Genomic DNA, 144,179 nt, shown 5'->3' on the forward strand with positions numbered 1-144,179 from the left:
GCAGGGATTTGTAAAGCATCTTGAAATTCTTAGAAGCTTGTTACAACATCACAAAGCTCTGCTCTATGAAAACATACTCTGCTGGAGTAAGGGATACTTGCTACCACGAAAGATATTTTACTATGTTCATGAAGAGACAGTTGCCAGGTTAGGATTTCAATGCAACACTTGCAGGAGCTAGGCCTAAACCACAGTTTTGGCATTGTTTGGACACACAAGTTTCTTAGCTCTTCTCTACCTCTCTTATATACAATGTGTCCCAGCTGATACAGCCACAATACAGAGTATCACCACACAATTTCAGAAAGCTTCAATCCATACAGAGTAACACCTTACCACCTCAGAAGGCTTCAAGCATCTGCCCAGGCACAGTAACAACCTGCAACTTCAGAAGGCTTCAAGCGTCTGCTCTTGTTCTTTAGCCCAACCTCTTATCCCCTCCTGTTGATGCCCTGCACCTGTGTGCCCTCTGCTCCTGTGTGGTTGCTCAGTGCCCCTGGGCACTCCCTGGCTCCACAGCTGCTCACAGCTGTGCCCACTGGGGATGAGGCTGGGCCAGCCCCACTCCCATCACCACAAACTGGGGACCTACAGCAATGGAGCAGCATTCCACCCTCCCAGGCTTCCTAAATCCACAGCCAGGGTATCAGGGATACAATTGATATAGGGATGTACAGCACAAAAAACATTGACATAAGAGACAGTCAGATTTGATTCTGGCAACACCCCAGTGTTACTTATACAACCATGCCAAAATAATTTTGGTTACTCATATTACATAAATTGCACATTCCCAGCATGTAAAGGCTTTATTTGCCACATTGTCAGGAATTCAAGTCACTTTCATTGATCAGGAAGAACAGATGCTGAATGGCAGCTGAAGGTGTTTAGGAAAGGTGAAAAGGCCAAGTAGAATCCAGCAAAAACCCAGGCAGGTCATGCTGACAAGACAGAGAGGGCATTGAAACACTAAATTGGCTATTTCAGGTAATCATCACTGAAGATCAATGTACTTCAGACTGTATCTGTCCACACAGCTCACAGGGAAGTGTACTGAAATACATTATTTCAACAGACTATATAAGCTTTAAAAAAATTTTACAATGGCTGTTGCAGCAGCCAATTCCAAATGTAATTTATAAATACAGAATTCCTCAGTCTTTTTATTGCCATTTTCTACTTATAATAAGTAGAAAAGTTCAGGAAATAAAAGGAAAAACCCCCACCAACAAACCACTAACACTTCATCTTGGTTTGCTCAGCCTTAATTTTTCTGCAAGACAAGGCACCCCTCTGCTGGGCAAGAGCAGATCTAGCAGCAGGGAGGGGTGAACAAAACTGATGGAACAGGAAAATAAAATCAGCCTGTACAGACTGAAAATATAGGTAAGGAAAGAGGACTGAGGCAATGTATGGCTGCCCAAATGCCTGAGAAAATAAGGGACTCAGGTGTGAACCATTAAACAAATAATTCAGAATTTAGACTTATTTCTCCAGAAAGTAACATTTTTCATAGTATCTTTAAAATTAGTCACCTTGAAGGAACTGCCATCCTGAAAAACACCAGTTCTCTAACTCCAAAAGCAACTGCGATATTTACAATAACAGGACATTGAAAGAGTTCCCTAAAGTGAAAGACTTTTGCCCAAGAAAAAGCTGAATTATGAGCCATGAAGCCTTACTGCATCAATCTGGCAATGCATCAGCATGAATACTTATGCATTCATAACACTGTTTTCCAGGAGAATGTATGATAAACCTTAAGCAATCCTTCAGAATAGTTCATCTTTTTTCCTTTAGCCATTACTTTCTTTTTAACATGACAACCACAGGACAAATACAGGACAATTTCAGACATCAGCAGTGATGCAGAGGAAAAAAAAAGACCTACCAGAACCATGTGTGGTATCACACACATTTTTGGGAAATGTCAGGTAAATCTTCCTCCGACCTCTGAAGCATGATAAATAAAGAAGTTCAGCCTTTTTCTCATCAGCACTGAGACTGGAGTGTAGCTGCCCATTTTGCTTCAGACTTCTTGTTTTGTTGTGTTCTACAAATGACTCAGCTCTGTTCTCTAGGGGTTGCACTACTACTCATTTTTAGACCAAGGAAAGATTATAAAAAAAGGCAGTTTCAAAGTAGCATTCTATGAAGACGTTTCTAGGAAACAACTCTTTTCTTTGTTAAAAATATAAACACAAACCAAAGCTAGATAATACTTTTTGCCCCTTTTATTAAAAACAGTCATTCCAGGTGACATACAATTGGCAAAGATACATATGACCAAATCTCTACTTTTAAGGAAACTATTTACAGATTATTACAAAGTGACCCCACGTGTGCAATGACCGAGTCCTGTGCTGGTTTTTCACACTGAAATCTTCTGGTTTTCTTTCAGCTGCTCAGGAGATTCTACTTTCAGTTTGTCTGTGTGATCAACAACAACACACTGGCTTCAAAAGATATTTATTTTAGATATCTGTAAGTGCCCACAGTGAAAAGCTGCACCTGCTGTGAGATATCAGACAGAAGAGTCTCTTTTATGTCTCTGCCATCCAGGTTTGTCCTTTTGTACCACTTCCCACATGGAAAGCTGTCACTCCAAGCCCCTTGCTGTGTTAACCAACATTTGCTCCACTAAAAAAATTTCCTAAACCATTTGTTTAGGGACCAGGAAAGAGGACAAATCTTACCCATAGGAAACCATCCAGAGCAGAAGTCTGTAGTGACAGAAGCAGATACAGCCTCAGTTTTCTAAACAAACCTACAGAAAAACTTCAACTGTACAGCACCCACATTAACAAGGGGAGGGGAAAGAAGTATCTTCCTGTAGTCATTACCCACACTCTCGACAGCACTGCATCAAGTAAGAAAGAATATCAGTCCATGTACCAGGATGCTTTTTCCTATTTCCTGCTCTTGTTTTAGGTCAGCTGGAAGCTTCTTTTTTCAGTTTTTCTAAAATCTCATCTGGTGTTGCTGATACCGAAATCTTCAGCACTTTGTCCCGTGATTTACCCCCCTGGTTTAGACAAACACAGAAAAAACTCATCTTTCAGAGAATCACCCTTTAGGGTAAGAAAACAGTGCAATTCATAAAATGCTGATAAACAAATGAAGCAGTTTGCCCATGATTCAGGAAAAACAAGACTCACATCTTTTTTTCTCTACCTTCTCACAACATTTCCTTGGTCATCTTATCCTTTACTATTAGTCTTCTAGTAAAAGACTTCTATAACTACTCCATTAAACCAACAGATAAAAATAAAAAGCACCATTTTTCATTGTGCTTATAAACTATAAAAGAAAATGGCTGGAAACACTGACTTCAAGTACAATGAATTAATAAAACAAATTATTTATTCAGTGAAATGAATAAAACAAAGAGTTTCTGCTCACCAGTCAAGACATGTAAATTCTAATACAGAGAAACTCTTGAGGCCTAGCTACAACCCAAGTGCTTTCATATGCTCTTGCTTATGTGTGACAGTTAAATGTCAGAATCTTTTGATTCAAATACATAAGAAGTTATTTTTAAAAAATGAAAAGTTATTAATAAAATGCACGTTCTCTGCAGAACACAAATTCTGTGAACTCATTTGACATGAAACTCATTTGACAGAAAACACGAACTACAGAGATTTGCAAAACATTATCATGATAACCCCTCTGGTTAAAAGATGTCAAGATCAGCCATAGTTCTTCCTACACTAAGTTTGTTCTCAATGAATCATTCCATTAACTCAACTAAACTTTTTAAAGTGTCTTTCAAACTGAACTTGGAACAGCTCCCTGTATTCAAAGTGTAAGTTTCAAAATCTTGAATTTCAAATGCAGTATGGCAAAGCTGAAAGGAAAAAAAGGAAGTACCTTCTCTAAAACAACATCACTCTTCTTCACTTCAAGCACCTTAGCGAGGTAGCGACACAGCTCTGCATTTGCCTCCCCTTCCGACGGAGGTGCAGCAATAGCTACACCTACTGCCTCAGCCGTCACATCTACAGCAAATAGTTGGAGGATTTTATGCTCAAAATATTCAAAACATCACGTCATGGTTTCTTAAAAATGAATGTTTATGCTGTCAAAAGTATTTTGATTTAAAACGGAGTAAATGCACAGATTAGCAGGTGATGGCATTTTCACATTTAATGAACTCCCTTGATTGTCGGCCAGTACAATCAAATATAAACTCCTGACAATTCAAGCAGTGATTATGGCCAGTCCTGTTACATGGTGCCAGTCCTGCCTGGCCCCATGTAACACGACTCAAATCAGGTTACCCCTGCCCCAGCCCCAAAAGCCGCTTGTTGAGTCAGTCTGCTCAGAGAGTCAGGCTGTCAGTAAATTCCCAGTAAATTCCCAAGGGGCCTGGACGCTGCCACAGCCCGTGGGTGCTGCACACACGGGGGATGTCAAAGCAGTCCCAATGCAGGAGCAAGGCTTTAGAGGGACAACACGTTTTATTAGACCCAACTTTTATGGCTCTAATAAGACCGCACAGACCCTTGAGACACAAAGGGCCTGCACGAAACAGATGCCAAACGGAAGGATTTAGGACCAGGATTTACCCCGTGCTCACCGCCACCCAGCGCTGTACACAGGGGAGAGCCGAACTCCTCGCTTCAGTCTCCGGGGGGGATTTTGCGCTTTCCCTCCCTCCGCCCCTGTTCCTCAGGGTGCAGCGATGCAGGGCCCGGTGCCCCGGCCCGCAGACCCACCTGTGACGGCGCTGCAGCGGGCACCGGGCTTGGCGCGCACCGCCACCCTCACGGAGCCGCCGCCCGCCGCCGCCACCGGTCCCGCGGCGGCGCCCGGCTCCGCGGGGCCCTTGGCGGCTGCTTTTCCCTGAAACAGAGGAACAGGCGCGGTCACCGCGGGCACCACCCGCCCCTGCCCCTCCTTCCCTCTCCGGGCCCTGCCCGCACCTTCCCGGGCATGGCCCCGCCGCTCCACACCGACGCCGCCCGCACCCGCAGGAACCCAGCGAGGCTCGGCATGGCCGGGGCGGCCCTTCCGGCAACCGCGCCGGGCCCGCCCCGAGGCGCCTGCGCGTTCCGCACGGCCCGGCCGGGCCGGCCCTGTGCCCACAGCGGCTGCTCCGGCACAGCCTCGCCCTGTGCCCTCAGCGGCTGCTCCCGGCCGGGCCGGCCCTGTGCCCTCAGCGACTGCTCCGGCACAGCCTCGCCCTGTGCCCTCAGCGGCTGCTCCGGCACAGCCTCGCCCTGTGCCCGCCGCGGCTGCTTCGGGACAGCCTCGCCCTGTGCCCGCCGCGGCTGCTCCCGGCCGGGCCGGGCCTGTGCCCTCAGCGGCTGCTCCGGGACAGCCTCGCCCTGTGCCCGCCGCGGCTGCTCCCGCACGGCCCGGCCGAGCCCCGTCCCTGTCCCGGCACAGCGCCCTGCCCGGGGACAGGAGAGCGCTGTCGGGATGTGCACAGAGCCGGACGTTTGACAGACATTTGTTCTACACACAGCCTTTGGACACCCCAAACCTGCGTGACCTCCCCATTTTCACCCTTAAGAAAGGAAATGTTCTTATTTTTTCTCCTGCATTCTTAAATTTTAGTATGACGTGGGAGAGGGTACAGGTCTTTGTACACCAAGCCATTCTGTTACTACATGGTACATACTGCAAAGCACTGAATACTATATACATAGAGCATTTGCATCAAATGATTGTATGCAATCTGTAAAACTCCTTGCACACCAATAATCCTTAGGTTTATACTCATTTTTTTAGTATTAGACTATCCAGTGATAAAATAACATCATTACAAGTCTCGTATTCTCATTTTCACATTATACATCTTTTTTAGGCACATATGTATATATACAGTGGCTATTTGCATAACCAGTTCTATATTCCAAAGCAGCCCTTCTGAATTAAGAGAGATTCGGGAAAGATCTGTTTCTTGCTGAATTTGACTTGATATTTATTTCTTCAGTGCTGCTGCAGATGTTCTCTGCAGTGCAAAGTCCATTAATTCTCCATGGCTCTTGGAAAAAGTCAAGATGATTGCAATATGAATGCAGCTTTGCTGACGTACTTCAAAAAAATACAGTAGCAATCCATGTCCATAGGGTCAATCCAAGGTCATTTTGGAAAGAAGTGCAAGATGGGACTACAGCAGCAGCTTTACTGTCTTTTAAGGACAGATTGGAGAAAACATATACAAGTTGTTCATAACAAGTAAGGATTTTCCAGTTCAAAAAATGAATTTTACTACATGAGAAACAAAGGGGTGAAAACACAAAGTAATTAACCACAAGGTACTACTTAAAACAAACTTTTCAATATACAGAGTACTTATTCTATTAACATTTCGTTTAGAGGAAAAACTAAATTACAATCTACCAATAACGATGCGGAAAAAAAATAGCTTTTCTGGTACCCCTCAAACAAATTAGTTTTTCTTTTTACACATTAAAGTAATTTAACAGAATTTTTTTAACTGCTGCCAATAGTGAGCTGAAGTCCACTAAGACACCAACACATTCCAGATCATCATGTGAAACTAAGTATAAAATATTATTTCTGGTATCTGTCCATCTTCTATTGATGTACCATTGTTGTTACCTGGTGAACTATAAAAGACAAAGCATGTTTTGCTAGCAGTAGGAGATTCGTGGATCACTTTCTTCAAACCTTTTGTTCCATAGTGGGAATCAGGACCCTGAAAAGCATCACAAGAGATTAGCAACAGAATGGAGGTGGGCAGGACCCAAAAATTGCTGATGGTCAAGCACAACTGACTTGGGCTATTTTAATAGTATAAAATTTCTGTACCCACATCATATAAATTATATACAAAATCACAGGCAACAGAAGCAAGGGCCTATGTCTAAATAACAAAAATATATTTCTCTGACAGCAGACTTAAATCCATTGATTTTATCCAACTAGTAATGAATACTTTCTAGTATTTCTCCTTATCACACAGGTTGCCTGTCTTCTTGCTTAGTTCCCTGACTCAGCTGCTTTTTATGTGCAGTATTTTTCCAACCCACCAAACTCTGATTTCTGTATAGGAAATTATATTTAGAAGAACATTAAAATTTTTTGAGAAATAAATTTGTCCACAACACTAAGAGGAGACTTTCTGAGAACAAGTAATTCTTGCCTATTATTTCTGCGCCAGTATATAGAAAGAGATAAAAAAAGCTGTTTTCTTGAATTTAGCTAGTGGTTAGAATATCCTTGATAAAAGAAATCAAACTTAAATCCTTGATAAAAGAAATCAAACTTAAATTCTGATAGAGAGCTGCCAGATTATGTTTTCTAGATAGTGCTTTTTTCCCACACAGAACCAGTGACCTCCATTAGAACTATTCTAACTCCTACATTAAGCAAAAAAGTGGGAAGGCACAAAGGATCCACTTATGAATTCCATGCTGTGGCCCAGAAGAGATGCAACAGTCTTACAAATTACAGCAGAGTTCTAACTGCGTCCTTCTTTAGCCCTAAAGTTAAAATAAATGCAAGATTTAGAAGACATTTTCCCATCAGAAGACTGATAAAAGAATAACTCTTGCATCAAAGTAACACTTTCTTCTGTCCTGTTAGACATTCTTACTTTCAAGGTTGCACAAGCTGTGTAGCAAACCGTGGGCAGGATCTCTATGGGCTCCTTGAACATAACTCTGAAGGTGCTGGCTGTTCCATCACAGCTAAATCCAGTGTCGTTCTGTCCCAGCGTCTGGTTCTTCTCATAATCAATTATCTGGGAAAAAGCAGGAACATTGTAGCTTTATGGAGCTTTATGGCATGAGAAAGGCTCTGACTGCATGCACGTGAGAAAGTGACAAGCAAACACTTGCCTACCCCACCCAGCATAATGCAAGGACAGTGCAATCCCAGCTGGAAGGGAGCTGTGATTTCCTGACTGGAGCTGACACAGCAGCTCGGAACGATGGATCTGGGCACTGCTCCAGCCAGGTGAAAGTCTGTGCTTGGGAGATGGAGAACAGCTCTCACACCTCCAGCTCCTGACCTGCATATACAACATCTAATCCTGGGCTTAGGTTTGCTGATCTCTGTACACCTTCACAGCCCACATGAGGGAATCTCATTTGCTGCCTGTGGCTAGTTTAGAAAACAAGTTTTTACAGATAATGTCGGCAGTCAATGACACCTTCATAAAAGAAAACAAAAACTTGTGCTGTTATGTTTTATACAATTTATTTCCAATCTTGATTCAGTATAAAAATTCTACTCAGATTTTTTATTTTGCCTTCACACACAATGTTTATTTTGCCTTCAATTTCAGTAGTGAGTAAGAATCACTAGTTCCAGTGTAGTAATAGCACAGGGTAAAACTGTGCCAGTCATGGAATCCTAATATCTTGCTAAAAAGCTTAGAATCTAAACAAAACTAATCTCTACAAGAAAAATAATTCAAATAGACTGAAATTCCACTCAAAATGGAAAAAAAAAATAGTGCTGGTTCAATACTCCTAGAAGACAATCCTGACCACAGCATGCTGAGGGGTCTAACAGGCTGCAAGAGCAGGAAATATGATTTTAGTGGTGTCTTCAATTGCCTGCTGGGACAGGGCAAGGGTCACATCAGGACAAGAAGCAGGAGGACATTTTTAGATGCTATCACTGGCCACTTCATAAGCCTGCTAACCAATTGCTCAGCAGGAAGAAACGCAACCCTTGATTTGGTACTGAGTGATGAGCAGGATCAGATTCAAAATTTCATAATGGAAACACTATGTAACAGTGTCCATAATATACTGAGAGTCAACACTCCCACATGAACAACAAAAGCAAATCCCCCACAGCTGTGCTAAACCTCAAAAAGAGAAAAATGAGGAGGCTTGTTCAAAAGAAACTAAAAGGAACAATTACGAAAATCAAATCTCTGTAAGAAGCACACAGGCTACTGAAGAACATAACATACCCAAGTGCAATATCAGTACATATTTCCTATTAGGAAAGGCTTGAGAAAAGAGGAAAAAAGCTGGATGTTGAGAAACACCCACACTGAAAATGATTGAAGGACAGGAGAATACAGGAGAAAGGGAGCAGAGTTCCACAGTGTTCTTTTGCCTAATCACCCACTTGAGCCCACTTGTGACAAAACACAGTTTAGACTCCTGGCCTGTCAATTGCTCCCTCCCAAATATAGACCAAAGCTTCTGCAAGTGCTACAAGTGTAGCTTCCTTTTGTAAGTTCCTACAAGTGTACAAGCCTGTTTAAACATAATATACTGTACCTGTATATTAACTTGATAGTCTGTGGGTCCATGAATAGATCCATATAATCCAAATCCCACTATGGAAATTCTTCTGTTAACTGTGAACCTGATAAGACACAAGAAAGGAATTCAAATAACTCTGGTGAGTGTGTTACCTTATTTCAAGTAGGAAAAAGACTCCCACTGAAGAGTAGGGAAGTAAACTGAGAATGGCATTGCATTTTTTTTAAATAGCATTTTTTGTTTACATTTCAATACTAAGAAAAATGCTTTGCCAGCTTCATAGGTTAAAGCTTTGCTAATTCCTCAAGATATTCAGTATTAATAAACAAAACATAACCAGATTATTTTCAGTATCTCCAAAATGAAAACAGATCAAGACTTGGTATTTGAAAAAGAAATATACAGATAACACCCAATCATTCTAGAATGCACCCAATCCTCCTGAATCTCATTCTTGTTTTTATCTCACGGGTGTAATAGCTAAAAAAATGGAAAAGATCAAATGTGTGCAACAGAGCCAGCATGTCTGCTACTGTATCTTATACCAAAGAGTCAGAGTTGAATGACTTGTTCCCTTTCTCCCCACCCATTTCTGTCTCCCCTTCACAGAGTTTGTGAAGCCCCACCTGATGCGGTCGCTGGTTCCGCTGTAGCCCCAGCGACTCTCCACCTGCTGGAACCTGTTTATGCTGCATTCTTTTCCTCTAAGGCAACACCTGGGTCGGTCAATATAATCGACTTTAGGCTTGGGATTGACAGTAAAGTGCAGAAAGAGATTTACTACTTCCCGATCTGACAGGATTCCAGACTGAGCAGGGCCTGTGAAAACATAAAACTTGTAAGATGGTTTGAAGGATTACTCCAGCTGTTGTATTTAAACCACACATATCACAAACTGAAGACAGCAATAACATTTTCCAATGGCCAGAGCATAATCTGCAGAAGGTTTTGCTTTCATTTGTGCATCACAAATGTTATTAGTACAATATTAATAACAGAATTGAGTGTTAAGCATCTAAACACAGTTAACAGCACTGAGACATGGTCTAACAGTAAGACAAAGAACTCCAGGACTCACCTGCTGCAAACTCTTCAATAGTCATTAGCGGAAAACGGATTAAGGAAAGAGCTCTTCCAAGGACTTTCTGTTTGTTCCCGAATGTCACAGGCAGTTGTTGTCTCTGACATTCTGCTTCTGCCCAGCGAACAACAGCTCCAAAGAGCCGACTTTCTCGAATGCTGAGCGTGTCCCTTTCTAGAACTGCACATAATGTGTCTGGAGAAAAAGTTAGCAGCTTCAGATCAGTTTTCGTCCAAGCCAGTAACAGTGCTACACTATGTAAGCTTAAAATACTAATTGCACACTAAGAACATTCATAACAAGACTATTAGCTTTGTCTTCTTATTATGTGTGTATATGTATTACACATAATTTATCTTACATAAAAAATAATCTCTCAATGACATATAGATGCCAAACTACAAGTTAATTTTCCTGCTATGAAGACAGGATATGAGCTTTCTTCTGGATTCATAAGAGTGTAACTAATCTCTATAGTGATAACAAGTATCCTGAAGGATTTCCATTGCTAGGGCAAGATCTAAACTGAAAGTGACCAAATAGTGAATGCACACTACTAAAAATCCAGGTTACTCATGATGACACTAAAAAACCAAGTTGCTCACAATGACAGTATCATATTCTCATCTGGGCAGCCACCTGCCCATCTGGATCAACCATAGCCACAAGCAGCAGTGGTTCACAAAAACCAGTTTAAAGATTCATGTAAGTCATCTTAAGCACTGACATATTTGCTATCCACAAAGCCTGAAGGCGAAACACAAGATCTGAGGCAAGGTACATGTTTAAAAAGCAACTTTTGCTGTATTTATTACTCCTCTGGCCTTCTTTCAATAACAGGTATGCACAAATTATCATTGAATACAAGTCAAAAAATAAATGGCTTTCTATATTCTGAATCTTCTGTCTTTGGGAATTTTTATCTGCCTTGAATTTAAGTAAGGCATGTTTGCAGTTACAGAAAATAGCATATTGGAAAGTCAAAACAGATTGAGATTTACCAAGACTAAAGATTGCTCAGTCTGAGTACAAATCCTACTGAACATGAGTTAACAATGGCTTTAAAATTTTTTTATGCAGTGAAACACCTTCCTTCAGTATGGATTTTTCCCACAATCTAGCTGAATTGGAGTAAAACCTTAGATACATACAGTAGCAATGAAATTGAGTAAGTAAATTTACAACTGCTAGCTTTTGATAGAAGATTAAACAGAAACTAGCAGTTCATGTATTCCTTTTTTAAAGCAGATTTCATTAATTGTACCTGATCTGTGCAACTGAATAGATAAATACCATGAGGCAACAGAACAGTGTGGTTCCTGTTGCACATGAAAAGCAGCTATGGATGCCTCAGGCATGAGGCACAACCCTCAGCAAGTGAAAGCTTTGGCTTCAATGAAGTGTGGTGTCACCACAGTGGGAGCCCTGGGACACCACCACTACTGAAACGGGGACACAGGGCAGTGGAGCCCAGCTCAGGAGTGAGGCTGAAGGAAAGCACTGCAGGGGTGGATGGCCCAGAAGGGAAGAGGTGCTTGGGGCTCTGCACACTCAGATGGGGGAAGGAACTATCCTGGGGCACTGTCATTGCATGGACACACAGGTGACTCACCTATGTCGATATCTGTGAAGCCTTCTGCACTAATGGCATCCATGGTGCTTTTGTCTATTGTGTCCAGACAAAGACTAGCAAGCTGAGGTTCATCAAACAAACGAGCCTGGAAAGATAAAGAATTACATCTTAAGCATAAAGCTGACAAACTGATAATCTTAAAAAGCAAGCATTTTACCTCTAATATAGACATAAATTGAAATAAGTTGATTTGTCTAAGTACTCTTTGTGTTTATACCTTACAGAGCACTTAAAATCTCAAAGGAGTACATAATTAAGGAGAATTAGTAATTTCCCTCCAATTGGGAATTCTTCTAGTAAATCAAAACTAAGCTTAAATTTACCTACTTGAGTAAGCAGCATAAAGGCATTATCTGCTCGGAGATGCTTTGTTAGGAAATCCACACAATGTGCTTCCAGGGCAGGTACTGCATACTTTTTAGCAGTGTATAAAGTAGTCATGACTGTTTCTGGACCAATTTGAACTTCATCTGAATAAAGAAACCTATAAATCAATACACAAATACAGATCATAAAAACATATCTTTAGAGGGGCAGCCAAACACAACAGTCTCTTTGCATTTAGAAAACAGCCCAAGGATTTGCACTGTGAACAGTGCAACAGCTGACCTCATAGCATCTTTCTAAATAAAGAAGGTAAGTTAAAAGGTTCAAGAAACACTGTTATGTTAACCTAATGGCACACGTTTGTTTTAAATATGTATTACTCCCTAGCACTGATCTGGCTGTACTAGTTATACATAGCTCCCCAACTGTAAACAACAGCTGAGCTCTGAATTACTTAACCTACGAATGCACGCTCCCAGTTCATCAGGAAAATATCAATGCACAAATCTCTGTGGCTGTACTCCTGAAATTCATTTACTGACAGTGCACACTGGCTTCCCCTCCATGAGGGAATAGTGTCAAGGACTTAGATTGTGAGAACATCTTGTGTCAAAGTTACCCCTCTGTAGCATTCAGAGAGGAAAGGGAGTACATTCTAGCACATGACCTTGACCCTTCTGCCACGCTCTGCCTTGTCTTCAGTGCCTGAGGCAAGAGGATTGGTTGAGATTTTAGCATAAGCTGTGAACCAGAATATAGGAGCCTCCACCAATACCAGGGAAAAAACCTGTTTCCTGAGCAGTTGTTTTCTTTTTAAAAATAACTTTTCTTAGAGGTGACATTTAGGATAATTTTAGCGAAATTTCATCAGCATTTCAGATAACAATCAAGAATAGTCTGTGATTTACAAAAATACATTTCTCCCCAACACACATAGGTAATTAAATATAATAAACCAGGGCATACTAGCAAATGCAAGTATTCCACAATGAAAACTGTTTGGTTTTTTTTAAGTAGAAGTTTCATACTGAAGTTTCATCAGTTCAATTAGAACTGATTTATGAAAGCTATGAACTATTATTACCTGCTGATGAAAATGATGGGCTCACTTGTTCCTCACAACTGCTGACAAATTTACTTCTAAGAAACAAATATTTCACAGGTACACTTTTACATACTAAATTGACAAGCTCTTCATTAAGCACAAGAACAGTGCATTTCCATTTTGGTTCTAATATTTAAAATAATCAGTTTAAAATACTATAACTTCTGTTGCATGACTTTATAGGAGCTTAGAGTCCAAATCATGTAAAAGTTGATTAACAGGCTGTAAAAAAAGCAGTATTGCCATGCAAACTACAGTATACATTTTACCTAACAAAAAATCCTAATCCCATATTGGTTTTGGAACATGATTTTGGTTTTATTCCTTAAGTGAATCTAATCTGAAGCCAATGAAGTGACACACCAGAGGGGCTCACCTGGCTTGTGTTTCACTTTCTGCTGTACCTTCCAAAGGAACAGGGTGCAGTCCTAGGCGTGTCCTCCCTGCACAAATCCCCTGCTCCTGTGTGCCAGGAGCTGTGTCTGTGTTACCTCTCCCCTCTGTGGCATGCCTGAACTAGCACAGCTTTCTGTTTACACCTCTGCTCCTCCTCCCCTTAACCCAGTAGCACTGACAATCACTAATTTTATTGGCATCCAGGATGAGGGAATGGGAAGCTGAGGGATGTATGTGCACAGTGGAAGAACATTTTTAGTGACCAGAACAAATTTTCCAAGTGACCAGTCAATCATTCAGTCTATAAAAGCCTCTCATACATTTTATGCTATTTTTCTTTACTCTCAGGTTAGCACTTCCTTCCCCCCTTGTGTGAGCATCCTCTCAGTAGATGAAATGTTTTTACCATTATAAAAGCATACAGGAATCCTTTTTTTAAGTTACTCTTGATTACCCCTTTATTTACTGCTTGCCAAAATTCTCTGAAAAGATTTTTGGAAGGCAAACTGTTAACATGTGGCATATCATCACTTTCCTTTATTCTGTGATCAAAGGACAAGTTGGCTTATTGTAAAATATGAATGAAATTTTAAAAAAAATCTTAGTAAAACCAGCAAAAAGAAACCATGAACTAGAAACCTACAGAGACAACCTGAATTTTCTTGATCATTGCTACTCATTTTGTAGTAAGAAACACACACAAAAGTTGTTTCATTGGGAAATATATTCAAATTTTGTGACTTTGATATTATTTCAGCTCTTAAGGATTTATCTGTCAAATTACTTTTTTTTCATTAAAAAATCTTTTCCTTTAATTTACAAGTAGCATTTGCCAGTAGATCCTTATGAAACACATAAACTACAGACATGACTTAACAAACCACAAGTAAATAAAATGGAAATGAGCTGAGGAACATTAAATAATTAGTAAATTACACCTAGAAAGTTTTGCATTATTTAAGCATTTCCTTTACTTGATGTTCATTTGCTATGTGTATTCAAAGATCCTGACTTAATTTCTAGCCAATATACTTCAAACTGCTATTTTCAAATATTAAAGAAATGGTCTGTGAAATGTAATTACTATTATCTGAGGGAATTACTAATGATAGATAGAAGAGGTCAACAGTGTAAGGTATCATTCCTGCCTCTTTCAGTCAAGGAAAAGATCCCATGTTGTTTCCATCATGGAAGAGGCCCAGCACTGGCGTGTATCACAGAAGTTCTCCCTAGATATGTTTTTAACAAGGTACTGCAATGTGTATTTATTTCAATATAAGCTCAGAGAAATATACATAGCATGGGAGAATGTCCTGAAGAGCTGGCACAGACAGCAAAGCTGAGCAGTTCCAGCAGTGTGGCGACATTCAGACAAGGCAGAGCTCCCTGACGCAGCTCCCCTGGCCATTACGCACTGGCAGCCCGGCCAACACAAGTGCTTTTGTCTGCTCCTAACAACATCTCTTCATTCACTCCTCAGTGTTCAAATGCCATCCTTCTTATCTTTACTGAGGACTCTCTTAGAAATCTCTGCTCCTGCGTTTCTATTTTCATTATTATAGCCACTTTTCACTGTCCAGCGTTTTTCCCACATACAGACAGAAACGAATACATGTGCACTGTAATTTACTTTTAAACTTCAGAACCAATTTGCTTGAAAGACACTTCCCACTACCTCCTGCTCCTCTGCACAAAAAATCCACAAAGAACACTTCATTTGCTAACAGCAACAGAAAGAGATTGCTGCTCATGGGGTTTTTGTGCACATCACTTGCTTTATCTCCTGTGCCCGTGATTACCTAAGGACCAGGCAACTCTTCTAATTGTTCCTGTCTCTTAGGCCTCAGCAAAAGAACAAAGTCTTGCCAAGACTTTGGAGTTTCTCCTATTACAAAAAACTCTGAGACACTACGTATTTATTTCCAGGAAACTATTACTTGTTTCACAAATGTTCATTACAGAGAACAGTTTTATATATTTTATGGTTTATATTTTTTGCCGAGCAGAGTGGTTTCTCTGATAGAAACCTTAGGGTTATACAGGTTATAAAGTTATACCGCACCACAGCCCAAGGCACAAATAAACTATTAGCAACTGTTTCTATGAACACAATCAATTTTATTTGTCACTACAGTGAGTAAAGAGAAATGGTAGGTAAACTCATCAGTTTTGTGAGCACGTGAACTAGCAGATCCTACTCTGCCCAGATTAGAAATCACTAGCACATTTTATACCCTTTCTGCTATCACTGCGCTCCCAGGGTCACACTCAGATGGCCTGGCAGTGAAAATCAGCTGGTTACTGCCTTCTGCTGCACGCTCCCTCTCTGCACAAGCATGACTACAATGGGCGTTATTACAGCAAAAAGATGTAACAACTTATTATCATCGCTGACAAAGAAAAGCGAACAGGAAGATGACTAAGACTTCCAAGTAAGTATCAAATTTCAAGGTAAGCGTCAAATGAAAAGAAAAGCTCGGTACAACAGCCTCTGTCCGTTCTTAGTCACTATTAGAAGACAGCTGGATAGTTGCAACACCAAGGGGACCCTCTAATTCCCATCACTTTACTTTAACAAACCAAAACACTGAATCGAAGCACCCAACCAGACACCCACCGAGTGCTTCCCTAAAAGTACAGTCAGCTGGCATGGAATTAGGGCACTTCTCTCGGGAAAACAGTGCAGGGTAAAGGGCAAGAGGGGACTAAAACACGGTGGAGGGGCGGTGTGACCTTGCGTGGAGCCCACAAGGTACTGCCGCGCCTTCCCTGCAGGGACGGGCAGCGGGGACAGGCCGGGCTCTGAGGGGACAGGAGCCGGGAGGGGCCGCGGAGCGAGGAAAGGGCAGCGGCGGCCAAGCGGGGCCGCGGAGCCCCGGCCGTGCGCGGCCGCCCCCGCCCCGCGCTGACCTGAGGAGCGCCAGGAAGGCGGCGGGCTCCACGTCGGGCAGCTCGATCTCGGCCGAGGTGGTGGCCATGCCGCCGTTGAACATCGCGTCGAACACGGCGCTGCCGGCCGCCAGCACGAACCGGTGGGCGGGGATGCGCTGCTGCCCGGGCCCGGGGGGCGCCGCCCCGCCGCCGCCGCCGCCGCCGCGGGCGCTGCCCTTGCCCACCACGAAGTGCACGTCGCTGAGGAGCTCGTTGGAGAAGAGGAAGGCGAAGCGCTCCCGCAGGGAGCCCTTGGTGGCCTGCCAGTTGTACAGCGGCTCCCGCTGCAACACCGCGCCGGCCTCGGCGGCGGCGACACCCGCGGCGGTGGCGGGCGGCGTCTCCGCGGGCGCCCCCGGGCCGACCCCCGCGGCCGCCATCGCCCTCGGGGCCGCGCCGGGCCGGGCCGCGCCGGGCGCTCCGTCAGCGCCGCCCCGGCGTCAGCGCCGCCCCGCCCCGCGCCGCGCACGCGCCGCTGCCCGCGCAGGCCCCGCTGGAGCCGCCGCCCGGCCTGACCCGGGAGGAGCCCGGGATGTGCCCCCGGAGGTGCCCGGGATGTGCCCCGGGAGGTGCCCGGGATGTGCCCCGGGAGGTGCTCGGAGAGGTGCCCTTGGGTATGCCCAGGGTGTGCCCCGGGACTGCGCCGCTCGCCAGGCCCGCCAAGGCGTCCGGGAGCGGCCGTGCCCAGGGAATGCCCTTCCCGAGCCGCGGGGAGGGAGCGGGCGGGCAGGGCACGGAGCGCCGCGGCAGGCACGGAGCTGATAACGCCACAGCCGTGGGAGCGAATACACGGCAGCGATTGTGCTCGGGCACGTGAAATGCAAATTCATTTCCATAACGCCCGCTCCGCTGCGGTAACAGGCAGAACAAGGGCCCCTGACGTATTTTAAATATTTCTGAGGTAAAGTGGAAACATTCTGAGGCACACACACCTTACAGTCCTTCTGCACGTAGTGTGTTTATCGACATTTGGTGTTTTAGCCTCTCAGGAGCCAAAGCAGAGAGGCCGCTGTACCCCAGCAGCGCTGGCACAACTCAGCGTGCAGGCAGGGAATTAACCCGGGCACTGTCCTGCTCAGATTTTAGGTAAAGAAGGAAAAGGAACACGAAGTGTTTGCGTTTTCCCAGCCCTGTCAAACCGCTGCAGAGGGGAGGCGATTCCCTTTGCCATCTGCTGGGGCTGTGCTGTAAGCACAGCGGCGATTTGCACGGAGCTGTTTGTCACCGCTCCCGGCTTGTCAGCATTTATGGAAGCGTGTGGCTAAAAGAGGAATAGAACATGTCACCGCTCTGCATTCAGGTTTATAATTAGGACAAAACTGAGACCAAGCAAATGTGGTCCGTTTCGCAGAACAAGTTTTTGAGAGCCTTTAGCGAGATGGAAGCAATTTCATCAGGGTAAACTATAGTGGGAAAGGGCACCAGAAGATATAGTGTACCGACCAGAAAGCAGCAGCTAGCTCTGCACAGAGGCTATATTTAAAAATAAAATCATACTGCTGACCTAGAAGAATGAAGGTATCATCTCTGCACTTTTCCTCTCCCAAGGTGGATAAAGAAGGGAAGGAAGGGGAGCCCCACATTCTGTTGATAGCTTAGGGACAGAGATGTGAAACACTGACACCTTGGCACAAATGGATAATTTTCATTTAAATGGGATTTTTTATTTTTCAGTGATGGGATGACCTGAGTATTAATGAGCATTTCTGTCATTACTGTCTTTTTGCTTTTATTGTTCTGTGCTCACTCACAGGTTAATCTGTCAGCTGAGAGCAGCAGCCATGACTGCTCTGCTTAGAGAGAACCTTGTTTGCAAAAAGTGTCAGTAACACTCTAGAGGAGGTTAACAGGGATGGAAGAAGGCTGAGGAAAAAGGGAAAGGTGCACCAGAGAAGTAAAAGGAGGTCAGCTGGGGCAGACAGTGTGTAAGACAGCTTCAGGGATGAGAAATCAGTCATAAGGAGGCAAAGCTCTGCAATGTAGGAAAAGAATGGAAAGACCTGTGTGATGGTCTGAGAAAAAAAATGGACAGAGAAAATGAGGGGAAAGAAACAAAACCAAAACAAAACAAAATAAAAGTCTAAAAAAAAAAAAAAAAGAAAAAAAAAAGAAAACCAAACAGGAAAGGAGAAAAGGAGACAAAGACAAGGGACAAAGAAAAGGAGAAATGTGACCAGGATGTCCATCTGATCTGTTCAGCTAAATGCCAAATGCACTAATTGAAACAGTTTTGAAAGTGAGAACTAAGAAAATATTAAGTAACACATTTCCTTTTGACACTAGTCTTTTCTTCATGTAGACAATGAGCCTCAGACATTTGTTTCACCTTGTAATCTTTGTGCTAGCTTCCTTGAAAAAAAAATCAGCCAGCTTTTCTTTGGCATTCTCAGTGGGTGGATCACAGCCATTTTTAAATGTGATGTCATGGGATTGTATTTGCCAGTCCAGATCAGAAATAATATACAATGCTTTTCCCAAAAGGGCTGCATATGCATGTCACTAAAATGCAATCCCATTATTTGCTTTCTCAGTGTGTTCAGGTTTTGTCTAGGTAAAATAGCAGAAATTAGTATAGGATAAAAAATATTTATATAAGCAGCTCAAGAAGACATTGTTCTGTTTGATCTCACATATCAAAATGGTTACAAATCAAGGGCTGCAAACAAAAGTTCAACAGTATTATGTTATGTAGCTGTGAAGGTTGTCCTGATCCCTGGCCAGGCAAACAGAATGTCAGGGAGTGTCTGCACTTTTGAGCAGCTAATTTTCAAGATCTCCGTAACAGCCTGAGCAAGCCCATGCTGACCTGGTGCCTTTTTTCTGCGGAAATTCACGAAGGAAGTGCTCTCCAAGGCTTGAGGCTCCCTCACCTGTGAGCAGGGAGAGAGAGGACACTGAGTGTTTACATGGACTGAGGAGGAAGCAGAGAATGCTGTGATCAAACTGCAGGGGTTTCTGAGATAGCTGTGATGCCAGGGATGTCCCAGGGCCACAGGAATGCTGCCCAGTGGCCCTGGCCTCCCTGCCCCTGAAACGGGGCCAGTTCTCTGAGAGCCATCAAAAAGCTTTAGGTTACTAAGAGTATTGTTTTCAACCATTTGTTCCTGAAATGATTTAAATTCTCCTCCCTTTCCTTCTTTTCCCCACATGAACTCAGCTTTGTGTGTGCTCCAAGGAGCTGTTTGTTGTTATGATCAGAGTTTCTGAGCTGGCTCATATTTTCACAGTGATTAGCAATTGTTCTCATAAGCAGTGGGCATCCTTTCTCTGCTTCAGGAGGGAAGGGAATAATTCAGAGTAAATCACAGATTTGTTTCTGATTAAGCTTCCTGGCTGGAGCCATTTGATGACATATTTTCCTTTCCATGCTCAATTAAACTCTAAAAATGCCCTACCTCTGATCCATGCCACTGCTGTGAATGACAGACATGCATATTACTGTTCCCATCACTTGAATTATCAGTAGCATTACAGTTGCTCAAATGTGTAATTTTTTGTAACTACAGTTAATAACAACCACAAAAACAATGTTGTATCTTTGGGCTTTTTCTTGTGGTTATCTTGTCTCTGGCTTGCATCCCTGTACTGTTGGGATGTGGGCTCTGCAGATAACAGATCCTGTGTTTGGAGCACAGGATCCACTCAGGCTCAGAAAACTCAGTCTTGGGTCTGAGTAATGCTAAGGAAAGGGATTAAGTTTTATTCTTATGTCTTGTAGAGTGACTATTTAATGTTGATTTTAAAAAGCTGTAATAAGAGAAACTAGTATTTTTTTTTCTCTGTTATAAATTCACCTGTATTCAAAAACTGACCATAAGAGTGCAACATTCTCAGAATTTTTAGAATTTGTAATAATTCTTTCACTGTAATTTCTAAAAGTAATTCTTGTATCTGAGGATTTTATTTCACATTTTCACCTGTGCTGGCTACCTGTCCTGGAGTATTAAGTTAAATATGTATCTTGTGCCCTCTTATAATGATACTTTTCTCATTTTTAGTGACAGTACTAATGATTTGTACTTTAATTTCTATTACTGTAGAGTAATTTTTACTTACAATAAACATTCCTGCTAATTAAAGCATTTCTATGAATTTTTTCAGAATTGTGGCTTAGAGATGTGTACATCTGATACAAATGTGTCGTGGAAGTTTTTGAGGACGCCAGTTTCTCTTTCCTTTCTCATTCAGCAATTTATGCATTTCAAAAACATACAGCAAGGGGCAACAGCAATATTCATCACATCTTTTCTCTGAAAGTAATTACAAAACAAAACAAATGATTTAACCCATAGAAAATTCTACTCACCACATACCTATTTCAAATACTGACATGGCTGGTTCTATGAAAAATGCTATACTTGGACACATATTTGAAAGAATCAAAAATATTCTGCTACTGCACAGCTGAAGAAGCAAAGGAGAGGAAATGATTTTATTTGTTATGACCATCGTGTCTTTATGACTGACCAGCGGCTATTTTGTGAAGCTATTTACCTTTCAATCCCTGCTAAATGGGTTGAGGCACAGCAGTGTTCAAGACAGGATCCTTATTTCCTACAATTCTATCAGGGTATCTAGCTAGCACCTTAATTTCCACATAATTAATGAGATTCTTGCTGAGAAATCACACTTGCCATCTCCAGTTTAAGATAAGCAATACAATTGACATGCTCCCTTTTGATATAATGCCTATTAATTGTACTCTGGCATGTCTCTTTTTTGGTGAATTTGTAAGTGGAGTGGTTATGGATCACTAATTCCTCTTTGGATTTGTCTTTGGTGCTGTGATTGTTGTTGGTGAATCCCCCCAAATCCTCATCAGATCATCAGCACGTGGCCTCCTGCCCCTCATGTGAGCTGCATTTTGTTGCCTCTGATGCACCATGCAGTCTGAGATTTACAGTACAGCATCACTTATTACCTGTTGCACCCTCAGCTCACAAGAAATTCATAAACAGAAGGGGTTGGGCTTTAAAGTTAGAGGATGGCAGTTATGTGTGGTCTAAGATGCTCTCTCAGCAAATTAACACATTAAGAAAAGACCCAAACATGAAGCTTTTAATTCTTCTCTTAATTCACCTTTAAATCCACCATCTCATCTGGAGTATTGATTACTGACTCCTCTTGCCTTAAAATCTCACTTGCATATACAGGAAAGTAGAGCCTCCAAAATGGATCAGCTCAGTTCCATAAAAATTGAATGACACAAGTTGTTTTGTAGCAGGATGGCATTTTGTAGCTGGCATCATAATGCAAGGAAGGCTTGCTGCTTGGCAGAGCCCTGTGTGAAGACGAGCAGTGCTTCCAAGTGATATAAATAGTGTCTCTTAATCCTTGCATTGATCTTCATGAGCTTGCTTAAGGTTCAGCTACCTATGTTTGTTTAGATTACTGTGGATTTAAAATTAAGACAACTGTGTTTTAATATAATGTTAAATCCTAAAAGTAGTCATGATTTAATGGGCAGTTATTAAAGGTAAGAGCTGCTTCTCAGGCTAAAAGTAGACGAAGATCTAATGGCCAGTTAATCTCCTACTTTGTAGCTGACCATTAATAAATTACCTATTTTTATATTCTCCACAGTATTTTTTTGCTGGCACACTTAAAAATGCCTTCTCAGTCCTGACATCAGAACTGATCTGCCACCGTTTGGTACAGGGACTGGAGAGGAACAACTTCCATGTGCTAAGAAGTGATAAATGTTCTAATCAAGAAGCCAACAAACATCAGCCCAAGCATATTCATTGCTCCTGAGTTGAGCTTTGCCAGCTGAGGGGCTCCACAAGTGGAATTGGCTTCTTGCTGTGGCCAGGATTCCCAGTGAGGAATGTGACATAAGGCTGATACTTGTGATTTGACAGAGAGTTGGGTTGCCTATTTTGAAATGACTGTTTAGACAGAAATTACACAACTTCTGACACAAGAGTGCTGCAGTATGGTCAGGGATCACCAGTTGTGGCACTGTGCTGCTGAAGGGACTATCTTTCACATGAAACATAAGTTCAGAGCTCCAGGAATCTCTTCTTACCAATAAATACCATCCTCTGACAATTTCTGCATGGGAAGGAGTCTCCATATCCATGTTTTCATTACGCTGTTTTGCTTTCCTAAGCTTCACTGCAGTTTGTGTATGTAATTGTATTTTTCAATCTTCTTCTGACATCTAATATTGCTAAATGGTTAAATAGTTGTTTGATTTTCTACAAGTTAGGGCATTCACATGTCTCATGATGATGTTACCATTTATAAAATTTGGGAAAAAAAAAGATTTTGCAACAGCAAGAAATGAATAGAATTGAGTGTGTGACAGGGAGCTGGGAGGTTACATTTATTCTGGTGACAGCAGCTTATCAACACTGCTTTCATATAACACTTTGATTAGTAATTGTGTTGTTAAAGACACCCTATTCCTACCTTCATTTTTATATCACTGTTCTGGTACATGTGAATAGAGGGTGGTGTTACAAGCAGTTGAAGTTGAAGTTCTTCTTTCCCCTTCCTCCCCCACAAGAACACTTAGAGTTGTCAAAAATGCATGTGTTAGTTTTTGAGAACTCCTGGTTTTCAAGTGAGGGTGTTGTTTGATCAGTGAGATTGTTTGCTCTTTGACTTAATCTCCAATTTAAGCCAAATTTTGAACTGTTTGCCTTTGGGGAAGTTGGTCAGTGGTTTTGGACGGTGCCAACCGAGCAAGTTTTCCTTTTTCTCTAGAATTCGTTTCATCTGTAAAAATAAAGTCAACAAGAATGCTGGTGGTTTTATTTTCTTCCTAAAGCCTGAAATAGAAGCCAGGATATTTTGGCACAGAGCAGGAAGGCCAGAGTTAGAAGGAACTGTAACAAGAAAAAAAAGATTTCTGACATGGAGAGTGTGGCACACCAGAATCCACATGTTCAGCTCTGTCATGGGTGGGCTTGGGAGCCTCCTCTGCCAGGACAGGGAAAGGAACGATGGAGCTGGAAGGTCAGCAGTGTTACTTTCATGGGGTGATAGATGAAAATGAAAGGGGAAAGCATGCCCTTTGGGCAAACATTTCAAACATCCCATTTCAGGGGTCTCTTCTGCTAACAGATGCTCATAATTATTTTTCTATTTAAAAGTGGATAGATCTCAACACAAAAGACTCAAACAATGCATCTCTGCTGTTGAGTTGCTATGAGATTACCACAGGATGTGCCTTGACATTTTCTACTCAGAAGTTTAAAAAGGACTTGAGGAACAAGCTGGGTGCAAATCAGAGCTGGAATATGCTGGCAGGGTGGTAAGGAAGAAGTTTCCCATGTAGTGTTTGACTTCAGAGGCACAGGAACTGAGAAGCCAAGCTTGAGACATGAATCTTGAGACTGCACTGTGGCAGCTGCATACAAATAAGCAGCCTATACATTTGAAAGCTTGAGAAGTGAACGGCTGTGCATTGAAAGGTAGGCATTTGGAGGTGGTAAATTTAGCCCTGACTCATCCAATGGCAATTTTGACACTTGGGTGGACTAAATTACTTTTAGGAGTTGCATCATGTTTTTATCAGATAGTTTGATTGAGCATGGTTTAACCCATTTGTATGCCTATGGCCAGATTCTAGATCTTTCTCACTTGAAATAACTATGCCAGGATTTGTTTATATGGAACAGATAGGACATTGATATGTTCTGGGTCACCAAGTTCTTTTCTGTCAGTGATATTATATCAATCTATTGCTTAAACTGACCAAATTTACTGTGAAGGACTTATAATACCCTTTATTGCTCATGGCTGTTTCTGGAAACTAGTGACAGTTTCTTCACAGCTTCGTCCTTCAAATTAAAGAGCTCTTTCCTCTCGCTGGTGTTAACTCCTCTAGTATTTACAAGAGAGCACTCTAAGCCAAGCTCTTCGTGCTTTCCTCACAGACAGGTGCCCTGTTTGCTCAGCCACCTTAGCAGTCCTGCTTTGTATCATTTCAGCAGGAGGGAGTCTGAATTGTGCCCATTATTGCAGAAAATTGTGTTAATTCTTCCAGAAAGAGCTTGCCTGGCACGCTGGAAGTGCATTTGCTGTTTTCTTCAGGCAACACATTCTCACTTGCCAACGTCCTGGAATTAAATGCTCAGTAACTTCTAGGAACAGTGGTTTTCATTTCTGTTTGCCTTGCACACAAGGCTCATTCCACCGCTGAAACTTCGGTGTTGATATTGGGGTATAGGCAAATTTTGAAGCCAGAAAGAAAAGGCTGATGGAGAAGGTCAAACATATACCTAGGTTTTGCTAATTTTTTTTGGCACTTAAATGGAAAAGATGAACTCATTTTTTCCCCAACATTTTTAAAACCGCTAATGTCCTTGTTCATAATAACCCAGCTAAATAATGACTCAAAAGAGATGTATAATTTTTTTACGGGTTTCTCAGGGAGTTCCCCAATACCCGGACCAAGGGACCCTCTGTCCATCCGCCACCTCTCATGGCACGGGATCGCCTCGGCTGCCGCCGCCCCGGTTCTGGCCGAGCCTTCAGCCCGCAGCGCTCGGCTCGGCTGTCACGGCAGCCCTTGGCACGCCGCCTCCGTCGGTCACCGGAGCAGCGCCGTGTCCCGGGCGGGCGGCATCGCCCGGCGGGCAGTGCCGAGCCGCGGGCAGGGGCGCGGGGGGCGCGGGGCGAGCCCCGGGCGGGCGGAGGCGCTCCCCGAGCCGCCGGGGGAGCGGCGGGCGGCTCCGGTTTCCGAGGCGGATTTAACCTTTGCGGCGCGGGCGGGGGGGGTGCCGGCCATGGGGCGGGCAGGGCCGGGGCGAGGCGGCGCCTGGGGCTCGGCGCCGGGCTGGGCTGGGGCGCAGCGCGGCCGCCGCCTCCCGCCGCGGGGATGAGCGCCTCGGCGGCCACCGGCGTGTTCGTGCTCTCGCTCACCGCCATCCCCGTCACGTACCTCTTCAACTGCCTGGCGGCCACCGGCAGGTGAGCGGGACGGGCCCGGCGGGGTGTTCGTACCGGAGGAGCGGGGTGCGCGGGGTGCGCGGGGTGCGCGGGGTCAGCAGGGCGGCCTCGCCGCTGCCGGGTGCTGCCCGCGTCCTGTGACGGGAGCCGAGCCGGGATGCGGCGAGAGCGGCCCCGGGACCCGCTCGCTGCCCGTGGCCATCCCCGGAGCGAGTCCCGTGTCCCGTGTGCCGTGTCCCGTGTCCCGTGTGCCGTGTCCCGTGTCCCGTGTCCCGTGTGCCGTGTCCCGGGGGCAGCGCCCGCTCCCGCCGGGACCGCGGCCTCCCCCGGCCCTTGGCCACCAAACCCCGGCTGTGCTTCAAGGCGAGCGGAGAAGGCGCCGGCCCCGGAGCGCTCCCGAGCCGGGGCTGCCCGCGGCACCCGCAGCCGGCGCGCCGCGCTGGGAATGACCCCGCGCCCTCGCCCTGCCAAAACCGGGATCCCGGCACAAACCGCAGCCTCTCCTCACGGCAAAACCCGCTTCGCATAAAGGTCTGCGTGGTATTCTGTGATCCCACAGCCCGGGGTGTTTTGCAACTTTACTGCACAAATATTTGCTTCTTGTTTTTTGCTACATCTGTTCCTTCCCCATTTTCCTCCTTCTGGCCCGTAACTGAATTTTTTGTTTCTCATTGCTAGAGTAATGTCAAACAACACATGGTGACTTACTTGATTAACTGCCAATATTTATTTCAAATTGATAGACTGCAGTGAAAAGTCACTGCAATATTAACAGCTGTAATGGTATGAAGAAATTCATCACTGGGAAAACAGACTAGCAGGAGATTCAAAGCATAAAATAAATCAACAAGCTAGTACTGCTCATCCTGACTTAGAAACTATGTGTGTATATTTTCTGAAATATTTGGTCTTGCAAATTCTTTGCAATAATTTAAAGTCAAGTTTCACTAAGGTTGATCTTCTCATAATATAATTTGTTCATACACAACTTGTTTTCTTGATGCAGGGTGGTACAATGTACAAAATGATGTACCAGATATTTTTAGCTTATGCTTCTGGACTTTACCTAATTTTTCCGTTCATTTTTTTCTCTTGCACAAATGAAGACTGAGGAGGAGAATCTTACCTTAAAGAGAGCTAAAGATAATTTACACCCTTAGATCTATGGAACAATTTTAAACTGCTTTTCCTAGCTTGCATTTTCTTGGGGAAGGAGACAAATTTGCTTTGTGACAAAGATTTTTTTGTCCTTTATGCCACCCCCACTGTCCATGCAGTAACATTATAGCTCCATCTCCAGGGAAAAGTTCCTTTTGCCTGAGCCCACCTGTGCTGGTCACCGAACCCGCTCAAGTGGTCCTGCCCTGTAGGGCCAGAGAGCTCTCTGGTAGCATTTCCATAACTGAACATCAGCCCAGGTCCATCAGAGGTGCCCACACTGCTACTCCTGTTCCACGGGACTGATGTGATTTATTTTTGAATTTGTAATCTCCTGAGTAGATAATTTATTACTGAAGTGAGATAAAATGTCCCCAGTGATCCTTTTTGGCCTTGAAATCTCTGTGGGTTTGATCCTCATCTTTCCCTTTAATTTTCCCATAGTTTCTGTTTATTTTAGTATGAAAACTGATTTTAGTTAGACAAATCTAGATTTCTGGATATGTTGTTTATCTAGTTATTTTCGTATTTTCTTTTTTTAGCTGATCACACATGCAAAGAGAGGCAGATAAATTCTGCAAAACCATAGGATGAATACTATTGTAGACAATGCAATAAACTTTAAAATCTGTATTTTGAATTATTAAAAGTTACTTTATGAGTATGTGTGTTTGAGGATAGCTGGCTGGCAAAGCAAAATTCTATCAGTGTTCCTTCTAAATTTTTCTATTTTTTTTTTCTTTTTTTCCATACTGTTGCAGTTCCTGGGTGATCGTTGCAGTTGGATTGCTGGTTCTGGTTCTCATTGCTCTGTCAGCTCGTGTTCTGGTCAAGAGGAAGCCACCCAAAGACCCCCTGTTCTATGGTATGTGTGCTGAAGCTGAGTGGCCTGGCTCACCCATGGCTTTGCTCTGGGCTGCTGTGGCTCCTGCACTTTGCCTTGCTCACCTGCAGAAATGACAAGTCATGTTTTCCTCTCTGCTCCTTTTTGCTGTCCTCCCTCCTTTCCATTCACAGTCAAGGCTGTAAATTCCATGTGCCCAAGATTTTGGAAAGGCTGCACAGTCCTTTCTGCAGCCACTGACATTCCATGGGGGCTGTGCCTGCAGCTTCACAGAATTTCACATCCCTCAGAAAAGCTTCCCGAGAGCTGTGTTAACCAACCACAAATTGAAAAATCCTGAGCTATATGGGAAAGTCATATTGTGTGCTGAATATCTGTGACCTCAAAGTTGACACATCCAGTTCAATAGATCTCTGCCTGACAATTTAGTGAACTGTGTCATTCCAAGTATTTATTAATTTAATTTTTCCCTTTTTCCTATTACAGTTTATGCTGTATTTGCCTTTACCAGTGTAGTGAATCTAATAATTGGACTGGAACAGGATGGAATTATTGATGGATTCATGACTCATTACTTGCGAGAGGTAAATAGTAGTTTGGCTTACAAATGTAAATAAAATCTTCAGTATAAATAACTTGGTGTAGTATTTGTCACAGAAAAATAGCCACTCACACATTCAAAACAGTCTTCTTGAATTTTGTAGTTGACCTGCTTTGTTATTGTTGGGGATAAAACCCTCACTGACTTGCAACCTCCTGACTCATTTGACAGAAATAATGTAGCTTTCAAGCTCCATTGTTACAGTTAACTTCAGGAACCCTGCTCTGAGTTAACTTCTGTGGGAATTGAAGGGCCTGGACATGACTGCAGAAAACCACAGAGAGCACTCAGGAGTGGATGAGTTACCACACCAAAATGTGTTACCAAGAAGAAAACAAAATTGCCCCTTTATTTTTGCCTAATCACTTGACCAGAAGGAATGAAAGTAGAGTTAAAAAATGATGATGCCAGATCCCTAGTCAGCAGAATCTGCTGGCTGCTGAATATCAACATCCACCAAAAATAGCTCAGTAAGAGCTTGACAGGAAAGTCACTGAAGTCATTGAAAAGATTCCATGAACTTAAGTGTGAAATGAGTTGGATCCTACAAGGTTCTATGTTGACATCCATATATTCAGTACTGCTGTAGATCTCTAGGCTGCTAAATATATCTATGTTTGTTGTATGCTAAATCTATCTTTATTTTGTAGCTTTTTATCACTAAAACATGGAAAAGTCATATTTTCATAATGTGGCTGAGTAAAGCTGGCAGTCACACACAGGAGTTTCCATCTTGCACCCCTTATTGCAGATGTGGAACTCCTTCAGTTCAGCTTGATCCTGCCTGTGTCAGCTCTGTGCTGGGAAATGTGCATTGTCAGTCAGAGGCTGAAATGTGGAGATTGTCAGTCAGAAGATGAAATGTGCATTGTCAGTCAGAAGGGGAGATGTGGAGATTGTCAGTCAGAAGCTGAGATGTGCATTGTCAGTCAGAGGCTGAAATGTGGAGATTGTCAGTCAGAAGATGAAATGTGCACTGTCAGTCAGAAGCTGAGATGTGCATTGTCAGTCAGAGGCTGAAATGTGCATTGTCAGTCAGAGGCTGAAATGTGCATTGTCAGTCAGAAGGGGAGATGTGGAGATTGTCAGTCAGAAGCTGAGATGTGGAGATTGTCAGTCAGAAGGGGAGATGTGCATTGTCAGTCAGACACTGTACCACTGGTAGAAGGAGCATTGGTTACTGCTCTGGGCTTGTTTGCTGCTGTCCTTTCTGAGTTGTTTCTCTCTCTCTGAGCTCCGTGTGTTCTCCCTACCCCGTTCCAGGGGGAGCCCTACCTGAACACCGCCTACGGCCACGTCATCTGCTACTGGGACGGCTCTGCGCACTACCTGATGTACCTGCTGATGGTGGCAGCCATTGCCTGGGAGTGAGTCTGGCCTGGCCCCTGCTCACCTGCCCTGCACTCTCACATCACCTACAAAGGCCTTTCTTTGCCATGTAGTATTTAGATTTTTGTTTTGGGGTGGTTTTGTGCTGTAGGCCAAAGCAGCGCTGTTGAAATTTCATTACTTTCAGGGATTCTACCCTTGCCAAGTTACCCTTGCTCTGAGCTGACTGAGCCCAGGAAGTGCATGGAGATGCATCCTGCCTTCACCCTGCAGCAGACTCTACATGGCTTTGTGTTAGCTAAAAGCTGAAAGAGGATGTGCACTAAAAGCATGTGTGAAAAAAAATTGTTTTTCAAATAAAAAATTTATGATAGCAAAAATGTATTGCTTAGCACCATGATGATCTCTCATCCCTGTTAAAGAGTGACGTGAAGTTTAAGAGAAAAATAAGTTATTTCTAGAGATTCTTAAGCTTCTTGCTGTTGAATAAAGAGCTTCAGAGAGTAAGCACTTAAATTCCAGAGACAAATGTACCTGCTGGTAACAGTAGCATTAACAGCATGAAATTAATTATTAATAGTCTTATAGTTTTGTACAGCCTGTGATGTGCAAACTCGTGCAGTCAGCCTTCAGAGGAGTGACACAACAGCAAATAAATGAGTATGCCCAGAGCTGTGCTGTCCCTGTGATAACCTTGTCCCACACCAATGCAGGATTCCTCCCTGATCCCTCTCAGAGGCAACAATCCACTCTTGACTTGTGGTACAGGTTTTAAAAGCCTCCACTTGCTAAAACACAACCCCTGCAATGACTGCAATATTTAGGGTAGGGAATTTTTAGAAACAGTTCAATAATTATGTCTTGTTTCTTTTTTTTTTAACAGACAAAGCTATAGAACCATTGGTCTCTACTGGCTGGGTTCCATTATCATGAGCATCATTGTCTTTATGCCTGGAAATATTGTGGGTAAGGAAGTAATTTATTTGACCAGCTTTTTCCTGTGAAACATTTTCTAAATTCAGATTGTGCTATCTATATTTTAGTGCAGTGTTGGTTCATTTCTGTATTAATATGAAAGAGGTATTTTAGGAATATCAGTAAAGAGATACAAGATATTCCACAATTTAAATATGAGGAAGAAAAGATGGAGACTGGGAAAAAAACCCTTTAAATTTACTTTACTTTCAAGGGGAAAAAAGAAAGTATTGTGTTTTGATATATCTATTAGGTTTTCATCTAAACCAGGTTTAAGTAATGAGACAATAATATCTCAGTATCATAAAAATAGAAATCTTACTTTGCATAAAATTTCCAATTTGTTTAGAAGTCTGACTTTCCAACAGCTTACAAGAGGCACCCAAATCACATTTAAAAGTCAAATCTGGAAGTTATTCTGTTTTCAAACTAAATTTAACATTCCTATATTTCTAACATAAATCTGTGCTGTTAGAGGTGAGGGTTGCAATAAAAATATTGGCATCATTATTACTGGCAGGTGATCCATTAAGGGTGAAACCTTTCTCAAGAAAAGATTTCCTTTTTAGCTAAGCTTAAACTGCTGCAAAGTTGAGAAAGATGTTGATGTGTCCAAATCCTGCAGTCAGCTTTGGGGAAGGTCACTTTGGTCCTGCTTTTCATGCCAGAGGAGGAATATTCATGGTGCAGGCTGGGGCCAGCCCTGCTCCCTCCCTCCTCTGAAGATAGATCACCACAGAGGAAAGCAGGTTTAATGTGACTCTCCTGTCCTCTTTCCTTTTAGAAAGCCTCTCAAGAGCATGTCTGCCATTTTCCTTTCTGGCACATAGAGTAGCCAGTGTCAAAGGCACACATTTTCCTGGTTTACCTGAGGCTGAGGAGAGCTCTCTGAATATTTTGTCCTCAGTACAAACTCGTGGGAGAAATCAGCACTTTGGAAAACAAATGCAATATCGGATCTTGAAAAATTGATGCATTTTATCCCCCATTTTAAAAAGAACGAGGTCTCTGCTTGAAGCAGGTTCCATTGAGAGGTTTGAAAGCTGTCCCACCCTGTACCAAATGCAGTGACAGATGTGGCTTCCCATCTTCTCAAAAAGTCCCTAATTCAGAAATGGCTTCCTGTCTCATGGGCTCTTTTACTGGTGTCTCTGCTTCTGCTGAGGATGTGATTTTCAAGAGGATTTGTGTGTTAACATTAGTGATTTCTAATGTTTTACGTTTATTTGCATTATCATAGTTGCTTCACGTTTGATGTTACATAGCATAATTTTCTATTCTTCTGCAACAGAGCTTACAAATTCTCATAAATCTTGTAATAATTTTTCAACAGGCAAATATGGAGCAAAAGTGTGTCCTGCAATTTTCCTAAGTATCCCATATGTCTGCCTGCCCATATGGGCTGGGTTCAGGATTTATAACCAACCTTCAGTGGCTCACGACACTCCAGTCAAGGTAATTCTGTTGTATCTCAGTGCTGGCTCCTCTTAGGGCAGCTGAAACAAGCTGCCTGTTTCTGGTGGGTTGTACAGGTCCCTGGTGAGCATGGAATGTGCTGTGACTGCTCTCTCTGATGACAATTGCTGTCTGGCTTTGAAGACTGCAAAAATATCTATACTGCAGGATATTTCATTATGGTGGAATAAAGAAAAAGCAAAAGAATCTCATGTCTGGAGTAAGGAACCCATTCATAAGTGTAATTGTATTCCTAACCTCTACCTATTCAATTTCTGTCTGATTCAGTTTCTTAGCTGATGAAAATAATGGCATTTACCAGCTTCTTAAACCATCACAAAATCCTGTAGAAACACTGCAGGAAAGCACTCTTCTGCAGATGGCTTACAGATCTCATGTAATTTAAAAAAAATTTTATGTGCTTTCTGTAATATTGGATTTTACAAGTGAGACCCTGTACATAAATTGATACAAAAATTCTTTACACATTTCTTGTAAAAATTCTGTAAAAACTTTTAAGTAAAACTTTTTAGACTTCTGCCTTTGAAATAGCTAGATGGGTTGTAATAAGATTAACTGAGCCATGAAAATAATATATCAATAGTTTATGCACTGTTTTATAAAAAAAAAAAAAGGTAAAAACCCCCTGCAGTACATAGCACAGAACGGATTTTTAGCCAGTTTATTGCTGCAGCCCTCCCCATCAGCTGTAACCAACAGAATCAATGAATATTTTTGTATCACAGGAGCTCCTGAGGCTCGGTCAGGTTCGTTCTGTCCCTGCAAACAGGGACAGAGGTGAAGGGTTGTGGCTGCTCAGAGCCAGCAGGGAGCCAGAGTGTGAGTGGCACAGACAGAGTGACAGCAGGACAGACAGACAGACCTGCCCAGAAACACAACAGCCAGCCAGCCAGCCCTTCTTAGGAGGAGAGAGAGGCACAGAGGGGTGCCCAAATCTCCTCAGGGCTGAAGAACACCTACAGAATCACAGGTTTAGGGCAAATCCCTATGGAAGGCAAACTGGAGGAATCTTCAGGTGCTAAACCTCCTGCTGTCCTGCACAGGAGCCACCTGCCCCATCCCAAAGCCATTTGAGTGATTCATTTGAAGGAGACTCTATTCCTGGCCAGAAGCACTTTCTTTAGACTCATCAAGTCTAGTTAAAGATAGTGATGGCAATTTTTACTGCACACATCAGTGGGAGCAGCCATGGATGAAGGATTCACTTTGTTTTCCTGGTATAAAGAATGCTACAGAAATAGACTTTATAGAAAATATGTGATGGACTGATTAGTTGCTGAAATACAACCATGTCTTCTGGGCTTGCCAGGAGATAAACTGCTTGCCTAGGTTTGATATTTTAATTTAGTTTGTATTTCAGAGAAACTTAGATTTAATATTCTATTTCAAAAAGAGAGTTCAGGAAAAGCTGATGACCTGAAAATTTAACATTGCACTTCTTTGTGAATCCTTTCCTGGAAACCTAAACTTCTCTGCCTAGAAGGTTATAGAAAAAGCCTTGATTCCTTTCACTGGAACCTCATAGCCCACCCAAGCTGTTTGTTTTTTAGAAGTTGTATTTAGTCTTCACAGGTAAATTATGCTTCATATCTGAGCATGCCTTTAAATCTTAAAGTGACTACTCATGAATTTTTCATGCAACTCTTTCAGTCCCAAATTAAGAATTGTTTCCAGGAAATAATTGTGTTTAATGCTGCTAATCAGTGAGATAATCATTGTAAGTCCTGAACATATCAGTAGCTCATTTGGAATTAGCTGTAAAATTAAACTTTTTAAAACGATAATTATTCAGAGTTGGCATTAAAAGATTTAGGAAGAAAATGTAGCAATGGTGAGTGCTATTATTAGTATATAGGAACATACTATTATTAGTATATAGGAAAATACTTAAATGAAAATAACAGAATCAAAGTGTATTCTGTTGGCCAAGATATACATTGCTATAATAATTTTACAAACCTGTTAGTTAAAAAAATAATCACTGTGGGGGCAGAGGAAAGGTATCCAAGTTTTGGTTGCTTTCCAATAGAGGGGTGCAGGGGACTGGAAAGGAGCTTGCCCTCATTTGGAATCAAACCCAGCTCTGCTGCAGTCTTTGCAAAGCCCAACAGATTTATCTGCAAGTATATCAGCTCAGAAAAGTTTAATAGAATTTAAAAATCTTTAACAGAATTAATGCACAAATTCAGATATATACATGAATTCTGAAGGGACTGACTTTTACATACAGCACAAAAGATTATTCCAGTTCCCTAAAACTGATGACATGAGAAGCCTCTCAGAAGTTATGGAAAACAGCTTTTTCCTGGAAGTGAGAGGAATGGCAAAGTGTGCCTGGCCACTTCCTTGCTGCACAAAAGAAGCCCTGGGGCTGCAGGATCTGTGATGAGTTCAATGTTTGCAGAGCATGGGGAGCCCGTGGTGGCTCTGCTTGGCCAGTGCTCTTAGCATGTAATTCAATTTATCATGGGTGATGGGGCTTTGCTGGGTTAAAGAAAGGTAAGGAAAAACTACTCTTCAGTAGTCAGCAAAGTGCAACCTGCCTTTCAAATTCTTGCTTCTGATTTTTTTACCTTTTTTTTAAAGCTTTGCATTTTCATTTTGTTTGCATGCATGCCTAAAGAAAAAAAGGGCGAGTTTTCTGTACCCTGGCAATTTCACAAACTAGTACTGCACCAAAGGTTGCTTCCACTTAGTGGCTTTGTGTCAAACCCTCTAAGCACAAAGTTCTATTGCAGCTTTGTGATTACAGTGAATACACACATCCATTTAATATTTAGAGGGATATTGAAATATTTGAAAAGAGGAGATTATATATATCTATAAGCTTCATACATAGTCCAAAAGGGAAAGAAAATATATCAGCTTTCCATTATCCTAGGTAGTCTACAATTGAAAATTATTTTTAACTCATAAGTGACCTTTTTTTTTCATGAGAAGAAGTATTTGAATATAGGCATCCTTTGCAGGTAATATTAAAAATACTCCTACACCAGTACTCTGAGTACTGTGAAGTGACACCATACTGCCAAAACCAATTACTTGTGTTAGAAAATCAAACAAAGGTGACATTTTTTTTTTTCTGAAAAAGACCTTTAAAAGAAAATAAGAAAAAAAAATTGTTATGAAAGGGATGGTTTATGTTTGCCACAGCCTTATTTTTGTTAATTTGTAATCCAGATCTTGTAGTATTTACTCAGAAATTGTGCTTGCAAGATTGTTTCTCCTGTTTCAATGACTTTATTGTGAGTATCTTGATCCTGTGTGCTTTTAACTGTGCCCCTGCATCCTAATTTCTGTTTTGCACTTTGGAGACAATTCCACAAGTGTATAACAGGAAGGAAATCAGGTTTTTCTTTTGCTGCCTGCATGCCAACAAGCGGCCAATAAAAAGGAAGAGGAAATGAGTAACACATATACACGGGGAAGTTTTCCCTCTGAACTGCACAAAGATACTGTGATGTGTTTATAATTTTGTCTGTGCCTACACAGTGCAGACAGTGTAGCTCAAATGATTTCCATGTAGGTTTTACTGTAGGCAAGGAGATGCCTTTGGTTCCCCCAATGCACCTTCCCCATTAGACATGGAAATGCAGAATGTGATCCCTCCCCTCTGTCCCTGCAGCAGGGGATTCCTGTGCTGAGGAAAGGAGGCACAAGACCAGAGCCAGGCCTTGGAGCTGCCTCAGTGCCACCCCAGGAATTCCCAGGGCTCAGGGACAGAAGAGGAAGGGTTTCCTCATACTCCATACACACACAGATTTCATTCTCTATTTCTGCACTGCACACTGATATACAATATTTGCTCACTGAACTCAGCAGAGGACTCAGCCAGCCACAGAAAAGCTTTTATTTTATGCCAGTGATAGTCCATTAGTTTTAATAGTGTCACAAGCTGCTGAAAACCAGCATTTAATAATGAGATGGATCCAGTCCTTTTACAAAGCATACTAGACTGAACTTCAAATGTCTGAGACAAGCCTACATTTCCAAGGCTTTTCTACATAGGGACATTCAGGAAAACAAATGATTTCCAATTACAAAAAGAGAATTCTGAAGAAGTTATGCTGCTTTAGAGCCTTAGGTGATTGCAGAGTTAGTGTTCATTTGATTTAGCTTGCTTGAAATGACACTAATCTGTATTGAGTGGCTTCAGTTGGATCCATCCATTTCTAGAGTTTACTCAGATGAATGTTCCTCACTACATCCTCTAAAGTCTGGAGTTTAGGTGGGAATCTTTCTGTCTCTGAAATCAGAGGATAGATGGGATGCTTTGTGATGTTTCACCCCTCCACCCTGTGTGCAGAGGCTGCTCTGGGGTGGAAGGCAGTGCCAGGGAGCAGGATGTGCCCACAGCCCTGTTCTGTGTTGCAGGTGGTTCAGGAGGTGCAGAAGAAAGGACTCCTAAGGCGACCAATAGATTTAATGCTAGCTGCATACCTCATTCTGGCCACGGGCTTTTGCATATTCAGGGGCATGGTAAGTTGAAGATATTTTAATAATTTAAGCCAATTTTCAGTCAAACTTTTAAATTTGAGTCTGTACGAAAAAGCACTTACATTGTGGTCAGGGGAAATCCTGTAACATTTGGGTTCAAACACGCCTCAGATACAAAAGGATAAATTATATATGATAACTATTGGTGCTTTGCTTCTCCATTTTGTGCTGTGTGCAGCATGTTTTTTCAAAAGGAAGTGCACAACCACCAGAGTAAATAGCATCCCAAGAGGAAATCAACATGACCTGAAACTGTTTTCATTGGTCTGTTGTTCCATTTATGGCCCAGAATATGGAGACAAAGCAACTAAAGTAATTCTGTATTCATGTTTTTCTAAGCAGTAATGCATATTTAAAATTATATACAAAACCAAGTTAGCTTACACTGCATGAGATAGAGGAGAACATTTCCACCTAAAATGAAAAAAAAAAAATCCATGTTGTGAACAGCACACATTGTTTCTACTTACCAAGAGACAGTTTTTAAAAATGGTTGCTCTCTAAGCATAGTTGATTGAATCAAAATTTCTGAGGGAAGGAAGCAGAACTGAAAATGCCTTCAGGAGTAAATTCAGTCATAGGTAAATCTATTCCCTTGTCAGCTCTAATGCATTTTCTATCTTAAGCAAAATGAAACTTGTGTATCATTCAGTGAGCATATCTCAGACGTTTGGGCATCTCAGATAACTGCTTGCTTGCTTGATTTGTAGATTTGATCCTTTCTAGAATAATTCAAGTAGGAAGTGATGATAAATCAGCAACATTTTATTTACCTAGAGCAGATTGTCCTTTTGTAGTTGTGCTGCTCACATTCCTCTCTCACCTCCTGTTTCTCTAAAAACCTGCCTCTCAGAAATATTTTTTCTTCTAATTTGTCAGACTGCTTTGTTTCCTATAGATCATGTGACTTCAGAGAACCACTGATACAGGTTAAATAAGCTGGTTTACCTGTAATTTCATTTGTGGAAAATATTGGTCTCATGGTCTTACTTGGTTCTTCAGTCCCACTTTGTTTCTCAAGGAATTTTTTTTGTTGATTTTGAGACTGTGGTAATTTCCTTATATATTTCCTTCACCAAGCAGGAATTGCTTACTGGCCTTGATTATATGTACAGAAATCAACTGAACTTCTCTGTGTAAGGTGCAGGAACCATAATTTTGTGAAGAAGTTCACAAAACACAATCCATTATAGTCCACTCAGACCTGTTTCTTGGATGCCCATGTTGGAAAAGAACAGGGAGGAATATTGACTGTAAAGTTTTGCATTGCCTCCTCAGAATCACACACCAAATGCACCTGAATCTGAGCTGTGCAGAACTTCCTGTTCAGCCCTGTAGCTCAGGCATTAACGATGCCACAGACAAGCCCAGGGACCTGCTCACATGCATTGCTAGCTCAATTTAGAGCAGATTGTTTTGTAGCAGTTTTAAGGCCTACCACAAAAAGTGCAATTTTTGCAATTTATCCATGTTTATTTGGAACTTTTTATTCCTATAGGCATGTAAAATCCAACAATCCCTCCTTTACTACTCTCAAAAATTATTACTTTAAGTAACACCTGTCTCATGCATTGCTGCCTTGTCCCAGTGCAGCTCTTTTCTTGGATTACACCCATAGCTTGCTATCCTAAAACTGGGTGCTTATCCTGAAGTTTCCACTCTTAGAGCAATTTTCCATTGGAAAGTTCATTTGGTGTGATCAAAGGCTATTTATCAGAGCAAATCAATAGCAATTATACTTTTACAACAGCACAGCCAACTGGCTAAATTCTCTCCCAGTCAAAATCTTCAAAGCAGGCTTTGAAGAAACTTCCTCACACACCCACTGAGCAGGAGCTGAGAGGGGGCTGCATTTCCCCTTTTATTTGGTGATCACATGGATCACCTTTGCCAGCTCTGTGCTGCAGACCATGAGCACACCCCTAGGGCTGATAACACCAGGTTGGCTGGTTTCAGAACAAATTGATCACTGGAAGTTGTTTTAAAACCTCTTGTCAGATTGCCCTGGACTGCCCCGCGGAGCTGTGCCGCCTGTACATCCAACTGCACGAGCCCTACATAAAGGATCCTGCTGCCTACCCCAAGCTCCAGGTGAAGCAGGGAGTGGGGAGGAGGGATTTGTGAACAAGGATGAAGCCATCTCTGAAGGCTTCAGAGATGACAAGATCAATATGGGAATTATCATTCATGGCAAATTAGAGTATTTTCTAGTACCATTTCTAGCTATTGTAGGATACCAGCTCCTCGTTGTGATAAGCTTAACTTAGGTTCAAATTGGTTACATGGAGCTTCACATCCTAATTACTCAGGGTTCTTTTAACACAGCCCATGAAACAGATCTGTGTGCTTTTTATGTTCATTTCCCTTCCTCAGAAAGGCAAAGGAACTTTCAGTCAGGAATCATGGAGCAAGAAGTAGTGCAGTAGGACGAGATTCCTTAGGCTCACATTGCACTGCCATCCCCAGGGACACGCTCTTGAAAAAGGGCACTGCACACAAAAATCATTGCAGATGGGGGAATGTTGTGCTTTAGTTCTGCAGAATTTGATGTTCACATTCTTTTGCAAGCCTGGCTGCTGCAGGGGGACAGGGCCCAAGGCAGTCAGAGGACACAGGGGTGAGGAAATGAGCAGAAAGCAAGTGTCACTGCTGGATGAGCTCCTCCTGGGAAAGGGAGGGCATGGGGGAGCTGTGTCCCACAGCTCCCAGCTGGGAGTGCAGTGGGGCCTGACAAAGGCTCCCTGTGTTAAGGAGTTAAGCCAGGCCATGCTTTTTGGATGGTCTCAAGATAGTAAGGGGCAGGAATACATGTCCTGGGTGAAGGGTGTGTGGGTGGGACAAGGAGACAACAGACACCCATATCAGCAGAGACCCTAGGGTAGCTGCATCCAGTCAATAGCATCCAGGTGTGACAAAATAGCCTGGGAATCACTGCTGCCAGAAGTGTAGTTTTGAGTGGTCTCAACTTCTCAGTGAGCAGCTTTTTTGGTTTTTAAATGCACTTCCCTCACACTGCAGAGGAACTGATATTTGTGTTTGGAATGCAGATGCTGGCATACATGTTCTACTCTGTGCCATACTATGTGATTGCTCTGTATGGCCTGCTGGTGCCTGGCTGCTCCTGGATGCCTGATCTGACCCTCATACATGCTGGAGGACTAGCTCAGGTATTTCTTTGCAAAATCTTCACTTTTAAATTACATTATAATAAGTAGAGACCTATGGAATGAATAAAGGGTCCAGGGCTTGATCTTCCCAGGTAGGTTTTGTGTTGATGTAACCTAGATCACCTTTTGTATCTGTAAAATTTAAGGGAGTGAATAATCAAATCTACTACTCTCTAATGACCACATTCCTGCTTTAGCAGACTTCTCTCCTTCTACACAATGCTTTTATTTGGCTCATTTAAACCTTATTAAGCACCATGCACTCTTTAGCTGGCATCATGAAGGAAGCCCATCTTAAAGCTGTGACAGGCAATCTTAAAAAAACCCAACAAAACCCAAACACAACACAACAGCACAATACATTGTTTCCATAATATGTGTTGGTCAAGTAGGTAGTTTGAAATATACAAAGAGAAAAAGTACCTCCTTGTCACACAAAATGTACAATATCATTGGAGGATGTTGAGAGAACTCAGGGAACCTCCTGGGCCACAAACCACAGTAACACTCAGAAGTGTTTGTGTTCCCAACAGCAGACAATGATCATTTTTCTTTTACTCATTCCATTCTGGTTCCCTTAAATAAACAACTGTAGTTAATTACTAAATGGGGCTGATGCTCATGAGAAGACTGACCAAAACAATTCAACAGGAACTAGTAAATGACTTATGAGAGACAGATGAGCATTAAACAGATGAGACACAGGGACAATTGGTTTGTTCTGTACATAGGAAATGAAATGTGAGTGCCCAGAACATCCAGACAACACAGAAAATAAGCACAATAACCCTGCCAAAATAGTGACAACATAGGGACACAACAACAACTGTAATCCAAATATTACTATCAGACAAACACAAACCAACACTTGGTTCCTTGGGTCTGAGATAATCATAGATACAAACTAAAATCCACTTTAGCTGCCCAATAAGAAGGGTGGAGTGGTATTTTCTATTTTATCACAGAGAATAGGACTTCTTTTTTCTTCTCTACCAGTTTATAGAGAATCTTGAACTATCATGTGATATCAAAACAGAATCTGGCAAACATTAATGAGGAAGTTTAGATGCTCAAAAGGTGTCATAAATATTGTACAACTGTGTTTGGCCAAAATCTAATTAAAAAAAAAAAAAAAAAGCACAAGCTAGCTAAGTAGGCAAGGCTGTGTTGGGAACTTCCTCTACTGACAGATTACTCAGGTTCCATAAATTACCCAGAAAATCAGGGAAAAAAAAACTCCTTCAAAGATTTTTTAACACAAGAGAAAGTAAATCAGAAGTCAGAGTGTGCCAACTATCACAACCTTGCAAACTTACCAGAAAGCTCAGCCTTCCAGTCTGCTTGGTTTGGGTTTCCCCCAACCCCACCCCTTTTATATGTTTCCTGTAATAAATAATCACTTTTTTTTTTTTTTTAACAGTCCTTTGTACCTTTTGTACCTAAACTTTGTTGCTGAAGTCTAAAACCCCTCTGTTGTTCTTTGTGGTTCTGCCTCAGGATGTGCATTTACACATTAGACTAACACCCAACATTTCCCATTTCACTGTTTAAAGCTCGTCCTGGCACCAGCAAATGCTGTGGGCTGATAGAAACTCATTAAGAGAACTCTATGTTGCTGTTCTCTCTTCCTATTTTATCTTGCTTCAAAAAACAGTTCTTGACATTTGGGAGAGTTTTTTTTTTTTTTTGTCATTTTGACTTTAAAGCACTGCAGGATGAACTTCAGTTATCCTACAAGTGCAGATGATTTAATTGATTTCAGTTAGTAAACTGTGACCAACCTGGGATGTAAAATGCATGTGACAAAGAATTGAGGGCTCTTTCTTGATTATTTGGGTGCTTTGTCATTTTGAGGCAAAAACCACATTTACAGATTTGTCTACTGTTACCTTAAGTTAAAACACTTAATTGATAATTAAAACACATGTAGTTACCAAAACACATTTGCTTCCTCTCACACAAGGTCCAGTAAAGCTAAGTGTCTGATGGTGGAAGCAGTGGGCACTGCTCCCTGGGAATGAACACTGCTCCTACAGATGGGGAACATGGAGATTTTAATCATTTTTATTTCTATCATTATCATGTACTTTTTACAAAAACAAGTCACAAAATACCATGTGATGCATCTAAACTAAGACCCTCCAAAGTGCCTACTAGCCTTTCACACAGACACACATGTGCTGATTTTCAGAATTACAAACAACTCTCAGCTGAAATGACTCCATTACTAACATTCAGACTCCAAATCCTGTTGTGACCCAATAATTAGACTTTCTGAAGCTTCAGGAGGAGCTCTTTGAATTTCATATGAGTGAAGTACCAGGAGCTTTGATGACACAAAAGGGTTGGAACAGCCTCTGAACTTAATTAAACTGGTATTTCCCTATGCAAGTGAGCCATGTGAGAAGGATGGAGAGCCACAGCCTTACTAGCCAAAATCAGAGACCCTGAGACCCTAAACCCAAGGAATGTATTTTTCTAGGTTACTCCCCTTCTATTTGATGGCTTTGTTAGGCTCATGAGACCAGGTCCAAACCCTTCCAAAATTACAATCTTTGCCTGATTTTAGTCAGTCTTAGAGAGAAGGCACAGAGTGAAGAAGGACTCCTAACCTTTTTCTGGGTCTTTCCTCTGCCCTTAACTGCAGGGTAAAAAATACATGAAATACTGCCTATGATTAGGCAACAAGGCAAAAAATACTGTAAAAATTGCAAGTGCAGACTGCTTCATAGAGACAAGCAGGCCAGTGAGAAGCAGGCAGACACAGGCTGCAGTGTCCAGCAGCTTCCACCTGCTGGGAGTGCCAAGCAGAGTGGCCAAGGCTTCAGGGGTGACAAAGGCTGCGTGCTGGGCATGTAAGGCTACCTCAGGAGGATACCTGCAGCATCTCATCTGGTTGATTTCTCAGCCAAGGCTCAGGGGTTTGTTGGAGCCTCCAAATTCTCCACTTGGAGAGGGGATCAGTAACAGAAAGCACTGAGGAATGGCTTATTTGCTGAGAGACCCCAATGACAGCAAGGAAACAGCAGACTCAAGGTTTCATCAGCCTACTGCACACAGGCACAGGGCTCTGCAGGGACTGACAGCTCAGAATTTGGGGTTTGGTGCCAGTCTGCCTGAAGGGAGAGCAGCACTGGGCCACTGCTGAGTGAGAGATCTGCTTTTAACACATATCCCCTGCTCCAAGTAAGAAAAAAAAAAAAAAGAGGGGAAAGAAAAAAAAGTAGCAGCAGAGAACAGTCATGAAACAGAAATACAGGAGATTAAAGACATAACACAATTTTCACAGAGGCAAATCAAATAAACTAAAAAAAAAAAAAAAAAAAGACTTTACAGACCTAAATATCCTCCTTGGTAATGAAAGAAGAAGCCATGTGTTACAGTGAAAAACAAGTCTAATAAACAATAACTTCATTATATGGTGCATCATTAACCACTAAAAATCTTTGTAGGCTACAAACAGGACATCATGTTACTGCTTTTTGGTTTTACAACAATTAAAGCTCACTAATGTCCCACAACTCCTGTAAGAGACAAGACCACACAGTAAGGCTTAGATACTCAGGCATCTTGGAGGCTCTGGGAGTTCTGGGTCTCAGAAGCATCCCCTTACAGCTCCTTCTGACAAGGTTTACTGTGAATTGGGAGAAATTTATAATCAACTTACTCTGAAGCACAGCTGGCCACGCTCGCAGGCAGGCAGGCCTCACATTCCCCTCAGAGAAGGAGCAGCTTTGCAGCTTCTTCACCCCAGACCAGGCTCTAAAAATGCAGCCCAGAGGCTCTTGATGCACCAGAGAGCCCAAACCTCCTGCCTGCAGCCTGCTGGCAGCTCTCTGTCTGTCTGTCCGTCTGTCTGTCCCTCTGCGGCCCTGTGCTATGAGGGGGCTTTGCTGCGGGCCTGCTCTGGCTGCCGGGGCTGAGGAGGCTCCTCCAGCAGGGACTGAAGCAGGGGTGGCAGCGGGGGTGGCAGGAGGGGTGGCAGCGGGGGTGACAGCGGGGGTGGCAGCGGGGGTGGCAGCAGGGGTTGCACCAGGCCCACCCAGGTGCCAGAGGCAGGGCCTGCCTGGGCAGGTGAGAACAAACGGGCTGCAGGAGACAGAGTGAGTTACCAGGCCGAAATAAAAAGGCTGCTGACAATGTGCCCCTGAACATCTGTTTGCAGTGCAATAGCTATTTACAGAAACATGCTAAGTGGCACTCTGCTGAAGTGTGTTTGTATTTGATTTCGTTGATTACTTTGTTTCCTGGCTCAGGTTTGCTCAATGAGCTCTCCCAATTCAGTTGAGTTGGTTAGAATCACCTGAAACCAATTTCTATTTCTGTTTTGATGGATGGTCTCAGCCTAACCTTTTGCTGGGGTGGTGTATTGAGACACCTGCACTTTATTTCCCCTGCACTTTATTTCCCCTTCTACTCTGCTGTGACCAGAACCATGTTCTACCTGAGGCCAAACTGACTCCTGCTGAAGCCAGAACAGAGGATGTGATTTGGCCATAGTGTACTCCTCTGTGTTCCTAAAATCCTGGTGTCCCAGTGCTCTCCTTATGATCAAATTGATGTTCATCTTCTCAGATCTCCTCTGCTGCTAGCTAACTAAATAGTAATTAAAAAATTGGACACACAATAGTTAATGTGAATGAGCAGTGGCTTGAAATAGCAGGTAACAGATGGAAACAAAAGACACCGACTATCCTGACACTTCTATCTTTAAATGTTTGTTTATGCTAAAAATATGCTTCAGGCCAGCAAGCCTGTCTGTGCCTATAACCTTCACTGTATGCTCAGTTTATGCTTCAAACCAGCCCAAGCTTGAAACCCAAATATTGCAGACATTTTCTGAACTCATCAGGAGTTGTGGGATCAGATGCTGGAACAATCTGGGTTTAAGATTAAGAAGTCCAAACCCAAATCAGAACTAACATAGGTTCCAAGACTCTCCTTTCTAACTTTACTCAGAGGGATTGTCTGGCTGCTCCCACTGATGCCAAACTCTCAACAAGCCTCCCAGGCAGGTGGGTGAGAGCCCTTGCCCTGACTGGGCTCTGCAGGAATGTGGACACTTTTTTGGGGATACTCTAGCATAAATTATGACCCAGCAAGCCAGGGTGGAATCCTGTACCTGATCAAATTATCAGTGCCACCATGTGCATAAAACAAACCTCTTAGCATGCCACTGATGGTTCCAGTTATGCCTCATACACCAAGATATTAATGATTTTAGTTTAGACTGTATTTTTATACCACTGTGCAAAAGTATGATGGATAATTCTGGAATAAGAATAAGGGCTGGCTTGGAAAATGTCACTGGAGATGCAGACTTGCACGTAGATTATGCCATCTTTCCAAAAATATACATCAACTTTACCTTTTTTTAATATATGTGTTATATACACACCACAGGCTCAATTTTCCCATATTGGTGCTTCTCTTCATGCTCGAACTCCTTACATCTACAGAGTCCCTGAAGAAGCAAAAGAGTTTTTCCTGATATTGAACATAATGTACGGGATTCTTCCTCAGCTGTTCGCTTACAGGTGTGTCAACAAGCCAGAGTTTTTCATGAAACCAAAACAAGAAGAAAAACCAGAATAGCAGAACTGTTTCCAGCTCCTGTCCTTGGCTATGTATAGAGTTGGGTTGGGATGTAACTGAAGTGCTCAGATGGAACCCCAATGAGGCGTGTAAGATGTGTAAAATTGCACAACTGTGTAGTCGCACGGGCTGCTCTGTTTATCCTACTGAAAAAGGGAAAATAAAGACAACTGCCTTTAGCACCACTTCTCAACATTGTGACTTTGCAGTGCATTGCCAGTTCCCACAGCTATTTTTAAGTAAGCTGCTTTGACAGTTTTAGAAATACTGCATGAAGTTAAATAATAATAATGATGTCAGTGTTTAGCCTCCGCACGCTGAGGAATAGCAGTGCTAGCAGTCCCTGCTCAGAGCTACTGCACAACACGAAGGTCAGCATTGTGAAGCATGAAAAATTAACATACATAACTCTGTCACATGCACATGTTTTATTTGTCAAAAAGTATGTCTTGTGGGTCGACCTTGTTAAAAATCCCAAGAAATCTTTTAAGAAGCAATCAACTCTTATGGTAAGACTCCATATATAATAAGCAAATCATAAGGTTTTGTTAATTCTCTTCAGGATTCACTTCTGCCAGGACTGCTCACCTGCTTGAAGCTGAGCAGGTGCTCAGCAGCACTTGTGGGCTGGGCACAGAGGGCTCTGAGCCTCTGAGCTCGTGTGTTCCAGAGAGGAGGGGTTTTGGCTGTGTCTCTGCAGCTACTTTGGCTAATGCTGCTGGCTCAGAAACAAGCAGCAGCCAACACAGCGACCTTGGTTTGGGCAGCTTACGTTTCTATTTGCAATTACAGCTATTTCTATGCCTTCTATGTGTATTTATATTAAAAGCAGTACACCTAGTGCCTTTCTCACAGATGAAACTAGCTGATACGTTTTAACTGGAAACACTTTATTTGGGTTTGTTGACTTCTTGGTGTTCGGATTGAAAGAATTTGAAGTCTAATCAGTAACAAGGAAGCAGCTGACATGCCTGTGTGCTGCACCCTTCACGAAGGGACCTTCAGAGCACTGAGAAATGCAGGCTGTAACACTCTCCTGCTGAACACTGCTGTGTCAGCGGAGAGCCCCAGGTTTTACACCTCCAGCCAAAGGGGCAGGTCCAAAACAACCACAGCACACCTCAGGCAGTGCTTGCTGGCACCCAGCATCCCTGGTGCAGCTCCTCAGGCTTTGGGACAGCCCCATCCCAGTGCCTCTTCCCAGGGAAACAAACCCAGCTGGGCTCTCACAGGACGTGCTGGCTCACAGACAGCTGTTGGAGCCTCTGATGTTACTTCTGATGTCTGGAAAGAAACTTTGAATACATTCAAGGTGAATTTAATGACCTCCTGTTATCCAGAAAAGGCAAAGTACAGAAAAAATAAAGATCTCACCTGCACTTGTATCTATTATGGTCAACTCATGTTAACAGAATGTTTTGCTTTAATACTTGACTTACATTAATACCTCACATTATTACACGTATGAAGCCAAATATGACGCTAACTTAGTTGCTTACAACCTCAAACCTTACTCCCAATACACATTCCAATAAATTTATTCTGTAAAAACAATACATTTTTTTGTTTCCTTTTTGTTTTGTTTTGGTGTTTTTTTGGTTTTTTTTCCTTGTGTTTTTTTTTTTTTTTCATTTTTTACAGTAAACTCATCAACTACAAACCTTGAATACGCAAAAGATGTTCCAAGGACAAGCATAACAAGGATTGATAAAACCAGACTAAATATGTTTTCACAATAAAAGCTGGCATAAAAATAAATAAAAATCTCTATTATCACAATAGCAACAATAATGTACACAGAGTAATGGATTTGGAATGCTTACTTACTAGTCTAGTTCTATTTCCAAAAGGAAAAAAAAAAGCCAGAATGACAGCATCCTTTTTTAAGCCTTTCATTATTTAAAATTGATGTTTTGTTTTGGTTTCCCATAGGGCTGTATATCACAGTAAGCTTAAAAATGGAAAGCATCCAAATGAATGATTTCAAATTGTGTTGGCATTGGAAAAATCCTTGTATTAATCTAAAGAAACACAAAAAGACTTTCACTAACTCCACATATAGGAACTAAGTCAGATAGTGTACATTACATCATGGTTTGGAGAAGTATTAAGAGTATAACTAGCTAGGTACTTCTAATAAGGAAAGGTATTTTATTACATTATTGAACTTGGTGGTGATTTCAACTGAAGAAGAATTTTTCTTTCATGTTGTAAACTGATCAAAACCCAAGAGAGAATGGATCTAGGAAAATTTAAAATTATGTCTCTACGTGGAAGATTACTGTAGCATTGAATGGAGGGGACTCATTTCTAAGATTTAGTTGTGTTTAAAAATGTTGATTTAGAATGATATAATTTGGAGTTATGCCTTTTCTGTCTCGAAAAGGAATCTAAAACATGTTCAAGTATGCAATATCTTCATAAACCTCAGCCACTGGAAAAGGGCAACTTCATGCAACCAAATAATATGAAAATCAAAAAGTAACCCTTAGAAAAAAGGGTAAAAATGTCATTTCTGCAAACACAACAGATAGGAATGTGAATAATGTGCATACAAACTGGGATGCTGTTGATGGTACTAATGAACAGATGTGGTGACTCATATCAAATCCAAGAATATTAGACAACCAAACATGTAACCTTCTTGTGTTTTCCCTTAATATTCAGCAGTCATTATGTTGGTTAAGTCTGAAAGAGAAAGAGAAAGAAGTCACATTTAATGTAAGAAATAACATGCTGCATCAAACTTGATACAATTGATGTTATATTTCCACACTTCTTAGTCACAGGTACAAGTGACCACCTGGTCCATTCAAACGAATTTTTTCTAGAGAAAACTGCTTTGTTACATCAACTAAACATATCACTACAAAATATTAATGAGCACAGCTTAAAAGTAAACATTTAGGGCTGTATTCAATAAGCAGCTCCTGTGATATATGTGGGTGGGTTTTCCCCCAGTCACTCCATTACAAACCTTGTAGCACACTTGAGGCACAACCAAATTTTGTTTTTTTCCACTGCACAAAATCACCGATGGGCTTCATGCAGGAGCTCAGGCCCTGCTGCATTCCTGGATGTCCAGCCACAAGAACACCCTCTTGTTCAGATACAGGAAAGCTTAGCAAGCATGAGCAAAGATTAACATTTTCATCTCTAAGGGATCCAAGTGCTGCTTCTGAAAAGGAAACAGCTTGGCTCCAGTTCATTGTAAGGTGATGACAGAAGAGGAACTCCCACGGGTGAGTCAAGGTCAGCCCTTGCTTTCCCTGACATTAGTGGGATCAGGATCAGACTATCCTCACATGATCACAGCAAGAGACACAAGTCTTGGTTTCCTCCAATTGAACAGAGATGGCAAAATTCACCTGGTGGCCCTGGGACAGGTTACATAGCCAGCAACATGACAGCATGCAGTGCACCATGACCACCCACCTCTGGGCAAGGCATCTCTCCTACAACACTACAACAACACCTTCCCTGTCTTTGGTCAGTACAGTCCTCTCCTATGACAAGTGCTTTGTCAAGAGTAAAAATGGAAACCTTTGCTGTCTGTGTGGGAGGTCCTGCTACATCCTGGCTAAGGACACACAATCAGGGGTTATTATCAAGTGTTCAGGCTTACAGGAACTACCAGAGCCCTGACTCCCCCAAAAGGGGAAACCATGTGCTGCCCATCCAGCACACCACACTCCAGAGGCCTCTCTCCTGTTTCAGAGTCAGGGAGATCATACTTAGAGATGCTTTGGGGGGGTTCACTGCTGTTCCTTTCCCTTCAGACACCCAATTAAACAATTACACATAATCAGTCAATCAAGCCCTGCTTTCTGCTCGGGTTCCCACTGGCAGTGGCTGCCCAGCACTGACAGGTAGGATGGGGTAACACAGCTGCTTCCTGTGCTGGAACTCTCAGATCCAGTACAGAAAGATGTCCTTTTGGAGCGTGAAACCTTGGCAATTATTACCAAAATTCCCTTCTGGGCTAGGCCCAGAAGATTGGGTATGATCATCCTTACGTGGGTGCTGGGAACATGAACACCTCCCCTCCACACTGTGTCACAGACACAGCTGCTGTGCCACGGGAGGGACAACAAAGAGACAGACAATGCAAGTCATGCTCGAGGCTTTTGGCAGTTTCCAGAGGCATGTTCCCCTCCTGGCAGCAGTGCCAGGTGCCCAGGGCAGCAGGTCCTGTCCCCAGCAGGGAGAGCCGCAGGGCAGGGCAGGCTCTGGCCAGGCTCAGCCCTCCCTGCAGCTCGGGGATGCGGCAGCCCGGGCACCTCCCCTGGTCTCCATGGTTTCACGGCTCTCCAGAAACACAACTCTCAAACATCTTTGTTTGAACGAGTCTCCCAGCCTCACTGCAAGCTGTGGTACACCGTGTGCCGTGCTGCACACAAAGGAGAGAGCAAGGATCTGACTGATTCCAGTGCAAAGTTTCTGTTATCAGTGGCAGCACACAGAAAACAGAGCAGGGAACAAAACTAAACCCACAAACTGCTGTCTGTTCTTCTGGCACTGAAGATTACTTCCTTAACAGTGTCTGGCAACTAATTCAGCCATCCTGTACTGTGAAACTGCATGGGCGGAAGGATCATTGTTTACTTGCTCTGTACAATAGTTGTTATTCTGCGTTGCTTTGAGGTCAAAGTGGTTACAGGATTCAATGTACACAGAGCTGCAAATATTTCATCTGTACTGGCTGCTTTAATCTCAACTTGCATTCAGACATTTATGTTTCCTCTGAGTTATATCCCATGTCCTTAGCCAGCAGTGCTGCTATCCTGAAGGCAGCAAACACAACTCCTTACACCATATATTATGCCACTATTTGATTTTTACATAGAATTTTTTACTGTGCAATACTTAGACACATTCTAAAAAATATTATCTTTTGCTTTGAAGGGTAAATTTTAGCATGCCTCAAATAGCAGGAAAAGAAAATCAGACAGAAAAACATACTCTGTTTTCATTTTTTGTACAAAATGCTTTTACATTGTACCAAGCCCTAAATTCTATGCTTTCAATGCTGATAAGCCCCCAAACCTGCTATGCAGCCTGACCAGTGTTATTCCTGATAAGTAAAGAAGAGCAGAGGAACCAAACATCTCAAAACCACATCAAAAGGACACAGTGAACCTGTGCTTCTCTGGCCACTTGTACCTCACAGAGTAACTGGGATTGTTGCTACCCCACAAGAATACCACAACAAAAAAGCCTGGACACAGGCTGTTTTAAATATGTTCTCCCAAATGCAATGGTGTCAGATGGCAATAATTTTGGACCAGATTTTGATCCCCTTATTCATGCTGGCAGTTGCCTCCACAAATAGATCCACTGACTCAGTTGGTAACTAATTGTCAGTGTGAGAAAAAGGATCACAGTCCTTTACTCCATTTTAATATTCAGGCTGTACCAGAAGCAAGAAAATGCATCTCATTTCTAGCCAATTTATTCTTTGAAGAGAGTAAAATCATTCACCTGCTGCACCTGAACACCAAGCAAATGCCTCCTTTACCAACACACTGCCCAGACTGTCACTAAAACAGCGAACAGCAAAATGAAAACTTGCCACATACCCTGTGTGCTGGCCTGACCTTCAAACACTCTCTAATAAGGCCAGAACCACAGCCAGCTTTCTAACATGAGTATGTGGCCATTCAGAAGTAAAGTAAAAGCAGTTTAGGTGTTCGGTTACAAAGATTCAGAGTTATGCCAGCGAAGAACTAAAGACACAAGTCACCAGAGATTTAAATGAGGAATGTAAATCTGCTGCCATGAATTCACTCATTTATCAGCTAATTTAGTACCATGAAAGTAAACAACACAGAGCCATGAATACCTTTCCACCAGAAAATTTTCTTTACATGGTATTCTGAGAAAGCCAAAACAATTTAGTATTTAACAGCAGGGAAGAGTTCTGGGAAGATTCTGTGACTCAGGATCTGAGCAAACTCTGGGATGGGCTGTCTTAGCTAATACACTATTAGTTAATCAATATGGGATGATTAACCCCTGAGGTTCAGGCTCTGCATCTTTCTGGGGAAGGAATCAGACAATGAACAGCTGTTAGGAAAGAGCTTGAAAAACGTGTGGTGACGGAACATAATAACCAACTATGGCTGGGACTGAGGAAACATCTCTTTCTTGAGAGTGCCTGTAGTACTCAAGAATAGCTCAGAAACTAAGGGATGGAGATCAAAAAGAGAAAGCACCTTTGTCTACCCAAGGGATAAAAAGAAAATCACAAGTTGAGCCCTTGAACAGTACGATATTGGTTGAAAAAAAAATATAATAGCTCTGAAAGTACTTTTATTTGCTCTGGGTTTGAGTCTTCAGGAAGCCATCACCTGGCATTTTGAAGCTTACCTCTACCACCTGGAGGTTAGAATTTTCATTAAAAAATATAGGTGAAGGTGCTCCTGCAATCATCTGACTTTGGCTGTTAGCCCTTCAAGAAGATCCCTGTAATGCTGAGGGTAAGAGTGTGATTAAAAGGCAGGATTGCATCTGATCTGAGGAGGAGAGATGGGTCTTCAGCCTGCAGTCCAGGCATTATAAAAGGCAATTACTACCTCATTATTAGTGGTTTTAGTAAGAGAAAAGCTTGTCTCCTTCAGGCACAGTCTGAGTGAGAGGCCTGGGAGGTGCAGAGCAGGGGGGCAAAGGCACTCTCAGCACATGGGAAGCATCCAGGGTAGGGTGGCCAAGCCATATGTGCCTCCATGGTGGCCAAGGGCACTTTCAGCCCAGGGGCAGCACCTTGGCCAAGCCACATGTGCCTCCATGGTGGCCAAGGGCACTCTCAGCCCAGGGGCAGCACCTTGGCCAAGCCATTTGTGCCTCCATGGTGGTCCAGCCTCCATGAGCAGGCAGCTCTCGAGCAGCCGGGCACAGTGACAAACCACAGCAATGAATCACACCTGTCCTTGACACCAGAGCCCTGAACCCTTGTTTTTGGGTATCTGACTCAGGGTATCTTTTATCTCTCTGCACCTTATCTTGAGCGAGCAGCGGTTCTCCCGCGCCCGTTCCGGAGGCTCCTGGCGCCATCTCATGGCCACACCAACGCCCTGGAGTGGCCGATTGGGGACAGCAGGGCACTGGGCTCTGCACACTGCAGGGAGGGACCCATCCTCTGCACACTGCCTGGCCAGGCTCTGCTCACCAGCTCAGTGACTCTAAGGAGACCATCATCTCCTCTATGGTGGTGTCTTTAGCAGGTCGAGACATTTGTCTGAATTCTGTGTGTGAGCAGAAGGATCACATCCCAACTCTCCAGGTGCATGTTGCTCTTTTTCAACCTTCCTTTCTACAGCAGAGAAGTCCAAGAGTGTGAGCTGGAGGAGCTCAGTGCCCTGCAGCAGAGCCTCAGCCTGGGTGTCCAGCAGGATGTGGGCGCAGTGTCCAGCACAGCTGGCCCCGTGCCCCAGCTCACCCATCCTGACACTGTGGGCTGGCTGTTTAGCACCAACTCAAATAGAACCTGCCACTCTTCCCCCAAGTGCCCTGTGTCTTCTAAAGGCAGACCTTCTAAAAGGACACTTGGTCTGGCTCTGAGGAGCAGCAGGAGATGGAGTGTCCCCTCCTGGTCCTCCAAGAGAATTGCACTACTGACAAAACCTCAGTGAAACGCTGAAGAGATTCACATGAGAAATGGCGATTTTGCAGCAGAAATGGCCAAGGTGAAATACATGGATCAGAATGTGAACTTTTCCAAACTTATCAGTGCTTTTATCTCAAGCTGCCCTTAAAAGCACATCCCCATTGTCTCTTTAATCTGTATTACTAAAACTCCACCATTTCCATAACATTAAAAGCATCCAAGACCTAACAACAGACTCATTGCTCAAGCATGAGTTCTGCATGGTGGAGCTGCAGGAGTCAGAGCAGAGCCACCTCCCCACATGGGTATGACAATATTGACTCCAGATATTGCTTCAAGTTGGTGCTGGCAGAAAGGATAACACTATTGACAGTATTTCAGCACAGAGGCTAAAATATCTGTAATCCTGAAAATGCTGAGAAGCACAACCATGTTGTAGCATGCTGGACTTCACCTCTCGAGCATGTCACAAGCATGTCACACCAGGAAGAAAGAGCCATATGAATGCAACTGCCACAAAGCCAACATTCTGTGTGATGTTTTAGCCACTTAGTCTGTGACTGACCTAAGTAAGCCTTTTGTCCTTACATGGAAAATGTGCCTGAAGTCCACAGACATATCCCCTGTCACTGCCACAAACATGGGAAACACAGCAGGGCCTGCTGAACCTCCTGTTACCTCAGATGCATCTTACAAACAGTTTTCTCACTCAAATACCTATCTGAAGACATGGAAGTGTCACAGAATTCACGAGGCAGAACGTGAGCCACCCTTATCAGCCTCTGACACTCTGTGGGTGAGAGGCTGGAGGGCACAGCTGGGCAGGGTCTCCTTGCATCAGTCCCTGGCTGAAGCCAGCAGCTTGCTCAGAGTGAATGGGAGTGTGAATTTTCCTTGTGACCCCATGAGCCACCTATCAAAGTCTTTACAGCAGAGTCACAAAACAACTACACAGCACTGCAGAGGGACACGGAAAGGGAGCCTTGGGAGGAGTCTCTGAGTGGGAGCCAGCAGCAGCTGCCCAGAGGTTGTGTTTTGTGAGAAAGGGTTTGGCTGAGCACGCAGCTGGGTGCTGAGGCACCTCAGCAGTGTCAGCTGAGAGCTGTGCTGGCTGGCCTCCTCTCACACCTGGGCATTTGTGTCACTCAGCTCCTGTGACAGCCCAGCCCGGCTGCTGCCCACGTGGCACAGCCTTGGCACGGGCACTGCTCAGGGACTTGGAGCTCCAAGTGCTGGAGCAGACAGGCTTGTGCTGCTCCAAAGGCTCAGAAATAGCAGGGGCTGCTAAAGGTGGCTGAGTAACCAGCTGCCATGTAATCCCCCTGCTCAGCCTGCCCCTCTTGTTGTTGTGGTCACAACAAAGTAATATTGGTATGAACACACAACTGAAAAAACACACAAGGGGATTGTATGAAGCTGCTCTGGAGCAGAGTGCATTTCCCATCCTTGGAAGCTCCTAGCCCAGGGCAGCACCTGCCCTGCAACCTGCAGAATGCAGAGTCTGTCATGAGCACATGAACCCTCAAGAACCCTGAGGAGGGCACTGGGACCCCACAAATTAAACAAGTGTGACAGGGCAAGCAGGCTCCCTCTGTTAGTGAGCCAGCATGCATTATGCAAACAGTCTGATTCTGCTCTCACATCAATTTTGCATCATTCCAGCTCATGGTTTACAGTGGCTCCTCTCAGCTGACATCTATGCAAGTGGCAGAACAAAAATAATGCTCTGTTCCAGTCATTTCTCAGAGCAAAAATGTACAAATTTTGGCACCAAGTCCATGTTTCTGTTCTAGACACATCCTGAGCACTGAAATGCAACCCAAGAAGGTGGCACATGGGACACACAGGTCACCCTGGCTCCAAAGCCCCCCAGGAGCAAACTGCATGGGAAGTGAATGACAGGAACAGAAGATTACCCCTTCACTGGTTTTCTGCAAATCTGAAGAAGTGTTTCTTGTGTCATTGCCTGCGTCCCCAGCATCAGAGCTGCTCTTATTTTCTTCCTCTTTGCAGTCCTTATCATCTTCATCTCCAGGAGATTTCCGTGACTGCTTGGAGGATTTCTAAAATGATCAACAACAAAGTGAAAATTAAAACCTGAGCTTCAGCCATAGAAAGACACTTCTGAAATGTATGTGGAATGCTGTCTGATCATGCATTTCCCTGGTCAAGGTGAATACATGGGGTGAAAAGCATTTTTCAGGTGAAGTAGCTGCAGTTACTGCCACCAGTGAAGGAAATTTCTCTGAAATTCTGTGTTCAGCACAGGTTGGCAGCTCAATTGACTGAAAGACAGACACAGTAATAGGAGCTGGGTATTAGTGCTGGGTCACCTGTAGGTTTTGTTAGTTAATGAAACAGATGGTGCCAGCTTGGCAAAAGTTTTGATTAAATACAGAGATGTAAAATGAGAATAACATTAGCAGAGCTGCTTTCCATACTTTTTTTTAGTGCTGTCAGCTTTAATATATTAACATTAGAGCCATGTGGAACCAATATATCTTCTCCTTTACATCCCTTTATGTTATGCAATTCTACAGTACAAAAGGATAAATTGTGGCATTAAGCCACCATTTTCATAATCCTCTGTTTGTCCAGAATCTTCTGGAAAGAAGATGGCAGACCAGACCTCAATTTCTGATGTAGAACACACAAAATGGGTGAAAATACATTTTGTTTGGTGGATCAACCACAAAATTCACACTCTCCCCCAAACTGTGCCTGGATCAGATTGTTTGATTGCTTCTTCTCATTTCCATTAGTTTTCGCTTTCAGAGAAGAATAACATGAATGTGAATAAATTGACTCTGCCACACTTTACACAATTTTTCAGGTGAAGTGCAGCCCTGGAGGCACACACAGAACCAGAGGAAGTGACTTTAATGTTGCTGCCCTTCACCCCAGGTGACAAGTGAGAAGTTTATCTGAACCCAAAGGTGTCACTTCTCAGGGGATTTTCCCCATCAGCCACTGGGAGACAGACACATCACTCTTAGCTGCCTGATCTACACTGTTACATGAGATGTTAACAGGGCTGGTTTATTAACAGGGCTGGTACAGTTCAGGTCTTATATCCACAAACTGAGTATCCTACTCCCTGCTTAATGAATGAGTTCTTCCACCTTCCCATTCTGTATCCTGGACTGAAGTATTTCACACTCAGCTCCAAGAGGAGCAATTGAGCACATCTGGCCCTACCAGATCCTTCTGGGAGATGGAGGAGGAAGCTTCAGTTCTCCTGGACAGGAACCAAACCTGAGCTCATGACTCTCAGGAGGCCCACTCATAAGGATTTTTTCTTCTTCTTGGGGAGAGACTGATCTGAGATAATCAAACCTATCAACCCATCTTTGCATGGATTTTCTTCCCAGCCCTTCTGATCTCCTTCCCATAGTTTCACCTTCTTCTCAGTGTGTGGGCACTGGAATAGGGCAGAGTATTTCAAGTGGTGTCTCACCAAGGCTACAAATCAAGTCCACTCCCCTTTGCCTGTTTGAACAGCACTGTCCTGGTATCAGAATCAAAATGCTAAAGGAGGAAGCACAAATTTCCATGAGGTGAACAGTATTCCAATTACAAATGCCCATGGATAACAACAGGAAAAGTCAGAAGATAACCTTTGAAGTGTAGGATTTTTTCCGTTTTGAGCCGGCTTTTTCGTTCTTTCTTTTTCCTTTTCCATCCTCTTCTACCCGGTCACCTTCCTCCTCACTGCTGGCATCTGCTGTATTTCCTCCTTCTCCTTCAGTTTCTGATGAGCTCTGTTGCTGAATTGCCTTTAAAATAACAACAACAATAATAGCATCAACAATAAACATATCACTAATATCTATTACTTGATTTTTGTTCTGCATTGAAGATAGAAAGATGGAAAAGGACAGCTTACACTTTAATTGCTACAGTTAGGAAGAGCTCAGGTTATTTTTGCAATTATCAGGAAAAAGGGCTGCAAAGGCAATTTTCTCAGTCACCACTTGAACTCAGTTATCAGATGCAGATTCTGGGATCAGAAGATCCAATAAAAAAAACATGTTTGCTGGAGGAGAACTAAGGGCTGCTCAGTGCAGAGACCTGGCATGCTCTACTCTGGGAAAAACTACTGAAACTTTCAGACTTTGGCTGCAATAGCAGAGACTTTTTTGTGAGAGAAGATGGCTGTTACACTCCCCTCAAAGGGCAAGATCTGTGTTTTGGAAAAGCAAGCCCTGACCAGCAGGCTGAGCACTCTTTGACAGCCCATCTCCCACAGACTATTCACTGGACTTTTTTTAAATCCCCAAGTGTATGCAAAACATGTGTAGGGCTGAAAATATGAAACAGGAACTGAGAGAGGCAGCAGCTTTTCTGCAGGTGGTCTGTATCTCTGGCTTGTAGTGTTTTGTGATAATAATGTAATAGGTGTTTGCCTGCTTTTGGAGGTGATTCCTGCCTTCAAAGGACCACATTTTTTTAATGAGAAAAGTTCTTTGTTTTATGCAGCCCACCAACTACTCTTCTCCCCCTCCAGCTTCACTGACTTTCTGCTCTGGACACCCAACAGGGAGAGCTGTTGTACAGCAGCAACTGTCTCCTACAGCAGCTTAACCCTCCACCACCTCACTCCTCTTAGCTTTGGCACTGCCAAGTGTGGAAATCAAAAGTGCAGTGACCTTAAGGTCTGTGTAAAATACATGGAGCCTGATATAAAAATAAACAATAGAAAGAAGAAGTCAGAAATTATTCATGTTTGTACAGGAGTAAATAAAACCATCCATTTTTAATTTAACTAAATGTGTTCCAGAATTTTCCACTTCACCACTCCAGAATGTCACAGAAAGCAAAAGGCTCTGCAGTATGATTAAAGTTCCATTTGTCACAGAGTGTGAGACCACAGTTGTCTTTACATTACACAGCTACCAGAGCTGTGAAACTTTCTTGCTCCATCAAAACCAGAAGCTTACACGTCACTCTTAAAGTGCTCACTTTGACAAGCAGTAAAAGAAGAAAACAAGAAAGACAGGAGCAATAGGTGTGAAAGTCATTTACCTGATATCCAGTAAACTTTACTCCAGGGTTGTTTTCTATTTCCCACAGGCCTTCATTAAATCCTTTTCGCTTGTTCGATTTCCCAAACTTATCTTTGTATTCTTTATATGGGAAAAGGTCTTTGGGCCCCAGGAACGCACTGCATTGAACAGAGGGAACAGTCAAAAAAGGACTTATCACACTCTCCTCTTCAAAAAAATCATAACATTAACACTGCAAATGCTTTCCCTATTCTTCTGCTCATTGAAGCATTTCTTTTCTAGTTTTATTTATTTATTTTTTTGGTCACGCTGGCTTTGAGTTACTGCTGTGAGTCTGATTTAATGGATTGGCTCACCATCCTGATGTTTGATGTAGTAAAATCATGCTGGGTATCTCTAGAAACAACTGAAACATCTCTATTTTATTAACAACTGCTGGGAACTGGCACTTGAACAGTTTATGAAAGTTTATAAAACAGTTTATGATGTCATTGCTTGCGATTGCAAGGGACCAATCCTAGAGTTATAAATCCAGAAAGGCCTCAAAAATGCCACATGAAAAAAAAAGCATGTAAGGAGTGCCTAGGACCCATGAGCCAAAATCTGTCCCTTGTACTATGGGGCAGAAAAAGCAGTGACATTTATTACCATCTATACTGCCAGTAAGCCCGGGAGCTGCTTTCTTGGAATTAGCCCCCCACATACTAAATTCTGCACAAACACAATAAGAATGCTCTTTCCCAAAAATCTTATAATTTCATATAAGAACAAAAAACAATGGATGAATATAGGCAGATGAGTAATACAAGGAAACAATGAGACACACAGGGTGCTTGTGGCCAAATAGTTTTTTAGACAGCACAGCAAAGGAGGGATTTGCTGCTGCCTAAGTCAGCTGCACATTGGGCCAACTAATTTCAGGCACAAGCATCACAATGCAGGGAAAAATAATTACATAAAAAAAGAAGAGTGATGATTTGTCCTGCTTTTCCTACACACATTACAGCAAAACTAACTTCTTCTAAACTCTTAAACTGAAGGAAGCATAACTCTCTTTTTGTTGGGTATCTATATCTACTGAATTCTGCATGGTGACATTGAGATTGTAATCACAAGTCAAATTAAAACAATGAAGTTAAAAAGACCCCTTCATTCCCACATGTAAAAATTCTGTGTCATAAATGACCAGAGCTGAGCAAGTCCCAGTGTCCTTCACCATAATCACTGTCCTACTTTGCTGATGATCTGTGCAATTCATGTTAACTCTCTGGTCTCCATCACTGTGGGAATGTGGATTAAATACATTTATTGTTGTAACCTCACCATGACATTGGGAGTTTGCCCTTTTCTGCAGATGGGATTCTGAGGCACAAAGATTTGTCCAAGGTCAAACTCAAACTGACAGCAGAGTGCAGAGGAAAAACCAGCTCGCTTCAGTCTCAGTCTAATATCTTAATCACAGGATAATATTTCTTCCTTTCTGCAATCATTATTTCAGATTAATGCCTGATTTATGCCCAGCATTTATGAATGTGCAAAGCTCCATTCACTTAAATCATCCCACTGGCCAAGCAGTTTGCCAGTGCAGAGCCAAATGGTTGCTAAAAAGTCATCAGATGGCAAATCCCTGAGGAAAGAGCTTCCTTCTAACTCCACCTGAGACAGCATGGGATTCACACTCAGCTGGACATTGAGAAATATCTTAATTATATAATTACAAAGCCAAGAATGCATTTCTACCTGAAAGCCAAACAGTGATTTCCAAACGAACAGGTGCCATGTTAATATTAAATGCTACGCTAAACAAATTATGTTATCTACACTTTTACTAATACCAGGAGATGTCTCTTTGTTGTCAAAAATATAAACAAACAGTTCTAAGATGAATAACAAAGGAAAACTGTATGAAACTTAGTATGAGCTACCTTAACTTAGCTCAAGAGTAATGTATGGAAATGTTTCCACAGTCTTTTATGTAAACACTGAAAAGCTGTCTACATGTTTGCTTGAAATGCATTCATTGCCACTGGGAGAGCATAAGTTTCTACTGCTCTGCTATAAAAGTAAGGAGCTGCAATCTACAGTTCATTTTTAACAGTCAGGCTTTTACATTTATAAAGTAGGAACTACAAACTGTTTTTCTCTTTCAGATGCTACAGTGAGATCATGAGCTCACAAAATCCAAATAAAAAAAGATTGTCAGTTTGGGATTCACTCATTTTGGAATAAAAGTGGTCAGTTTTTTTCTTAAATGTTTCTCAGAAATGATGTTTCCATTCAAAAAATTATTACATTTTGTTTTCTGATTTGAAAGCATTGTCAGTTTATTTAAACTTTATTCTTTTCAGATTATTTTGTGACAATACTAATAGACCACAATATATCAAAACATCAGGTTGTTTCATTCTAGCAATGGAGCTAGAAAAAACAGAAGAACTATTTTAACTAAAGAGAAGCTATTATGAACTTTATAAAGCAGAAACTGCCTTTAAAGATTTTTTTAAAAAATAAAATGTGATGTGTGAGCTATGGAGCTTATAATATTCTGGAATAACATTAAAATTCAAAAATAAACCATAAATTTTTAATAAAGCTTCAAGCCTCTAACATTGAATTTAAAATATCATCAGAATTTCATTTTTCCAGCTTTAAAGGAATTCTAGAGAACATGTTACCTGCAAATAGGGAAGGAAAAGTTTTAAAATTAAAATATTTTGCAAAATGGAATGTGACTTGTTTTTTAGCTATCTCAGACATAGTTTAAACTAGAGACATGTACATTATAATATTGAAACTTTGCACCTTGTAGCAATTATGATGAGACCTAACTCACCTCTTGTGCTCTGATTCCTTTCTTTCCCTATGAGATCAGCCAGCTCAGTTCTTCTATCCCTTCTGAGAGCTCCATTCTACAATATCCCAGCACAGATCTCCCAGGAATGCACATGTTCTGAAGCTCTGCTGAGACTCTGGGGTCTGCTTCCTTTCACATCACAAACCACCAAGTGAGCTCTCACACGGGACATGAGCTCAAACGTGTCCAAACACAGGAGCCTGATCTCTGCTATCATGGACATCCAAGCAAGAAATGTTTGCCCCTGCCTCTGAGTTCAGGGCTTTTTCAGACCCTCTAATGAATTCATGCCCACACATTTCTTTACAGGATACACAGGATTTTGTGTTTAGACCATGAAGGCAGCAGCATTCCCAACCACTCTCAGCTTTCACTCCCATTTGTTCATACCAATGAGTTGGGCTGGCAGGACCTTTCTCTAGGCTCCCAATGGCTTCAGTCAGGATTTGTTCCAATGAAATCAGAGGAAATGATGTTGGCTGTGCTGCAAAAAGGCATTTCCAAAGGAATGGGTCATTCACTTACGTTTCATGAGTCCCAAAAAAGAAGATGGGGTATTTATTTGCTGGAGGCTTGACGGCTCCTTCAGGAAGTTCATCAATCTGTAAGACAGAAAGCAGTGGAAAAAGATTATTCCCAAAAGTGGTGTCCCTCATCCAAGCATCCTACCAAGCCATGGAGGTGCTAGCAGAGGTGTCCTGCAGCCCTGGGAGGTCCCACTGTGTGTGGGGTGGGGAAGGGAAAGCAGCTGCTGGAGTTTCAGGCAAAGTCAGCATGACTGAAATACTGCAGGGAGACAGCAGAAGACCCAGGAGCATACACAGAGTTTTAATGATTTCATGGGCATTATAATACACAAAGGCAATAAAATCAACTCTGCTTAATTTAAGTGTTAACTTCAGATCCTGCCTCATCAAAGGCATGGAAACCCAGAGGGTAATCCTGCCTGTCTCACACAGCCACCTCAGTAACTCCTGCAACAAATGGGGAACAGATGGGACTCAGGGACTCTGCAGCTGGAAAACAGGACAATCTCCCAGTGGTGCTTCCTGTGGTGATGGTGGTACACAGTGTAAAATGTGTAATGCACACCAGGGAGGGGGGCCAGGGACTCTCCTTCCCCTGCAACACCCTGATAACTGGATTTGGCTACCACTCCCCTCTCTACCCTCTCCTTTCACATTTTAATCCTGGCCTTGTATTTCTCAGGATAGAGCTGCAGAGCAGTGAAAGGAGGGATGCTGAGGGTGCTCTCCTGAGACAGAGCTGGTACTGGAACAAACCCCTCAGGCTGAGCAGTGCCCAGACCCCTTCTCCCAGTGTTTGGGTGAGAGCACCGGCTGTGAGGCAGGAGGTGAGGCCCAGGAATTAATCTTGTCTATGTCTAATTTTGTAGTCCCCTTTAACAGAAATAAGAGTCCAGGTGCCTGCCCACACAAACCAGAAACACAGCAACGCTTTAAATAACATCCAAGAGCCTGCCTTCCCAGAAACGGCACTTCTGAGCATATGTGGGTGTGTGAAATTAAGTGTCCAGAGAACTCTCTGGCTAAGAGAGAGCCTAATGAGTCTAGATACCTACAGGGCAGCACCAGTGAGCAGGTGAGTGGCCTGGTGCCTGCTCTAAGGCAACTCAGTCTCAACATCAGCATCCTGCCAAACATCACTGCAACCGAGAGCAAAGTGCTGACATAACAGTGCTACACAAAATCTGCTCCTCAGCAGAGCACAGGGGTGCAACCTGCATGTTTCCACTCAGGAGGCCAGACCCACATGTGCTTTCCTTCTCTCTTCTTGCTGAAGGATCCCTAACACTGAATTCTTATTGATTAATAAGCACCAGATTGTTTTCAAAGGATGTCCTCTTTCACAGTAAAGCATCTGCTTGGCTCCATAGCTTTCAAAGGAGCTTGAGCTTTGGTAAGAATTCAAACCCTTTTGGTCTTTCTGCAAGGACACTCCTTGGGGATGGAGAAACGAGAGCCACATGTGGAACTGTAACATCACAAGACTCCTCTCTGCAGAAGAAATGGATGCCTATCTTTTCAGTCTAACTGGAATATTGTCTGAAGCTGCACCAAAATCTGGAGATCTGAGGGCACTTCCAGAGCATTCCCTGAGGGGTGTGCAAGGTGGGACTCTGGCACACTGGGGTCATGTGTCACCATGCACCCACCCACCAGCACAGTCTGCAGGAGACAATCTGGGATTGTCACAGGGGTCACATGTCTTGTGGGCACAGCAATTACTTCTTTCTTGTACTTAACAAAGATAATGATTTGATAAATAAAAGGGGAATCTATTACTTTAATGCACATAGAAGGAAAATACACGCTGGTGGAGGATGAACACGTGCATTCCCTTTTAGCTCAGCTGTGTGAAAGGAGGAACTGAAACAACATGACAGGATTTTTGGTGTCCTCTTATCATCAGGACTCCAGAGAGGAAACGCTGTCGAAGATATTGCTTTAGAGCTCATAATTTTCTGACATTAACTATTTGTTTTTTAAGAAAGGTTGCTATTTGCTCACAATTCATTAATTAAATATAGGTATTAGACTTACAAGAATGATAAAAAGACTGCAGGTCAAAACCACTGCAACTCCCTTTCCAAACTGAGAGCAAGTCAGGGAGATGCTGCATGTCTGCAAAACATTTTATGCCTCCTTCAAGATGGAAGCATCCACATGTCAGAGCAAAAAAGGCTTTGCTGGCAGTTCACCAAGAGCAGGGAGAGGTAACACACCTCGACTGTCTGGATGCCACAGCCATCCTCCTCTTTATTGCCACAAGGAAGATGTCCAGATGCCAGAGCCCAGGAAAATGTGGACTGTTTTCACTGAGACAAACAGTGTCTGCTGGGACTGGAGTGCAAATCTCATTTGGCCACTTGAAACACGGCGCCAGCTCTGGGCTGCATTACAGAGCAGCACAGCCCAGTCACTGCCTCAGCCCCCTCTGTCACACAGCTCACCTGCTCCCCATTTCGTGGCATATTTCTTTATTCATCCAAGTATCCCTTCTGACTATGTATCATCACAGGAAACCATAAAAAAGCTTTTCATAGCTTTTGGGAGCTGGCATACACATACAAACACATGCAGCATAAATCTGCACCAAACAGCTCAAGGAGAGACTGTTAATGCTCCCACTCTAACATTTCACTCTGCAGCTGAGGTCAAGACTTTTCCTGCCTCCACTGATATTGCTGTGAGCTCCCCAGCTCTGGGGCTTATGTTGCTAGTGCTGTAACAAGGTTGGATATAAAGTGACAGTGTTATCTTAGGGCCACTGAACTCTGTGGCAGAAACTCCAGGGAATTTAGTGAAGGATGAGACCCTCTCTGCCATTAGGAAAGATCTCTTCCCGTTTTACCTCTTTCACACAAATCCCTGCATTAGAGACTGCGAGAGGAGATCTTTGCCCAATCTCCCTATTTCCAGTAAAGCCACCTTAGCCCTCTGTGAATGTGGAGTCCCTTCGTGCTTATTTAGCTGCAGAACAACCCCTGCACTCCATGACAATTGCAGTTGTTTTGGTGTAGCACAAAGCAAACAGTACAAGCAACCATACTGCAATCTCCTGCTGCTGCACTCAGTCACAATTTATTCCCATTCTACAGGATGTTTTGGTTAAATATGCTGCAGATTTGGATCCGATATTTTCCCCCATATCAGCAAGATCAAAGACAGAGACGGGGAGGGAGGGAGAGGAAGAGAATGAGCGCATGAGCACAAGAGCAAAAAAAGCATCGCTGCCTTGAACCAGGAACAAAAGAGGAAAGAGCACCCATACTAGAACACAGTGTTGTAGTCACAGAAACCTCACTAATGACTAAAGCATCTGTCTATCAGAGAGCCAGACTGCGAGTGTGTTTTGCTCCTGGAAGGAAACAAGCAGATTCTCAAGTACCCGCTACAACCTGCAATCAAACACGGCTCCATCCCTGCCTGAAGCAGAGCGGGCTGCAGCTCGCTGCACAGAAATCAGCGCGAGCAGCGCATGGCGTGCAAATCTGACATGTGCATCAGCAGCACCATGGGCAGCCGCTTCAATTATGGCTAAAATTAAAGCAGGTGGTTTCAGATTTCGAGTTTTATCCCCTCAGCTCCCGTTGCTGTCATCTGCTTAATGAATAACAATTGCTTTCTTTTTGCACAACCTCAGCAGAGCCGCACTGCCCAGCGTTTGTTTGCCAACCGAGCAGCAGAGCTTTAAAGATGTAACTGCGAGGTTTTTTCCAGTAAACAAACGCCAGGCTTCTGGGGTCAAGAACACCGAACAGAAAATTCAGCTCGCTCCTCTCCAACCAGAGCGGGGCTTTATCAAGCCGTGTTGCTAGTGACTACCAGCGTGGAGGCAAGAAATCTGTCAGATCCTTACACTGTGCTTTACTGGCTGGGATGGGTGTGCAGCCCGAGTGTTTTGCTCTCGGTGGTGCCGAGCAATCGCTGATTTCTCAGGGAGTGTCCCCGCGGGCTGTCGGGGTGGCTTTGGAGCCCTGGCACCGCAGTGCTCCCTTCCAGGGTTGGGGACCCTGGGGAGCGAGGCAGAGCCCAGCGACAAGGACAACAGCAGCACCAGCACAAACAGTCCCCGTGCCTGCCCGTGGGATGCCGGAATATGCCCGTGCCATATTCCCGACAGGCTGGGGAGCTCGCTGGAGCGCTGGTGCAGAGGAGCTGCACCCCCTCCCTGTGCTGAGCTCTGCAGAGCTCCACACTCCCTGCAAGATGGGAACCGTGTCTGTGACACACACACAGGGACAGCGGCACGGAGCTCTGTCCCCGCGGGCTGGCACAGCGCTCCGGGCACGCTGGTGTCCCTGCAGGGCCGGGAAGGGGCAGCGCTGCCCCAGGGCAGGACGGGCAGCCCAGGGGCATCTCCCTCCGCTGCAGGAGGTGTCCTGCTCCATCCATCTCAAAACCTCCGTGCTGGGGATAAGCAGCCGCTCAGAAGCAGGAGGAATTCCAGTCTATCCTTCCACCAGACCCTGTCCTATTGCTTTCCAGCAGAATTTTACACACACACAAAAACAGGTATTATGCAAAATATCTATCAGTCCCTATTTACAGAAACGAAAACTTTACATCAGCGTGCAGGGATGCTTATGTGGGCAGCAAAAACCACAAGATTTCCTTTTATTTTGCAAAAAGGGGGAATAAAAACTGCAGAGCAGTAATAACTGATTGTTTTGAGATAGTGTAAATGCCTTTGATTGGCAAAAGCACACAGAGCCATTGCTGAGATCCGCATCTCCCTCTGAAATCCCTGGAGCTGCTGCTGCACAGCAGTGGAGCACAGGCCTATAGCATTTGCTGCAAAGTGGTTCAAATTGCTTATTATTGCCCAACACATGCAAGCAGCTTGATCTTTTGCAGTTAGCTTATTAGCAGAACTCTAGATGGATAAAAGCAATAGTCTTCAAAATCCATTATTAAAATAGGATATTTTGCTTTACTACAACATTTTTATTCCAATGGATTTATTATGCTTTTTAATAGCTAATGCTACTGGGAGTCAGCAGTATAGCAGTATCTTTTCTAAACCATTATTTAAAATACTGTTCTGCAAGATGTAAAATATTAATTTTTTTTTTCCCAGAGGATCCTAAAATGTTAAAAAAAAAAAGAAAAAAAAATTAAAAATCCAACCTGCTTCAAGCTAAAAACTGTGACTCAAATTCCATAGTGCTTAAATTGAAGAGCAATCCAACTGCAGCTGATTGGAGACTGCTGACTTTTCCTCTCATGTATCAAGACTGATATTTGAAGCAGAGCACTACTCCCCAATGTACATCACATACCTGAACTCCTGGTGTGGAATGCTGGCATATGCACTTTTTCACCCATTAAAAAAGATAACCCTGTGAAGGGTGAGACTGGAAGCAGAATCCAACTTAATAAGGTGGAATTGCACAGCTACAAAAGTAAAAATTAAAAAAGTCTCTGGGCATGGAAGAGTGCCACCAGCAAAAACAAAAAGCAAAACAAGATTAAAACCAGCAGAGCATACTTCTGAACACTGCTGAAAATGGCTGAAGGGTATCCTGCAGACAGCCAGAAATGACAATATAAAGACATCAATCCTCCCCTTTTTTTCCCCTGTGCATGCTCAGGACCTCAACGAGATAGAAGACAATGAAGGGTTAGTTGGAGTCCAAACAATGCTGGTAGCAATGTCTCACTAGGAAAGATCAGCAGTCTTGCAGCTGAGTTCAGCCCCTTTACATCCCTAATTAGCAGCATATTTTTAAGACAGAAAGTTGAAATACACTTTCTGCAGAGCTGCTTTAATCTCCAGTATGAAAATGGGGCCAGAGCTTAGTTCTGCCTGACTGGTGTCTATATGCATGACTTTGTAGATAACTGATCTGTTCATGTGATTCTCTGCACTGCTGGGGCTGCTGGGAGGAAGATGGCAGAGGAGGAGATTTGGGGGATGCAAAGACAAGTCCTCTCCTTGCCCCTGGCCTCTGGGATGACCTTGGCCACACGAATCACTGCATCTCCTCCAGCCTCACTTCTATGAACGGGGACTATGGGACTGCTCTTATAAGGCACCCGAGGTGTACTGCCAAAATGAGAGGAATTCCTAATAATGCACACTTCCAGCTCTGCCAGAGCTGCATTTCAGGACACCCAACTGCAATCCTCCCAGTGAGCACAGCCCAAAGCCAGGCTGCTGCAGAAATGCTCTGTGTTCTCAAATGAAGTGTTTCCCTGCTACTGTGAATGAAGCAATGGTTCTACCACTAGGATTCTGTTTTCCCCAGACTCTTCCCCAAGGAGAGAAAAGGATGTGATCACACTGTTTTCAGCCTGACTCTTACCTGCAATAACTCAGGGACACGTCAGACAATTTTGCCAAACCAGACAAAAGGAGAAAGGCCAGAGAGATATTAAGTTTCCCCATGTTTTGTGATAAAGAGGCTGTCCAACAGAAGATGGGCAGACAAGCAGTCCATATGCTGAGAGACAGCTTGCAATGCAGGCTGAATCAAAACATCAGACACTGGGAAATCCACACAAAAGCAAGCCAGAGAAAAATAAACTTCTTAAGTTTCATGGCTCACAAAATTACTTTTTATTTGTGTATGGGTGGGGAGAGCTCGTTTATTTTAAACAAATATTGCCAGCTCTGAGGCATTTAAGATTTACTTTGCTTCCCTTTAAGCACAGTGAAGGCTTGCTTTTCTTCATCTGAATTATTCCTCAGATATCAAAATATTGTTTGCAATGTACATCCACCAAAGCAAATCAGAGTGGGCCCACTAACACCTAATGAAAGCAATTTCTGATGACAAAATTTGGTTATCCCATTTGGTTACCATCTTACCACAAACATCTTAGTCTTGAAATATACAAGTGTGAAAGAAATGCACATATAAAATGTGTTTAGAAGACATACAGCAAATAAAAATTAAATAACCAGTCAAGACATCAATAAGTGAGAAATTTCAGGGACAGGACATTTACAAACATTGTATTTCTGTCCTCCTACTCTCTTCTTAAAAACCAAAAAGACATGAAGAGTCATGTAACCTTCTTCCCCAAAGTGTTCAGATAAACCCTGCCACTTTCTGTATCACATCTCCTCAGAGTGCATGGATGTATAAGAACACTTCAGACTGAGAAATATTTTTTGGCCTCCCAATATTTACACTAGAATGTTAGTACATCATTGATTTTGTTTGGTTTTAAGGGAGAATTTTATATTCATGAGGTAGGATTTTTTTTGCCAGTTAACTTGATCAGAACACTTTCAATTAGATGCAGCCGGCCTAGAGCATTGACATTTGGTCAAACGCTCACAACTGAATTTATACTTGAGGCTCATTTGTTCCACCCAAAGCTCCATATTCCACTGTCCAAGCTTTTATTAAAATAAGTGTTGCAAGGCCTTATACTCCTATCAGCACACTTAAAGCCAAAAGGTAAGCAAATTTCCAGAAGACTGCAGTCTCCTAGACTTGGCTGGCTTAATCTACCATTTCTTTTTCAGTATCATTTTCTACCCCAAAAAGTCAGTTGAAAAAAATCAGATTTACCCAATATTTCTAGGCTGAAGAACACAGAGCTTCCCAAGGAATACACAAAACCTTATGGCATTACAACTTATGGCTAAGATTGTTTTGGGTAAGGAAACGTGGTTGATGGAGAACAGAGCCCTCCAGTTTGTGACAGGGTGGACACACACCTGAGACAAAGAAAAGAACAGTCTCTTTCACTTACTGCAGCCCCTCGCTCCTGCTAGGGGGGTTCAAGCTTGAGACTGGAGATTCCACCATTATCTGGGCTTTTGGGCACAGAAAACCCTCCTGTCTCCTCTGTGACCTGTTTTCTTCCCATCCCTTGCAGCTAAGGGGGGTAACATCAGGGGCCTGAAATACTCCTTGCCACTGAATAAGTGCCTCATACAGAAAATGCTTACTGTTACCTGGGAATAGAACACAAAATCTTGATCCCTTGAAAACACAGAGCATTTTTAGTGTCCTGCAACCCTCTGAGGTTCAGGTGCAGCAGCTGAGATGGGACTATGAGTGTCCCACCAGCCCTCTAGAGGGAATGGAGCCACAGCCAAGCCAAGATGTATTTGTCTGCATTATGCCACTCTGTGGACCCACAGAACATAAAACCTCACAGCCTCAATGTGTCCCACCAGAACACCTATTTACAGGATTTCAGAACTCCTTCAAACACCAAGCTGTGTTTGCTGGGACGCGAGCTGATGTACCTGTTAGGCACAGACAGCCTGCACCAGCTGTGGAACATCTGCAGGCACCAGGGCTGCCACAGTGGCACTGCCACAATCACAGCTCAGGGGCAGCTCTCACCTGCTCGTGGGGCATGGCACAGGCCCCACATCACACTCTGGGGCTCTGGATAGGTCTGAGCACTCACATCACTGGCACAGTTGTTTTGCTGTGATGCAAGTGCCACGTAAAAAGCAACAATGTGCACGCAGGCTGGGGGAAATGAGAAGCAATGAAATCTAATTGCAAAGGCAATGAAATGGAGTGATTTGTAGTAATTCTGCAAAGGCAGGTTTTTCTGTTTGCTCTGCTGCCAAACTGCAAACTCGTACCTGCAGGAGGGCTCAGGGTCTCTGAAAGCTCTGGTTGCTCTAAACCTCACAACTGGCTGTAGTTAATTGTTTCCTTCACTCACCCAGCCTCAGCCACCCTCTAAGGCACAAAACAAGCCATTAAACACCCAAACTATTTTGCGACAATGGAGCTTTTGCCCATGTCAACTGGGTTGCTAAAACCACGGAATGAAAAAAGATCCATGGAGTCACTGTGCAGCACTTGGACCCAGCTTTGGTATTTTTACTGGGTTTGCTCTCAGTCTGTGCTCGTATTTCCAGGAGTTGCCATTGGGGTGCCAAATACCTCCTTTGCAAAGTCCCCCAGTCTGGGTTAAACTCTTAGGAATTTTAATCCCCCTGCCTAAAGAGACTCAGGAACAAGTTTTTCCAAGTCAAATCATACCCCTCCCCACCTGCCCATTTTTTTGCTTCCAAAATCTCAGAATGAGAGTTTTCATTTAGTTTTGACTCTAAATATAATGCTGCTGAAATTTACTTAGATAGTCCCTAAAAGAATAACAACTTTATTTATTAATTTTCCTCAAACCCAGCCCTCCAAACTCAAGCAGCAGCTTACAGGAATGAAATTATATTAAAGTATGCAAGGCACTCCATTATGTACTGTACACCTATGAACTTAGATCCTAATTACTAAACCATGTTAGAAAAAATAGCTCAAATCAAATAATAAAAACATGAAAGATAAAAAGATGTATTTTTAGAAATATAAGTGGCATTAATGTCAGAGACAAGATGAATACACCAACATGGTGGTGACCAGATTTGCAAGGGGAGCAGCCCATCATTATAAAGAAAAAATTTACATCAAAACCACTAAATAGGAGTTTTAAGCATGTAAGTACTCTCAATTCACATGGATTAATCATGGGCTTGAAGTTGCCCATATGTTTATATTTGTGTAGGATCAAGAGTTACTGCTTAATATCCATTGTTGCTATCCAGCATGTTAAGCTGAATAGATGTACAAAGTATGTATCAGTATTTTGTGTTATTCTCAAAGAACCTCTCAGAAAACGGTGTTGCCAAGAACACAAGTTACCTACAAAACCCAATAACTCAGGTGCAGTTATGTCACAAAGTTTACTCCAGAATCTGCTTTCCTCCTCTGATTTTCTCTGACTTTCCATCTCTCCACCTTCTGCCCATCACTGTTTCTCATTTCTATCCCAGAATGGGAGAGGTAACCAGAAGATTAATTTTAAGGATCTAGCTTGTCAAGGAACAAATTACATGTGTGGAACCGTACTATTTCCCACATACATTAATATTAAATTTTTAAAACCTATGAATCAGGGATGGCATCCATACTAAGCATGTTTTAAATCAGGTTGCTATTTTGTTTTAAAAAGCAGCTATGAAGAAACAGCATATTATTCTAACTCATGTTGTGCAAATAAATGGAAAAGGCAATTACAAATAAAAGAGGACTTGGTTAGTGATACATTTATCTGGAACTAGGAAGGGCATTAGGGAACACTGCACATACAGATTTATACTGGGATCCAGACAGAGTGTTTATAGAGACCTCATACAAATCAAGAATATCTAACCAAAAGCCTTTCTGTCAGTATTGAAAATTTTAATTCTGTCACTTGCCTTTAGTTTTTATTGCACTGGTGATGACACATGATGTGTCCAAACCACACTCCACAACCACAGTGTTTTAGCTCACACTGCTTCTACCTGTCAAGATCCCCAGTTCAGCCTCACAAGCAGCATTCAGGATGGCATCATTTTCCATAAATCTGCCTTGGTTCCAACCCTGACACCCCTGTCATTACTGCAGGTCACTGCCTGGCTGACATTTGACAAACAAGCAAACTAACACCATCATCCAGTAGCAAACGTTTCAGAAAAAGCAAAAGCTTCTCATTAAAAAATTGTTCCCCTTGCTCCCACATCTGCTAAAGAAAGCTGGCATTTCTTCTGAACATATTGCCACTAAAATCTTTATTATTATGGCCTTCTAGAAAGTTAACAGCTAGAGGCTTGATCCTGCAAGCACAGCTGGGCATACAGTTTGGCAGCATAAACAAAGCCATTGTCTTTGTATGATCAGATCCCATTCAGCACAATAACATGGCAATTATATACACAGGTGAATCCATTCATTTGTGAGGCAGGAGATGGCATAAAGCATCCTCTAAAAGATAAGGAGCAAACATTCACAGATTTTAATGCTGAAGAGCCCCATCTGACAAATGGGTTTTCTCTTATGTTTTCATCTTTTAACAAGGAGTTCTTGTCATTTTACCAGAAGTGCCAACTGAAAAAATCTGTTCACAAAACTGACCCACTACCTTACAAACATTAAAAAGCTCCAAAGCAGAGTCACACAAATAAATGCAAATAAAACAAAATATTATCAGATAAAGCCAACTTACTACTTTGCAGACATTAACATTCTAACCATGAGCCTTAATAGCTTTATGCTACCTTCTTCTACAAGCTTTGATAGAAATACTGACTGTGACAAGGGAAAATAAAATTTGCACAAGAGGAAGATTTTGAAAAAGAACTTCTGATAAAAAACAGCAGAAGGGGTACCTGCACATATGCAAGTCACCTGATCCAGACACCATATGAAAAGAATTATCTTTTGAGTTTGCTGCACCAATAATATCTTTCAAAAGTCCTGGTATCTGGAGAGGCACTGCAGTAAGGAATGTCAGATTTTATTTTTTCTTTTTTTAAGATGAACGTCTGCCTTCTCCCTTAGGCTTGGTCCTACTTTATGTTTCTACAGGCATGTCAGCACACATGTAAGCAGTTTTACTGAAATCAAGGAATCTTTATGCAGTCAAACTCATTCTCTGCCTGTGGGACATGGTCTTTAGAGAGCAAACTACTGGGATAAGGTCTCATCTTCCTTCTGCAATTCCATAACACCCAGGACAGCCATGCAGTGGATCTGGGCAGGGCAACTAACACATGAAATTCCCCAGCCCTGTCCTACTGGGGGATAATGAAATACAGCAGCAAGAGTATGTGCTAAGAACACAGGAACCTCAATTCTGCAAACGCTTCCACATGTGATTAATCCTGAATGAACGCTACTTAATTGGATTCCAGATAATAGAGTCTGAAGAATTCCTTACAGAAATACAAATTTACACTGGCTCAGATGGAAACTATGACATCTGGGCTGAAAACCAACAAGCAACTAATTAGTTCAAGAAAAAGATGACAAAAACATGCCACTACAGTAGGACACAGTGCCTGGCATGAGATGCCTTGTTTAGGTGTATTTCTTGCCAGGATCTGCCTCCCTCAGCTCCTTTTTCCAGGTTCTAGAAGTGGCATTTGGGACAGCAAGGTGGGAACCTTTGCAAACATTCAAAGATAGTCTCAGGCTCGTAGGTGTGCAGTCAGTTCCCTTCACCCAGGGATTGTAAACCCAGTGACAACTGACTCACAGCCCTGGCTCTGTGAGAAATACGAGCTGCACGTAAACTGAAATTCAGTCTGCACAGGGAAAAACACAACACAGCTGGGAAAAAGGATTGGCAGTGTCAGAGAGAGAAAGCTGGAAGCAGCAATACTACAGGAAGCCAATAGCGGACCACAAGTTACATTTGAATAACCAGTGTGCTGCAAAGGTCAAGGCACTCTGCAGCAATCCCATATACAAACACACATCCTGCCAGCATGGGCAGAGCCCCACAGGGTGAAACTGCACCTGGGAGAATGGTCCAGCCCTGGTGCAGGACATGGATGGACAGCCTGGAACATGTTAAATGAACCTAAGAGAAATATACAGATGCTTAGGGCAATGCATACACCAAAAACATTCAGTGGGGCTGGTGGGATTGATTGAGTGTTCAGAGGTAGGAAAGCGAAAAGCAAAACTCAAGAGGAGGGAGGAGACAAATCTCCTTTTGAGGTTCAGTGCTCTTCTTTCTGGCACCCCCTTATGCTGCTGTGCCAGGACAGACAACTCATGGCACAAGTGAGTCCAAACCCTGCTCCATATCCCACCCCACAGTGCCACAGAAAAGGTGAACTCTAAGTGCCCTACATCCAAGCATCTCCCAGAGGATTAAGCAGAAGAGCAGCAGCAGGAGCTGCCTCCTGGTTACCAAACAACGGGTCAGAGCCTGGGGTAACAGTCAGGGATGGAGACCTGGATTCTTGTTTTCTACATGTGGAAGAGATTCCAGATGATGAAGATACACTGTCCTCCAAGAATTAAAAGAAAGGGCTGACAGTAACCCTTTATGGAGGTGTGAATGCTGTAAAGTATAGTTTTGTGAAGCTGAAGAGAAACTAGCAAGAAAGAGCTGCTTGGTTCCAATGACTTTGTATGCAAAACACATCAGCAGATCAAGGAAATAGCAGCAACTCCAGAATTGTTCTTTGCAACTATAGCTTTTGCTCCTCTCTTTGCACTTTCCTGCTTCTCCCACCTGGATTGCATCTCCAGACTGATGCCACATCTCTGTAAGGTCACTCCCTGTGTTATTATTAAGTTTCAATATGTACTTATATTTAGTACATTCAGTAATCCAGTCTGATATGGGATTGATTCCCAGAAATGGTTTGCATTATTGTGCAATTGTATCTTGAGCTCTCCCAGACTTAGAATTTCTTCTGCCTTTGGTGTAGTTTGACTCTTTGTATTTTAAGTGGCTTCATAGGTAGGTGCCTTCCAAGGCCAAGGAGAACAAAGTTCCTGACTCTAAAGGCTGACACTGTTTCCTAGCTGACATCAGTGACACCACAGTGACATCTGTAAGGTCCCTACAGCCTGGAATTTTTTCCTTCCTCCCTGGCCCTATTTACTCTGCTGCATGTAGGATGTTTTGTTAACTGATGATCTTAAGGAAATTCTTTGGTAAATGATATTCCTTGCCCTGTTTTTCCTCTTTTGTTATATGATGTCTTCTATTCAAGCAGCCAAACCAGAGCTGGCAAACAGTCTCTCTCTAGGTTTTCTACACATTGCTGCAAGGCAAAATAAACAGTTGTTTCCAGTTTGCATTGTCAGGGCTACAGATGTATGCTAATTAACCTTTCAATCTGCCGATGGAAAGCTGAAAGAGATTTAAATGTACTTTTCTAAGGCAGAGACCAAAGTCTGTGGACACCTGTCCTTTCTAATGCTGGGCTCTGCATGGCCCAGAGCAGAGCACGTCATGTCCTCCCTTTATGTTGACTCTGAAGGCATTTTCAGATTTCAGCAGAGCTTTACTAAAGGCCAGGAGGCAGAGATCAAATCCTTCTGAAATTCAAGGACATTACGTGTCTTTCTGGAGAAACACTGATGCCAAGGATAATATTTGAGTTGACCTGAGACCACTTGAAGGATGGGGAACTTCAGACAGGAACTCCTTCATAACATGGGAAGTTCATTGTTTTGTTAAGATGCTGCAGTATTGACTCAAATTTCTTACCCTCCTTTTGTTTTCTACAACCAAAAACCCACAAACAAACAAAACCAATCCCCAAAGCCAGGTCTCATACACCCTTCAGGCAAAAGTATTATCAAGCCTCTCATGTCAAACAGTCTGAGCAGAAGAAAGGAAAACGAAATGAATCTGCAGTTTATATCCAATTTCAGTATCAGGTTTAGAACTGGCTGCTACACAAATGAATGAAACAATCTCAGATGTGCAAAGCCAGTACTGCAGAGACCTTCCCAAGAGGAGGAAGCGAGGATCTGTTTCCTTCTTTAAGTTTTAAAAGCTTTACCTCATGATACCGCCTTGTTTGCCAAATATTTCTTGGAATCTCTCAAATAATGGTTCATTCTCACTGCTCCATTGTGCTTCAGCCAAACCACTGGCTGCTGCTGCTGCTGCCTCTGCTGGAGCCCAGAGCCAGCTGATGCCCTGTGCTCTCACATCTGCTCCTTTCCAGGGCAGCCTGTGCCCAGGGCAGGTGTGGCTGCACACACACTGACACATCCTGGGAGCCGGGATCTGAGATGGTGGCACAGGGGCAGCCTTGAAAAGTGCCAGGGTGCCTAAAGAAACAGCACAGTGCTGATGTTCAGCTAACTCCTAACCTAATCTCCTCAATCTCCTCCTAATCTCCACAACCTGCTCCTGCCTGCTCCACACAGACTCCTTCCCAGTGTTTGTTGCTGTATTTACCACTCAAACTGCAGCCTTATTCTCCCTTATGCCTCTCAAGTACACAGTGGAAAGGTTTTTACAGCTCAGGCACCACCATTTGGAACAGTTAAAATGCCCAGCCTCTCCCCATTGTTATCCCTTCTCCAGCATTATCAGGAAGTCTTTTCATCTCTCCTCAAATGACAATTGTATATACTTACTGTCAGCAATCACTTGCTTACAAGATTTTTATTACCCTAAATGCAGGAAGACTTGTTAATGTGTTATTATGACAGGAAAATCAGGAAATGAAGAGTTAAGGCTGAAAACTCTGTCTTCATTTTGCTGCCTACAAAAAATTAATTCCAGTTGAGAATCCTAAAAGGTTCTTCACCTAATAAAAAAAGAGATCTGTCATTTAATGAGGAGAAACTAATATTTCTCCTATCTTTTTGTAGAAGCAACATACAGATTGACTTGACAGGCTACAGGTTTCACTGGAAGGGGCACTGTTCCATCATCCAAAATACATATCCAATAATTTCCATGAGATCAGTTGATAAAAATTATTCAGTGGCTCCAAAGTAATAAGGAAAAGAATCTAACAAAAAATCTGTGGAGTATGGGTATGAAAAAATTTTTGCTTATTGCTTCAAAACTTCTGAGACAACTGTTAGCTTCATTTGGACTCAAAATTGTGACACTGGAGGAGAAGATGTATCCATCTATTGTCATCTACACAAAAAGATCAGACTTGCACATTTGGGGCTAATTATTTAAACTAATTAAAGAGGGAAAAAAACAGCAGAGAGATTTAAAGAACTGAATTTTAAAGATGTTTTCCCTTATATCCCTGCTGTGCTAACAACAAACATGGAACATCTTGGCCCCAAAATGATTTGTTTCCCAAACAAGAGCAAAGGTTTTATTGTAAGATATGGTTCAACTTCATGTATAAAAATTATGACATTTTATGCTACAATCCTCAGATGAAATCTTTTTAATTCAGACTTCAAACTGATTGCAGAAGGACAGAAAAAGACCATCAGCTACTTAAGTTCCCTACTTTCCAAACAGTAGGACAATTAATACTTCACTCCTTGTTACTTTTGTTTCAGGAAATGAAGGACTCATTACTCAATGAACTGATTAGGTCACTGAAAATGCATTCACCTGTACTCCAGGACATGACCAGGTATCTGCAAATAAGTTTAAATGCTGTCTAAGCAACATGTGTCAAGGTGGTGCAGAAGAATTAGAAAGTCCAAAAAATTCCATAAAGGACTCGTTGCCCTAAATGTGCTCCTCTCCCATGCACCAGAGCAGAACTCATGGAAGTGCTGCCTGAAGAAGCCACAACCTCACCATCAGTTCCCAGGATAAGCCAACCTGTGCAGTGATCAGCAAATCTGTCTCATCTCAGAAAGGAACAAACAGAGACCTGCCAGGAAAAATTGCTTGCAGATCTCCAAGGACTGATGTATGGTAAGGTACATAATTAAAGAGGGAGAGAGACTGAAGAAGCTCTGAGCTGGTAAAGGAGAAGTCACAGGGGACTCGTATTTAGTAACATGGCAAAAGTGAGATCATAAACCAGAGCAACCAAAAGGGGGAAAGGAGAAAAGCACATGGTGCAGGACTGGACAGGTCCCAAGTGGCCAAGGAGAAAAGCTCAAAAGACTGCAGACCAAGTTTTGGCAGAAAAACACAGAGAAAGATCTGTTGTCTATTTTGATGGACCCTTTGAAGTTTTCTGGATCTAATCTGATTTTTGTCTGTCATTCTTTGCCAAAAAAGATAAACCCTGCCAGGGAAAAACCCACCTTCCCTTATTCTTGTATTAATACAAAAACAAATGGTCTGTTTTAAATATCAAACACTTAAAACACAGAACCTTTCTTCTATGATGTGTTGGAGAGTTCAATATTTGCAAGCTGTCATACTGGCCATTATAACAGACCAAAGTTGTTTCTGTACCTTGTACTTTATAAAATGATGTCAGAATATAAGCCTTGGTCCTATTTCTACAACTGCACCAAAATCAACCCTCTGGCTCCATCCACATTTCACTGAACTGGATGACAGAGGCTTATTTACTAAAATTTCTGCATAGGGGTGTCCAAAATATATTTTTGAAAATTTTTTTTGCTGATACTGAAAGTCTTCTGTTACTCTGTAGTAGCCATTTCTTTTAACAGTGTCTAACATTATATTACATTATGATACTACAGTGTTATGAGCCTTTCTAGGCTGTCATCTAACACAGTCTTTAGGCAGAAGCTTACCTTTAAACCTTTTCCTTGAATGATTTCAGTTCATACTTTGAGGTGCCTTACTTTCATGCCTTGTTGGAGGGGGGACACAGTCAACAATACTGAAAACACTGAGCTGAAAACTCCCATGTAATCACTACATTATGATGGCTCAGCCTGCCACTGACACTAGTTCCCATTAAAATGACAGCATTTACTATGTATTACTCTAAGCAATATACTGAACATTTCACATCCATTTGCAACTAATACATTGAAGTGCCCCAAATCCCATCCTGCCATTGCTACTGGCAGATGTTTTTTCACAGTGGCATTCATAAGAGTGGCATTCATTCATTGTTAGCTAAGTAGCAAATCTGGAGTTAGAGTACATGTTAATTCAGAGTAGCAATAAAGGAACTGGACAAGACAAACAGGAGTCCAGCGAATGGGAACTTCACCCCGACAAGATGGCAAATACACCTTCATAATGGTGTGACATCAACATTTAAAGGCTGTGTTCTCCTCCCAGCACAATACTCTAAACAGCTTTAAACATCACTTATTTATATTAAAATCCATTTTATTTACATTAAAATACATTGTCTTACCTGCTTGGGTCTCTTATATCATCCCAAATAAACTTTGCCATCCCTACACAAACTCCTGCTTCTTATCCAAATACAGTTCTTGTCTCCCCAGCTGCACAATCCTAGCCTTCTGTTCAATAATGGCACCAGCCATTTATTTGGGCATGTTCTTATTTTATTGAGGTCATTCCAGACTTTTTCTCTGCTCTCTACAGTTGCATTAACAGCTTCCTTCCTATTTTTAAATCAGTAGCTAATTTCAGCAACTAAGTGCCTATTGTTTCTTCAGGGTCACTCATAAAACAAACACCATTATTGATCTTTCTGAATCTACCACTAGTTTTCCCTTTTATCTCATCTGAGTGACTATTCAAGGGGCAAATTCTCAATAAACCAGGACATTTATCCTAGATAAACTAGGGTATCTGAAGGAAGAGGTTTTTCTGTATATGTGTGCTAATACAGCTCCTATCACAGCAGCATCAAAGAAACTCATAAACCCTTAGGGATTTTGTCTCCACAACACCTTTTTAAGGGGACAAGAGTTGTTAACTGTCTTTTACAAACAAGGAAGTAAGATACAGAGAGATTTAGTGCTTCAAAGGCAAAGGCCACTCATCAAATGTACAACAAATTAAATTCTTATTTTCTACATTTTAACCACAATGCTATTTTTGCATGCTCTCTGGATACACAATTGCTTACTTGTTGGATTGACGACCTGGCCAGTTTATATTTATCCTGCATTTTTGATGAGCATCTGAAGACAACAGACATCACAGACAAACATAAAAACCACATTAACCAAACTGTATTTCCTTTACCATTATTATTGAACTTCAATACAATTCTAAACCGATTTGTTGTCTTTCAGTGAAGCTAAAGGAAATTTTGGCTTGGCACAAGAAAATGTGATACCAAAAAGCAAAGCAGCCCTTCCAGGTAATAAGACCTAAGTGATCTCTTTCAGCCATCAGGTATCTGGCCATTATTCTTTTGGCCAAGTGTGGCAAATCCAGTCCTTCTCAAATGAATTCTAGACCAACCTACAAAGAAATTTTAAATGCAGTTCGACTGCTGGAGCACTCCATCAGTTATAAGACACAATTTTCCAATGGCTCCTTGGCATTTCATCACTATTTTGCCACTTTCTGCATCTCTTTTCTCTCTTTACTCATAGGGATGGTTTGTCAGGCTTGTTTTTACTGATCACTGCATCAACAGAGCTCCAAAGAGAGGGGTGGGAATTGAGGCAGGGATTGAGAGGGCTGCCTGTGCTGGGTTTGTCTGCAGTGCTGAGCCCACAGGGAGAGACAGGAGTCACTGAGCTGGGGCAGGTCTGCATTCTGCTGCTGGAGCCTCTGGGATCCAAGGAACCTCCTCTGCACAACACCACCCATGTGCACAGAAATACATGGCTGACTCTGAGCCAGGCCAGCTATGTCTGTGTTTCATTAAAGGGCAGGCAGATCACTTCTGTCCTGCTCCAACACTTCACAGGTTTATTAAACACAGTTTAAGAAGTTTGTCCCTAGACAGGAAATTCATGCCAAAGGTCTCACTGGTGCCAAACACCACTTGGTAGGGGCAATAACACTGCCATTTAAATGTATTGTTACGCATATTACTGAAGCTACTATATTAGCATGAAATATAGAAGTTTTTATGAGAATACAAAGATCAAACATGCTAATTGCATAATGAAGAGAGAAGTAGCTAGCAACCACTCAAGGATCTGGAAGCAAGTGAATCCCCTGGATAAAAGGCATTCAGTTAATCAGAAGTTGCATTCTCAACTCAAATATTTATTTGCTTCCTATTTGTATGCCATAAGGTTTTCTGAGGAGCAAAATAAAGACGAATGTTCTCACTAGGTTTTGCCTTCATGGAAGAAAGTGTGCATCAGGCAAAACTTGGCAACCAAGATGATGAAAAGTCCTAGCAAGGATGGCATGAACTGTAATTTTAACAAGGTTCAGGCAGATATCAGCCTGCGTACCATGAAGTTGTATATTATGGCATCACGAGCCACAGGAGCACATTCTGTGCACACTCTGCTGAACTAACACCCAGCACTAATGCTCCCCTCTCCTGACAGCTCTCTTCCTACCTGGTGGTAGACTCTGGGCTCTCTGCAGGTTCTGCCTCTACTTGCTAAGTCATGTTATAACTAGAGACTGCTTTGTCTTCACTTGAACTTTACATCCTGTTACTCTGCACAAAGGAAGTGAGTTATGTGAACAGCACACCTATTTTTTCCTAGTCAAGATCTACTTTGTTGGATATTATTGCCATTCAGGTGCCTATTCAGTGAGCCAGTCAAAAGCTATGATCAGCTGCATAGCATATAATGATTTTTTGAAAGGAAAGAAAATGCCATTAAAACAAAAGGCCCTGTTCTGCTTCTGAGTAAACAAATGGGAGTTTTACAAAGGCTCAAAAAGGAAAGGGATTAACATGCTTCAACGTGGTAATGGTCTCAACTGTTCACATTAAAATTTTCACAGTAAATTAAACCATGACAGAGGTAGGAAAGAAGTCAATTTTCAGTGGCTCATGCTGTTCTGCTGACATAAATTGCCATTTTTTAGGTAGTATATCCACCAACCTGTATAATGATAGAATTACAAAACCACAATCCGTTGTTGATTATGTTCGGCCTTTTGCATGCTAATTTTAGCCTGCTCTGCCAAAATAATTGCATGCACCACCTCATTACCAGGCTTCTGGATATTTAGAACCCTGTCGCTATTCTTTTTTTACCGACCTTTGCTTAAGCCTGCTGTGCTGGCCTTCCCTCCTTGTACAGTGTCTGCTGCTCAACACCACTTCTGCTTCCCACTTCTGCCCAGGACACCTTCCCAGCACTTACACCCATCCTTTTCCAGGGCTGCCTTGCCAAAGCTAATGCTAAATGTCAGTCCATCTCTACCCTGCTCATCCATGTTTCCCTGCAGGTTGCACACAACTCTTCACTATCTTCATGCTCTTTACAGTCCATAAAGAACAACAACTTTCCTTGACTAGGAAATGGCATGAAGCTCTCCCCAGTCATCCCAGCAAGGCCGGGGAAGACAAGTAAACACAGGCTCACTGGTTGATGCCGGCCAAGAGTTCCCACAACACGTGTTACTTAGTGAGTTTACACAACAGTGACCAAAGAGGAGGGAAAGGACAGGCCATGTAAGTGTGCCAGCACCAGACCCCCCACGGAAAGCTCTGCCCTTCGTTATTGTAGCAGCACCAGAAATGGATGTTCAAGTACAATCAGCGCTTATCTGACCGTCAAATGACCACGGTGCCTTTGCATCTCAGTTGCATCACGGCAGTGTAAAACAAAAAATGACAAAGGCCTATGAAAGAAAGTCAACCCAGTAAAGGGCAAGGTGCGGCGGGAGGTGTGGCAGACCCCAAAAGCCTGGGCGCAGTGGGGCGGCTGCTACAGAGCCGGACCCGATTCGCCCGCCCCAGGCTCCCCGGGCCGGGCCGATCCCGCAGCCCCGGGACACGCACAGCCTGGCCCGGGCCTCGCCCCCTGCAGAGCTGTCCCTGCCCCGGGCCGTGTCCCTTCCCGCAGCTGCCCGGGCCCGGCCCGCAGCGCTGTCCCGGCCGGCGCTGGGCCCCGGGGCCGCGGGGCGGCGGCCGCCCTGCCCTGCCCGGGCCGCGGGGGGCGGCGGGGGCCCCTCTGTGTCCCGGGGGAGCCGCGGGCCGGGGCGAGGGAGGGCGCATAATAAACAGCATCGTTTTCATGCAGGCAGGGCTGCCGGCTCCCCAAGCCTCCTCCCCGCGATAACAACCCAGGTACAGCCCGCGCTCGCCCCCCTCCCTCCCCCTTCCTCCTCCTCCTCCTCCTCCACCTCCTCCTCCTCCTCCTCCCGGGGGGCCGGGGAGAAATCTACAGATCAAAGAAAAGATGCACAATAATAGCGGGGTGGGCTCGCACCGCGGCCCCCCGTCCGGCGGGGCCGGAGCCGGGGCCTCCGGCGGCTCCTGGCCGCGGCCCGGCCGCTGCCCGCCCGGCCGCGGGGCGATGGGGGCGGCGGCGCGGGGCCGGGCGCCCCCGCCGCGGTACTCACCCGGGCCGGCCAGTGCGGGTACCCCTTCATTTTGGCGAACACCAGGTCTCCAGCCTTGTATTCTCGGGGCCGCGGACGAGCCATCGGGAGCCGCCGCGGGAGCCGCCGTGTGTCCCCCCGCCCTCCCGCTCGCCGCCCCGGGGGCAGCCGGGCGAGCCCCCGCGGGGTGCGATGCGCCCGGGCACGGGGCGCAGCCGGGAGCGGGGCCGGGCCCGCGGGCGATCCCCGATCTCTCCGGCGGCGGCGGCGGCGGCGGCAGGAGGAGATGGGGTGTGTGTGTGTGTGTGAGTGTGAGTGTGTGTGCGTGTGTCTGTGTGTGTGAGTGTGTACGCGGGGGAGGGGGAGGCCTTGGACACAACCCCAGCAGCCCCCGGTACCAGGGAGCGGGCTGGCCGGGCGGGGGCGGCCGGGGAGCCCTCGCCCCGCGGCGGCGGCGGGCGCGGCGCTGCCCGCGGCCCCCCCGTGCGCGCTGGGCTACGCCGCCCGCGCCGCCCGCTCCATCCCCGCCGCAGCCGCCGCGGCCCCGGGAATATGGAGCCGTCTCCGACGAATTACTCCTCGGGCAGCGACCGAAAACAGGATCTTCTTATCCCCCCCCACCCCGCCCGCGCCTCCCCCCGCGCTTTCCCTTCCTGTTATTTTCTAGGTACACAGATCGGTTTCTATGAAAATAGGAGAGCAGAGAGCGCTCCAGTCCCGCCCGGCCCTCCCTTCCCCGCTGAAGCATGACACGGTTCTTTATGCGCGCCCGACATGGAGGCAGGGCGGCGAGGAGAAGCCGGCCGGGGCTGGCGGCAGCGCTCCCGCTCCCCCGGCCAAAGGCGCCCGGCCCTTGGGCCTGGCACTGCCCTGGCCCCGCTGTCACGGAGGCCCAGGCCCAGCACGGACCGGCCCCTCCGGGTACCTGCACACCCATCCTGAGCCCTCCCCATGCCAAGCAGCCTGAGCACACCCTAGGCAACGGCCTGGCTCCTCAGCACAAGGTTGTCCCAATTTCTGTACTCAGCCTCTCCTCCACCTGCCTTCTCGGCTTGAAACTAAAACCCACATCCACCAAGCCATGGACCTTGGAGCTGCACAATGGTGATGTCCCCTCACAGGGTGTTTTGGATCTCTGCTTGCCAGTGATGCTGGTTTTTCCCCGTGGAAGGGAAGCCCTGGTAACTCACAAATCCCAGATATTGCTGCTTTTACCATAATGTTATCAGTTCAGCTGTAATGTTCAAACATCAATTATTATTGACATTTATTATACTCAATTACCTTATCTACTAACACTAGATAGGCACCTGCCAGGTGGGTCATGAGCAGCAAAGTTTAGGAAAGGTTTTTCTGCAGGTCTGGCTGAAACTGTAGCAATAGGTTCCCCAACCACTCCCACATTTAAGATGGCAACTGTCCTCTTTGGGTTTAGGGAGACAGCTCTGGCTGATACTTCCCCACTGCCAAGGAAAGCACCTGGCCACAGGCAGCTCCTGCTGATGAAGAAGGAAATAGATGGCTGAAAACTGTAGGGTCACATTTTGGGGAGGGAGTAGATGGACCACAGAGAGCACTTCCAGTCTGCAATGGCTGGTAATGGCAGAAAAATAAAATAAATAAATGCTTCTTCTAGCACCTGTTCCTGGGCTGGCACAGGACCAAGAAAGCTTGTTTTTTATGGTAGCCCCAGATGTGGCTCTGGAGCCCAAATGCTGCTGCTGCTAGTTTGTAAGTCAAGAAAGTTTTCACTCTGGGTCATAAAAAAAGATAAGCACTTCACTGCTGGTGGAAGCACTGCTGTAAAATCATTAGCTCAGGTATCAGTAGCAGACTAATAATGGAAAAAGAATTCCAAAAAGCTGGATAAACATTTAGATAATTATCCTGCACTGTGCTCAGTGCTGTTACCTGTTCTGAAGCACTGATCAGTGACAGGGTGGCCAATGCAGCCACCTGCAGTATATACATCTGGCCAAACAGCTCACTTTCACTTTCACACGAAATAGGATTTTATATCCTCTTAAATTGATACCTGATTCCCTTCAGAAAAATGTAATATAAAATCTCTGACTACAGGAGCTGGGACTCTGATCTTACTCTCTCCAGAATAATCCTATGTGCTGTCTTACACACACAGGATTACCTCCCCAAACCAGCCTTCAGCCTTCCCTCCAGAGTACTTGCTAGAGTGGTGGAGCTGCCTTTTTTTTTGTTTTGTTTTAATGCATTGTTTGCTTTTCATCTCAGATATGAATAGCTCTTTCTAGTAACTTATTTAGTGACCTTAAATCAGAAAGGAGCAGGATGTGTACCAGTTGGTTGCAAAACAAAACTCTATGCTTCATGTACACACCTAAACAACAATGTATTGCTAATGTCAAAATAGCAACATTTGAAGTGACTAGATACAGAACTGAAACATCTCATGGCAATGTGCACTTTTGTATTTCCTTTTGTCCCAACATTGGTGTCTGCAGAGAATGCAGTGAAGGGTTTCCAGTCTGCAGGGAAGATAATCATATACTAGAGCTCCAAAGAAAACTCATCCCGTGGACACGCAAGGATGCAGCTCTCTTTTGCTTGTGAATAGACTGCAAAGGATAAATGAGTTGCTAAGGTAAGAACTCTGTTCAGGTTTGGCCAGCTGAAAACTCTTAAAACACTCTGCAGATAGTTCCTCCATCAAGCTACGGTTAAGATGCTGGGAAAAGGCGGAGAAGAAAAAAAGCAAATTTCCTTGCTGACAAATGAAAAACCAAATCAAATGTTCCACACAATTAAGAGGAAAGTAAAGTACACTGGCACAACACACAAAGGAGTTTGGTAGTGTGCATAGACCCCTCAGCCACTCCTCACAGCATCCAAAGCCTGAGATCTCCTGCTAGCTCACCTTTATCCTGTTCCTTTCTCTTCCCTTACAAAGGGGAGTTCATCTACTCCTTCCACACAGAAGTGGAAAAGAGGAGTCATGAGAGTTTCTTCCTAACACTTCAAGAGCAGTTTCAGATCATAACAGGGAGTGGAGGGCTGCAGCGGTTTGCTGACAGATGCACTGCATGTACATGGGCCAGGTCCTAAATCTACAGAAGCCAAGAGCTGGGTCTGCTTTGGGCACAAAGATCAGCAGGTCACAAAGGCAGCAGCAGCTGTGTCCTTGCACAGCAAGGGAGACCTGAGCAGGCATGGGTGTCTCCTTCTCCCTAAACTGCCCAGCATGATCTACCAAGTCCTCTCTCCCTTCCCCCCTGCCAGCCAGGTGCTCTATTCCCAGAGCAGGGCAGTGTACACGAGTATGAGCCGGGGAGATGGTGATGACAGAGGCCCAGCAGGACACAAGGGAGGTGGCAGGGCCAGCAGCATGGTCAGCAGTGAAACCCTGAGTCACCCAGGACAGATGGAGTCTGAGAAAACTGCTCTGAAGTCATCACCACACTACTGAATTTTGCTTTCCCCATAATTCCCAGAAAACAGTGTTCTTCAGCTATTGAGAAGCTTTCAGCTAGTTCTGATAATTTTTCCCCAATTCACATGAGGAAAAGAATAACTACACACTCCTGGTTGAAAACTTTCATAGTAAAAGGATTTCATTGATTTGAAAGTGTAGATCAATCTTTAAGAAGAGAGTATGTGGACAAAAAAGACCTAATTTCAAAAAAGCCTTGCAAAGTCCTGAATAAATTTTTAAACATACCTAAGTTATGCATTAAATACTCCATGACCATGGTTTTGCACACGCCTGTTTGCATGCAGACAGTCTGGAATGTGAATCCTATTCATGCTGGTTTCTTGCACTTGCCATTTTTTGAGAAGCTGCCTATATTGTGTCTGTTGAAGCCACGTGGATTATTACATTTGCCTCTTACATTCTGTCCCTCGCCACCTTACAATTTTTGCTTTCCCTGCTGAAATCTCTTCTGAGATCAGACTGAAAGTGCTCTGCAGCATGGCTACCTGTACAATCAACTTTACTGTTAGACAATGAAAAATAAATAGTTTTATTTTTACTTACCTACCTGTGGTTGATATAATTTTCTTTCCTTCTGCATTTCCTTTTCGTGTGTGTAAAAATGTGTCAGTAATGATTACCATGATTAGTATTTTGCCTATGACCACAGTAAAGTAGTGCTTCTCTGTTAAATATTTTAATAGGAAACTGTTCCGAGTCACAACTGAGCCATTCCCCTGTGCAAGACATGTCTGAGAGCTCTGTCTGAAATCACAGAGCTACTTCATGTGAGGCAGAAAGAGGCCATGATGGTTTATGTCCATCCCAACATGCATGAAAGGCACTTACCATGCCCATTAGGATATTCTTAATTACTGGAGATAAGAAGCTCACCAGGGGATCTCAAGCTTTCTCTTTAATAAGCTTAGAAGGGAGAAGGGCATGTATCATAGCTGGAGCAAGTTATCTATACCCAGTTTCATGAATCTTCTTATGTTATACACTCCTAATCATATTAAATTAGACAATCTTTAAGGTGATTGCTTTACATGTTGCAGAGGTGTGAACACATATCCTAGAGGCAGAAGAGATAGAAGTACTTCAGTTAAAATTAACTTTCTCTCTGACTGGGAGCTTTCCACTTGAAGATGGAAAGGTTTGCATGGGATGGAAATGTTATTAGCAAGTATGCATTGCTGCCATTCCTTGTTCTCTACAGGCATTTCAGCTAAAGCTACAGCAGGCAAAAGATGCCTACAGTCAGTGCTGCTTTACATGTTCCAACTCAAACCTCTGTTTCTAGTTTCTAGCATATCTTTCATAATTTAACCATTAGAACTGAAATTTTCAATGCATCTAAACTCTTCTGACAATGACAGTAAAATAAATAATTGTAAAATTATCAATTTCCCAGGTATCATATAAACATAGCTGAGTTTTAAGTGTCTGAAAAGCATTTGTACACACTCAACAAGGATTAATAAACAAGCCTCATGTTCTGTCTGGACTAAACACGCTCTAGGCTAAAGTGAATGTGATTCAGCTCATGCTGGAGATGACTGTGGAAGCAAAGCTCATGAGAGGAAAAAATGGCTCCCCTTGAGAGAACTGGGGAAAGCTGGAAGGGAAGCAGGAACTAAAGCCTGAAAAGGATGTGAGAAAAGCAGAAAGGGACTAAGAAAGAGAGGTAAAAGCAGACGTGTATAAGAACACAAAGATTTCAGTGTATTTTAGTATAAATCAAGAAAACCTGCACATTATCTAACAAAATTCTGTAGCCCAGTACATCTCATTCTCTGCTGGCAAGTTCTCCATACAAAGACTAATGACCTGTCACTGTGCTGTCAGTTTGCTCATCAGCTTATGTGGAAATCCACACTCAATTCAAAGGTATTGGACTTTATGACTTACCAGTCTCTTCAGTGGTAACCAGCCTGAGATTTTCTGTGGAGAAAAAAATAAACAAATCAAAAGGAAGTTTTTAAAGATTGTATCACAAACCTTTCCAGCAACCTGAGTATTTCATAACATTAACTACCTGACTTTGCAACTTCACTGCTTGAATTTTCTCTTGTGGCATGTGAAATGTTTTAGCAGCCATTTATTGAGAAACACTCATAAAAATCTAGTACTTCCAAAAGCATTATGCATGCTATGGAGATTATCTTGATGGACAGAAGTTGCACAATTTACTTTGCTGTTCCCATAATTTTATGTGTTTGCTATAGGTATTATTCATTGCAATGAAACTAGTGACTCTCATTTCCATTTGATTGCTAATCTATAAAATGCTTCTTCAAATGACCAGGTGAGACACTTCACCTTTAAAGCTATAAAGCCATAATACCTAAGAAAGAAAACCTGCAACAGATATTTCTCCTCTGGACAAATATTTCAGATGTGCTGTCTAAAGTCTAAGAGATTTATTGGGTGAGAAGTATGTTGAGAGTTGACAAGAACAATAAATTTAGTGCCAGATTCGTGACACTTACCCCATCGTAGTTTCCCCTCATAAATACTGGAGAAAAGGATTTCTATCACATGCCCTCTGGTACATTCATCAAAATTCCTTTTGAAATGTGAATTAATGAATAATTACATCCCAACACAGACAACAGAACATATTTATTTAAGGAGATTTGTAACTTCACTTTTGTATCACCTGAATGACAGTGTCAGAAGCCAGGAAACAAAAAGAAATAATGCAGCTAGCACGCAATTTCTGGAGATTGCTGCTGCTTTGCACCACAAAACCCCTCTCAAGAGCAGCAGGGTTTGATGATGGGATGTAACTATTGCTCAAGAATTCACTCTTCCAGAACCCAAGCCCTGAATATCATCTGTTGTGCTGCAGTCTAATACATGTGTGTTATCACAGGGAAAAAAAAATAAAAAAAATCTGTGTCAGGAGTTTCTTCCTGGATAGATTGGCATCAGCAAGAGTTTAATAGAAGGTAAACTAAATGACACAAGACTATCATCCCAACTGTGTTGAAATCAGCAGAAAAACTCTCAGCATGTCCCCTCTGAAACTCTCTTCAGATCATTCTCTCTATTCCATGGGCAACATCCCCAAACTTTCAGTGACTCAAATCACTACATTGGGTCTTATGCCCATCTTCCTCCATGTCTTTCACCTAGGCCAGATCCAAATCTCACTGTCTTCCTTTTTCCACGAGCATTTTTCATCTCTGTGAAGGCACTTTTCTCCAGATATGACCTCTGTAGACCTTTCTTGACCTTTCCCATCCACATGCCCTCTTTCTCCAGTTCATGTGAAGCAGTGCCTTGAGGATGTGGCCATGCTTTATAAACACTTTGCTTTGCTCAAGAGTCACTTGGAAATATCCTCTCCCTGTCATGCCTGTGTTTTACACCTTGGCTCCATAGGACTGAGCATCCTGCTGTTTCTTTGTTGTGGGTTAATTCCAGGAAAGCCCCACACATCCCTGTGGGGTCAGCACCACGGGTCACAAATCCAAAACACAGCACTGCAAAGCTACTGTAAAGAAAATGAACTATATCCCAGCCAAAACTAGAACTTTTTTCCATCTTACCAGCCCCATCCTGCCCAGACTTACTACATCATCCACCTGGATGATGAGTCCTGAAGGGGACCTGGGGGTAAGGACTGAGATACTGCTGGGTTTGAAGCACTGAGGAGAGTTCTCAGGCTCTGTGGTTGTGGTGATGCTAAGGGTGATGACCACGTTGCCTGCCAGGATGAAAAGAGGCATGAAGTGCCTGGGAAAGTGGATATAGATGATATTACACCTGACGGGTTGTAGGGGATGTCATTGCTGATCAGGCAGAAAACTTGGCAAATTACCTTCTCTCCCCTCATCATTCCTAACAAATAAGGACTCAGCTCTCTGGGCAGCCATTCCTTTCCTCTCCAGGGCACATGAGAAGCTGGGATGCAGGGACCAAAGTGGGCGAATCCACCACCACCACACTTGGTCTGACATGCTATTGCTTAAACCTTGTGGTGTACCCTTAAAGATCAGCACACCACCCTGCACAATGCAAGAACTGGTTCCAGCTGCCTCCCATGAGAACTTCTCAGAAGCACATTTCTTCACACATTCCACACAGCCTCTACCTCCAGATCATGTTTCTTGTGATGGCCTGTGAGTCTGCCCCTTCCTACTTACATCTTGTCATGTGGCAGCCACATGTTGATTGTTTCTCCATTAACCAAACCTAATATCCTGCTCACCTATTTGTCTCTCAGAGATCTGTACTCCTGCTCATGACATCCTTTTAAGAATTGTAACCTCATTTCTTTTGAATTCCTTTCTCAAAACTCCATCCCTCCCAGAAAACCTAGGATAGCTGATTAGGTCTACCACACCTCTAATGAGTGAGGGTTAGCATCAGAGCCTGGAATTAAGTGGTACAGAGGCTGAAAAGGTCAGGAGTAGGTTGTGGAGGAGGAAAGGAAGTTAGCATGCTTAATAACAATTAAGATTAAAATGTATAATTAAAATTACCTTGCCCAGTGTTTCAGTGAGCCTTTGTTGTATAATGTATCTTTTTCCCCACAGTCTTTGTTTTTTTTCAACACTGCCCTCTTCAAAGAAGGCCTCTTCTTCTGAGTTTGGAAAGTTACATGTTTATAAATAATAAATACTACAATAAAAAATCAGGGCTACTGCACTTGCTAGCAAACAGCCAATATGCACTAGATCTCTTGGAAGTCAGAGGTCTTTTCTGCTGCTGTTTGTGCCACTTTACCTAATTTGATGTAGTGAAGTTGCTCCTGATTTGTATAACTGAAAAATGGAGTTGCTAAAATGTAAAATTACAATATAAATATAATATAAATATTAAAATAGAATTATAAATATTACAAAATAATACATATCCTAGCAGATGTGCATTATTTGCAGAGATGTGACTATAAGCCAGGAAACAGATATTTCTAGAGAAGTGACAGTATTACTATGTAATTAGAACAAAGAGGCTTCATAAGGAATGGCTTGTTTCTGTCCACTTGCTAATATTCTTCCTTAGCTGTCACATTTAAGTGGACACTATCTTACTGAACATGAACCCCAGTTCAAACCTTCCCACTGCTGCTCAGAGAAATACAATGTTTCAGAAGAAAAATTATAACCTATCTTCACTGAATAGAAGCAGCAAAGTACTTAGTATATTGCTGGAAGACAAACATGAAATATTTAGGCTGGTTAGTATTAAGAAAGTCAAAGTGAATATCATGAGATGAAGCAGCCAAACAGAATTGGCAAGGATAGTCTTATAAGGGAGAGGTATTAATAGACTGCTACTCCCACAGGACATGATTCTCCTATCTTAATCAGGCAAATCTCCCACTAAAACTTTCAAAGGGCATCATGCCAGTCCAGAGCTGAGCAGGAACTTTGGGACCAAAAGTGAAACCCAAATGTTCTGTCCATTCATGTAAGGCCTTTGTTAATTGCTGGTCTGCATCCTCCCTCTGCAACTTGCTGGCCCTGGCAGCTGGAGGGGTTGGCAGCTTCTCTGCTGGGCAGATGCTGGCACTCTGAAGATAGAAGTCAGAGTTTGATGCCAAGTGGGCCATGGTGCCTGAAGAGGAGAAATAGTCTGAACATTCACAGCTGCTTTTTGCCATCCAGTGATCAACAGTGAACTTCTGGAGCATGGCTAGCAGAAGATGAGTAGAAAGGCAAGAGGTGATACAAGTGGTTAGGCTCCACAGACCTCTATTAAATTGTGGTGTCCCCCAGCCTCAGTTTAAGCAGAGCTCGGGACCTACATATTTTTTTGGACCTGCTACAAGAAAAGATCTACTTTTCCATATTTCTGTGTGAAGGACAAATCTAAGGCAGCAAGAGTATGAAATTGAAATGAGCTGCAGTTTGCTTTCCCCTGCAGTGTCCTGTTCTCACTCCCAGTCTTCCAGGACAGTTTTTACCTTACAGTGGTAGCTTAGGGAACCCATAGGATGTAGAATTCAGCATCCAATATAGAAGGATTCAAACCAATTTATACTATTTACATAGATGTCAGTATTGTCCACATAACATAAAATTAACATTGTTAACAGGGGATAAGAAGAATTGAGATTCAGGGCAGTAATATAAAGAACTAACAGGCTGTTCCATATCCACAAGCTGTAAGTTATTTTACATCTAGTACTGGCCATTATGTAAACTTTGTGCAATTTGTTTGTCTGTTTCAGCAATGGGAATTTAAATGAACAGGGAAAAGACGGTTCTATTTTGTTTTAATTTTCTCAGGTTAATAAAGTGTCAAATTAAAGCAAGGAATTAATTTCTCAGCAAATATAGAGTTTACAATAATTGTAGTTGCAACAAAGGTCAATAGACCAAATGGCCCTGTCTTGGTGCAACTGTGCTGAGGGCAGTACAAGAAATAATTTGGCCACTGTGTATCTGGTGTACCCAGTTCTCTGCTGCACACGGCAATGAAAGGGAACACACACAACCCTGCTGAGTGCAAAGCTCCCATAAATGCTCACTGCACTCTTGCACAACCAGCACAATCCTGCTTTTGAGCTCTCCAGACAGAATTTCAGCCTTAAAAATACTGTGTAGTTCTGCACATTTATAGACTACTAATGAAAAACTGGTAGATGAAATTTATACTACATGTTGTTTAACTGTGTATATATATCATGTAAAGTGGTATGCAGTGAAGTATATACACAAATGTAAAGCCTCAGATATTCCTTTATTTCACTGCACATGAACTCACTTTCTCTCTCACACACGTTCTCACACTCAGAGCATAAGGAACCTACTGGTCCTCACCGATCCCCAGAATTCCTGGGGGGCTGGCAAGGTCCAAAGGTCCTAGAAGCTCACTCTGCCACATGTTTGCCTTTCCACACAAACATTTGCAGAAATCTAGGAAATCTATCACCTTCAATGCAGCAATGTGACATGACAATAAAAATATTTATGTCTCTCATATTTTCCAGACAGGAAAGTATCTGTTGGAATGAAGATACTGCTGTATCCTCTCTTTTAACTACACCTTTCTTTTTTTTTTTTTGTCAATAGCTTTGATCCTTTACAAGTGTCCTGTCAGTAACCACTCTGGTTTGGATTAAGGACAAATGCTCCAATTCCCTCATTTTTTTAGTGAAGCACTCATGCAAGCTCGTTTGTTTGAAGCTTGTGATTCAAACACTTAAAAACTAGGGCTTTGAGCCCCTAAATGTTTGCTTTCAGATTCATGGCATGTTCATTGCTAGGCATGTCAAAGGCTGCTGCCTCACCACACAGCATGGTCAGCTCCAGTCTTCCATGGAATGGGCAGTGGCATTTGGAGATGCTGCTGCAGAAATGAGCAGAAGCCAGGTCAGAATGTGTACAATTATTACTGCAGTTGATGGGAATCTGGGTTATGCTGTGATGCTCCTAAGGCCTGGAGCTGTATTGTCACTGTCTATCCATATACTGACTGAATCACTCAGATGTCCTACAGGAAACTCCAGCAATAAATAACTGAGTAGAATGAGTGCTGTAGAAGAGACTTCTCCATTTGAAACAGCCCAAGGAGACAATGTAGACATCCTTACTTCTAAAGGCTGAAGATGCCATCTCTTGACTTTGTGTCACTGTGCATTGGGATATGCCTGGGCAGTGTCAACAGCTGAATCTCTACTGGATTTAGTGCAGTCCTCCCTTTCCTGGCTAACAAAACTGCTGGGGATGAGTTTGATTTTGAAATGTTAATTTATTCCATTTTGAAGGCTGATTAGTCCCAGTGCTGGGCTTTTGTTTTTGGGTTGGTCTGAATTCTTCATCTAGGAGAAGGTGTCAATATGGTAACAAAACTTAATTTCTCATCTGTAAAACCTGTACAAATCACACAACTCTGCCCTCTATTGTGGCATACACACATGCCTCCTGCTATGGAGAGGGTAAGGTTTTCCTACATTCTGGTGGGTTTTGCACTACAAGTCAGGGAGGCCCAGCTGAGGGCTCCTACACTATTTAAAAGGATATTGCAGGGCTGTTTTAGTGTAAAAGTAAAAACAGATGACACTATGTGAAAAGAGCTTCTTACTTGCTTGCCAAAACCTCTACAATTTCGAAATTCAGCTATGCATCTTTTAATATTCACTTCTGTGATCATTTGTAACATACAAACGCTTTAAAGTGGCCTCCAAGACTTTCTAAACATTCTTGCTTTCTGTTGTACTTCTAATCCTCTTATTTGTAGGGTGAAAGGAAGATAATGTTGGCTTTCTCTAAAGCTGGCTTACTTTCAGGAATATATGTACTATGACTCTTGCTTTCTTTACAATGCTAATGATGTGCATAACAGGTAAAAATACTAATAAAAATGGGTATTTATAAAGATTTGATGGGCTGTTCTTCTATCTGCAATCTCAATTATTTCATCAGAGTTGAACACAATAATGTAAGTAAACTTCTGCCTAGTACTTGATCCTCTGTAAAATAATGGAGTCAATTTGCTGCTTTGTACTGACTACCCTAAGCTGGCCACATGTTTCTTTATGAACATTGATTGTAATGCCTAAAAATGCTCAAATTGTTTTCAGTTTGAATTACTCGACCTTTCAGAATATTTTTTGAGGATGACATGGAAACCAAGCACTTGGAACATCTTATATTAATTTTTCTCCTTTGACACTAAAATAGCCACCATGATACTTAAGTTACCTAAAATGTCACTGCAGATTTGAATGCTCACAGGAATAAGCAGCAGAAAACTCAGTAAAGACATGGTTTTGAAAATGTTATGGTGGAGTATATGAAAATATTTAAAAAATTTGTTCTGCACATGTGTAACACACAGCCCAGTGGAGTCTATGTCTGTGACAAATGTTTGTCACAAAATCTAAGTACAGACAGGTTATAAAAACTGATAGTATCTGGAGAAATGAACAATATTCAGGCTCAAAATCACAGCAAGCATTATCACAGTGTGAATTCTATTTATGACTAGTGAGAAATAATGTAAAATAGTTTTGAGTGATTTATTCTGACATGACAGGGAAACTAATCTGTATGAATGCAACTCTGTATTTTAGGGAATACATTCTTTTTATTTTAAGTATTCCAGGCTGCATATTCTGTCTACCACAGAAAATTAGTGTTAGTGTAGATCCAAGAAAAGTCAAACATTTAAAATTAGAGGACATAATTAAACATCAGCACCTGGGCCAATGGCCTCTTTGTGTAAGATGAAAGTTATAAGACCCATAGTTTCTTCTGAAAATCAAAAGTCAAGCAGCCCAGGAATTCCTAAGATATATCTAGGATTGGGGTGAGAAGTGGTTTCTCAAATAATGAGGCAGAACTGAAGTCTGAAAACTAACTGAGAAGGAATTTTGCACAAGCAGTTGCTGGAGTGTGGGGTTGGCTGCTGGATGAGAGAGCTTTAGGCCAAGATTATCTGATTTTTCTTTAAGTAGAAGGTCTGTGACTCTCGATATTCTTTTAAATAAAGACATGTGTGAACTGAACTAGTTCACAAGTATTTAGTATTGACTGTGTCAGTAGGAGCAAGAATGTGTTTGTATGAAAATTAACTGATAGAAACTTTAACCAAGGGAATGATAAAATACTGCCAACTTGAGATTCCTAAACTGGGCTTTGGTCTGAGGATAAGATAAGAAAGTTTTTGCAGATTTTTTTTTAAGAAAAATGGGAATTCCACTGAGAAGCTTAAGTTTAGAAACTAATATCCCAACCTCTACAAGATGTCTGTCAAGCTGTCACTCACACTGAAAAGTACACCACCATTCCTTGTACACATGGCCACCAGCTACACTCTGCTGAGTTTAAAGCAGAGAAAACTGCAGCTGTAAATGTCCAGGCAAACTGCTGAAATGCATCTACAATGGATGTGTACCATGCAGCTGGTGGAGATGCTCTCTTTGAGCACAATCAAAAACTTGAAGGCAGTAGAAATCTTTCCATTAACTTCTAAACTTTTCAGAGGGCATAATTTTACAGCATTTTACAGCATAATTTACTCCAAATTGCGTTGATTATACTACTTGTAGCTCTGAACCATAACAGACCATAAGGTACTGACTGATCAGCTTATACTTCTAGACAAATTTCTAATCATTTTTGTTGTAAGTTCTTGTAGATTTGGGGAGAAGATAAACACATGTGCTTGTGAGCTGGATTTTCAGAAGTGTTCCTGTATTTTTAAACTTGAATTCTGTTGTAAAGAGATGAACTTGGGACTCTTCAGCATTGTGTGTGGTGGACAGTTGTTGAACCTTGGGGGCTTTGCTGTTTTTTTTTGCTCTCCTGCTGTCCCAGAACAAAATCCATTTCCTTTTCAGAAAAAGGAAGCCAATACTTATGACAGCTACCAAATTTTGCAGACTACTGGGAAAAACGATTGGGTCAAGCTCTGCTTTAGCTTCATTGAACCTGCTGTGAGCTGAGGCACTGGCACTGTACTACAATCTGGCCATTGTGTCCAAAAGTACAACTATTGGTAAAGGAAAATATCCATAAGGAAGCTTCTGCAGGACAGACTAGCACAGGAATTATGGCTTCAGCATCTCACTGAGCATTTGTTGATGCAGGGAATGGCTCTCTCTGAAGCTCCTCAGCACAGGCTGGTGCTGTACCATGGTGTAGATGTCAGGACTTGGCCACCTGGACTTTCTCTTCTCCCTGGGGTCCCTGTGTTAGCCAAAGGTGTGCCCCAGCACAGCTGTCACCAGCACCAGGGACACACTGCAGTCTGCCAAGGCACTGCTGGGTCAGATGGACTGCTGCTTCCCAGAGGCAGTTGGAGGGTTGCCACTGTTGTACTTGTCTACACATCCAAGTTAGTTTATTTTCTTTAAAGTGTGTTATTCAGCTCTGCTAGAAAGGACAGAGAGAAAAGCCACATAACAAATATCTATGCTGCTGTTAATGTAGTCCTTCCCAGGCCTCTGACCTTTCTCACCAGGACAGTTTTCCAAGCTTAGTTCCAAAATACAGATCTGTATTTCCCTGAAGTACTGAACAATTTCCACCAGAGGTCTCTGTCTACTAATAATTCCAGTCTGGTAGGATTGCTTATGCACTGCAAGGTTCCAAAGTCAGTGTTAGGCTGTGTCTCTTCACAGGAATAAGAAACAAAAGCAAGATTTCCCAAATCTGAGTGCCTGGGAAATCATCGTCTACTTTACAGAGCAGTAATACCCATCTGTTACATACACAGAGAATTTCAAAAAAGGTTTTCTTATATAAGAAGTTATTTAAAAACTCCCTTGAGCACATGTAGCCTATGAAAACTAACATTTCAATGAATTTAAGAATTAGGAGCACTTCATCAGAGTTCAGGAACTGTAAATATCCTGCTTTTACATGCAAAACAAGTAAGCTCATTTGAAGCAAGGAAAATAAACTTCTATCTTCTCAGAATGTCTGTGATCCCTAACTTGAGATATAACTATGCTCAGGGGGAACTGCTCCAAGAGACATTTAGTTTTCATGCTACAATATCTTTGCATCTCATCTGGCTTTAATACAAGTGTACCATCTGCTTATGACAAAATTATTTATTTTTATGCCTACATTCCCCTATTTTATTTACTAATCTACTTCACTCTATGGGATGCACTCAAAAAATGCAAGGTGCTAAAAATAAGGATTAAACAATTCTGCCTTGAGGTCTGGTCTCTAATTGCTCTGTGCAGCACTTCAATTGACCAAGAAACATTAAGAAGTCTCAAAGAGAGGCTCTTTTGAAGCTCAAACAATATCATCAGGGTGGGGCAAGTTCCCTTCCCTCACCTCAGGAAAGAACCTTATCCTTCTCTGTGCCAAGACATTTGCTGGTGTTTTGTTATGGCAGAGGATGGTGTGACATGAGAACCCTGCAGCAGAACCAACACAATTTCCCCAGCTCACAGTAGAGCCACACCACTGCTTGTGTGGAACACTACATCAACAAAATGCTGCTGATGGCTGCTCACCCTGAAATAATCTCAAACATATCCTGGTGTAGTCTCTCAGCTGAGATGTGAAAGGTGCACATTCCTTTCATCTCCAGCTGTCCAAAAGCCACAGTTCCGTATCTGAAATTGAAACAAGGCCAGTGACCAGTCCAGCACATCTGTGTCACCACCAGCAGCTTCTCTAAAGAGAAAACCAATGGACAAAAACCGTGGGAGCAAGGTCTGATCCTGCCCATCTCAGTGGGGTGACTCACAGCAGGTGTTGTTGTGTTGAATGCCTGAAGAATTACAAGCCAATTTCTTAGCAGCTCTTACCCATGTCATAAAACATACCATTACTATATGCTAATGCCATGTACATACATACATGCACCGAGCCCCTTCATTTCTGCAAAATATTACAAGTTGTGGCCTTGAAGCAGTACTGGAAGCTGTGAATATTGCACTGAGAAATACACTGAAAACAAGTTCGGCCTTAGAACACAACAAACAACAGTTGCAAGATGAGAAAATGTATTAATGCTCTTTGCAACACCTGGCACAAGGCCGACAGTTTACCTTAGCTGAGGAGCAAAATTTACTCCAACCTACAACAGAACTCCTACTGGAGTGAAGGTGGCGTTATATGGAAGAATTGTAGGCTCAGTTCCAAGAGCACTGTAATTCTTTGTTCAGCTTTGACTCACTCCCTTCTGTTCAGGCACAGGTAGCAGAAGGGGTACTTACTGGATGAACAGACTGATAATGTGCTCACTTCTTCAGTGTCCACTGCTATAACAATCCCCTTGGGATTAAGTGAAAGAGGAGGAACTGGATGTGATTTAGGACAAGGAATTTTAACCAAACAGCAGAAAGTTCCACTGTGTCTGAAACTGAATATTTTAGTCAAATCAATGCCTGCGCCTGTCTTCTGCTTGTAATTCACCATGAGACAGAGGTCCCTTGCTAATCTGGTAGAAATTCTTGCAGTCCTTTGAAAAAAATCACTTGTAATTCAGTAGTTCTTTGATTTGCAAACTCTAGGTAGAATTTTATTCATGTTTTGTTCACTCTTTTCCAGCAAATACCCACATTCCAGCTAAAGCTGATCCTTGTTTTGTCAGTATTGTCTCTGACTTCAAATGGTATGTTCATTTTTTTTGGGAATGCACATAATCTAACCTCTCCTTCTACCTTACAATCAGCTGCAGAAATGTGTTGTGATTACAATAATGGTGAGATGACAGGCAGACCTGGCTATCAGGGTTCAGTTCCAGTTCTAATACTTTGCAGTTTGATTCTTTCCTCCTACACAGCTGTTGCAGGCCTGGATGACATTGAAGGTACAACTCCCTCCTCTTTCTGCTCTGCCAGAGCATGTTATAACTGAAAAGCCCTGGAAGAAGCTACAGACTGAGAGAGGATTGTGTGGGAACAACACAGAGATTTAACTTGAAGCTATGGATGTAGAGAATCTCTAAAAATTATCTAAAAGTCACAACAGTATCAGAGATTCCATCTGAGGAGACTGTCCTTCCCTTCTCTAAAGCCAAGGACATCAATATTCTGCTTTAGGCCCAACAATGTTGAAAGACTATTTCATTACAGCTCAAAAGGTCTGCAGCTTTGACCCATATGATGGACCAGAATGAGGAAATGTATCGACTAAAAGATGCTTTGGTCCTGTTTTGTGTCCAAGAGACTCTTATGTTCACTTCATGTGAAAGAAGAAGAAAGATGGAGGAACTTTCTGTCCTTGTTCAGTCTCTAAACAACACTAAATAGAGTAAGGTCCCTCATTTCCTGCTGCTGTAAAATTTATGGCCTTTCAGTAGCCTACAGCTACCTTCAAGAAAATAAAACAAGGCAAGAATGGACCAGGAGACCCAGCAGAAGATGAGGCATAATCTAACCAGTGAAAAGGGGTTGTATTATTTCCTTGTCTTTATAGGAATATTCTTTCATAGCAGAGAGGTTCAGATCCATCTTACCACATATCTTTTCCCAAAATCTATCCTTTTGCTTTGCATCTACTATAGCAAAACATTTAAAAGTGTCTTTCTGTTGAGAGACATTGCTATTGGCCTGGGAAAAAAAAAGACTTCCCCACCCCAGATATTGACTTCAGCAGAAATACACACTTACTGCGTGAGAGCAGAATCTGAGAATAACAAAAGACAGAAGTGCACAAATTATCCAAGAGCTTCACTTATAAACTTGGAATGTGCTCCAGCTTTTAACAAAGTACAAGAAAACAAAAGAAAAAAAGCTCAACAATGGCAAAAACATTGCCAAAGAGTTGGGAGAAATGTCTCACTGCTCTCATGTGAGCAATGAGATTAAAATTCTTTACTATCAGCTTTTGAAGCCACAGACATTAAGATCTCAGCAAATATTTCAATACTTTCAGAAGAAGAGAACTCATATTTATTCTACCTGCAGATATTGGGCACAATGCTGCCATTATTTAACTGTTTTACAAAACTGAGGTCCATTAATTCAGTTATCTGCTGGTGTGAAGTCAAGGCTTTTGACTGATGAGACACTGTAATTCTAACAGTCCCTGCCAATTCATGCATGATGATGTTGCACAGACAGTATTCATTTTTAAAAATTAAAAAATTATGTACCTTTGCTGTATGCTACTCAAAGTTAGCACTCTAAAAGAGAGAGTCACCTTTTAAGGACAAAAGGCTTGAGGAAATAGGAAGGCCATGATCTGATTACGTGAATAATCTTTCCTTATGTCACAGTGCACATGAGAAAGATGTTGCAACATGGTCCTTGAGTAAGGATGCAACACTGGGCTTGGTTTTTACACTGTAAACAACAGATAAAAATGGAATACTAGCAACACTTGGAATTATAATGGATTGTGTTTTGGGCTGGCTGCTTGGTGGAGTATGATGATGAACATCTGAACATTCCCAAATCACATTTATTGTAATGTGCTGATGGCACTAATTTCTCTATGCTTGAGCCCTTTTCTCACATTTTCCATCCCCACTTAGCTTTAGATTCTGTAAGAATTCTCAGGACTAATAGTAAAACCCCTTTTTCTTCATTTAATCAAATTACAGTTCTGAAGTTTTGCATTGGTGCAAAGATGCCACACTGCTGCTAAGAAGAGTACAGAACTTTGTGCCAGGATCCTAGGTTGGAAAAGGAGGATGAAAAAGTCATTGTACCACACAGAAAAAACCTCAAAGTACACCCAACCCAACCACACTGTGGGTGCACTTTAAGCCCTGAAGTTTGCAATGAAAATGCCCTTATTTGCATTAAGGCACTAGTCCTTAAGACACAACAAGGCTCTAAGTTGAAACCAGCACCAGGATGGACACAGGGTCACCCACCTGGATCCACAACTTGGGAATATCCTGCAGGTCAAACACAGCTCCTATAAAGCTTACAACTGTCTTGAATATCCACTTACCCCTAGCTGCTTCTTCCACATGGTAACCTCCTTCTGCTAACATGGCAGCATATAATTATTCTAACAACAAAACATCATTCAAACTGTCCTTGTGACTCTCTCCTGGGCCTTCAGAGAGGCTGCAAGGCCCCAGCTCTGGAGAAGGGACATTTTCTTTGCATTCTCTGTTTCACTTGAAAGAATTTTCTGTATACAGAATTAAACATTTTCATCTTCATTTAAAAAGCCCCGAGACTCTCCTGTAATGTTAAATTAGGGGAAAAGTTCACTCTTTGCTGCTCACAGAATTTGTGCAATTTTGGGATTTTCTACTTACATCCATGCTAAAGCACAAGAGAAATACATCCAAGAATGAACTGTGGTTTAATATGAAGATAGAAAGTGTAAATACAAAACAATACATTGGAAATCAGAAATCTTCCCTTCTAGAAAAGCACCACTACTACTAGCATCATAAGGCACTCTAAATTTCAGAAGCAGGGTGCCAAGTAGGGTGACATTGCAGGTCTGCTCTGCTAAACCATGTTCTGCAGGGATTTCTGGGATAGAGCATGCTCCCTTTAGTTTGCAGGATTCTTTGTGGTATTTATATTAGTGCACAATTTGTTGATGTAATGTCATGATGGTGGTCTTCTGCCCAACTCCAACATGTAATTAATGTGATTAAAACCACAACTTTTCAAAGAAAATTTGGCATGCTTTTCTAGAAGAATATGCAGACTTCTTGTGTTTGTAGTACATATCTGAATGCAAATGCATGTGTTTGATTTCCCCTGAGTGCTGTGTGAACAGTTATTATTACTGACCTGGAAATTATTCTACTTTCCCTATTTGACTATTGTTTTTGTCTGGGTTAATGCATCCCTGAAACCAGATGTGCAACACTGGATATATTTCCATTACTCAACATGATCATGGGTATTTATTATCCCAATGGTTGAGGCAGTTACAGTTGGTTTTTGCTGCCCACTCCATGACCTTGGTTGGTCTCCATGACCCACAGGCCTCACAGGACAAAATGCAGGGTGCTGCAAGGAATCCATATCAATGAGGCAGTGCCTGCGATATTAATGCTATGAACCACTTGAAACAAAAGGAGAGAAAATTTAGATTTTAGTTCTCTAAAGCATGCCTCTGTTGGATTTTACATAGGCATCTATCATGTGGCAGAGCCAGCATCACCTCCTGCTGTTAGCAATGAAAAGGTTGCTCTGGCCAGTTCTAATTCCAGCCAGAAGAGTGCAGCAGGACATACCTGTGATGAACATGTCCCCACAGGGCAGACCTAGAAAATGGCCAAAAATTTTTTAAATATCACCCACTCCCTACAATAATAGCCTGACATATAAAACAAAATAAAATGCCAGTTAACAACAAATTGATTTCTTTCAGTCACAGAAAAGGGCAATAGAAAGAAGAGGATAGTTGACCAAACAGTGGCTATTGCTCCATAACTCTAAACCCAGTAATTTACATTGCTGTAAACAAAAGACTAGTAATGGAGAAAGTGATTGTTTGTGAATACTGAAGATTTTTTAAGAATAAATTAGACAGGGGAAATATAACATCATGCAAAAACTACACTTGCAATAATCCTCCATGGGGACACAAAAAGACCAATCTTATGTCTGCTCAAGGGCACTAGCAAGAGAGCAGAGTGTGTGTAATGCAGTGCTGGCAGCTCCATGTGGGAACAGGCACTGCTTTTTGGTGTTTTGTTTCCAGCTGAACTGCATGGTCTGAATACAGGGGAAACCCCCATCCCTTTATCATAAAAACATAAAGATACAGAGATACAGGTTACAAAGATACAAGTGGGAAACTGAGACTGCTTTCCTACTGCAGCCTTAAAGAGGTTCCTTCATACAAGGAAAAATAAGGTAGAGGAACATTCCCAAATGCAACAGGGAAAAGTGTAGAAACAGAGAAAGCAGAAATTTTCTCATTCGTTTCAACATACAGCTATTCCTCCATTTCTGCTTCATTTCCCACACACTGGCATCATCCACTCACTGGCAGTAGCTGCTCATGCCTGCATAGCTTCCAAAATGCATTCTTCTCCATTCAGTTCCTACTGTTTCAAAGATCTTCACCCTTTCTGCCACAAATAATATTCAAAAGGAGCTCTTCATCAGAGATGCTCTCTCTGTGGATGGTGGTAACCCAAAGAGTGCACAAACGCCACCCACAATATTAGGAGTACTCCATGCACTCCTTCCCCTTTGGAACCCCCCTGTGGTGGCTCTCCAAATTACAGTGCCCCAGTTTCATGCTCAGCTACTGCTCTTCTTCATTCTTGTTTGTGCAAGGTAAAATGGAGAAAAATAAACACAGACAGGAAATTTTCATCAAACTCCACAGAAGTGAGAAAAACCTAGGTGCATCACCGCCCCTCACCTCCCCTGGAAAGGAAGGAGATGAAACAGCCGAAGGATAAGGATGGGCACAGTAGAAGCTCCAGCTACACTTTCCTTTGTAGTCAGAGGGTGAAAGTGTTTTGTGCTAAAGCAGAGGGAGGCAGAGTGCTGGGAAAGCCAAGTAGATGGTTTCACTCGAAGGAGTTTTTCCTGGATATGCTGAGGAAAGCAAAGGGGCTCACAATTTCCAGGCCATTGCAGAAAGGGGAAGCTCTGCATACAGCCCTTTCTGAAGAGAGAGAAACCCCCATTTTTGTAGCTATCACTACCAAGCCTTGCATAACTTTGCACAGGATAACTTTAGGCAAGAGCTGGCTCGGGGCACACTCCCTCAGAGCTCTCCCAGCCTGAGTAGCCTGTGTGTACCTCTCACTTGCACATGGCCTCTCTGTGCTCAGGAATCCAACGTAAGGTTTATATCATCCCACACAGAGGTGCAGATGTTGGCTTCCCAGAGCAGCAATAACATGTCTCCTCTCCAGTAAGTTATGTTGTTTTCCTAGCGTCTCCTCTGAAGTCACTCTGGCTGCTCCTGGTTCCTCCACATCTCTACACTCCATACACTCACACATTTTGTTCTCTTTGAGAATTTTTGGCTGGAGACTCTCGGAATGTCATAAGGCATATCTGTCCATATTTTGAACTTCACTAAACTGGCCAAGCTCACTCAGAGTCAGTGTTTTATATCTAGGCAGGATCTGTTTCATGCTCTCTTACCAGCAAAGATAACACTAGTACAGTTGTTACATTGGTCATGTAGAAATATTGCCCGCAAACTAATCATTTATTGTGGAGACAGGGGCATAGAAATGAGTAAAAACTTGTTTTATCTTTCATAGTGTAATATTTTGACCTGTTTTATTAAGTTAGCAGTTATAAAGCACTGCAAGCAGCCAACATGGGTCTATTTACTTACACATATAGCTAATGATCCTTGTTGAGACATGATTCCAGTATTATAAGCCCTGTTCTACTAAATTCATTGAAACTGTTCCCAACTCACATTACCATAAATGAGAACAGAATGAGGTTTAACATGAATATGCAGCCCTATGCATATGCAATTTTACTATGTATTGATATGTGTGCATAAATCACCTATGCATGAAGTGTATATACATACTGTCATTCGTATAAATCAGCAGATTCAAATAAGATATTTTCCTAGAAAACAGCTTGTATAATGACTATAGTTAAAAATAATAATTTTTGAATTAAAATTAGAACTCAAGTTGAAATCTTTTCATCTGCTCAGTTTTACTGCAGTGCAAGTTGCTCAGTACATGCCTTAACAGTAATATATTACTTACAACTATGGGATCCTCTTTTTTAAAAAATCAGTGCAGTGAACAAATGTTAGGACTATGTGTTTCTAAATTTGAAGTGATACAAAGAGGTGAGAACAATCCAGGAGAATTCAGTTCATCCTTGACAGTCCCCTCACTGGCTTTAGGCTTCAGTGAGAAGGACAGACTGGGCTTCTGCTCTTGAGAGACGCTGGTCTGGGGTAGGAGATGTACAGACAGGGAGTGAACAGGAAATGTGTCACATCTTGGGAACTTACAGTCTGACTCAAAGACTGAAAAAGGGCAAAGAAGCTTCAAAAGTACAGAGTTCTCTCTCTCATATCATCGTATGACAGGGAAGCTTGAGCTTTTGCTAGTACAGGGTTATGTCCATCTAGGAAATTTTTTCAAGCAGCCATCAACATGCTTTTCCAAAAAGCAGTAGCTAATTTCACAGTCCTGACAATTTCTCAGACTTGAAAACACTGGCAGAACATACAGTCATCAATGACTGCCTCTACTTAAATTTGCAAGCTTCTGAAGAGTAGCAGATGCAGGAGTTAACAATAGCAGCAATATTATAAAAATAACACATTTTGGAAATCCCTACACTGAATGAGCAGAAACTACAGAACAAGAAGAATAATGACCAAAGATTTAAAAGACTGAAGCAAAGAATCAGCTCACACTAAAGACATGCTTGAATTGGCCTGAAGTTATTGAAAAGAAAAAAAATTTCAAAAAATTGTAGAATGATGCTGATATATGGTGCTCCTCACAGTCCAAATTACAAAGAGTTTTGCTAGAGACTTTGGCAAGCACAAGTTTGACAAACCCTTTCAGTGCTGCATTCAGCAGTCAAAGCAATTTCTCTGCTTATTAAAAACAAGCATCTGCAGGCAATAACGCATAGTAATTCACAGTAAGTTTTACCAGTTTAGGGTAGGAGCTACAGAGACACAATATAAAGGCTACAGATGCTTCCATGAAGCTTTAAACCAGTGCAGAATTAGATGAAGTGCTCACCAGAGAGTGACTGTCACCTCATGGTGTTACCTTTCCCTTGCCTCTTTACAGACCACACATAAAAGCTGGAGGGTGCTCACAGGGAGCTGAGCTGACAGGGCTCCAGTTTAACAGGGTGATGTTTCAACAGTACATTTCCAAGTCAGCAATCTCGCCTCATCCAAGGAGTGCCAAAAGGCAAGGGGAGCAGGGGGTGAGGGGTGAAGGCAAGGGGAAATTAAAAGCCAGTCTACTTTCAGAAACATGCTTGCTGAGGTTATGTGGAAATTTCTCTAGCCAGCAATCTGTTCGAGAGTTTCCAAAAGTTTTCCAAGTCATTCAAAGCTGACTCGGTCATGCTATGCATACTTAATTCTACTTCAAACTGTGTCTTGCCCTTCCCTCAAATCAGGGGGACTGCCAGTAAATGCTGCTCTGAACAAAACCTTTGATCCAACCTTCCTCCTCCTATTGCACTGTTGTCTCCTTCCCAGTTCAAACTCTCATTTCAGCTTGGAAATGAATGCTCACTTGCAGGCTGAATGGAATCCTTATGGGCTGTATCTCAAACTCTAAAGGTGGTTTCAGTTTAGCCGCTTTTCTTAAATCTATGCTTGCTGATTAATCAGAAATCGCTCATGAGCCTTTTTCAAGAAGGACCTGGCACTCTACTTAAAAATCCCTGGATTAAGTCCAAGTAGTTTAGCTGTTTTTTAGGCTTCCCTATTCAATGCAGGGCATCAGACAGTTATTTTCAGAACTTGTTTCTCCACTTTGCTGGGTTTTGCACTGCATATCTTCAGTAAAGATTCACTAGAAACAACAGCCTCTGGTTTTGCCACAGTTCTTTTTAAAGTGCTTAGAAAACTGGGGCTATAACAACAGATTCCTTACACTCCATTCCAAATAGATTTCTGCAAATACTCCTGTAAGTACCAGGACATTCATTGTTCCAGAGGGACATAGATTTGCCACCAAAAACTATTCAGAATACCTGTGTTCTGAAACTGGATACTCGGAGTGGCTACCCCCCAGTGTGCACCCGTGCCTTCTCCTTTGGAGCCACAGAAAGACGACAGGATCTAGTTTTTGAGGTTCTTGTTTTCTAAGGGAGAAGAAAAGAGATAAAAACAAAAAAGGAGCAACATACTCAAGTAGCAGGGGTGGGCATACCCAGGCCCAGTTCAAATCTCAGGCAAAGATTTGATCCCCCAACTGCACATACTCACAGATTGCAGATGTGAACATCTCTGGAACTGAGCCCCAGCCAGGGGAAGCTGCTTCAGCTCTCCAGACCAGCTCTGAAAAGCTCCAAAAATAATGGTACTACTATTCTGAAGTGAGGTTACTTCCTTCAACATCTGTGGTGAATATGTGATACGGGCTGCTATAAGCATCACACGTATTTAAAACTAACAGGAGATGTCAAGGCTTGGTCCAGCCACATTGTGGTCATTAGGAGGAGGGAGCTACACAAACGCTTCATGAGATACATATGCTGCTCTAGGGCTAAGGGTTATTAGCCTGTTCTGAGAAATCTCCCATCCTGTCCAGATTTTGGAGAAATAACAAAAACCCCTCACCAAACCCTTCCAAAGTATATAGAATAAAGAGGGCACAAAATATCTTTCAGTATAGTTCTCAATGACGAGATATTTACCTTCTGTTTAGCTGACAGCTTTTAAACGAACCTCTACCCTTGCCTACTGCACAAAGAAAAAAAAAAATCAATAAAATATCTGACAACATTTATTACATTACTTCTAATGGCTCATTAATATAATGACACTTCCTTATTATGGAATAAGTTAGTACCATTGTCAAACCAGTGCTCTCTACAAACAGAATGTGTTCTCAGAAATTGTTCTTTTTTTAAAATAAAAATTAAGAATAGCAGTATTTTCAAGCAAAAAAGCCTACTTTTGTGAATCAACCAGAGGCATTATTATTGGTTTTTATTAGCACATACAAAATTATTAGGGTATACAAATGTGTTTCTTTTTTTTTTTTTTGACACAGTGAAAACTAAATAAATGGGCATTACATTTGTTTACATCACATTTTCTTTCAAAAACCAGTTAATGATTAAACAAAGAGGTTTATATATATATATGTATATATATACGTATAAAAAAAAGAGCTTGAAATAGCTGGATAACAAATAATTGATTTATACTATCAAAAGGCTGGGAGCAATTGTGTCTCCTGTGATTGTGCCCTTAGCTTTCAAACTATGACCCCCACTGATATGAGTTTCTACTAAAAATCCAAAGAAAACAACAATGAAAAACCTCAGCAAAACAAACAACACTCTACTCACCCCAAAAAAACCAAAACACCGATTCCCCCCAGAACACAAAACCTCAAAGCAATGGCACAATGTTCTGCAGGCTAATATTTTTTCCTGACGGATTGAAGCACAAATGGATTATTTTAAATATCACATAAACCTACAGTAAATTAAAAAAATAGAAGATTACTTTACACAACGCATGGAAACCATTTCTAGTGAGCACAAACATTTACAACTGTGTCATGTTTTTTTCCTTGCATAACCCATACTCACACACAAACCAGTTTTCAAAAGAATTGGTGAAATAATCAGTCCACATTTGTTTCTTTTATACAATATGAAATGGTTACAATACCATAGTATTTTTTAGAATAAGTTAAACATCAAGACATATGGCAATAGCATTGTACTATTCTTTCTACATACATATGAAATCCTGAATTTCAATCTATTTTTATTCAGTCACAAAAATGAATAAAGACTAAGATCCAGTTATACTGGAAAACTAGGCTAGTTCTAGAAACCACAAATACTGTAAGCACTTTGGTATAATATGTACAGATTGTGCTGTCAATGTCATGCTTGCATACTAGAATTGATCAACAGATTTCCACTGGTGGAATAAAGTAAAAAAAGTACTGTAAAAGACTTGCTTTCTTATTTCTTTTCCTCTTTGCAAATGATTGAAAAAGGACACACCACAAGTACACACACAACATTTGTATGATGTGACTACAAATTAAATATTAAAGTGTTTTTAAATACAATGCAAGGCCTGTCTTCTTAAGTGCATAGAACGTAATGCAGAATACTGTTAATTACAGGGGCAACCTCAAAGACATGAAACATTTTAACAGATATTGAACAAAGTTCTCATTAAAAGAAAAGAGGTGTGAATGAGAATAAACATTCTTCTATTGTTACAAAGACTGACACATGTTATCCCCCACTGGTAAGAGAAAAACTGCTGCATCATAAAAGATCTATCTACTGCATCCATTTTATCACTTGCTCTCAGAGGCTTAGAATTGCACCCTCAAACTCCTAAGAAGTTTGGATATTTCATTGGGGATTTTTTCTTTTCTTTTTTTTTCTCTCCTATTTTTAATAAAACTTTTCTCTTTCTGAAAGTAGAACTCAAAAAGTGCATTTTAAATTAAAGGGCTTACTTTCCCCCTTATTTTATGGATGCATTTGCAACAGTTTAGAAATTTTAGCTTAACCTATTCATTCTTTCTATCAGTACAATTTATCAGAACGTCTCAGATTTATTCAGGCCATTCTGCCAACAAGTTAAGTAGCCCCTTTTCCTGCAAAGCAAATGGTAATAAATTCTAAGAAATTCGAAATACTGTAATATTTACTGAAGTGAAATGCAAACTTAAAGAGTAAGGACTGCAGGATTTTCAGAATATTTGGACTTAATGCAGTTTTCCCAAATTTGTACTTTCTCCTTTGGATTTTGGGATATACTTAGGTACAAATATTCTGTTCCACTAACACTGCAAGTCAGCTTCAGACTAAGGTCTCAGGAATGAAATGGTGGCCTCAAAATTCTCAACCTAACCAGAGGAAACTCATCCCAATCATTACTCATTTCTTACACAACACAACAATCCATTTAACATGTAAACACAAGCAATGATGGTTCTCATTTGAAGCTCCTATTGTGGCAAGTAATACTTCACAGGTATCAGAAACACTTAAATTAATGTCCCTACTACCCCCATTTCTAAGATGTCTTCTTTTCCTTACAGAAGTTTTAGCTGTTCAACATCAAACAATTGCACAAAAACTACAGCACCAAGCTTTGCTAACTGAAACTGCTGGAGAGCACACACAGGAGAAAAGAATTTGACTGTGGTTGTTGAGTGAGCTAGAAGTCAAATGAGCTTAAATAAAACTAATGTTAACACATTCCTTAATTGAAATGATTAATTCTTAGCAGAAATAAATTAAGATCCGTCTGATCTTACTGTAAGCTAGTTGGTGACCCAGCCAGACTTTTGTGCAGATTGGGGTTTTGACTGTGCCTGTTCCGACTGCGAACAGATGAAAACATTGTGTTGCAACCTGGGATTTTGCATTTGTGGAGCTGGCGAAGATGCACAGTTTTGTAATGAGCCCTGAAAGTTCCTTTATTACTGTATGTTTTCTGACATATATGACAAGTTATTGGCAGACTGGAAGGCATGTTCATAAAGTTTTGATTAGCTTTCTCAATTAGAGAACAGTCTTGGTAGAGTTCATCATTGGGCATTAGGCTGGGTCCTTCACAGCTTTCATCACTATCATCCAAGGGCATGGTGCATATCTCACTTCCTCCGTCAGAATCCCAAGAAGAATGAGCACTGCTCTCAGATTTAACGCTGGAAGTAGTGCTTAGATCCAGAACAGCTCCATCATTTAATGGATCGTATCCATAACTCTCAGAACAGGGTTCTGCAATTTTGCTCATTGGAAAAATGTAGCTGCCTGCTCTGTTCACTCCTTTGAAGATTACAGAAGTACGTCCAACGTGTTGTTTTAAAGAGACATCTTGGCAAAACTCCTTAGCCATGTCTTTCAAGAGGTATGTTGCATTGAAATGGTTGTTGAATTCCAGTGTATCTTTAGTCAGAAGTTTATGATGAAGATTTAGGTTTGAACTATGTCTAGAAGAACAAAGAGAAGCTTAGCAAGAAAGTGTTTCACCTCACTTAGCAGTTGTTTCACAATGACTATAAACAAAAACATGGAAAATCATTATTTAGTAGCATGCATAAATTGTATACTTCAGATTTGACCAACTACCACACAGACTGCACATGGACAATTTACACATGTGACTGGGTTCTGAACTTGCTTGCACTGGCATATATCAGATTCTATGTAATAACTCTACAGCAATCAATGTTTCAGATTCTCACTTGCTTTGGGGGTAGCTGTCTGCTCCGACAGATCCAGTGCTAACATAAAAGAAGTTGACGCAGACTAAAAACCTATAAACTGAACTGAGATCAGAGAATGGACTGAGGTAGGAAAGAAACAAGATTGTTTCCCAATGGACAAAGCAGGAAAGGATTGACACCTGAGCTGGCAAAAAATGTTGATGATCCCATGTACTCTAGCCATGTCCAGGATGCAGCTGTACATATCAGTACAGAGATTTTGTTGACAGGAGTTTCCTTGAAAAAGGAAAATTGAAATAGATGCAACTTGCAGTTTTCAAATGGGCACTTCTGAGTTCAGTTTGAAACCACTAAAACATACAGAGTCACTGTTCCTCACTGAACATTGTTAATCAATCAGCTCACTGGGAACTTACAGGCTCTGTCTAGAAGGCTGAAGGTATTATTGTAATACTGGTAAAACATTTGTCATTCTCCTTGCCATCATGGTTTAAACAGAACCATGAATTGTTCAAAAAGGCACAGAAATATTTAGCACTTGTAGTCACACTACTCTATGTTAAAGTCTAGAAACTTGTGCAAAGCTGTTCCAAATAACTATTGTACAAAACTTGTGAAATGACTTCTGAGCTTGCTTGTCTTTTTTTTTAACCCATCTTCCAAAAGCACCTATGTGAAAACTTATCTCAACATATTGGTGTGGGAAGGAATCTGTGGCATGTGAATGCAAATCTCACTGCTGGCCTTCTTTCCTGTGGCCCATATCGCAATTCCAGTGGAGAGGAATTCACATCTGGAAAGATGCAGGCAGCAGGGTATGAAGCCCTGCCAGCAGCAGATGAATCTGTGCATCTCAGATGCAGAGGCCAGTCCTCAGAGACCGGCTCATCCTCTCTCTGGATTGCATCAGCTGGCTCCAGCACTCCTAGCAGATTGCAGACAAACTAAACCTCGTGTCACTCTCAACTACTATCCAGGCACGCTTCCTCAGCCAAAAGCTGCTCTTACACCGCTGCACACTTGGAAACTTGTAACACTTCAATACGTTGGTTACCTATCACTGACCGCTTCAGATACATTTCTGATGGTCAGCAACAAAGCTTTGGCACTTGTTGCTCAGTTGATGTGCATAACAGGCTGAAATAAAATAATTACAGCAATATAGTACTGAAATGAGCATTAAACTGAACCAAGCTCATGCTTTAGTTTAGAAATTATTATTTAATCTCACAGAAAAGCACTACTGATGTGGATGAACACCAGATTGTGTTAGTTTGACTACCACTACATAAGGTTAATTTTGGGCTGACAAAGACTAATCTTGCTTTTCTTATGGGCTTTTTCTCACCAGTCTGTTCCAAATCCTTGAGGAAAGAAAGTACAAGGGCAAATGAAGATTTCCTAAATTCATCTCATTGCTTTTTCTTCAAAAACACTGTATACATTAAAATATACATGAAAGTACATATTAAACATGTAAGTCCACACATGCATCTACTGGAAAATTGCTGAATTCATACCCTTATGGCTTTCCCTTTATGTACTAAAGTATGCTTTCAACTACTGCAGTCTTTATCAGTTATGAAATTTTCATGGCTTTATTTAATACCTTGTAGTCTTGTGGAAAGGAAATGTTTCTTTCAATGGATTTTCATTTCAAGAACGTTCTGATAAGTTATCATACCTGTTATACGAGGATACACAGAAAATATTTGTAGGCTCCATTCCTCAAACACTCATTTTAATTTCAAATTAGGCTCCATTGTGATGGTAAAATAAATAGAATTTTGTTTATAATTTTCTTACCTGTCTCGACTTCTACGAGAAGGGAAAGCAGCATTACAGCCCTCAACTGTGCAAATATGCATTTCTTTGAGATGTACATTTTTGAAATGCATTTTTACACTGTAAGGGTTTTTAAAAGTCTTCTTACAGATGTCACAATGAAAGCGGCTTTCTTCCTTCTGAATCCCTAGTGCATGTTGACTGACATGATCCATATCTTTAGAGTCTTCAAAACAAGGAATGGCAGCACCCCTGTTTGACAAAGTGCTGAAAAAGCCCCCAGTCAGCAAGTGGTGTTGCAATTCAGGGCAGTCATTTTTAGGAATCCTGTGCTGTGACTGCTCTTTAATATACATGGGGGGTTCAGTCATTGGTTTTATAACATCACTGTGGTGGTGTTTTGGATCTTCATACATAATCTCATGGGAAACTATTTTTAATGGTTGGTTTTCTTCTGGTTTAACCTCTTTCTCACAGTGTTGCAATTCATTCTCAGAGATATCCTCGATGTATTTGTTATTTGGTGCAAAGACAGATTCAAAATACTTTGGGCCCTCTACCCCAGAGAGAGATTTCCATGAATTACCTGAATGGGGGTGCTTTTCCACCCTGTCGGTCACCCGCTTCTCTATCTTATGCTCACAGGTCTCAAGCTCTCCATCGCTTACCCCCTGCAGGCGTGACTCATCTTCAGAGCTGGCAACATCGCTACTTTCATTGGGTGTCTCAACAGCTTCTTTCTCTATCTTAATGGGCATACTGGACTTACGAGACTTCTTCTTGGGGAGCATGTCAAATGGCAACTCATTGGAAACAAGCTGCTCTGGTATGGAGGAAGAAACAAGAGGCAGAGAAGGAAGAGTACCTGGAGTATTGGCAAGCTCGGCTGGTGTGACTGGGCTACGGTAAAAAGGAAGAACAGGCTGTACTGTCTTCAGGTTTGGAAAGAGGACACCATTGTGTCCAATACTGGAAAATCCAGCCTGGCCTTTGGAATCTGTACAAGAGCTGGCATAGCTGGAAATAGTTCTGCTATCTGGAGTTAAAATTGTGAATTCTGTCCTTTTACTGTCTCCAGGTCCAGCAATGGTCAAACCATTTCTCAGATCCTTATCCCTGTTATTTCTGTTCATTGGCATATGGAGTCTGGGGTTAGGATTCGCACTATGACGATTTCGACTACGCAAAGAACTGAACACCATATTGCAGCCCTCAATGGTGCATTTGTGCTTTATCTTCAGATGAACAGCATTGTAATGTATTTTCAAAGTACCTTTATCATAAAATGTTTTTTCGCATGCAGTGCAGAAGACACGCCCTTTTCTTGGCCCAGCATTTTTTTCAACAGATTTCATTTTGTTTTCTGGAGATAGTGCTGTCATTTCAAGCTTGGCTGCTGTATTATGTGAACTGGAATCACTTAAAAGGGCATCTTCTTCTGTTTTAGTGATATCTGGGCCATTTATGCTCCTCTCATTTTCAACCTGAAATGGTGCAGAACTAGAAGTTAAGAAACTGCTTTCAGAAAATGGTATCTGAAGATCTTGTTTGGTTTCGTTGCTATGCTCTTGACCTTGCTCAATCAAATGTCTTTCTGGCGGCGAACCTATCAAAGGTGGAGGCACTGGGCTGAAAAACTGAAACGGCAGCATGAAAGCCATGTTATTTACAAGATTCTCAAAAGGATGAATGTTGGTGGGACTCATTTTGTCCAAGGAAGCAGAAAAATTAGGACTGTGTGGGTTGCAGCTCTCAATGAATGCCCTAATATCCAAATTGGCAGTTGGTGGTGGTATTATGATCGACTGCCCTTCTTTCTCTTGAATTGCCATTAACTCTACAATGGACTTAGTTTCTCCAAAGCGAAGGAACTGCTGCAAAGTAGCCAGTTCTTCTTCAGTGGTCATTATGCTCCAGTGATCCAGCACCTTTCCTGAAGCATCCTAAAGCAAAAAATATTTAAATGAGTTAGACATTAGTTAAGGTAAACAAAAAACCACTTCCCCTCAAATCTCTCATGTTTTTCGGGGACTAAAATTTATTCTCTAGCAAAAAATTAAAAACTTTCAATTTAATGAGGTCAATGTAAATTTTGTGATAATTTCTTCCAAATTTTATCACGTTGGTGATATTACTTCTTCCTGAACTGACAGTAATACTTTCCAATAAACTATTTTTTTTCACAAAAATTAAGACACGTTATTTGAACAACAGATAGTATCCTGTAAGCACAGACAGGAGAGATGGAGCAATCAGACCAAGATTTAAGTCCTCATTTAAGCCAAGTATTCTTTCATTGCAAGTTTAATAATCTTCCAAGCAACTAAGATCAGAGAACAAATGAACCTATATTGATCTATTGCCAGTTTTCACAGAGCACAGCTGTAATTACACTAGTGTTGGAGTTCTTTCAAACTCTAGCTATGCCTAACTTTTCCCAATAACTACAATAAATATTTTATCACAGAACATGTATTTGATGGCCTACTGAGATTTTTCACAGTGCATGTAAGAGTTTCTAAGATGATGAAGAACGTAACATTATAAATTTTTCATGTGATAGAGGTTCAAGGTAATTGATTCCATATTTTTAATCCTAACACTAAAAAGCAAGATTATCAAGACCATTAAATATTGATTCATGTCATAATGTAAGATCATAATGTTACTTTACATAAAAGGTAACTTCCACAGCAGCAAGGACTAACATCAGTGTAAGCACATAGGGCCAAATACACTCTGGCTGCTGCTCCAGTAAGGTCGATAGCACTACCAGAGATTAATATTGTCCCTGGTGTTTTAAATAATGGCAAGTTTATTTCTTGATGTATTATTCTGCTGTATAAAAGCAAACTCACTGTTTAAATAATACTGGAACAAGTTCTAAAGCCTCTACTTTGATACACTACCAGTAACTCTTGATTTTTATTTTTGCTTACCTTTGTTGTTAGATTTGAGCAAGTGGAAAGATTTCAATTAAGTCCAACTAAAAAAAGAGACCAATCACCAGAAATCACCTTTCTTTTCTGGCATTAAGCTCATACATGTCTACTACTGTCTTTCAGATGTGCCACATTGTTAACACATTGTGAACCACTGAGAAGATTAAGATGGAAAATTACTTAACTGTCATATTTCTATTTTAAAAGCACCTCTAAATACCTGTAGCACATATCCACGTATATAATCCTGCAGTGTCCAATCCAGAGCATGGAGAATCTGTATCACCTCTTCCTGCTTCAGAACACTGAAAAGCCGATCAAGCAGAATTTTAAGGCGCACAGGGATGGCTTGGGTTCCGTACAACATGAGGCTACTGATATCAAAGACAACATTGGATTGAACTATTTCTACTTGGCTTGATGGGTAGAGGTTTGGAATCCTTAGTTTGCTCAGGGCTGTAAATAAAAATCACAAAATGTAAATAAACTTGAGTCCCAAGAAAGAGAACATGAAATGCAACTAATATTGGGGTGGGGGTTGAGGAGTGACACAAAAAACATGCAATAGTTATGAGGATCCTAAATTATTTTCTATAGATTGTAAAAACAAATATTACCATGTGCTACCCATCCATGCCGGCATTGGTCACACTGTCGCTGATTTATTTTCCCAGGTTTGAAACACTGACAACTACAGTTCACGAGAGTGCACCGGATAGCCTGGAGATCAATGGAAAGCATGATAGGTAATATATGAGCACCATTCAGATTGTGCAGATTATACATCCACAGTACCTCTATAAAATCCACATGAAGACAGAATTAACATACCAACACAGACCTATCAATGTGCAATGTAAGTAATCCAGGCAAAGCCTGAGTTATACAAGTCACCAGCAGAAACACTGCAGTAAAATGAAAGCAGAATATTTAACAATATATATAGCAACACTTCTGTGGATTTATTTAGGCTGAAGCACCTTCATAACAATTATTGTTAAAAATTATGTATTCATCTAAGCTCTGATCCTTATGTATGATCACTTTCTCAGGAAGGTTTGAAAACAAAGCTGTACAGATGAAAGACTTCCTCTCACAGTTTTGCTGGCACTCCATACTGCAATCTAGCCAGCTCTAATGAGCAGTGCATCAGCTCTGCACAGATGTCATGCCCTACACACCCAGAATTCACATGGAATATTTCTATTCTGTCAAAGACAAAGGAGTTTACTAATGCTCCTCAGTGACAAAGTTCACCAAAAAGTACTCCAACTGTTCCAAGTCTAAACAATCACGTTTTGAAAGCAGAAGAGAGCACACAGAACACCAGTTGCACTGTTCAATTAGTACATCACTTTACTCTTACCAAGGTCATCTATAATGCAAATCAAATTAGTATTCAGATGTCCCTAATCAATGGGGTGATACAAACTTGCTTCCTGGAATATAATATTTCTTCTGTATGTGCCCATCTGCTGGAGAAGGCAAACAGACAACTTGGAAGTTCTAGTTAAAGCTCCAGAGGGATTTGCTACAGAGCAAAGCTTTTGCAGGATTCTGCACTGCTTGGATCTGGCACTAAGAACAGTTCCTGCATAAAGAGAGTATTTATTGAGGGAGGGAAAGCAAAGAAATTGATGTGCAGAATATCTTAACTGGAATAATAAAGAAAAAGAGTTAGATCATGCAATTGTAAAATGCTGGCATTTTTCTGCTTTTAAATTAATGTTCCCTCTCCTAAGGTTTTATGCAAAATGGATACTTCCACTCCTCAAAATACCTATAGGAAAGTAAGATAAGATTTGAAGAAAAAAAAGAAACTCTGCATTCCCCCACTGGCACTTTAGAAAACATACAAGGAAGCCTGATCATCCAAAAACTTGCTATGAAAGATGGATGCAAGAAACATTTAAACTCAAAAGTACATGGCAGAAAGTTAATTTCACTGAGATCTGCAATGGTCATTTTTTTAGACTTGCAGCCTCTGGCTGACTTGGGGCAGAAGAGGACACTGCATACAAAACATATAAATAAGCATGTTCATGACATTTGGTTGCCTGATACTTCACAGTAATGGATTTGGAGAGAGATTTCAAAAATCTCAGTATCTGGCTTATCCAGGAGTTGCCTTACATGCACATCTCCAAACTGCAGCGACTTGATGCTGAGCTTTGCCTCTATTTGAAGAATTGGAACAAGTGGCAACAGGGCTCTTGAAATCTCTGAATCACTTTGCCTTTAATCTTTTAAAGGAGCTGTTGCAAAATCCTGTGTTCTTGAGAAAAGCTCTTGCTCCCCATAAAGTCATAAAATACACATCAATACCCTATGCAGTATTGCTTCATTTTAATGGAGGATATATTTTCACTTAGATCCTAAAATACTTCCATATAACAATAAAAAGCCATAAATTTCTTATGGAAAGGTTGGGGGAAGAAAAGGTGTAGTTGACTGTGGATTCATTTCTACCACAAGATATCAAACAATAACGCAGATTGAGTCTTCTGCCTCTCTGCATACATAATATTCTGTGACTTGCCTGGACTGATGCCTTTCCACAGGCAACCCTGCTAGGTTCAGTAAGGTGCAGTGCATTCCATAAATGCATCTTTTACATTCCCTTCAGACAAAATTACAAAAGAGTACTTCCTTTTTCTGCAAGAAGTAACAGAAATCTGCACAATGAAAAAAGCTGTCACGATGAGAAGTTAATTGAGATTTCAAAATTTTTTTCATTCCTTTTCCTTTGGACATGTTCCACAAATCACTGACCTTTAAAACTACTTTTTCTATTTAATTTGTGTACTTGGACAAGAAAGATACATCACACCAAATTTTGCATTTCATAGCTTTCTGTAAGAGTCTTCTTCTACATGGTACACGTATTTATTTTGCTTTCCTGTGTATGCATAGAAGACTGCACATGCCAAAACAGGAACAAGTAAAAAGAGGACATTTTGTTTTACATATATGAAAACAGCTGTTACAAAGGGAGTAGAGTTCCCTCTCTATTCTAAATATTGAACTGAAGCTGTCTCAAGTCACATTATTGCTTCTGGAAACTAGAAGGAGTTAGCTTGCATCCTGGTGCATATCAAAGGTGCACCCTCGAATGGGGGATCTGTGCTGACTTAAAAAATTACTTGAAAGAATCCCTGAGAAGAAACAACTGATTTTTCAGGTTTTTAGCATTTCACTTCATTTGTGCTTGTCAGAGTCTGTGTCTCCTAAGGCTTTTCTATCAACATTTATAATCATATATATAGACACAGAATATATAAAAAAGTAAAATTAACTTCTGAAATAATCACTGAATAACAACTTTAATTGTCACTGTTCAACTTCAAAAGGTATTTGTAAAATATGCACCTTGATTATCACCCAAATTAACACATATCAGACTTTATTGAAAAGAAATTTAGCAATACTTCATGAAAACAATACCCTTGTCTTTTGCCCGTTAATCCTGTTGTCCTTAATAGCCTCTTCTAAGGTACTGTAATTATATCAAGGCTTTTAATAAGCTTTATTTTCCCAACAAGTGGAATGTACACACAATTTCATTCTGCAGAACAAAGAAATAACTTTCTGTATTGCATAGATGCAAAGCTTGAAAATTATAATTAAAGGATTGGAAATGTAGAAGGAAATTACAGTGGAAATTTTTTAAAGTGCAATCCTTTCATTCAAATCATTATTTATTTAATTTCATTTTCTAGAAACAGAAGGCAGATGGTCTGAAAAACTAAATCTTATGCTATCATCAAGGATCTTGGTATTGCTTTCCAGTCACTCTCTCCTTCCCAAATGGATCTTTCCTATCCATTATCAGACCTACTTTCTTAATTCATTTGAAAAATAGAGTTGAAAAGACTGATCAAAATGTTCTGTGGTTTTACCAGCATGACCGTGGGAATCTGAATGCTGAACTTTAAATAAAAATGATCCCTCATTACAAGACAGACATTAACCATTAAACTGGTCACCGAAAAGCATCTGACTACTAATCACTGCATCTTAACATGTGCTGCCTGAAAGTCACACCTGCTCACATCCTTTTTTTGCCAGATATTGATGTGGCTTCAATTATGCTTCAAAAGTTACTGAATGTTTCTTTGCAACCCACTCACAGCCCTCAGAGCTAAGGAAAAGCCCAGACTAATGGGACACACTCATGCTGATTCTGGGTATATGATCAGGCTTCATTTCACAAAGCAAGTTTGACGAAGTCTCCCGGGACCTATGCTTACTTGCAACATACAACAGGTTTAAAAAAAAGCAGCAAGACAAGAAGGGCACAATAAGTGTATCCAATCTCATTCAGTGTTAAGAGGGTTCTGGTTTGACAGCACTTTGGCTTGGGAAATAAATTAAGAAGCAAGGAAACATTGAAGACCTTGTCAGGACTGAGTTGGAGATCTGTGCTCATGCTGCAAAGCTGCTCTGGGTCTCTGCACGCAGCAAGGGCTGCAAGTGCAGACACCAGTAACACGAAGAGCAAGTCCCACATTACCCTGGTGCTATTTAACCACAGAAATGCACAGCTTAGCACCCTCACTTCTGGCACTTTCTGGCATCTAAGAAAAACCCTTGTCGTTTTGCACTAAGTTTCTCCCCACTTTAAAAACTGCTGCTTTTTTTTCAAGCTACTGCCATCACATGAAGAGCTTGAGAGCTTCCCTGCTATGAGGATTACTGACAAAATGGTGTCATTGATGCCAGGTTACAGGAATGCATCTTGCAGGCAGGGCTTAGAAATTTCTATCAGTTTAAAATGCAAGTTTGAAGAAGGAACAGGCGTTAAATGAAACAAATACACGAGAGAACCTTTCATTAGATGAGCTACAGCAGATACTGCTTTCATTGCCCTCTCTCGAGGGTTTCTAGCAACAAGCTGTATCTCCTATGGCCATCTCATCATCAGTGGTAATCCCACTGAATATATGCAACCCACCATGGTATGTGCTCTGCTGGGCACTAATCTTATAGGAAAGAAGTAGGAAAAATCCCATATTTGCAGAATAGACCCATAGTGGCTCCACAGTAACAACATTTGTGGAGAAATGCATGATTTATAGTGGGGGAAGAAATAAAATTAAACATGGGACATATGTCTGGTTATTTGGAAGTATTTCATTGCTTGCTCCTTGTAAAATATTTGCAAAGGAAGTAAAGGGATAGATACCTTTACCATCCCTTAAATTGAAAGTACAGCCACGCTACTTCAAAGGCCAAATCCAAATCTGTTTGCACCTTTCACAGAGAACAGTAACTATAAATGAGTGTGAAGTTGCCCTTCTGGTCCATACTTTTTTCTTCCTGGTTTTTATTATATTCTACCATGTTTCTTGTGTTTGCAGAGTTTAAATAAAATCCTTTTTCCTCACTGAGTGACACTTGATTACTTTTGTGCTTGAATCCTTTGCACAATCACTGAAAGCAGAGACAAATCAAAAACCCCTTATCATCAGCATCTCTCAGTGCCATCCTTTTCCACACGATACAATGAGCAAAGCTTTGCTTTGTCCATTGTTTGTCAGGCAACTTTTGCCACTTTCCCTTGGGATATATTCTGCCGATAAATAACACAGTCTGTCAGTTTTGTCATGATTTAAAACAAGTTCTCAATTTACATTTTGTTCACCTTACTTTCACTGTATTACAATCCAGCTTATCCATATCAGGCTAATATCTGGGGTTTTATCCATTCCACATGTATCTGTATCCCCCCTGTCAACTCTATAGTGCACATTTAGTCCTTGTGTCTGTTCTTCCTGAAGACAGACTTCAGTTTTCAACACACAGTTGAGCTCTCTCTTTACTGGAACTAAAATATATGCCAGCATGTTTCACATATGATCAAAAAACGTGCTGGGCTGCTCTCGATGGTGGAAGTACTTGTTGAAGACATAACCCAACAATTAGGCATGAAATGCATGTGGATATTAAATCTGTTAGATTAAGCACCTTGTACCTCTAATTGTTCCTGGAAAATTTCAATGTACTCCCAGTTTAGAAAGGCTCTGAATCCCATCTGCCTGTGGAGACCATTAGCAAGGCCCCTGCAGCATCTTCAAGGAAAGGCTCTGGGCCATTTTCTTCTTCCTGACATGCTCACTTCAAAGAGGGAACAAGATGCCTGGAGGATGGACAGAATATGGAAGCCCTGTGCTGCCTGTAAGGGGAGCTGGGAAGACGGTGGGAATGGGGAAAGGGAAGAACAGAGCACTGCAGCACACTGATGTGCACAGGTCTGACAGCAAGGCCCAGCTGAGAGTTACTCTGCACAAAGACTTGGCCCACGCTACAACTTACACGTGCTCAGCTCAGGATTGTGGAGGTTCCTTCTGTCACGTGTTTAAGGTCCTGGAAAGTTCCTCACCACCACAGCACAGAAACACTGCCTGCCTTTCACAGGCTGAGCCCCCGAAACAAAAGGGATTTCCAGTCAAGTACATTTCCACCTAATCCACTGCACTTGTTTGCTGCAAGTTCTATTATTTCTACACTAAAGCTTAGAAATATTTAAAATAATTACACAAAATTATTAAAATAAGAAAAATGTCCTTATAAGATTTCTAATTATATGGGACTGAATGCACAAATTACTTCCACAGTCATATATCAAAAAACCTGTTTCTTACAAAGTAACAGCTGCTGTTAATAGTTATTTAATAAACATAAGTAACAGCAAATAACTTTCCTAAAAAGCAAACCAGCTCTGCAGCCTGTTGTATCGAGAAAGCATATCTGATATCTTCTGTATTTTGAGCTTTTAATTAAGTAGAGAAAAGTTGTAAACAGATGTCAGAGAGTAAACAGCTGACCAAATAGCTCCAACCTCCTCCATTCAGACACATTAAAAATGCTGGCCTGAGATGATTCATATGACAAACTTCCTATTAGTAAAATTTAGGAAAATTGTCTCCTGCTTAAGAGACCGATTAGGAGACAGATGGGAAAGGTGGAGGTGGGCCACAATTTGCTTTTTACACTGCCACTGAACACAAAGTTACACTCACAGCTCAGTTCCTAATCTGACAATGGCTCCTTGGTAATCTGGCTGGTTTTCATTCACACCAACCATTTATTCCTACCAAGCTTAGGAGGTGCAAGAACATTTGAAATGTCCAGACAAAAAGCTTTTGTTTCAGAGGCCAACCATTGATTTAGAAGTTGATCTTACCCTATTCTACTGAAAATTTTGGCTGGTGTAGCTACCACTTAACGCTCACTACCCCGTTCTGTGGGAGAATTATGTTGATTTTTATTCTAGAAGTACACAAAGGCCACAAGCTGAATACATTTTCTAGATAAGATGATGGAATACAGCCCATTAATTATCTGGATCCTTATGTATATATCCATACTGTTTATTTGGGGTCAGATACCCAAACCTGACCTCCTTTTAAACATCCACAGCCTAAGACGACACATAATCAGGATATTTACAACCCTGAGCCTGCAGCAAATTGCATTACTCCATTACCCTCCCCCTCAGTGGGGCTGAGCAAGACAAATTTTGTCCTAGAATTTGACCAAATCTCTCTCTTGTGGGGGCAACTGAGCACTTGGAGTTGAGAATGTTTAATTGCCCTTTTAATAATTGACTAAAATGTCCTCAAAAACAGACAAAAATATGAGGAGAGTGAATTAGCTCAGCAAGATAGAAGTGAAATTAGACAATACCTTCACAGGATGGCACCACTCTGTCAAATCAACCTTTCTTGCAGATTTAAAAGACTGTCCACATGTCACCACTTCATTAAAATTTTTTGATATGTGAGAAGAGTGCTAGGAGTGAGGAGCTGAGACAAGAGACAGAGCTGACACTGCTCACAAGCCAGGGCTGGCTGGGCCCCGTGGCAGCTCTGGTGGCAGAGGAGCTCGGGGCAGTCGCGGGCACTGCGGCGGGTGAGGAAGCACAAGGAGCTGCTCCTGAGAAAGGCAGCCACGCTGCAAGGCCAGGCTTTAATCACAGCATAACTTGTGGGATGAAAATCACTCCTCATGCATGTCACTTACCCTACGGGGCCCCTTAGGGCAACTCTTGTTAATGGCACTGTCAAAATAATTATAAAGAGAGAAGAATTCGTGTGTGTGTGTGTATGTGAGCGTGAGCACACACACTCGAGTGCTACTCTAAACAAAAAGCACTGGACAGCAGAACTTCATTTTGCCATTCAGCAGCGTGGCTGTAGATAGACTGGCTTATGCTGCAATTAATCTCACTTGTTAACAACAGGTAAGTGCTGACAGACAGCTCGGTCCACCTCAGGGACATAGGCAGAGCCTCTTTGGTTTGGAAATGAAAACAAGAAATACAAACTGAGGAAGGAAAAACTTCATGTTATTGTTATCTTAGAGTTATTTACTTTTGATTCTGAACAGACTGTGATGATCCAGTTCCCACAGCATACCTGCCCTAGCCTGCACAGGTCAGAAACATTTTGCTGGTATTAAGCAGTGTATCTATCACAAGATATTAAAGCACTGTCTCCTTTTAATAAATTTAAGGGGAAAATCGTTCTTATTAGTGCATTTCAAAAATAAGTAACAGATCGCTGCATATTGATGACTAAAACTGATCAGACTTTAGGGGTAAAGGTGAGTCACGGGACAGAAAGGGTGTGAAATTATATGCAATAAAGCACTAGCTGCTACTTAATCTAACAAGTTGTGCACATACTGCTTATCCATACTGACATGCTAAGCATGCCACACTAAATGCTGAAGCTACAGATCTAGCCACGAACTGCAGTTGAATTAAATATTTAACTCCAAGCCCTATGCAAGAAGTATTATTAACACAAATGCACAAGTATCAGAGAAATGAGGAATATTAGAATATATCAATTGCAAGGCCTTTAAAATATGTCCTTAACTCTTCATGTATTTTATAAAATGGTGCATGGGTGCAATGTGGATGAGTTAATGTTTTAAAGACAATCCTAAATTTTTCAGCTCCACGCACCGCTGCTTAAGTCTCAAAGCCATAAAATATACATGCTTAAAATCTCTTCCTTTTTCCTGTTACGGACTGAAGACAGGGATTAAAGAATAAAAGTGAAATAACTCTCTGAAATATTTAGTGTTACACAATTCCATTTAATGCAATTTCATAAATTTTAAACCCAAACACTATTTGTACATATACACAATATTATCTATGGTGCTACAGTTATGCAATATTTTACGCAACAGTGTTGTTCCATTGGTAATTTCACAATTTAAAACTCAGTATTCCTTTTTATTGAACACAGGTGAGGAAATTTTCACCTGGCTTTCAGACATCAGTTTCTCTCACATAAAAAAATACCAATTTTTCACTGATGATTTTTTCTATTTGAAATTTGAAGTAAAAAAAAAAAAATCCACATTTTTCTTTTTTATATTTTCCCCCTCTTTGTTCAAATTTTCTATTGGTTTTAAAGTGTGGAATGAAATATTGTTCTTCATACTAAAATGACCGAAGCCGGTTAAAAACTGCCACTTTTCCTCATTCCCTCAAGAATATTTTTTTGAGCCTGAACACTAAAATTTCAATCTCTAGGATTTTTTTAAATGACAGCAACAAAATAATAGAAATAAAAACTAAAAAGAAGACAGGCAATGACATTTGCTGTAAAACTTAAACTGTAGCATCTGCTAGGACAAAACCTGCTAGTTCCCAGCACATAGGAACTGTGAGAGTTACTGCACCACTGAAGCCAGAAAGGACAGGAGATGACCCAGAGGGCAAAATCAATTTTTCTCCCTTACTTTTGGTGGATATTTTATGGAATAAAGAATTCAAGATCCATACCTAAACTTCAGCTCAAATCTGCATGAAAAATGTTTGCTAAATGCCAAATCATCCCAAAATGCTTTCCGAACACGTATCTGGAACAAAAGCTGTAATCTAAAGCAAAACAAGAACACTTCTATTTTTATCAGAGGTGTACTTAGCATCATTGTAATTAAGTCTTTATTACTGCAAACCAAATAACTCACTGGTTTGCTGGATTGGAAATGGAATGACATGCTCAATATATAGGAACAGATCTTTTAACAGTATCACGAACAGACACGGAAGCTGGAAGTCTGAACATTTGGTATCAAAAGGCCAAACCTCACCTCAGACTTAGGAGGCTGAAGTTCAAGGAAAAGCTCGTGAAGTGACCCAATATTTGTAATAATTTCTCCTATTTCTGTGAAGATTCAGCTCTCCCAAATGTTTGTATATGTTTGCAGATATCATTATTCTTGGGGTTCTGAATAGGCTGCAGATGGTTCAGTAGTTCAAAGAATAAACAGGATAACTACTTTTACAAAATCAATCAAGCAAAAAATCTATATAATATATTAAGTATAACAAAAAAGTATTTTCTATAAGATTAGTTATTTTTTTACATGTTCACTTATTGTTAAAAGTCTGATTAAGCTGCCAACGGCTCAAAATTCTAGCGCTTAATTCAAACAGAATTGCACAATTACACTGATTATTAAAAAACCTCACTATCAGCACTTTACATATAATGGTAAATAATCTAGTTCAATATCTAATACGTTCTTCAAAAGTCCGTATTTTTCCCTTTTCTGTAAAAGGAGCAATTAGAAAGGTATTCTTCAGTGTATATTGTTCTAATCACTAGAACAAAGCAAACCAACACGCACTGTTGTTAGCAGTTCAAATAATGATGAACCCACTTTGCCCCATGACCTGGAGTGGAGTGAGACTCCCCCACCTCCCACTCCTCTAGCACTGCGAGCTGAGCCACAATTTCACCGTTTTAAAACCAAAGGACAGAAACAGAGACTCTTGTCTAACATAACGCTTGCATATCTTACAACAAACTGCACTTATTTTCCAAAAGGATGTTAAAAATAGAAGCATATGATCTTTTCCCACCTAGAATTGTATCCTTACAATTAAAGACTATTAGCTGGCATCCCTTTTAACCGTCAAACTCAGACAGTGGCAGTTCTATAGCCACAAAGAGAAGCAGTAAATGAGAAGAACATGTTACTACACTGCATTTGAGAAAGTTTGGCTCCAAGCTATGCACTGATTAATATCAGATCTCCTTCTTTACTTGCCTCTTGACAATCTTGTCACATCTGGCTGACAAATCCTTACAAGCTTATCCAAACCAAGGCAGCCCAGATCATGCTCCGGGAGTAGCTTGAAGGAAGCGGCAACACCAGCCATGTACTGATGTGCCATCATGAAACTAATGAAGCTGACTTCACTTGCAGACTGCAGGAACACGAAGAAACACAACATGCCCCAAGGTTTTGCAACACAACGCAGAGTTAGCTCACCAAAAGATAAGACAAACAATCAGCTCCTGAGGTTCAAGAAGCCAAGTAGTTACACGAATTACAAAAATTTATATGGAATTGCTTGAACAACAATCTCAACTAAACGAGCACAATAAAATCCAACTTCAGATCAGATGTGAAAATTGACTGTTAAATGTCTTTCAAACAATGGTTTGTTTTAAATTAAAACAAAACTAGTCTATTTTATTTTCTCTCTCCCACATCCCCAAAATACCAGAATGTTGCCTGGGTCTCAGGTTATTCAAACTGAAAAATATCTAAAAATGAAAAGGGGAAAAAAAAAAAAAAAGAAAAGAAAAAGAAAGAGGAAAAAAGTGTCACTTTTTATCCGTAGGATTTTACAGAAGGATAAACCACAGCCTGTGTATATCAGTAGTCCTCCCCTGGGTTCGTGATCTGCCCTCTCGTCATTTTTAAACCAAGAATTCGTTACACAGACAACTGGAAGTATTTGACCAATTAATAAACCAGAAAGTAAAATGCTGCATCTTAAACACATCTAACAAAACCTCATTATGTATGAGCTAACAATTAAACCATGTTTATTTTTCCATCTGATGAAAAACTCCAAATAAATAAGTTAAATGCATCACAACACTAGACACTTAATTGGCACAATATAGTTAAAAACCCAGACCCCCCCCTCACACACACACATACTTAAACCCACCCACCTCCTCCCCCCACCCCGGCTCCCCCCCCACTAAAATACAAACAGACTGATCCTAAGAAAAGAATTGCTTGCCTTATTTTCTGGATGCTAAATAGTCAAAAATAAACTGTACATAAAGGGCATACATTACACTCCACTTTAGTGGTAATTTCTGAAGAACTTCGTAGTGAAATTACATTGTTGTCTGCTCTCTAGTGCATTTATACGTCATGATAATGATAATGTATCTGGTTAAAGCACTTGACTCAAAACACATCTGAGTCACAAATCACAGATTTTACTGCTATTAATGTATATTGAGGACTTGTACAATTAAACATTGTCAAGTATTTATGATTTACATGCTACTACTTCAATTGGAAAACAATTACACAAGTGATGGCTCTGCTTATTATAATCAGCCTGCAATTCTGCATTACTTACTGTAGAACAGGAAAGTCACACAGTTGTTTACAGTGAACAGCAGAAAGAAAAGACAGATTTTTTTTTTTTACAGAAACTAGTTTTCTACTTTCACAATATCTTTTCATAATTAAGAAATAGAGAGCACAGCTCCCTACAGCTCTCATCCCCATTGTTCATTGCCCAAAACAACACACTTGCAACATTTTTTATATCTCCACAGTGCATAGCCACAAGTAAAAGTTGCACAGTAAAAACATACATTCATATAGAACTGCAAAGAACTTTCCTTACCTCAGACATTCTTACTGTGCTTATGTTTCCAGAGCTATAAAACAGTTTCCCATTCCCTCAGTGAGTTGTACAAAGAAGTACTGGAAACACTCCTGCCTGTACAAGTACTAAGGCAGAACCATCACACGCCTCTTTACTCTTGTCTGACTCTGAGCACCTCAAGGTCTGATGTATGCTCAGGCTGTGCACAGGGGAGTGAAATAAGATCCTCCCCCTTGGTGTTCTCCAGACCTACAGTACGAAGTTGTGTCTGCCTCTCACCTCTGCAGCCAGCTCTCACCTCGCTGCCCCGGAGTGCTGTGCTCCAGCCGCTCCTCAGTCGCAGGGCAGTCCCCTCACAGCTGGCTTGGAGAGGGCATGACACTCATCTTTCACAGAGATTTGATCAAAAGGAGTCACGGAGGCTTGAGGCGCTCCTAATGCAGTGCGAGGAGATTCTACCTCTGCTCTGGCAGCCTAAGTAATGCATTAAATCAATGCAGCTGACCTAGGGCCTATTACAATTTTTTTTCTTCTTCTCGGAGTGTACAACTATCTGCAAATAAGCTATGAGGTACTTACAAGTAAAATTACTTATTTTTAGCGTCAGTGTTGTTTTTCAAATTGCAGCTGCTGCAGGTTTTGTTTTTTCTTTTTAAACATTTGCAGGTCTCAAAGGTTCTGTGAGTGGGGTGTGTATTTTTTAAGTTAAAACATTTCCCCTTATCAACTGACTTTTGAGTTAGGGCTGAATTTTATTCCTTTTTATTAAGTTGAAGCTTCCTATTAACAGCAGTACAGGTCATAAAGACAGGAGAAGAATTACTTTCTAGTAATTGGGCCAAAATCTGGTTTTAGTTATTCAGGTGTTGGGTTGCATTCATGAGCTAGAGCAGGATTTTTGTCATAGTCCTTTCTCACCTATTTAAAAAAAAACAAAACAAGCCCCCAGGACAAAACACACCTCCTGTCCTCGCCTTTTAACTCCTGTAGATAATTTCTTTGCACTCTGCTAACACAGGAATACACTGTAGTAGACCAGAGAGACACCAGCAAGTTGCAGTGAACTCAGAGGGAATCCCTGTAGGAACATACCAGGACAACATCTGACCAGATGAGTACCTGTAATCCCATAGGAAATGCAGTAGGAAATAAGATGGCTGTAGGCAGAAGACAGCTAACATATTATTTTAGTTTATTAGTTGTCTTCTGCTAATCCTGTTTACTATTCACTAGATAAACGCACAAGGCTTAAGGAGAACCTAATTTACATGTAGCCAAATACTGGCATAGAGCTAAAGTGCGTGGCAGTAATTGGAATCAGACCAGGATAAGGCCAACATGATCCCAGAATCTAGTCCTACAGAGCATGACAGGAAGCACACTTCCCTAAATCCTTAGGTTTCTCCATCTATACTTTATTTCTCCTGCTAAGCTCTTGAACCAGATGGGAAAACAGAGAGGGGATGGGGTTTCCTAGAATGGTCTGCCAGGTCCTCCTGGCAAAAAGCACTCAAGTGTGGCAAGAGTCAGCCACCAGTGACGACTTGGTCCATTTCCAAGAGAGCACAACATGGAGGCCCCAGGGCCACCTCTGGGCCCTGCAAGATGCCCCAGGCACTTCTCTCTTGGGGACACAAGGCAGGACACATGGATTATCACTGGTCTGGTAAACTGGTGGGAAGAAGTACCCAAGAAGTCATGGCCAAAAAGGTGCTATTTGAACTGATTCTTAATAGCAGTGTTTTAAAAGCATCTGCTCTGTGATGGGCACAAAAGCTAGCTGCTCTCTCAAGATGTTAACTCAAAGCCAAAGGCACACCTTGTTACTAAAATTATATTTCCTTCTTAATGAAACAAGCAGTGATGTTAACTAAAAAGGACTCAACATGATTGAAAATTCTGCAACAAAGGTGAGAAGAGCAGCTTAAGATTACATAAACTGCCAGAAGCTCTGAATTGACTTCAAAATGATAAGTGACTAAAACTTAGATGTGTGGAGAGCTGCACTCCCCTCTAGCAAGTTCCCAGGAAAAACCTATTTACCAGCTATCTGCCATTTGCCTGGTAGATGATAATTCTTATTAAATGGGCTAACTATCCATTGCAAACAATTTAGGACCAATTTACTGTTTTCTTAATTAATTATCTACTAACAGTCTTTTATTTTGAGCATTGTTTTCATTATTCAAGCTTTTTCAATGAATATTTAATGGGAGCATATTCATGCTCTTTTAAAATTGTTCACAATTTCTGATTAGCAATTTTTCAGTGTTTTACTACCTGTGTGTCTTTTAGCAGAATCCAATGTCCTTAGCATAACGTGACATGTGCAAAGCAGGATTTGTATCTGCAGGTCAACTTCTAAAGGAATACTGGTACATTTACAGCATTTTTAGTAATTTCAGCTGATTCATGGTGAAGCTTACTTGTACAGAGCAGTTACTGAGATGTATCTTAAGACCAAATGGAAAGCAGAGGGTGATTTCCCTAAAGCTTCTTCCAGCTTCCTGGAAAACCAGCTTCTTGTGAAAAGAAACAGACATTGGGACAGAGCACCAGCCTTGAGACAGGTCCTGCACTTCACTTGGGGCTCTGCCACCGAATTGCTATTTGACCTCAGGCAAGTGATTTAAATTGATTTATATTTCCTTGCTTCTGAGTTACTACTTTTTTTTTTTTTTTTTTGGTTTTAAATGTATGTAAATTTTAAGCTCTTTGAGGAAGCTATAGCACCTCATTACATTCTTCTCAGGGACAGTGCTGAGGGCAAAGGAAAAGGGTCCCCAGGTCTGAACTCCACCTATGTCATAGGAAATACCTAAAGTCACAGTGTAACAATGCAGCCCAATGAAAGCAGCTTTCTCTTCCCACCTGTTCCAGCCTGTTCCTTCTTCTCCATGTCCCAGCCTGTGTACTCAGAGCAGCATGAATGTAGGGGGATGTAGGGCAGATTATGAAGCGCTAAAACTCCTTAAGCAAATGCAAGAGTACTCATGGTTTTGAGAAGAGTTCCAACACATGGAACTGACTATAAACAAAAAGCTGCTGCTCTTAACTGATTTTATTCTCTAGGGTATGTTAAAAATAGGTATTAACTGCAGGGAATCACTACAAACAAAACCTGAGTCATACAGCACAAAGCACAATACAATCCCTAATAAAAGATTTTTTCTGAGTCTTAAATTTCAATCATGACCTGAATTTTGGTGTTTGATTAAAAAAAATCATTCTAAAGAGAGTATCAGGAAAATAACCAAGCACTAACTAAACACTGGGAGTAGGTTTGTTCTGCCACTGTGTTCTCTAGGCAAATGGGCACATAAATTCTGAATTCCCCAACCCCATGCTGCTGCCTCATGCCATTCCTCCCAGAGCTGGCTGCACAGTGGCATTAACCTCCATGTCCTGCCTGCCTGGCCTAAATTCCTACCACATAATACACGATGTCCCTCTTACTTAAATGGGTGCTGGCAAAGATCTTCACACTAATTTAACACTTTGCTCACTTGCCTTGGAGAGACGTGTGGATTAAACATTTCTCAGAATGTGAGACAATGGTCAGCCCCATGATTGTACCAGGTCACCTTTCAGGGAGAAAAGCCAACAGGAGTAAGAATTGCTGTCCAGGACTACAAGGACAAAAGATTTTGGGGAAGTAGGAGGGGAAAGAAGAAACAGACTTTGAAAATGAGGAGAACTAATAACATGTCAGGAAGACAATGACAGTTGCAGGTTTCAAACAACTTGCAAGCTCAATGTTTTGTAAAATCTAGCACATGAAGAGGTAAAGAGGTTTAAACTTAATGTGCTGTCAGTGCATAGTCTAGCAAAGGTTTTGAGCACTAGCCAAACTACAAACAGGCCTGCTAAAGGCACAAAGTATTAGATAAGGTTTCCTAAGATGTGTGGAAAGCCAGCTAGATCTCTCCAGTTCTTACTGAGAAACAGAGAAACTCAAATTTCCTATTCAGTATTTCCACATAGACTACCTTACAAAATCAGCCTAAGCTATAAAGTGTCCAAAACTGTTTTCTTCTAACAGTTTAAGCAGAGTTTAAATGTTTACCCTGTTTTGCTGCTTACATCCCCTTTAGGGTAATTAGACAAATTCAACCCAGCAAGAGAAGTTTATTGAATACTCTCTGCATTTGCACCCCTGCTTCAGCAGTAATTTTCACCTAACTGTTCACTGCATTACTTTTCTGTAGCCCAAACCAGTAGTGAAGTCATTACAAAATGCTAACATTTAAAATAGCATGTACAGCAAACCCAGAGACACATCAGCAACACCAGCACCACTGACCCATCCCTGGGAAATGGGACCTCTCCACTGAGTGCAACTAAGATCAAGAAACTGCAATTAACAATTAGGACTGGCCTGAACAGTAATTTTCTTTTTAACTCTTATTAATGGTTGCTTTATATCACAGTTTATTTGCCACCAAAAATTTGATTGTGTAATACATTTGCATCTAATAAAGATTGGTGTTTTTAAGTTACAGCTGTTTTCAAGGCAAATCTCTCAGCATTAATAGTAGCATATTTATACCACGTGGCTTAATTATGCATTGCACAGCAAAAGCTTTTTAGTATAAAGGTGTTAAAGCATATAGCTTTAAACCATGAAACATAATAAACCAAAGGACTTGGTTTGACTACTCTGAGCTAATCAGTACATTTGTTCATGTCACAGCTAATTATTATTCACTACTTGAGATATTCCTGCTGATGATCCTCCTACCAAAGCCTTCCCCCACTCCAAATGATTTCTGTAGTTGTGTGCTTTGATTCTCCAATTTGGATTCTTCATTATTTGTGTAAATATTTTTGGAGGTTTCTTAGGATCACCAGAATAATACACTGCCCAACTTGACCTGTTGATAGCATTAACCTTGAAGTATTACTCTTCTCCTTTCTTCCATTTTCTAGTGTTTTAGTTTCTTCCTTCCAATGCTGCTTTGCACTGAACAAAAGATATTTGGCATACACTTGATGACAAACAAGTACAGCATTTTATCACTCCTAATGAAAGCATATTCACATATGCCACAGTGGTGAGTTCACCCAATTCTGCCATAAATAGAGCTTGCCCTTGAATGTGTACTACTTCATTCTAGGACCTGAGAGCATTTATAAAATCTCCAAATTAGGTTTATTAAATAGTTTTGGAGAGTATGCACTAAAAGACTCTATTTTGCTCCTCCCTCCCACTGCTCCCCACTCTGGGCTGAGATAGAAAACTAGCTACCTATTGGTTCTGTTCTCTACTTTTCCACACATTTTTACCTACAATGACATGCAGCTTCTGTCTAAATGGATGGCAAAAGACTGCATCATTTTTCCATATAAATGTTATATACATACATGAGACACCCACCCAGCTAGAGATAGGGCTATGAAGAGTGAGATGCTGCAGCAAGAACACCCCCAAAGATTCCTGGCAGCTCTGCCCATCTTTGCATGATCAGTCTAGTTTGGGATGGGTTTGCATCAAAGTGCTAGCAAAAAAATAAGAATTTGCAAAGTTGAGTTCTTTGAGAACTTCCCAAAGATGAGAAAGCAAGCAAAATGCAGTTCTCCAATTTTATCTAATAACCAAACAATAATGGGAGTTGAAGTCTTTCACTGCCAGGGATTAAGGTGGATGCTCTACTGGCTACACTTGTCCCTTTCTGCACAAGTCTACCAACTGCCCTCTAATCTTGCAAGCCCTATGAGGAGTTTAAAACATTTAATTGCTAACTCTATTATTAAGGAATCTACCCTGTCAGAATGCAGCACCTAACAACGTTAAGTCTCTTAGAGCAAATCAGTTTTGATACTGATGTTTCTCAGAGGTGCAGCATTTAATCCTCAAATTACAATGCAAGTTTTAACAGGCAGTTTCTACCTTTCACCAAGATTTAGTAATTGACAAAAAAATTCAAACCCCTTTCTAACACTAATGGTTTATCAAAAGAATACCAGTAATTTCAGTCAAGCCGTTCTGATGAACCAGGCAGAAATACAATGGGGAGACAGACATGTTTATGCTATCTGATTGAAAGGGCTGAGACAGAATTCCAGAGACTTGGTGTTGTCATAAGAGGAACAGTCAGGAACCATGACTGTGCCCTGGGGCCAAAGGGTGTGACATTGGGCCAGAGGTGTGTCAAAGACAGAATAAAATGCCTGCCATAAAACTGGTAGCCACTCATATTCACATGGTTAAAGAAAGAAGAGTTGGCAATATAACACCCGAAACAGTAATGTTCTTTGTTCCTTTTTTCCCCAAAGATGATGAATCCTACCAATACAGGAGATCCTTCACCTACTCTATGGAGCTTTGTATTTATTTTCACAGCCTCCAGCCTCTTCCTTCCTTTTGGTTATGGCTTTGTTTTTTATTTTCCCCTCTTTCTTCTGCCCTTCTTGTTCTGTAATCCCAGGTAGTGGTTTTTGACCGTTTAAACCATGGCATATAATAACTGATGAGTAACACAGCAGTAATACCAGTGGTGGCAATTTTGCTTTGTTTCATGGGAGTGTTAGAGTATTAGAGAGATGACTAGGACATGTCTCAGTGGCAGACCGATAAAATGAAAGATGAATTTTCCCTGCCTGCAACTCTTGCCAAGTTTTAATCATAAACATCAAACAAGTTACAGGACATGTTTTTCCCAGGCAATGAAGTAAAAAGCAAACAGTCTATTTTTTAAAACAAATTTCGGATGAAGAATTATTGCAAAAAAATTTACTGATTTATCTACTGAAGATGCTTTTGCAAGCTCATCAGCTACAAATATCTGACTAAATGGTTGAGTTTCACAACCATACTTAAAGTACTGCCACTTCTATGATGATCAGTGCTTGTCATAGAGGCTTATTTACCAGGTCTCCCAATTTGCTGAAGACTTTCCTTACAGCTTTATGCTTTAACCAAAACCTTAATTCTTAGTTCTCTTCCCATCTACATACTCTTCTGACTGGGAGAAAATTTCAGTTCCTATTTTACAGTGACATGCCAAAAAACTTGCTTGAAAGCGTTACCCATCCTCCATTAGTAGATTTCTTCAAAGCTGCCTCTTTTACTTACTCCAGACATGTGCCTGTTCTTTTTATGTCTAGAATATGTGTTAAACTTCTGAAGTTTACCCAGGAGTGAAAGCAGAAGGCATAGCAATGTCCTGGAGTAGCATCTGCCCACCCCCTCCGACCGGGATAGACGTCGATACCAGGACGGTTTGCAGTGAGCTGTTTTTAATGGACAGCTCCCAGGTGACAGCAGACACTGCTGCAGCAGCAGCCGCAATATCATACATCCTTGATTGAACTTTGATTAATTTTCCAGACTTTCAGAGCCTGTGGCAAAAGGATCCACAGCGGTAGCTGCAGCCATTAACTCCATCTTTTGTGATTTCTCCTTCTTCATTATGTTTGGGTCTTGATTGAACTTTGTTCCAAGTTAGTAGCTTTTGGCTATGGACAAGGGAGATAAGACTTTAGAAGTGGAGTGCAGAAGGATAATATGTGAGAAACTTGCAGTGAAAGCTGCCTGGCTACTTGGTGCTAGCTTTGGATATACCTTGATGATGTGAGCAGCATTAGCAAAAATGTTGGAACTCTGGCTACAACAAACCATCACTTAATGCAGTCACAGTCCAAATGTCTTCCAACACTCGTGCATAGCAGATGTTACTTAATTAGACCAAACTAATTCAAAATTACTGTGTTCACGTATTGAATAAAATTACCATTCCTGGTCAAAGCTGTAACTTTACAGAAGCACTTGTTAAAATAAATTAACAGTCCTAGTAGCCTCCTAATATTATTTACAGAGTTTGCTGCTAAATTGTGCAAGCAACTGTCCGACTATTGGTATGCTCAATAGAACAACTTTATACTGTACAGTCAGCCTAATGTCTGTAAGATTATCGTATCCAAAAAACTAGCTTAGCAACAAACAGCCAGTATAAATCCTACTGTTACTGGGAAAAAAAAAAAGCCAAACCTGACAATACTTAACTGAAAATATTACACCAAGTTTTTCCAAAAGATCCTTCAGTGTTTTCATCACATTTCTGCTTCCTTCATTTTTGGTCACAGAATATCTAAACACTTTGTAGCAAAGTGACATTTCAATTCTAAGACTACTTCACAAAAAAAGTAAAATTCTCATTTTCCTATTCTTTTTACAGTTACTGGTCAAATCTAACACTGATACATCTCCAGAATCACTTATGCCTAGTGTTTTGCCTACTGTTGGTATTGAAATGGTGGTATATAGAAATTGTATGCAGAGGCTGTAGTGATCCATAGAAATTTTTGCCTGAACCTAGGAAAGTCCTTTCAAAGCCCCTTTCAAAGCATGAAAACTGAAACTTACTGATGGTAAAAAAATATTAAACTATTAAGGGTGATTCAAAATCCACTATAAATCAAAGATATACACGATGTTTCCATAACATCTGACACAATGGGGCTTTGTCCCTACCAGAGGCCTCTGGGCATTCCTGTGATATAAGCTATAATAGATTTGTCTCTGTGAAGCTTTGAGTTATTGTGGCACCTCCAATAGAGGCAGCATCTGAAATAATTTAAAACCTGGAAATAAGAGAAACCTTTTAAAAATAAAATACATATATACATATACATGCACACACATATATAAATAAATATAACTTTTCCTTGCTTTAAGCTTTATATTCGATGCCAAGAATAGCTGGCTGAGGAACTGGCATCTGCCGTGAGCTCTCATTCATTTTCCGGCGCTGCCTTGCCCCATTGCCCAGGCAGCCTCCGCAGTTCCCCTCCTCTCATCTCCTCACCACTTTGCCTTCCTCTGAACCCAGAGCAGGCTTCCAGCACAGAGCCCTTCTCTGCTTACAGGCTTTCCAGCCCCTTTCCTCCTTTTGCCAATCCCTGTCTCAGCTTTCTGACAGGAGACTGTATAGGAAAAACAGAACCTCTCCTACCTGGTAGGCAGCATTAGAAACAGACTTGCATACTAGAAATTATCAGCTTAAATGTGTTCAGACTGGAGCTAAACTGTCAGCTCAAACTGTATCTATCTGGGTGATCTGGACACTTGCTTGGTTAAAGCGGCTGGGATACCACAGACAGCTAGCAACTTTGGGAAGTAAATAACTTGTGGGAATGTTTGAGTGTTGCAACAGAGAGAAGCAATTCAAGAAACACAAAGCTGATGAGAATTAAGTATTGTATTGGCTACCGGGTCCCTTAAATTTTATCACTGATGCTTCTTGAAATGCACTTGAGCAAGCACAAACCTATTTTAGGGTGAAACCAGAGCTGCCCTGTTAATAGCTTCGAAGCCCTGGACTGGTTACCTGGGCTTTCCCTCCATTAATACCGTGGTTTAAAATAATAGGGAAGTATGCATAGCATGAAAAGTGGAAAAGAAGAAAAGTGCTTCAAGACCAACCACTTTTTAGTGCACGTTTGGGAACTGCTTGGAGGAATGCCAGGGCTAGAACAAGGTGCGAAATCATACAATCATAAGAAGGGTGGCAGGTGTAAAACAGAAGTCTCTTATGGAGCAGTGGTTTGGGTAAAATATCTGCAGGAAGCTGACTGCCAGACCGACACTGAAGTGATTGAAGGAGGAGGCCTGGCAGGATTAGCACAAGGAAGTAACGAGCCTTCAGGTATACTAAACACACACACCATTTGTGTGACTTTCCACAAACCTCCTTTTCTCTTTCATGCTGTCCTAGTATTTAAATAAACCATACAGTGGTGGTAAGGAGGAGTCTGGGGCTCCTGGAGAGACAAGCTGAATGGTCACTACCCTGTAAGATGTAAAGGCCACTACCCTGCAACAGCCCATACTGGAGCAGCATGGGGTTAATGGCATCCCAGGATTACTTTTGATGCCTTTCTCAATGGCTGGGACAGGTGTCCCCTCCTGCTGAGGGTGTCCACAAGCTGAAAGATTTTATCCTGCCTTTGCACAGCCATCGTGACTTGTGTCGCCTGCTTGAAGGGAAGCAGGATCAAGCCCTCCAGCAGTAACTGGAGTGAGACATTTTTATTAGTCCAGCCACATGCTTTGCTCCAAAGCCCTCAGCTTGTCATAAATTTTTCTGTGTTAAACTCTTCACCCAGATATGGCTCTAACACAAGCTCCTTGTCCAACAGATTATTTAGAGAATATTCTTTTTGAACTGTCTCTTCCACAAACAGAAGATGCAGCCAGCATCCTGTCTCTGTGACTTCTGATTAAAGGAGCACTAAAACTCCACAGACAAAAACCTGAAGAGGGAAGAAACACTAAATTCAGCCTGAGCATTTAGTGCTATCTTCTTCTGAAATCCCTCATGGTAAAATGAAGCTGTGGTACTGTCAGCACAACCTCGATTAAAAAACTGTTGCAATTTCAAATAGAAATTAAATACTTGGCGTGATCTTTAATTTTCCCTATAGTAAGGAAGCACTACTAAAAGAGCATCCTCTGAATACATTCAAATCCTCATTCCTATAAATGTTTAGTTTCCAGAAATACAATTTATACCAGATCTGTAATAAACTCCATATACCTCTGACACATTGTTTTCAAGTAATTTCAACACATTTTATTAAAAACCCCACCAATAAAACACCACAACCCTCACTGAAAGCATTATCACCCTTAATCAATCTGGTAAATTTGTGATTTACCCAAAATTATGCAATAAACCTGGGACAGAAACAGCCTGTCATTCAGTCAGTTTTGTGCTTCATCCTCTTCCCAAGAACAGCACTTTCTCCTGAGCTCCATTTTAGGAAGAGAGTGGCAACTGCTGCTTATAAAACCAGCAGAGTACAGGTATAGCTCCCATTGCCTTTACCAACTCTTCCTCTATACACTAAGAAAAAGCTGTCTTTGTGCCAAAACATCACATTATACTGGCCAGTAAAGAGAAATAGAAGAGCCTATGCAATAGGTCTATTTGAAAAAATAAGCTTCTTTAGAAAGCTCTAAAAACTCATTTCTAGCTATAGAAATTTCATATTTTATCAAGATGCTTTCTCCAAACTACATTACCTGGATGACATTCTTTTTGAGGCATCTGCCTCACAGAATAAGAAACACATGTTTGCAAGCTACTTTCATAGAGATTTTGTGATGTAAATAAGTAGCTGGAAAGGCAGTTTGTGACAATGCCAGTATTTGGAGCTTCTTTAGTCTAATTAGAAACTGCTCTATACAGTCCAGCCATTAGCAGTGGAACACACTGCTTATTTCATGTACCAATTAAAGTGTTGCATCACACCTAGCCAGTTGTAATCAGAAAAACTGGCCCAAGGAGCCTATGTAAACATTTGTGACCAGGAGTACAGCAGATACCTGCTTTATCATCTCTCTACTAAATAAATGTAGCTTGAAAAAAGTGTTTACCAAAGAGCTGCAGCTTGCAAATCTCAGGTGTCTAACAGTCATACCCAGGACTGGAAATTACCAAGCTGTGAACACTCAGCTGGACTTTGAATCACAATTGGCAAATAAATGAGCCAATAAAGGAACTGTGATTTTGGGCAAAGAAAGACATCCACACTAAAGAGCATTTGCTCCTCCTCTCAGAAATCAAACACTTCTGTACCAGGAAGCACAAGCATCACTCAAGCACATGTAGGGGACATGGAGGGGACACCAGGTCCAGCATCCTGCTGTGCTGCCTCAGGCAAAAAACACACCCAATTAGCAATGCCAGTACCTGGCCCCAAGCAGCTGTGGCAGGAGCGGCATGAGCCCTGATGTCCTTTTAACTAGCCTATCAGTATTTCAGAATTTAAAAAAAATAATTGTGTTTTAAAGAACAATGAACTAGATTTTCATTTAATATTAACAGCAAAAACATGGACAAGTTATTTTTCAATGACAGTTTGGAAAAAGTATTTGAGCAGCTCTTCACAAATTTATTTTGGATGAAACTGCTTAGTTTTTGTCAAAATAAAATATTTTAGATTCAGAAGGTTTCTTTGAAGTTAAACTTAAGCATAAACAGATTGTTAACATTTTTAAATACTTAAAGTGACTTGTGTGTCACTTTTAAACTTTTTTCACTTTACAGATGAAACTGCACTGAAGGACGCCACTGAACCTGCAATTAAAACCCAATTGAACAAATCTGAACCACATGAAAAAGTTTTCCTCTATTTTCTTGCAAAAAATTCTCTGGCTACTCATACAACAAAAGCCACCGGGCCTATGATAGCACAAGCAGATATTTAAAATTATGTCTTATTTTAGCTATTGAGGAAAAGCATCACACAGACACTTGAAGGGCCTGCAGACAGTGTGTGCTTTTCCACCCTGTCCCATCTACCACCCAAACCTAGCCCTGGAAAGATCAACTGCAGAAAAACATGTTTTCTTTCCACAGCTCATTCAAATTCTTGCTTTCCCTGATCCTGTTGAATATGATTCCATTTATCAGAGAAAAAAAATCCAAGAAAAAAGATGCCAGTTTTAGCTATGTGAGAACTAAACTGAATCCATATGGGAACTAAACTGAGACCAGCCATCATTATTGAGGTTAAAGCAAGGCAGTAATCCATCCCATTTTAGAGTTACCTGCACTATGTTTTGCAAATTCATTCTGCTTTGCAATGATCTCATGTAGAAGAGTGATAAGCCACAGGTTCTCTGTGAAAAAACAATGGTTCTTATCTGAAGATTTATTTCATCTCTATGTATTGCAACACCAATATGCTACTGGAACAACTGCCTCATGTTTGTACAGTAATATAGCCATGCAAGTGATTTTAGGCACTTCTTTCTATCACACCTGGATTGCCAGTGATCTATCAAAAACAGCTCAGAACAACAGGAGGGTGAACTCAAAAGTGAAGCAAGGCAGGTTTTGATGAACATTTGTGCTTATGCTCACTCATTTTACTATCAGTGAAATACTTCCATCACTGCCATCAGTAGCGTGGTGACAACAACAGCTTTTTAATGTCTGGGGACAGTAACTGACACTGAGGAGAGAAGTATACTGGAAAAGAGGGACACAAAGCACTGAAGGAAAGGAATTACACCAATTATGAATTTGACTTGCAGGTTTGCCTCATTTATTTGGGGGGTTTATTGGTAGTTCACTTCCTGGATGCCTCAGCCCAAGCTCTTGTTGGTTTTAAAACACACACAGACACACACATGCTGTCCCCTTTTAAAATGGATGTATGTGCTCCAAAGCACAGCCCTGGGCAGCTGTTTGTACCCCAGAAGAGCCTGCATTCCTCTGACCTCCCTGCTGTGTCTGTTAAAGGCTGCTGGAAGGGGTGGGCACCTATTCTGATCTGCAGTGTCACATTAACAGGCAGATAACATTCAACCACAGATCCATTCCTCAGTGCCTGACAAAGCCAGGGGACTTGAAGCAGCCTGACAGTGACTCGTTTCAGGTTAGCTAGAAGAGATTGGGTTTTTTGGCTGGACAAGTATTTGGAGGACTGAGCAGGAGCAGTGCCTGCTCTACATATGCACTGCCTTTTCTTGGCTTGAGGGTTTATATACAGCAGTGCTCATCCAGAGAGCTGCCTGCTCATGGCTGGGAAGAGACCCTGCCGATTCACCTTGCCTTGGTCACCTCTGTACAAGATTAATGCAGTGCATTCCTCTGAGCTGGGCTGAAAGCAGAGCAGGTGCAGAAAAGCATCTGTTTTCCCCTGGAGCAGAGAGAACCTCTGTGAGCAGGCAACACCTGCACATGGCCCGGTTGCTGGGCTCGGGTGGCTTCCTGGAGCCACTCACTGTGTTACAAAAGTTCCTTCCAAGTCCCACATAGTCCTAGACTCGCTCCTAAGTGATATCCTTGCACTCAAAGTACTGTCACAGCTATTAAGATCTGCCAGGAAGCTCTTGCTCTAAGACTGAGGTAAGACCTCCTGGGACTGGCAGGCTCTCAGCTAATAGTCTCAGTCTTTGAAATTCATTCCCTTTGGCAGCTTCCCAAAGCCAGATGCTAATGACCTTAGGCATGATGCAAGACCTTTTTATTGGTGCAATTTAAATTTTTTTCTTTTTTTCGTTTCTGAAGTAGCAGGGAAACTAGACAATGTGTCCTCTTTTGAGCAAATGTCCATTTTAGCATTGCAAGTAACCACCTAACTTTTGCAGAAGCGTTGTCTGAATCCATCTTACATGTGAAAATGTAACTCACTTCAACAGCAGACAATGACAAAATGTTTGAATGTTTCTCTACATAACAAAGGAAGAATTTTTAATGCAAGTTTAAGCTCAAACACTTTGGACTTGTACCTATTTATTAGACATCTTTCCAAAGAATTTGGCCTAATGGGCTGAATGCTGACTTTAGACCGTATTCCCAGCCTTCTGCCAGGCAATTGTGTGACTCCAGGCAGGGATATCTCTGTCTCCACCCCACTGCCTGTGCAGGGATCTGCCCTATTGCAGCAGCAACAAATACCTTGGGCTGCACTAAGGGTGTTCCAGAGCCAGGCAGCCTCGTGCTGTTGTGCCACTGCTTAACTGCTTGTCAAGTTTTGAAAAGCATACATTCAAATGAATGCAACTTGAGTAAGCTTTTTTCAGGACAACAGTTTCCCGACTTCTTTAACAATTCGTAAGCACCAGCAGAGGATATTCTGAAAGCTTATTCTGTCCAGGCTTCCTCTATCTTCAGGGCAGAGGGAGAGGCTCCTTCTGTGGGTGTTTCAAAGCAGGAGCCTAAAGCAGATATTCTGCCTAGCTCTGCACAGGACTCTACAGAAATGTTGATACATGGGGCCTAGGAAGATTAGCTTCAGTAAGCATCATCTTTTCTCCCTTCCTTTTCTCTTGCCTCCAGACATACTGAAGAAAACACTAGCAGATCGAGACAATAGCATAAAACTTCAGATTTCTTAGTTTAAATTCCCTTTCAAAATTATTTAAAATTACCTCCTAGTACGTTATCAGCAATAAAAGCAGCAAGAGTAACTGTGCACCTGCACAAAGACACAGTCAGTAATAATAAGACAGTATTATTTTGTGGTAAATGGATTTTGAGACTTAAATCTTGACTATTTTCTTGGATAGGTATTTTGTAACAAGTCCACAAATGCTACAAACCTTAGAAATGAGTTCTTGCTCTGAATTTCAATCAACTGTAACATAAATGTAACAAAAGCATATGTGACTCACTTCCACAAGAAAATAGGCACAATAAACAGGTTTTTCCTCCTCTTGCAGGAACCTCCAGCTTCTAAACAGACCAACTACCAAGCTAATGTAGAATGGACAATGAAAGACTCACCTATGTGTAAAACAGCTCTGCAATTCTAATCAGAAATAAATTCAGACATTTTGTTTAAAACTGGAGAACAGCAAATTGTTATTTTTGGGGTTCTTTGTTTAGGTTTA

General features: G+C 41.7%; 5 protein-coding genes across 5 annotated transcripts; 1 reads left to right on the plus strand and 4 right to left on the minus strand.

Annotated features, from left to right (window-relative positions):
- Nucleotides 1-2,219: 2,219 nt before the first annotated feature.
- C13H15orf40 (chromosome 13 C15orf40 homolog) lies at nt 2,220-5,000 on the minus strand. The gene is made up of 4 exons (XM_058033479.1): nt 4,929-5,000; nt 4,722-4,848; nt 3,874-4,001; nt 2,220-3,025 (listed from the first exon to the last, which is right to left on the minus strand). Exons 1-4 carry the CDS (start codon nt 4,998-5,000, stop codon nt 2,933-2,935), a joined length of 420 nt encoding a protein of 139 aa, XP_057889462.1. The 3' UTR covers nt 2,220-2,932.
- A 698-nt stretch (nt 5,001-5,698) lies between these two features.
- On the minus strand, nt 5,699-17,059 carry BTBD1 (BTB domain containing 1). The gene is made up of 8 exons (XM_058033551.1): nt 16,659-17,059; nt 12,248-12,404; nt 11,900-12,005; nt 10,285-10,482; nt 9,833-10,025; nt 9,222-9,309; nt 7,574-7,720; nt 5,699-6,673 (listed from the first exon to the last, which is right to left on the minus strand). Exons 1-8 carry the CDS (start codon nt 17,057-17,059, stop codon nt 6,515-6,517), a joined length of 1,449 nt encoding a protein of 482 aa, XP_057889534.1. The 3' UTR covers nt 5,699-6,514.
- An 8,417-nt stretch (nt 17,060-25,476) lies between these two features.
- Nucleotides 25,477-45,415, plus strand: TM6SF1 (transmembrane 6 superfamily member 1). Its single transcript, XM_058033570.1, has 10 exons — nt 25,477-25,601; nt 27,500-27,603; nt 28,069-28,166; nt 29,447-29,550; nt 30,396-30,478; nt 31,821-31,942; nt 36,338-36,442; nt 38,459-38,551; nt 39,508-39,627; nt 45,031-45,415. The coding sequence occupies exons 1-10, from the start codon at nt 25,510-25,512 to the stop codon at nt 45,220-45,222; spliced, it is 1,113 nt and encodes a 370-aa protein (XP_057889553.1). The 5' UTR covers nt 25,477-25,509; the 3' UTR covers nt 45,223-45,415.
- Nucleotides 45,416-45,627: 212 nt separating this feature from the next.
- HDGFL3 (HDGF like 3) lies at nt 45,628-82,917 on the minus strand. The gene is made up of 6 exons (XM_058033571.1): nt 82,774-82,917; nt 61,214-61,290; nt 57,854-57,992; nt 56,446-56,604; nt 54,745-54,891; nt 45,628-47,910 (listed from the first exon to the last, which is right to left on the minus strand). Exons 1-6 carry the CDS (start codon nt 82,855-82,857, stop codon nt 47,905-47,907), a joined length of 612 nt encoding a protein of 203 aa, XP_057889554.1. The 5' UTR covers nt 82,858-82,917; the 3' UTR covers nt 45,628-47,904.
- A 27,591-nt stretch (nt 82,918-110,508) lies between these two features.
- Nucleotides 110,509-116,521, minus strand: BNC1 (basonuclin zinc finger protein 1). The gene is made up of 3 exons (XM_058033636.1): nt 116,375-116,521; nt 113,234-115,155; nt 110,509-111,190 (listed from the first exon to the last, which is right to left on the minus strand). The coding sequence occupies exons 1-3, from the start codon at nt 116,519-116,521 to the stop codon at nt 110,509-110,511; spliced, it is 2,751 nt and encodes a 916-aa protein (XP_057889619.1).
- Between the last annotated feature and the right edge of the window lie 27,658 nt (nt 116,522-144,179).

The sequence above is a fragment of the Melospiza georgiana genome, chromosome 13, assembly GCF_028018845.1.
Source record: "Melospiza georgiana isolate bMelGeo1 chromosome 13, bMelGeo1.pri, whole genome shotgun sequence".
NCBI lineage: Eukaryota > Metazoa > Chordata > Aves > Passeriformes > Passerellidae > Melospiza > Melospiza georgiana.

Coding starts and splice junctions, on each gene's coding strand:
- C13H15orf40 (XM_058033479.1), bottom strand. CDS start 5,000: ATGCCGAGCCTCGCTGGGTTCCTGCGGGTGCGGGCGGCGTCGGTGTGG. Junction 4,849..4,928: donor GCGGGGCCATGCCCGGGAAG/GTGCGGGCAGGG, acceptor CCTCTGTTTCAG/GGAAAAGCAGCCGCCAAGGG. Junction 4,002..4,721: donor CCGCTGCAGCGCCGTCACAG/GTGGGTCTGCGG, acceptor TATTTGCTGTAG/ATGTGACGGCTGAGGCAGTA.
- BTBD1 (XM_058033551.1), bottom strand. CDS start 17,059: ATGGCGGCCGCGGGGGTCGGCCCGGGGGCGCCCGCGGAGACGCCGCCC. Junction 7,721..9,221: donor ACTATCAAGTTAATATACAG/GTACAGTATATT, acceptor GCTTTTTCCCAG/ATAATTGATTATGAGAAGAA. Junction 6,674..7,573: donor CAGCTTGTGCAACCTTGAAA/GTAAGAATGTCT, acceptor GATGCTTTTCAG/GGTCCTGATTCCCACTATGG.
- TM6SF1 (XM_058033570.1), top strand. CDS start 25,510: ATGAGCGCCTCGGCGGCCACCGGCGTGTTCGTGCTCTCGCTCACCGCC. Junction 27,604..28,068: donor CAAAGACCCCCTGTTCTATG/GTATGTGTGCTG, acceptor TTCCTATTACAG/TTTATGCTGTATTTGCCTTT. Junction 30,479..31,820: donor TATGCCTGGAAATATTGTGG/GTAAGGAAGTAA, acceptor ATTTTTCAACAG/GCAAATATGGAGCAAAAGTG.
- HDGFL3 (XM_058033571.1), bottom strand. CDS start 82,857: ATGGCTCGTCCGCGGCCCCGAGAATACAAGGCTGGAGACCTGGTGTTC. Junction 57,993..61,213: donor TTTTTTGGGACTCATGAAAC/GTAAGTGAATGA, acceptor TGTTCAATGCAG/TGCGTTCCTGGGGCCCAAAG. Junction 56,605..57,853: donor TAAAGTTTACTGGATATCAG/GTAAATGACTTT, acceptor GTTATTTTAAAG/GCAATTCAGCAACAGAGCTC.
- BNC1 (XM_058033636.1), bottom strand. CDS start 116,521: ATGTTGTACGGAACCCAAGCCATCCCTGTGCGCCTTAAAATTCTGCTT. Junction 115,156..116,374: donor TACGTGGATATGTGCTACAG/GTATTTAGAGGT, acceptor TTTTTGCTTTAG/GATGCTTCAGGAAAGGTGCT. Junction 111,191..113,233: donor TCTCGTAGAAGTCGAGACAG/GTAAGAAAATTA, acceptor TTGTTCTTCTAG/ACATAGTTCAAACCTAAATC.